Source organism: Ischnura elegans (genome assembly GCF_921293095.1).
Source record: "Ischnura elegans chromosome 13 unlocalized genomic scaffold, ioIscEleg1.1 SUPER_13_unloc_3, whole genome shotgun sequence".
NCBI lineage: Eukaryota > Metazoa > Arthropoda > Insecta > Odonata > Coenagrionidae > Ischnura > Ischnura elegans.
In genome coordinates, this window is record NW_025791659.1 from 9,783,619 (window position 1) to 9,927,797 (window position 144,179).

The 144,179-nt window shown below is 39.1% G+C and overlaps 1 protein-coding gene across 2 annotated transcripts; it reads left to right on the forward strand.

Annotated features, from left to right (window-relative positions):
* Positions 1–2,380: 2,380 nt before the first annotated feature.
* On the forward strand, positions 2,381–103,911 carry LOC124172840. Of its 2 annotated transcripts, XM_046552334.1 has the most exons (12): positions 2,381–2,812; positions 6,634–6,774; positions 15,012–15,236; positions 22,648–22,857; positions 36,860–37,468; positions 44,161–44,385; positions 51,831–52,145; positions 54,366–55,035; positions 64,629–64,893; positions 82,726–83,010; positions 97,559–97,750; positions 103,183–103,911. In XM_046552334.1, exons 1-12 carry the CDS (start codon positions 2,642–2,644, stop codon positions 103,310–103,312), a joined length of 3,438 nt encoding a protein of 1,145 aa, XP_046408290.1. In that variant the 5' UTR covers positions 2,381–2,641; the 3' UTR covers positions 103,313–103,911. The 2 variants fall into 2 exon arrangements, with proteins under 2 accessions (XP_046408290.1, XP_046408291.1); XM_046552335.1 differs by lacking the exon at positions 82,726–83,010.
* The last annotated feature ends 40,268 nt before the right edge of the window (positions 103,912–144,179 follow it).

A 144,179-nucleotide genomic window follows, 5' to 3' on the forward strand; every position in this document is an offset into this window, starting at 1 on the left:
TCGAGCGACCTTTTGATTTTTTAATGAACAAATCTGGTCCTGTTTACACATGCATCACCACGTACGAGTTTATGTCCGTTTGCGCGAATGATTTTTGTGGCCCGGTAGGGAAAATTTACGAATGAATGAACCAAATTAGATCAGATTCTATTTTCTGTACATGTATTCGCACAAGTTGGTTGGTTACACGGTACATTTTTGCGTTCAGTTCCGCGTTTGTACATTTAGACATCAACTCGTACTGGTTAATGTAGCGTGTAAACAAGCCTCAAGTCGTTTAGAACCAAAAGGCGCTGTTTTTGAATTTCCAACTTCATAGTTAGGCCAAGGATCAAGAATGGCCTCCGAGGCCATGGATCAGGGTTGATAAAAGTGAGGGAGCAATGCACAATTTAGGTTAAATATATTACAATAAGGGCACACCTTGATGTATTTTTATTTGCACATGTATTCGAATAATTACTTCTATGACGAAATATCACTGCATGCTTGCGGCTGCTCGACTCACTGTAAAGTCAACATTAAGGCCGTGTTCCAATCCACCGTAAATGCGCTCTTGCGCTCTTACCCGCACTTTTGGATCGTCACATTTCGGAAGTGACGTCACGTAGTGCGATTCCAATCCGCACTACGCTCTGCTCCGAAGAGCGCATAATCGAAGAGCACGAGAGGGCGCAAAGATCCACCCTTACTCGCTCTTCAGCCCTTCATTCGGATGGGATTTGATTCGGAGCAATGATTCGGTTCTTTAAATCGTTAATAAGGAATCGAGTGAATATCGAATCCGAATGAATCTTGAATAGATGTGAATTTAAGGGTGTCCAGTGACCGGGAAAGTCGGGAATTATGCATGAATTTTTGATCCACCCCGGAACTGTAGAAACGTTCATATCAAATTCATTTCACAGATAATTTTTCCAGTTCAACGCCCATTTTCTGGTTAAAATGTGTTTGTTGTAGATTTAAGTGCAACAGCTGAGAAGAGTTTTTTCAGCTGCAACGAAACGTGCAATGTCAGACGAGACAACAGAACCGAAATATACTAATATATGTACTCTATCTGAATGAATGTAAATATCTAACTATGTACTCAAGTAAGATTAAAAAAACACGAAGAATAGAATGCCAGGTGACGTCGACATCTAGTTAGGAGTTTGAAGCAGCTCGTCAGCCTTGCTTTGAATAATTTCAATGCTAACAAACGTATTCAATGTGTTAACTAACGTATTTCTTTTCCTTGTAAATACATGAATATGATAATGATATAACATGAAATCACTTCAATGATTTAAAGTCATGTAAGGGATTCGGGTAAAATCATGTAAAAAATTCGTATATATCGCAGTAATCACGTAAGATTAAACTGGGATTTGTAAAATTTCCCTGGAGAAGCTGGAATTATGCATGAAGTTTTCTGCTTTGGCTGGACGCCCTAAATCAGTCGACTTACTGCATTTCAAATATTATGACGGGTACCTATTTACAGTGATTATAATTTTTCATTTTCACTACATCTTTAATAAATTGTTTTCAGATATAAAAACCACTTAAATTTGTCTGAATGTACTACGAAATTGGTTGCCTACACGAAATTAGTAGCCTACAATTGATAAATATGCCGCCTATGCCGTATTTTATTCGTTATAACTTCTGCAATTCCATTTATAAGTACATATAAGCATATATATAAGTACATATATTTATAAGGCAATAAATTATTGCAACACTCACTTCATAACAACAACAACATTGCACTATTTTCTTACCCTCCAAATTTGTTACTCAACTTTTTTCAGTTTCGAAATCTGCCACTTGACAGTGGTGGCACTACTTGCAATAAGAGCAGGAAAGAGCGAAAGAGCCGTTTAGAGCGTAAGAGCGCAAGAGCGTAGAGTGCACCCTATGGATTGGAACACGGCCTAAGACTTTGATGACTCCGAATCCTTCAAATTCACAAATTTATCCATTGAATGAAAAAGTGATCAATTTAAATCATAATAAAAGACTTCCTTAAGCTCCTTGTTAATCAAGTTCGAAGGAGTTTGCAGAATATTTCTCAAGAACCCTGCATGTAGTGTTCTTGAATTTTCTGCTGCTGTAACAAAAGACTAACGTTACCAGCCGCAAAATCTACGAGAGAAAGGACTAGCGCGAGGTATGAGCTGAAGTTTTCTTGATTTCCTCTCGGAGAGAGCTGTAATGCCGTAAGATGTTCCACAGAGTGATCCTGAAAATCGATCGCTTCCCTCCAGCGCTCTGAGTGACAGATTTCCCAGCCCTGTTTGCCTTTTTTCGCATTTTGAATGTGAGTGTCGACGATGTAGACGCCACCTGTCGGATTGTTCATCACGCCGATGATAACGCTGGTGTTTTGTTTGTTGACGGTTTTGGAAAGTTTGAAACGCCAAGGTAGACGTATCGTGGCTGGCGAATTGCTTCAATTTTGCAAATTTGTCGAATTTTCAATGGCTTTTAAAGTAAGGTGATATCATTGCCAATAGGTTCGTCAAATTTCAAGCCCGAGCTATTCTTGATAATGGCCGTGAAACGCTGAAGTGAACGTAATGGCACCGCAAATGTGACATGGTTCACATTGAGTGATTTTCATGAGGTTCTCACTCACTTCACTCATGCAATAACGATGACTGCGTCCGATTCCGCAAAGGATTCGAGGAGGGAGGCTGAGGAGGGAGAGGCTTTTTTATGCCGACTTTGTCTCAAGACGTGTCGAAGTGCGGTCAACATTTTCGCCGTGGATGAGCCACAAGGTTTTCAGCTGTGGGAAACAATTAAGGAGATAATAAAGTTTGACGTGAGTAACTTAATTTCTTTAATGAATAAATTTAACGCGACTTTTTTCGTGCTCGCGCTGAAAGTTTTTTTTTACCTATTCATAAAACAACCATGTACCAAAATTCATTTTATATTAATTCATGCCATGTATGGAATTCGATTCCCCAAGAATTAAAAAATATCTCAGGATTCAATAATTTCAAAAAGTCTTTGTTTTCTTTTTATTTTTATGATAACTGAATTTATATAAGCGTCTGCAACTTGCAATTTTTGGTTTGTATGTTTTTTGTATGGTTTTTGATTTTGTTTCATGTTATTGGAAATCTGTATAAAGGTGGTTGTTTGAGTTGGTTGGTTTAGTGTTTGATGATTTCTTCTTCTTTTTTTTTTTTTTTATGTTAACCTTCTCAGTCTGAGTGTTTATTATTATGTATTTATTTAGGCTCCAAAGGAAAGGATTCCTAGAGCCAATAAAGTTTATTTATTATTATTATTATTATTAAAGTTTTCAATAACATGATCCTTTCTCCCATATATACCTATTCATCCTTACCTTTGCTGCTATTTTCGTCGAAGGTCGATTATAATTGTCATGGTCCTTGAGATTGTCCCTCTAAAAGACGTGGGAACGGAGATTTAAGTTTTGAGGTGCCCATCTGGGTCATCAATGTGTCTTCATTCATTCATGTCGCAAATTAAGGCTTCAGAATACAGAGCTGCATCTATGGATTTTTACTGTTGCTCTGAATTTTTTGAAATTTATTTCTCTCATGACGAGTTATGTAATTTTTTAGTGGCTCTGAAATATTACATCAGGGTTTCCTTTGACCGGGAAAATCGGGAATTATGCGTGAATATTTAGTCCCTTGAATTATTAATGAATTTTGCTCCAACCTGGAAATTCAAATTCATTGCAAATAAAATTTTGCCAGCTCAACACCCTTATTCTGTTAGCCAAAATGTTTTTGTAGTGATTTTAAGTGCTTTAAGCTTTGTAGAATTTTTACAGCCGCATCAAGACGTTGAATATCAGACAAGAAAACATCCGAAATGTTTAGCACTAAACCCTTAACTAGTGACGTGCAATTCTTGTTACACTAACAGTGACGTGCTGTCTGGGAGACCGCAATAAATCAAAAATTCATAAAATATTGCTGCGCCATTTTTATTGTTTTGTTTAATTTTTCTTTGAATGCTTAACTATTCTTAAACTTATATTAAAATTTTCACACTCCCAATACGAACCAATTTGTCATAAAAAATTGTGATTTGAAGCAGGATCAAAAAACTGATGCCAAAAACACTTGAGTATTAATTATTATATTTATGTATCAATATTTCGCCAGATTCAAAAAAGGCCTTAAATGTTAAAGTTGGAAGGCTAAGTAGTAGTAAGTAGCCATGAAATTTATCCCGCTTATTCCTATTCTTGATGCATTCTTAGTAAGTGACGTGAGGTCTCACAGACCGCTAATAGAGTTCAATTGCAAATTTACGGAAATTAATAAATGGAACGTTAAAAATTTTAAGAGTGGGATGTCCTTGTTATGCAAAAATATGAAGCTAACGAGAATTATAGATATTTTGAAATCTTAGTTTTGAAAATGTTCATAATTTTTGAAACGCAGCGGTCTCTCAGACCGCACGTCACCGGTTAAGGGTTAACTCATTTAAGATCCAAACAAGAACAGAAATAGAATTCCAGGTGATGTCAACATCTACTTATATGGTTGAAGCAGTGTCCAGGCCTGCATTGAATAAAATGAAATTTTGTATACAACTAGCTGACCCGTCGAATGCCCTATGGCCTAATTATGAATGGTTTCGATGAAAATTCATTGAAATAAATCCGTGTGACCAGGTCAATCCCATGTACCTAAATTAAATAGAGAAAAATGTTTCTAACAAGCCATTGAAATACTAATTTTTGTAATATCATTGAACTTTTTCGTAATTTGTAATAATAAGACAAAAATTATTAAAATCAGTGCGGCCTCTCTTGATCGTCTGCATCATAGCGGCGCTCATAGCCTCACATCAAGGTCACCTCACACGCCGACAGCAGGAACCAGAAATACGTCACACAGGCTTTTCCCAGCATTCATACTTAGCCGTCTTGTTTTTGCGTGCTTGAAAATTTTCGCCTTTCATTTAATCGCGAAAAGTAGATGTCATTTAAAAATCTAAAAGCATGAAATGCGTACTCCAGGAGTAATAATCTTTCAATTAAGGCAATTAAAAAATAATAGGAAACCACCCTATTATTGTTGCCCATCTATGAACTTTAACCCTTTCACTGCTGTGACCGTACCTTGTACGTCTGCACGGCAGACTGCTGTGAACGTACTTTTTCTTCTTCCCTGCCATGCGGTCAGCACTTTCATACAAGTACTCCGAAAGGTTGTTAATCCGGGACCCTTTCCTCGACGAGCTCACCCACACAGGACCGTCTCCTCGACCCTACCAGCGGAGGGCCTCCCTCCCGAAAAGTGACCGCTCTGACTGCAATTTGAAAATCAACCAAGCAATCCGATCATCATAAAATGATTGTTTTCATCGCACTCCTGCCAATCAAGCATTCAAGTACGTCTTTGAACTGTGTTTCTGCAATGAATAACGAATTTGTAAACTTTGCTAAAATAGCCATTTTCCCGTGGTCCGCAGCCACGCTTTTAGCAAAGTTAACAAAATCGTTATTTTTCATCGCGGAAACACAGTTTAAAGACGTACTTGATTGCTTCATTAGCAGGAGTGCGATGAAAATAATAATTTCTTGATGATCGGATTGATTCATTGTTTTTCTAATTGCAGTCTGAGCGGTCCCTTTTCGGGAGGGAGGCCCCCCCTACTGGTTGGGTTGATGAGACGGTCCTGCGTGGGTGAGCTCGTCGAGGAAAGGGTCCTGGATTAGCAGGGTTGATTGATTTAAATCACTTTGATTTAAATCGCATTTAAATCACTTGATTTTTATTTAAAAAACTCAGGTGATTTAAATCATAATGTGATCTATATGTTCGATTTTTAAAGAGTCAAAAAGAAAAGGAAGCTGCAAGTGCATAATTTTCATTTTTATTCCTTAATTAATACAATGAATCGACAGTTATCGGCACAATGGTGGCTCTTAAATAGAAATGATACTGTAGGAATGCATTTAACATGAGAATTTAATAAAATGGCTTTGGTTAGAATACTAGTGCATCCGTTGAAAAAAAATTGTTTTCTGATTTAACTTCTAAGCGTAGGCACCATACAAAGTTGCAATTACAGAATTTTTCTAAAATTCATATGCTTTAGAACCGCATAATATGGTACATTTGATACTTCCAATGTCAATTTTATATTATGCTGTGGTAATTTTAATTTGATACCATTGGCATTTCCATAGTTCTCTCCCCTGATTGACTAAATGTTGTATCAAGTTTAGAGTATGTTGCCTCTTATTGTTTTTGCAAACGATCATTCTCCAATATGCTGCTCAAATAGTTAGTTTTGCAAATAACTGAATTTTTGATGAATGGAGAATCATAAAAACTCATTTAAATCAACAAAATCCGATTTAAATAAAAAAAATCAACAAAAATGATTTTTTTGAAAAAAATCGTGATTTTTATCAACCCTACGGATTAGGGAACCTTCGGAGTGCTTTAGGCAGGCAACTACTCGAATGGCAGGGAGGAAGAAAAAGTACGTTCACAGCAGTCTGCCGTGCGAACGTACTAGGCACGTTCACAGAAGTGAAAGGTTTAAAGCTGATTTATCGCTGCCCATCTATGAACTTTAAATTATGATTTGTTTGAACACGTTATCACTCTGATTACAAATGCATTTTTTTCTCATCAGGCGAAGGAGGATGAAGCGCTGCCGGAGACCATTTGCGAGGAGTGCAGGGGGAAAATTCGTGACTTCAGGGACTTCCAGGCCATGTGCATTCGGTCGAGGCACGAATTCGTCTCGAGGCTGTTGGCGGCCAAGGGGAACAAGGTGAGACAACGTTGCGTTGCGTCCAGACCAAAAAAAGCTGAGGCAGCGCTGTGTACAAGGCAGGGTTGATAAAAATCATGATTTTTTTCAAAAAAATAATTTTTGTTGATTTTTTTGATTTAAAACAGATTTTATTGATTTAAATCGAATTTTATTGATTTAAATGAGATTTTTATGATTCTCCATTGCGCTGCAACAAACGAGAAAAACTCTTTTACACCACATCTACGGACTACACCGCAAACCAACTCAATAGGCCTGTACAGTAAAACCTCTTTGTATCGTAATGGAAGGGACCAAAATTTGGACATTTATTGGGCTGAATTCAACACGTTGCGTACGAATGGCGAGAATTTTTGTCATTTTTTTCCCGAACGTTCCGGACGGATGACAAAGATTCTCGTCATTTAGGTGCGTTAACCAGGGTTGATAAAAATCATGATTTTTTTGAAAAAAATCATTTTTGTTGATTTTTTGATTTAAATCGGATTTTATTGATTTAAATGAGATTTTTATGATTCTCCATTCATCAAAAATTCAGTTATTACCAAAACTAACTATTTGGGCAGCATATTGGAGAATGATCGTTTGCAGAAACAACAAGAGGCAACATACTCTAAACTTAATACAACATTTAGTCAATCAGGGGAGAGAACTATGGAAATGCCAATGGTATCAAATTAAAAATTACACCAGCATAATATAAAATTGCCATTGGAAGTATCAAATGTGCTATATTATGCGGTTCTAAAGCATATGAAGTTTAGAAAAATTCTGTCATTGCAACTTTGTATGGTGCCTACGCTTAGAAGTTAAATCAGAAAACAATTTTTTTTCAACGGATACACTAGTATTCTAACCAAAGCCATTTTTTAAAATTCTCATGTTACATGCATTCCTACAGTATCATTTCTAATTAAGAGCCACCATTGTGCTGATAACTGTCGATTCATTGAATTAATTAAGAAATAAAAATCAAAATTATACACTGACAGCTTCCTTTTCTTGACTCTTAAAAAATCAAACATATAGATCGCATTATGATTTAAATCACCTGATTTAAAAAAATAAAAATCAAGTGATTTAAATCAATCAACTCTGGTACAAGGTGTGATCAAAAAAAGACCGTGCTGATTTTATGCTGCTCATACTGTTCGACGGATCGAAAGAAACAAAAAGCGCCATCTTGCCACATATCTGATGACTAAAGGGTCATTCCATTTCAAATCAACCAGGCCATGACACCCACGGACTCGGATTTTCATGAAACTTGCCATGGTCATACATTCTGGTATTCAGGCGGTCCTCGACTTTCGTACAATTCGCACTTTCGTACATTCAAAATTGACACCTTTTACTTGACTTTCGTACGCTAAATTCGGACTTTTGGACGTTGGTCTGTAATTTTTTTTTAAATTCCCGCGATGTTTATTGCGCATCCCAACATTCAATTGTTTCAAGTAACAGTATATGCGAACAATACGAACGTATATAATGAAGGGAATTGTTGGTAGTTGACTCTTATCTAGGTGATTTATTTGGGAGAGAGACTGCCTGCTATAGGCTCCTTCATCAAGAGAAGAAGAAAGCCTTCATTGAAGAGATTTTTCAAAAAAGTTGACTACACATCATCAAATAGCTTTCAATAAAACTAGTAAGATCTTCTTTCTAATTGTGTTTTTTCGTTTGAGTGCTGTTTAATTCATGTAAACCTTCAGCAACGATATTGCACGAAATATCACACGAATTCCGTTTGTCTTTCGTCTTTTTTTAAAAACATGCGAAATATACGTGATCACGAATGTCACCTGCCAAATGTCGAATTTTGGTGTAAAAATTAAAAGGTATCCAGAGTGCGGGTTCAACAACTACATTTTGTTATGCTTCTTGATATGTCCTTTTATTTATAGTGGATGTAATAAGTGGAATGTCAACTTAAACGCCAAGAGGAAGTTTCACTCGATAGCCAACGGAGTTCTTGTTTTTTAAACTTTTATTTGCATTTTCTGCGTATTTTCGAAAGAAATTAGATGATTTGAGGAGTTTCATAAGCTTATTATTAAAATTAAGTCAATTGAAATGAATTCCGTGAAAAAAAAGGTTTCGGTACGTATATTCCGCTCTTTTGGAACGTAACCCCTAATTAGTATGGAAGTCAATGGTTCGACTTTCGTACATTCGACTTTCGTATAAGTTTTCGGGAACGCATTGTGTACGAAAGTCGGGGACCGCCTGTATACGTGTACAGTAGGGAAAAGGTTAATGAACCCTCTAGGAGTAGTGATGGGTACTGTGCAAGTGAGTCAGTTCAAATGCGTGACTCAGCAGATAGAGCTCAGGGAGGCAAGAGAGTCTTAGGGCAGGCGCACACTAGCGTGACCACGACCAGTAGCCCACGACCAGTTTTAGCATTGCAACAAATGGAGCGATGCGCACTAGGCCAAGTGCGACTCGTTGGTCGGACCCGAGTCGTCCGACCAAAATTTTTGAATTTGGTCGTCCCCGACTCAGCGGTCGTTGCGGCCAGAAATTACACACATTCTCATGGCGTGCCACACACTGACTCCGACTTCACTCTTACCCGATCATACTAACCGATTGCTATCGTGGGTGTGGTCGTGGTCATGCTCTGGTCGGAAGGTGTGCACCAGAGATCTGTCGTGGTCGTGGTCGCGCTAGTGCACGCCTGGCCTTAATTGGTGAGTCGCGACTCCCTCCCCTCAGCACACGACTCCCTCCCCTCAGCACACGACTCCCTCCCCTCAGCACACGACTCCCTCCCCTCAGCACACGACTCCCTCCCCTCCGCAGAACGCACACGACTACCTCCACAGTCACTGTGTGGGTTGGAGTCATGAGTGGTAGAAGTTGGCTCCATGCGCACACAGCTCCCTTGGTGCTCAATGTGTGCTGGAATTAACAATCGTGAGAAAGATCCACAGAGAAAAAAATCATCCGCCTTGACCGGGATTCGAACCCGGAGTGTCCAAATATATTTTAAATTTATGCTTCAGTGAATGCAGCGTCCCATATGAGGGATTGGAAAGAGTTCCGATCTAACCTTCGCATGCGCCATTGCACTGCGATGCTTGTTATACTTATGAACCATTTTGTTTAAAAGCTCTCATAGGGGTTATGCATCAGAATTGCAATTTCAGCAGCGGAAAAGCAACATGGGACAGGCACATAGTGTGACTCTTAAAAAGAGATTGAACAACCATCAGGAGTATCTCAACGCCATGTGATAACAAGCACGTCAAAAGTGACTTCGATGATTAAAATAATACACCCTTGGCCCTCCATCATCCCATGCATCTGATATTTTTTTTCCTTTCAATACACGTTACACCAGAACAATAGGGTAGTTTCCTTCATCAAATAAAACGAAAAGCATTGATTGCGATTCGTTACCCACCATTACTGTATTCATAATATACAAATTTTTTGGTTTTAGAAATACCGGTTTACACGAATGGCAATGGTCCATTTTTATCCTCATTTGAAAAGGGCCAGGTTGGCGCCCATGCGAAGCCACTCCACGTGACGTCACAGGGACCTAGTTTCTATACGAGAAGATAGGAGTTATACATCATCTGAGGTTACCAATGCATGCATAAGGCACAGAGCTCAGTGAAACATGTCTTAATAATCACTTATTAAAACTGGCTAAGGTCGGAAAGTTTCCTTCGTTTGATAGGGTATTAACCTTTTCGCGCCGAGCTCCTTTGCAGGAAGTTGCTTTTGGCTCTACGAAGGGTTTGAGATTTTCTTTTTCGCCCCGTACGGAGTTTTTTTTCGGCTTGGGACTGACCAGGTAGTCACTACCTCCCCTTACTGAGCAAATATAATCCTCGACCCTTCTCCCCGAAGGCAGCCCATCCCGGCGTACTTTTGCGGTCAGTTTATTGTTACCAGTGCAATTTTAATAATTTGATTGTTACTGTTGCATTAAATGTCAGTTCATCAATGTATTTCTTTCATTTTGCAATTCCTGTAGAACTATTAAACGAAGTTCTACGGTTATTTTTAGGGTTTTCAGGAAAACGGCACTATATCATAGCCAAATGAGCTTTTCCGAGAAGAGTGAGGTTATCATCTTCCACGTACATATTTCAGTAGGAGAATACTTACACCAATGAGAGTACTTACAATATGAGAGTAATTACCTGGGTAGAGCAGTTCTTATTCCTGCAATGGTATGGAATGCTTCTCACAACATGTGTCTACGTAAAACATTCCCTATTGGTACATTAAATTTACGAATTTTTAGGATATGCATTAATCAGTATTTATAGCGAAATTCGTTTATAATACCTTTGCATTCAAAGGTTGGTAAGAGGTTATTAAAAAATGCCGCTGCAATTTTGGCTCACGACAAAGAACTGAGAGAATCAAATTTTATTACATTACGAGGGCTTTTTTGTTCATAGAAGTTAAATCGGATATTCTATTGAATTTCACCACAAATGTACACTTAGAATGTAGCTAACAGAGTAACGTATATTTTTGGATGTAAATCATTACAATATCGCTCCTATAAACTTGCTTGTAAGTTATAAAAATAACAATTAAAGATCTAACCTTAGCGTCTCCAAAAATTGTTCTAGGTGATGATCAACTCTGTTAATATGAACGCTAGAATTCCGTTTAAAATTTGGAACCAATCAGCAGAAGATCCAGAATGTAATTCCTCGCATTGGTTTTCAATAAATACAACATGAACGTTTTTAGTTATTTTAACTCGTAAACAAATAAGTGACCATGAGCACCTTCCTTGAGGGGGACACTGAGAGCCGGAATGGGCCAATGTAATCCCCACACGGACAATAGGAAAGGGTCGGACCTCTCGCGCCGAGGGACCCTAATGGCGGTTGGGACCCACTTGGCATGCTTGACCGCGAAACCGTGAAAACACGGCCTTTGGCCTTTTCCTTCGAAAAATTCAAGCCGTGAAAAGCCGGCCTTCCATCTTTAGCAATAGAAAATTCAGGCCGTGAAATCACGTCCTGCGTAGGGAAGAGGTTAATAATCCTTATTTAAGCCAAGCGCTACCAGCCAGCAGGGTACTCAGCTACCCGCTAGCAGCCTGCGTCGTAGCGCTCAACTCGCCTCAAGGTCACCTCACAGGGCGGCAGCGGGAACCAGAAATACGCCACACGGAGAGATTTCCCGGCATTCATACTTAAGCGTCTCGTTTTCGCATGCTTGAAAATTTTCACTTTTCATTTATTCGCGAAAAATAGATACCGTCATCTAAAAATCTAAAAGCGTGAAATACGTACTCCAGGAGTAATAATCTTTCGATTTGGGCAATAAAAAAATAATAGGAAACCATAGGAGGGATTGAAACGAAACAAAAGCGCCATCTTGCCACGTATCTGACAACTAAAACGAGTGGTGTTGTAGGAATAGAAGGACCAACAACTTTGCCATTTCCACATGGTAATTTATTGACACCGACCATGGTTTCGTTTCAGAGTAGCATTATCAAGGTGAAAATTCAGGCAAATTGACAGTATATATAGCAGAAGGTTGGGTAGGGAAAATTAGTGGAAGCCGTTGATTAGGGGGAGGTAAGTGTTGGGGTTGGAGCTGCGTTTGGCATCACTGTGGGTGGAGGGGTGGATGAGTAAGGGGGAAAGTGGAGGATTCATCCATAGGGCGGATCGGAAAAATCAATTTTTTTCAAATCTATCTGGCCCAATGAAAAAAAGTTGTGGGACCGATCAAAAATAAGGCCTGAAAAATTTGAGACCTCTACGTGAACCCCTGACCCTAGCTGAAATGCAATTTAGGGGGGGAGGGTCAAAATTCGAAAAATATAATATTTTATGGTCAATCCCTATAGATTTTGCCGAGTTACTGCACTTTCAGGGCAATAATTTCGTGCATTTTGACTTATCTGCCACCGTTTAGCCACAAAATGCCTAATTTGAGTCCGCGCCCGCGAAGAAAATATTCCAACGCCCACGAAGCGTCGCGGATACAACAGCAGCAAGCTGATCCCGTCCCCTCCCCGCTCGCTTCTCCCCCTCCCACGCCTCGAATGCAGCAAAATTCATCCCGCGTGTACTGCTAGGAGAGCGTTCATCTTTGATAATATAAATCGGAAGATGGTAGAAGGTAAAAAAGGATGCGTAGTTAGACGACTTGTACCTTATTTGGTGCCTCTTCGGTGTTAAACGAATCGATGTTACCAACGTTTAGAGAAGTGATGAAATATTTTTAGATCCGCGAACGCAGGAAAAGAGCCTACGTTCTATGAAGACGCCTCTCGAGTGGCTATGAAGGTATGGGAACTTAGGATATGCACTTCTATTCGGTATTGTCCGACAGCTGTGACTAAATGGATATTGGGTGAAGAAAATTTCAAGCAAATCGTTTATCGCACCTTTGCTTCGCGATAATGTCAAGTCTTTTAAAGTTCGCGTGAGAAAAAAGGCAAAGCGGCAGGCGTTTCAGGTTTTTCGTTTCTGGGCGGTAATACCGTCAGTCTACACAAAGTGTAAAACCGTGTGTATAATGTTAATTGCGATTACGGTTTTAGCAAATTTTTGCATCAGAGACATTTCCACGAAAATGTCCAAGAGAACAATGTTCACAATAATTTTGGTTACTGTTACTGCGACGATGCTTCAGCGATGATGATGCCCAGGCGACGCCCGCCCACCTCAATTCGCAATTAAAACCATCTCTTCAATTTCATAATCCCAGTTGGCCCACCCTCGTTCATTTCCACCATTTTGATTTCGCTCCTGACCGGTCCGAAAAGAAATTCTCGTAGCGAATGTAGCGCCTATAAAAGTGCCTATATTAGCGCCATAGCCACCGGTGCTCCGGAGCACCATCTGTAGCGTCTGGTAGCGGAAGTAGCATTCATTGGACCGCACCCCATAGGGAAGCCGAAAAGCAAATGCGGGATGATACAAAAATGAAGAAGGATTTACGTCACTGCTGCTATTGTCGTTGATGAAGACAGGAACTCGCATTTATGCCATAGTTTTGGCATTCCCATCGTAAAAAATGCCCCAGATATGATACGCTAAAATTTTTTCGCGTAGGAATTGTGAGGTCTAGGAGCCGATATTCACTTTTTACATTGTTTTTTATGGGGTTTTACTGTTAAAACGAAGGCTTCTTCGCTTCTCCTGCTTGCCGGTGAGTCGGTGTGACGTCCCACCCGACGAATTGGTGCTGCACCGATCTGTTTGGAGGTACAGTGAGTCCTCGTTTAACGTCACTTACCGTTCCTGAAAAATGTGACGATAAACGAAATGACGTTAATCGAAGCATAATATCCCGTAAGAAACAATGTAAAAAGTGAGTATCGGCCCCTAGACCTCACAATTCCTGCACGAAAAAAATGTTAGCGTATCATATCTGGGGCATTTTTTACAGTGGGAATGCTAAACTATCGCATAAATACGAGTTCCTGTCTTCATCGACGACAATAGCAGCAGTGACTTAAATCCTTTTCCATTTTTGTATCTTCCAGCATTTGCTTTTCGGCTTCGCTATGGTGGTTGCCCGGGCAAGCGCCGCCTCGGCATCATCATCGCTGAAACATTGTCGCAGTTACAGGAACCAAAATTATTGTGAACCCGGCAAAAAAAGTGACGACAAAAACTCCGAGTTCTAAACGGAAAAATGCCTTGAAATCACTTTTTAGGTTCCTGAAAACCATTATGTCAAGTAAAACCATTCGCACCTACCTAAGAATTCATTTTGCAGAAATTTTTGCTAAAACCATAATCGCAATTAAGAATAAACACACCGTTTTACACTTTGTTTAGACTGACTGTATTACCACCCACAAAACGAACAACCTGCGACGCCCACCGCTTCGCCTTTTTTTTTCGTGCGAAATTTAAAAGGCTTGACGTTATCGTGAAGCGTAGGTGCGATAAACGAATGACGGTCTCAAAATTTTCGTGACGTTATCGCGAAATGGCGTTAAACCGGGTGACGTAGAACGAGGACTCACCGTACCTTCAATTAAAAAAAATTTCACAATTAAACCTTTTTTGCATAGCATACATTGACCTACACTCCAAGAACTATTTTAACATATACAGTAAAACTTTGATTTTACGCAGTTGGAGGGACCGAAATATGGGCACTGTACAGAATACGGCCCCTGAGACGGTCTGGTTGGGAGCTGCGATGATTTGGGATGGAACGACCTGTCGAGGATTGCTTGAGCAGAGTTCTACGGTATTATTTTTTTTTTCTTGCAGGATGAAGTCCTCAGGGCCTACCTTCGTGAATCATGCGCTTCAAGTAAAAGCGATGCCATCCAGATGGCATTGGCATCTGTCACTGCAGAGTGGGAGATGGAGGAACGGATGGAGAAGACGGCAGGGGAGTCGCGAGGTGCAATTGGAAAGTCGGCTGGTGAAGACGTAACGTCGACGCGGGAACCTGTGCTCCCTCCACCTCCTCCTACTGGGGATATCGCTTCCGTAAGCAACAATTCTCAGGGGAAATCGAATTCGAACTTAACAACCAGCTAGAGCATTGAAGCTTTACACAGTAAAACCTCTTTGCATCTTAATGGAGGGGACCAAAATTTGGGCAATTTGATGTATGGAGGTTCACTATAGAGAGGTTTTAGTGATAGGCACCATTTTTTCATATCTTCTGTCTTTAAAACCATTATATTTATGTGTTTAAACAAATATGCATGCATTAGTGAACATATATTCGCTACTGCATGATTTTTACCATGATTCGAGAGAAAGAGATGTGATCTCCCTTAATTGAACAGTCACTCAAAATGATTAGGATAGTTGGATACCTTTATTCTTATTTACTGTTAGGTATGCTCCCATATTGAACAAAATGGCCATCCCTAACGATTAACGTGAAAATAACAGCACATTAAAGGTGTATGAGAAAAATAAACGTGAAACATTTATCGCTGAAAATTTCACTCCATGTACGCAATCGTGGCTGCATTAATGGTCTCTAGTTGTCACTGTACGATTTACAGAGGTAGTTAGGCTCTCTCAGGGGGGTCTCCTTGGTATGATTAGTGGAGGTTTTACGAGATAAAGACGTTCACTACATAGAGGTTTGCTTATAAATTTACATGTGAATCTGACCGGGCCGTAGGGGTGGTATGAAGTATGGAGGTTTACGATGTAAAGAGGTTCACTATATAGAGGTTTTACTGTATATTGGTCAGAACTGGATGACAATGCAATTTACTTACTCCTTTAACCACTATCGGAACAGTATTTCGACTAATTTTTAGGAATAAAAATTAAATGTGGAGTTCCAAAAATGGTCACTGAAATGCAGGCGCTGCAGTCATGATAGCTGTATTTAACTGACTTTAGAACGTAATAATCACAGCAATATCCGCCGTGGTATAGTTGTTATAAAATGCGACTGCTATGCGGGGTAATCCCGGATGGAGACTCTCGGAAAGCGTTTTTGTTTTATATCAGCTCAAGTTGACTGTGGAGGAAGCGTCCGGTGCAATTGGAAAGTCGGCTGGTGAAGACGTAACGTCGACGCGGGAACCTTTGCTCCCTCTGCCTCCTCCTACTGGGGATATCGCTTCCGTAAGCAACAATAGGGTAGTTTCCTTCATCCAAGAAAACGAACGGCATTGATTGCGATTCGTTACCCACCATTAGTGTATTCATAATACACAAATTATTTGGTTTCTGAAATACCGGTTTTGACGAATGGCAAGGGTCAAATTTTATCCTCATTTGAAAAGGGCCAGATTGGCGCCCATGCGACGCCACTCCACGTGACGTCACAGGGACCTAGTTTCTATACGAGTAGATACCAGATAGAGATTACCAATGCATGCATGAGGCACAGAGCTCAGGGAAACATGTCTTAACAATCCCTTATTAAAACTGGCTAAGGTCGGAAAGTTTTCTTCGTTTGATAAGGTATTAATAAACCTTTTTTAAGCCAAGCGCTACCAGCCAGCAAGGTACTCAGCTACCCGCTAGCATCCTGCGTCGTATCAGCGCTCAACTCGCCTCAAGGTCACCTCACAGGGCGGCAGCGGGAACCAGAAATACGCCACACTGAAAGGTTTCCCGGCATTCATACTTAAGCGTCTCGCTTTCGCGCGCGTGAAAATTTTCACTTTTCATTTAATCGCGAAAAATAGATACCTTCATTTAAAAATCTAAAAGCGTGAAATACGTACTCCAGGAGTAATAATCTTTCGATTTAGGCAATAAAAAAATAATAGGAAACCACCCTATTCTCAGGGGCAATCGCATTCGAAAGAGGAAGAGTCTATAAGTCTGAGTGTTCAGATTGTAAGTGTGAACGCTAGTTTGTTGTGTGTGATTACAAGGGGGTCATTCCATGCCAAATCATCACAGAAAAGTGGACTTTTCAACCCGACCGTCTCAGATTTGCTTGAAATTTGGTAGGAAGTTGAAGCACATGAAACTGTGCCCATACACAAAATTTTAACCTTCAGCCATACACGGTTTTCATACAGCAGGGTTGCAAACATGACAAAAAATGCAAAATTTTCCTCCGCATGCTCTACAAAAATAAATCATAACTTAGGTAATAATTGCGGTAGAAACTTCCTGTTGGTCTCATTTTAAAGTTAAAGGAATATGGTTTCTGTAAAAAATATTAGATTTTAAGATACCGATTTTTTTTATTCCGAGGTCACACCATGTGACCTTTGACCTCGAGTATCTAAAAAAATGTATCTTAAATTTTATTCGGAAAAATATATGTTAAAAAGTTAAATGCATTCTATCTTTGGTATAAATTTCATTTTGGGATGGCTTTGGGAACAGGAGTAAAAAAATTATTGAATTATGAGTGAAAATAATATCCCCTATGAAAAAGTTGTACACAAGTTCTAAACAGGCTGTGTACAATGTACACATTTTAGGTACATTTATATGCTTTTGTATATTAAAGCCTACATGAGTACATTGTATACAATATACTCAATTTCCATTTTGGATGTGTACAATGTCATTTTATGTACATTTGCATAAAAATGAACTCATTGTATATGCATATATTGTGTGTCCATAAAATGTATACAATGTACGGTAGTGCATATTGTATACAAAACATACATTGCATACAAATTGTGATAAGCCAAATTTTTATACAACATACACATTTTTTATACCATTTGTGCATCCACACCATAACCTGGAAATCCTTTGTACATTGTGTACAAATTGTACGCTAAATTTTCATTTGACATTTTATGCTCTTCCTGTATAAAACATCCATCACACAAGTTCAACATTCTCTAGCTCTCTCTCTTTCTGTAAGTGCACTACTAGTCTGGTAAGCAAGCTCAAGTCTTGCTCGAGCTTCTGTGGAGTTCACGTGTGTTTCAAGGGACTACTTAGTGTGTATAATAATTGACAACTTAAATAAGTGTGTGGTAATGGATAAGAAGCCCAAGGGCTTAAGGGGATCGGGTTGGTGTGGTGGCTAGAGTGTTGGCTTCCCACCCGGCGGGCCTGGGTTCAAATCCCGGCAGCGGCAGAGAATATTCAAAGACCGCCCGATCCCTGCTTGAATATTGTGTGGAGGACATTTCAAGCGCAACACTCCGTCCGTCACTCCGTCCGTCGGATGGGACGTTATGCCTTTGAACCCTTGGCGCCTTTCGTTAAGAGCAGGCTAATACAGGCGGTCCTTGACTTTCATACATTCGACTTTCGTACAATTCGCACTTTCGTACATTCAAAATTGACACCTTTTACTTGACTTTCGTACACTAAATTCGGACTTTTGGACGTTGGTCTGTAATTTTTTTTAAATTCCCGCGATGTTTATTGCGCATCCCAACATTTGATTATTTCAAATGGCAGTATATGCAAACAATACGAAGGTATATAATGAAGGGAATTGTTGGTAGTTGACTCTAATCTAGGTGATTTATTTGGGAGAGAGACTGCCTGCTATAGGCTCCTTTATCAAGAGAAGAAGAAAGCCTTCATTGAAGATATTTTTCAAAAGAAGTTAACTAGACATCATCAAATAGCTTTCAATAAAACTAGTAAGATCTTCTTTCTAATTGTGTTTTTTCGTTTGAGTGCTGTTTAATTCATATACACCTTCAGCAACGATATTGCACGAAATATTCCCGAAAATATTCACGAAATATATTGTCCGAATTCCGTTTGTCTTTTGTCCTTTTTTAATAACATGCGAAATATACGCAATCACGAATGTCACCTGCCAAATGTCGAATTTTGGTGTAAAAATTAAAAGGTATCCAGAGTGCGGGTTCAACAACTATATTTTATTATACTTCTTGATATGTCTTTTTATTTATAGTGGACGTAATAAGTGGAATGTCAACTTAAACGCCAAGAGGAAGTTTCACTCGATAGCCAACGGAGTTCTTGTTATTTAAACTTTTATTTGCATTTTCTGCGTATTTTCGAAAGATATTAGATGATTTGAGGAGTTTTATTAACATATTATTAAAATTTAGTGAATTGAAATAAAATCCATGAAAAAAAGGTTTTAGTACGTATATTCCGCTCTTTTGGAACGTAACCCCCAATTAGTATGGAAGTCAATGGTTCGACTTTCGTACAAGTTTTCGGGAATGCATGCAAAGTCGGGGACCGCCTGTACTTTGATTCAAATTGTATGATTTCTCTCTTATTTGTATTGTATATGTACATTCTGCTGCCTCTTAAGTCAGGGTATTTCTTATTACTGTGTCCTCACATGAGGTGTATTAATTGATGACATCTACCACAATTATTATTGTGCTACAGATGAATAAAGATATTATTATTATTAATATGATTTCAGCAATATCATCTTCATAGTTTTCATTGGTGCCATAGTAGTCCAAATTCCATTCGATATTATCGAATGCTTCATTGGTTTTTATTTTGGTGCAGTTTAGGGTTTACATGTTGCGTACCGCGGTATTTAAATTTCTAGGAACGCCGATTCTGGGTGGAGGTGTTGAGATTGGAAATATGCATTTGGTTTAAGCATGGTTAAAAAGCTAATGTTTAGGATATAACTTTACCCAATCAAACATTATGATTAGAGATGCGTGAAAATCGCAAATGCGATAAATGTTACATACAGTGAGTCCTCGTTTAACGTCACTAACCGTTCCTGAAAAATGTGACGATAAACGAAATGACATTAATCGAAGCATAATATCCCATAAGAAACTACAGTGGAACCTCGTTAAAGTGAGTACGGGCTATAGCGACACCCCCGCTATTACGAGAGATAGCCGATGCACCGTCAATTGACCCTATAATAAGCGTGTTAAAAAATTCGTTTTTACGAGGCCCTTTCGGTGTTGGCTCTCGCCGTAGCGAGGGTTTCACCGCCGGAAGACTTTCATCAAGACTCCTTAACCTCTGTAATTGCTAGCGATCTGTTAGAAATGAAGTTAATGGAGTGCTCAGTCTCAAATTTATGTGGTAAACTGTCGTTCGATAAATATAATGATTGGCGAAACAATGCTTTGCATGATTTTTATTCAGTGCGGTGCTTATAAATTGCTTGAATAGTTAGTTGTTATTTGAGTAAGGAAATTTAGTGATGCAAAAAAACATCGCCTTTCGTCTGGATTTATGCTTACGTTTATCGGATAGATGTTTATCTGTCGCCGCACCACTCCTGTTCCTGTATATCTGTTCGCAACAGGTATATTGGCTATTATTTGCTCCACCTCCAGTAAAGCGACAATTCGCTATAGCGAGTGTTTATAAGTGCACCGTGGGGTGTCGTAATATCGAGGTTGCACTGTAAAAAGTGAATATCGGCTCCTAGACCTCACAATTCCTACGCGAAAAAAATGTTAGCGTATCATATCTGGGGCATTTTTTACGATGGGAATGCCAAACTATGGCATAAATACGAGTTCCTGTCTTCATCGACGACAATAGCAGCAGTGACGCAAATCCTTCTCCATTTTTGTATCTTCCAGCATTTGCTTTTTGGCTTCGCTATGATGGTCGCCCGAGTGAGCGTCGCCTGGGCATCATAATCGCTGAAACATCGTCGCAGTTACAGGAAGCAAAATTATCGTGAACACGGTGAAAAAAGTGATGACAAAAATAACGAGTTCAACACGGAAAAATGCCTTGAAATCACTTTTTAGGTTCCTGAAAACCATTATGTCAAGTAAAACCTTGCGCACCTACGTAAGAATTCATTTTGCAGAAATTTTTGCTAAAACCGTAATCGCAATTAAGAATAAACACACCGTTTTACACTTTGCTTAGACTGACTGTATTACCACCCACAAAACGAACAACCTGCAACGCCCGCCTTTTCGCCTTTTATTTCGTGCGAAATTTAAAAGACTTGACGCTATCGCAAAGCTTAGGTGCGATAAACGAATGACGGTCTCAAAATTTTTGTGATGTTATCGCTAAATGACGTTAAACGGGGTGACGTAGAACGAGGACTCACTGTAGATGCGATGACTGGATGTCTATGATATTTTTATGCAAATTTGCCTTTTCGACGGCAAAATTCGTACATTTTGTGCCGAGCCCAGTTCAAATGCTCTGCCGACACTCACCGCTTAAAGCATGCGAGCGACTGGCCAGCTGCTAGTTGGCTGGGACTATACGTGGCCACGAACTACAAAAGGGCGCGGGCAAGCCACACCTCCGCCACTATACCTCTTATTCCTTAATTTATTATTGTTCTACAACATAATTATTAAAAATATTCTGTATTTTGTCATATAACTGTGTTTCACTACATTTTATCGTCATCTAACTCATTACGAAAATATAAAATAGACGATACAAAATGCGATAAACTGTTATTGAAAGTGCGATAAAATAAAAATGAAAGTGCGATTTACACGTATCTCTAGTTATGATGTATCAATTCATTATGAATAACGAACAACAACTGAAAACGCACTAACGAATACGTATTGTACGCTTTAAAATTGTTTAGGTTAATGCCAGGGTTGATTGATTTAAATCATGATTTAAATCACGATTTAAATCACTTGATTTTTATTTTTAAAAAATCAGGTGATTTAAATCATAATGTGATCTATATGTTTGATTTTTAAAGAGTCAAGAAAAGGAAGCTGTAAGTGTATAATTTTGATTTATATTTATTAATTATTACAATGAATCGACAGTTATCAGCACAATGGTGGCTCTTAAATAGAAATGATACTGTAGGAGTGCATGTAACATGAAAATTTAAAAAAATGGCTTTGGTTAGAATACTAGTGCATCCGTTGAAAAAAATTGTTTTCTGATTTAACTTCTAAGCGTAGGCACCATACAAAGTTGCAATTACAGAATTTTTCTAAACTTCATATGCTTTAGAACCGCATGATATAGTACATTTGATACTTCCATTGGCAATTTTATATTATGCTGGTGTAATTTTTAATTTGATACCATTGGCATTTCCATAGTTCTCTCCCCTGATTGACTAAATGTTGTATTAAGTTTAGAGTATGTTGCCTCTTATTGTCTCTGCAAACGATCATTCTCCAATATATGCTTCCCAAATAGTTAGTTTTGCAAATAACTGAATTTTTGATGAATGGAGAATCATAAAAATCTCATTTAAATCAATAAAATCCGATTTTAATAAAAAAAATCAACAAAAATGACTTTTTTGAAAAAATCATGATTTTTATTGACCCTGGTTAACGCACCTAAATGACGAGAATCTTAGTCATCTGTCCGGAGCATTCGGGAAAAAAATGACAAGAATTCTACCCATCCGTACGCAACGTGTTGAATTCAGCCCAATAAATGCCCAAATTTTGGTGCATTCCATTACGATACAAAGAGGTTTTACTGTACAGGCCTATTGAGTCGGTTTGCGGTGTAGTCCGTGGATGTGATGTAAAAGAGTTTTTTTCGTTTGTTGCAGCGTGAAGTCCTGAAGATGTGCCTCACCAAGTCTTCCTCTTCCAATCCCAAGGATGTCACTCCCGATGGCTCAGTTCTGTCGTCAGGGGAGAGGCTGGAGCAGGCGGAGGATGTTGGAGAAGATGCATCTGCAATGCATGGTGGGACGAATCCTACCTCTGATGCGGAAAGGGAGGGGAGCCTCACCTCCAGGGCACTGCGTTGTCGGAAGGTAAACACACTCATTAACCCTTAACCAGTGACGTGCAATTCTTGTGTTTACAGTAAAACTTCGATTTTACGCACTTTGATTTTACATCAAGTCTCGTTTTTACGCAGCGACACTCAAGTCCGGCCGGAAATCGTAGGGAATTGCAATGGTGAAACTTCCACTTTAACCGCGCCCTCCCCTGGCTGGTCAGATACCTATCCTCACAGGAAAAACCCTCGTCCCAAATCAAGGCTGCCCCTTTCACCCTTACCCCCCCCCCCCTCTCACTATTCCATTCCGTGTCTAACCCTCACCCCTGCCCTTTCAACCAGTCCTTTTCCTTTCCAATAGATGTCCTCACTGTCACTTGTGTACTTTTTATGTATTAATGTATGATGCATGCAATATCAGTCACCTGACGATGCAACCAAGTTACAAAACCCGGGTGGTGCCCATAATAGGGTGGTTTCCTATTATTTTTTTATGGCCTTAATCGAAAGATTATTACTCCTGGAGTACGTATTTCGCGCTTTTAGATTTGTAAATGACAACATCTATTTTTCGCCATTAAATGAAAAATGAAAATTTTCAAGCGCGCGAAAATGCGACGCTTAAGTATGAATGCCGGGAAATATCTCCGTACGTCGTATTTCTGGTTCCCCCTCCCGCCCGGTGAGGTGACCTTGAGGCGAGGCTTAGCGCTGATACGTCGCAGGATGCTAGCGGATAGCTGAGTACCTTGCTGAATGGTAGCGCTTGGCTTAAAAAAGGTTTATTAATACCTTATCAAACGAAGAAAACTTTCCGACCTTAGCCAGTTTTAATAGGTGATTATTAAGACATGTTTCCCTGAGCTCTGTGCCTCATGCATGCATTGGTAATCTCAAACGATGTATAACTCCTATCCTCTCGTGTAGAAACTAGGTCCCTGTGACGTCATGCGGAGTGGCATCGCGTGGGCGCCAATCTGGCCTTTTTCAAATGAGGATAAAATTTGACCCTTGCCATTCGTCTAAACCGGTATTTCAAAAACCAAATAATTTGTGTATTATGAATACACTAATGGTGGGTAACGAATCGCAATCAATGCCTTTCGTTTTCTTTAATGAAGGAAACTACCCTATTGTTTACATAAAATTAAAATATTCCATTAATCAGTTAAATTCCTGTTTGAATCCTTTAAAGGCAATCACAATTATACGCCAAAATCTTGGGTTTCCTGCTGCATAGGCGACCTAGTCAAACATTCTCACATTCATAGTTTAGTATTCGAGCTATTCGAAATTCGAGGTATTCGAATATTCGAGCATTGATTTGATATTCGAATTCGATATTCGAATTCGAGAAATCTACTATTCGACCCATCCCTAGTATAAATGTATGATGCATGCAAGATCAGTCACCTGACGATGTAACCAAGTTACGAAACCCGGGTCGTGCCCATAATTAAATAACAGTGAACCTTACAAAGTTTTATTCCCTTGCTTCCAATATGGAGAGGTTTCACAAAGTAAAGCCTGAAGTTATTAGTTATATTTTCGATTTTGCATCTTTTCTTGATTTTACGCAGTTTTTCAATTTTACGCAGCACTACTCCAGCCCCATAAGAGGTCGCTAATCTTGATTTTACGCAGTTGTCTTTCGTGGATATTGACAGTTACTTATACCACTTATTTTTTAAGTGCGCGACCCGGGTTTCAATGAGTAATCATCATCATCAGGCGCTAATTATAATTTGTTTATCTTGTTGTTACCTAGTTACTTGATGAATTTTAAAACGGACGCCAGAATAGGTGAAAAGGATGGGTATAGGTATTCATTTATAAGGGTACTATCTTGATTTTCAATAATTTTTAAAATTTCTAACTGTTCCCTAGAATCCAGTTCTCGGTGGTCATTGCAAAAATTTAAAATATTCATTTTAAAATCGCTTCTGTGGCAGTTACATATTAAGTGCTTAGCAAAATTACTCTTTTCATCTTTATTATGTTTGTAAGCACTTAAATGTTCTTTTTTCCTGATTTCAAAACTTCTTCCTGTCTGTCCCACGTATACACCATTGCAATCGCTGCATTTCAAAGAATATACTCCACATCTATCCAATCGGTCTATATGGTCCTTGCATTTAACGATCAGTCTCCTTAAGGTGGAATAAGGTTTAAAAGCCAAGCGGAATTTGTCCTTGGGTAAATGATGAGCCATTTTCAGAGAAAGTGAATTAGTGAACTTAGTTGTCTTTCGACTTGTTTTGAAAATCCCGACTGGAGCATTATGAAGTTAGGTTATTTATTCGTCTCAATGAGTTGCAAAAATGAATACAGGAACGGTTGAAATGACGTCGCGCTGTTGAGCGTGAAACTAAAAACATCGCGAATCTAATTATTGCTTCCCCCTGCGCCCTCTCAGTAATATTTCAGGCTCCTTTACGAACGCGAATATCGCTCTTAGTTCAAATTTTCCATAAAAGGATATCAAAATCTGAAACTTACGGCAATCGCCGTGTATGTATAACTACTTTTGATTAAGACAGATGATCGCCGGAGATATTAACACTATCACCTTTCGTTTATTATTCGACTTATTGATCGACGCTGTTTATAACATATTTATTGTAATTACAGTAGATGTTCGTTAATCCGGAATTATGAACTACGGAATATCTATCCCTAATGGAAGGTTTTCTAGAATTTTGCCAACACTATGTTTTCCGTTGCCCCAGTGAAATATAACGGCGAAATGAGCCATTAAAAATCCTCCCGTACCAAAATTTTGGCTTCCAAGGAGATCCAAAAAAGATAGTTGTACTTCTAGTATGGATTTAAGTCGATGGTGATGCAACACAATGGTAAAAGCAGCATGCGTTGTCTCATTCCGCGGGCTAACCCCATATCTGTGGGACGAATGGAGGCGAGGGAAAGTTGCTTGAGCGGCACACTTATCAGAACTGACTCAACTTGTATCTCATTGTCAGTGGGTTTAAATGAAATGTGATTGGAACTTGAATAGCTATTAGCTTGACTCCGCTAGGTGGCAAGCGTTTATTTTTTAACAGAAGGGGAGTTTATGCCCTCGGAAAATAACTGGCGTCGTCAATCGTCATGTAATCATTGAAGTCAAATTCAAGACGTGAGTGATAAGGCAGTCCCTTTAAACTCAGGAATGGATTGGCACCATTAAATCAAAATACAAAAAGTGTCCTGTGTTGTTTTCATGCATGGGGAAGCAAAATATTACGTGAAGCTGAGTCACACGGCTTGTGAGTCGAAGGTCTTGGCGCTGAATTCGTGGAAGAATGCTGACAGAGAAGCTATTCCCGGAAGACTCAATCTACTAATGCTAAAATTTCATGGGGAAATGCTTTTTTAATGCGTATAAATTATAAAGAGGAAAAATTGTTCTGGACTATTAATCATTTTTTTATTCATCACTGGCGGCATGACGGCAGTTCCGCAGTTATTTAAATAGCTCACTTAAAAAAAGTGATCTAAACACCGGAAAATCTAAATTTCCGAATATATCCCGGGTCCTGTGTGCTCCGTATTATCTATGGTATGCTATTTAGAAGGAGGTAACCGACAGCTGGGGTCATTAGCGCCATGAAGTAATGTCTGGGGGGATAGGAACCCTATGTTGGCATTAACCAGGTTGTAATGATAGGCTCCAAAGGGACCAGGACTTAACGTCACATCTGCTGGACAGAGTGGTGCACTGGAAGTGCCCTCCACATTACTCAAGTAGGGATAGGGCCATCTCGGATAAGTTTCTGCTACTGCCAGGACATGAACCCAGGCCCACAGGGTGTAAAGCCTTTGTGATGTGTTAGCAAAATTTTGCTCCCTGTTCATGGGTGACTATCAGTTTGGATGACTATCCTCAGATACCTCATTTCTTAAATCTCCAATCTTTGTTTGTCTGCAGGTGGTTAAACGGGTATCCTGAAAACTGCTTTTAATGAGAATATTTTCGAAAATTAGCTTCTCTGCGAGCATTTAGTATCACCATTCCGAAATTTCTCCTGGGTAACATAAGTAATCTTAGTGCCAGGAATGCTAGCGATTCAACCATGTTGTTCAACCGTGGGAAACATTGTTCAGGAATGCAATGTTGTTTCTCCTAATGTAACAAGTTCATCTGTGGTGTTGCTTGTGAGTAAATAAGATTATTTGGCTTCATTTTCTTGCCTGCAAATGAGAAATTGAATCCGGAAAACGTATGTACGACGTGATTGAAAAGGATTTCATGCTCTTTCACCATAAAACCTCACATATGAGACTTTTTCTGGTTCCGGTTCTGGCTTAAATCAGAACTACATGTACAAAAGTGTGTGATTAAGCCTTCTAAAAATAATGAGCAAAGTCTTATCCTGAAAAATATACTCCTCCTCAATACCAACTCTTGATTTTACACACTTTGATTTTACACAGTGCCCATATTTCGGTCCCTCCAACTGTGTAAAATCAAAGTTTTACTGTATATGTTAAAATAGTTCTTGGAGTGTAGGTCAATGTATGTTATGCAAAAAAGGTTTACTTGTGAAATTTTTTTTAATTGAAGGTACAGTGAGTCCTCGTTCTACGTCACCATGTTTAACGTCATTTCGCGATAACGTCACGAAATTTTTGAGACCGTCATTCGTTTATCGCGCCTTCGCTTCGCGATAACGTCAAGGCTTTTAAATTTCGCGCGAGAAAAAACGCGAAGCGGCGGGCGTTGCAGGTTGTTCGTTTTGTGGGCGGTAATACAGTCAGTCTAAACGAAGTGTAAAACGGTGCATTTATTGTTAAATGCGATTACGGTTTTAGCAAATTTTCTTCGAAATGAATTCGTAAGTAGGTGCGCAAGGTTTTACTTGACATAATGGTTTTCAGGAACCTAAAAAGTTATTTCAAGGAATTTTTCCGTGTAGAACTCTGAGTTTTTGTGGTCACTTTTTTCGCCGTGTTCACAATAATTTTGGTTCCTGTAACGGCGACGATGTTTCAGCTATGATGATGCCCAGGCGACGCTTGCCCGGGCGACCACCATAGCGAAGCCGAAAAGCAAAGCTGGAAGATACAAAAATGGAGAAGGATTTAGGTCTCTGCAGCATTTGTCGTCGATGAAGACAGGAACTCGTATTTATGCCATAGTTTGGCATTCCCATCGTAAAAAATGCCCCAGATATGATACGCTAAAATTTTTCCGTGTAGGAATTGTTAGGTCTAGGAGCCGATATTCACTTTTAACTTTGTTTCGTATGGGATATTATGTTTCGATTAACGTCATTTCGTTTATCGTCACATTTTTCAGGAACGGTAAGTGACGTTAAACGAGGACTCACTGTAAATATGTGCTGCAATATACTTTGAAATAAGTGGTGGTGTTATGACTGCCACCATGAGTATTTCAGGTTTTACTTTTTTTTCTACCTCCGTCATTATTCCCCTATCAAGCGAAGGAAACTTTCTGAACTTAGGTATTTTTAATGTGTGATTATTATGACATGTTGCCTGAGCTCAGTGCCTCATGCATGCATTGGTAATCTCAGATAATGTAAAACTCCAATCTACTCGTATAGAAAATAGGTCCCCGTGACGTCACGTGGAGTGGCATCGCATGGGAGCCAATCTGGCCGTTTTCCAATGCGGTTAAAATTGGCCCTTGCCATTCGTCTAAACCGGGATTTCTAAAACCAAACAATTTGTATACAGGTGGTACTCGACTTTCGTACATTCGACTTTCGTACAATTCGCACTTTCGTACGTTCAAAATTGACACCTTTTACTTGACTTTAGTACGCTAAATTCGGACTTTCGGATGTTGGTCTGTAATTTTTTTAAAATTCCCGCGATGTTTATTGCGCATCCCAACATTCAATTGTTTCAAATGGCAGTATATGCGAACAATACGAACGTATATAATGAAGGGAATTGTTGGTAATTGACTCTAATCTAGGTGATTTATTTGGGAGAGAGACTGCCTGCTATAGGCTCCTTTATCAAGAGAAGAAGAAAGCCTTCATTGAAGATATTTTTCAAAAGAAGTTGACTAGACATCATCGAATAGCTTTCAATAAAACTAGTAAGACCTTCTTTCTAATTGTGTTTTTTCGTTTGAGTGCTGTTTAATTCATGTAAACCTTCAGCAACGATATTGCACAAAATATCACCCGAATTCCGTTTGTCTTTTGTCTTTTTTGAATAACATGTGGAATATACGCGATCACGAATGTCACCTGCCAAATATCGAATTTTGGTGTAAAAATTAAAAGGTATCCAGAGTGCGGGTTCAACGAATACATTTTGTTATGCTTCTTGATATGTCCTTTTATTTATAGTGGACGTAATAAGTGGAATGTCAACTTAATCGCCAAGATGAAGTTTCACTCGATAGCCAACGGAGTTCTTGTTTTTTAAACTTTTATTTGCATTTTCTGCGTATTTTCGAAAGAAATTAGATGATTTGAGGAATGGTATTAACATTAACATTAAAATTTAGTGAATTGAAATAAAATCCGTGAAAAAAAAGGTTTTAGTATGTATATTCCGCTCTTTTGGAACGTAACCCATAATTAGTATGGAAGTCAATGGTTCGACTTTCGTACAAGTTTTCGGGAACGCATTGTGTACGAAAGTCGGGGACTGCCTGTATTATGAATACACCAATGGTGGGTAACGAATCGAAATCGATGCATTTCGTTTTCTTTGATGGAGGAAAATATACTACAGTGAGTCCTCGTTTAACGTTGTTGATTTGTTCCTGAAAAAGTCGACGTTAAGCGAAACAACGTTAAACGATGCAGTGTTTCCCATAAGAAACAATGTAAAAAATTTAAATTGGTTCCTAGCCACGTTCCTAACAATTCATTTCTTCGTGAAGAATCCAGAATTTCCCGGGCGAGAATCCAAGGAGGCCAATTATCGGAGCCGTAACTTTAAGCAGACTTTGTGACCAATCGGGAGACACCTGAATCAGGCCAAAACGAAAAAATCTGAATCTGACACTCGGAAGCACGAGGATGAAGGGCGAGTCAATTTTCGTGATGATATGAATTCTTTAACCCGGCGGAAATCGCGAGAAACATTAATTACCGATTATTCACTTCAGCATGATAACGATTCATTCGAAACGAAACGAATTTTCATAACGAAAAGGTTGGGAAGAAGGCATTATTAAATGAAATATAAAAACTAAAAAGAAAGTATTTTAATGGCGAAACATCGATATTTTCGGTAACAGAAGAAATTTTAATTGTAAAAACTCGACCTGCAAACCTAAAACTCGACCGATCTCTCCAGCAGTTGCACCTTCTTCAATTCTTTTAATAATACCAAGTTTTTGTTCTAATATCGCCGTTTTTTCTTCACGTCTGAAGAACCGCCAGGATAGCCACTCTTCTTCGTGGACATTTTTTTCGGTTGGCATCAGAGAAATAAACGGATAATGGGTAAATGAGGCGATAATTATTTGCTCAGACGCATATTTAACATACGCTACCCACACCAACCTTTTCTGTCGAGCGAAAATTACCAATCGCATTAATATAGTAATATTTACTATACATCAGATGCGCTTGCGTCCTATTCGCCATTCATTTTTTTTTCGCCGCGCATAATTTGAACAACGTTATCGCGAAGCAATAGCGACGTTAAATGATCAAGGGTTTCAATTTTTGGACAACGTTATCGTGAAACAACGTTAAACGGGACGACGTTAAACGAGGACACACTGTATTAAAAATGAGGAAAAGTATTGCAGGAAGCGTAGATGCCAGGAGCAAGTATAAATTTACGGAAACATCTGGGTAGAGGGAGGGTAACTCCCCATCATTAGCCCGGATAATCGGGAGTGAACTGTTTAAGTTTATCTATACCTTTATGAGTATCTTATTTCTCCCATTATACTCCCCCTCTGAATATAGTCCCCCCCCCCCTAATTTTGAGGCTTCAGTTTCGGGAAAAGTAAAAAAAATGCGTTTGAATGTAGTCCCCCCCTTTACTTTTACCACTGACATTTTTGGAAAAAAAGGGGAGACATATACAGTATATATTTGAAAAAATATTCAGTAAATCTAAGACCTACGTGTATATATGATTTTACACTTTCCCGGCGAACAACTTTAGAAAAATCTTCTCGGGATTGCGCGCGGGTTAGATTATTTAAGAGCGCCGACGTTTCGGGTACCGACTCGCTACCCATTCTCACGGCTACTGATAGAAAATTCGAAAAGACCTTTGAAGCCCAGCGTTAGGAGGAGCCGGATTGGTCGAGATCCGATTGTTGTCGCGGAAGACCGTGGACCAGCGTAGACTTAGCTCTGGCAAGCATAACTCTTTTAAGGGTTCTATTCCAAGAGCTGCTGATCGAAAATCCGGTGTCTCTGTTTACTTTCTTATTTTCAACTTTTATTTCAATCGCCTCTTTGGTTAAACGGTCCCAGAAATGACTCTATCGCCATAAAACTCTGGTGTCATCCCACCATATTTTGTGGTCCTCATCCAAGCTATGCTCGACTATGGCTGATTTTTCCGGTTGACCAAGTCGGAGGTTAGGAGGTTTTGAGGAGGTATAATATCGAAACCATCCATCGCCCTATGACGAGTTTAAGAGATCGCCTCGTCTGTGTAAAAGATCCAATTGGCCTTATGACTCCTGGAGTTTATAAAATCCCCTGTGAGTGTGGAAATGTCTACGTGGTTGAGACTGGGCGAACAATACGTATCTACTCGTCTCAAAGAACATCAAAGGCATTTCCGACTTGGTCAACCGGAAAAATCAGCCATAGTCGAGCATAGCTTGGATGAGGACCACAAAATACGGTGGGATGACACCAGAGTTTTATGGTGATAGAGTCATTTCTGGGACCGTTTAACCAAAGAGGCGATTGAAATAAAACTTGAAAATAAGAAAGTAAACAGAGACACCGGATTTTCGATCAGCAGCTCTTGGAATGGAAACCCTTAAAAGAGTTATGCTTGCCAGAGCTAAGTCTACGCTGGTCCACGGTCTTCCGCGACAACAATCGGATCTCGACCAATCCGGCTCCTCCTAACGCTGGGCTTCAACGGTCTTTTCGAATTTTCTATCAGTAGCCGTGAGAATGGGTAGCGAGTCGGTACCCGAAACGTCGGCGCTCTTAAATAATCTAACCCGCGCGCAACCTACGTATATATTTGAAAAAATGTTCAGTAAATCTAAGACCTACAGTCCGGCCACCGAGAGTTGTCCGATGACAGGCAAATGGGGTAGGGGGCAAGGTTGCTAGCTAAGAAAGGGAAACGCCCACATCACATGTAAACAAAAGGGTTCTGTGAAGTAAGGTGTCAGAAGGGACGATGAGCGTGAACGATCCAAAGGAAGAATCCTTTGTTTTGGCGATTCAAAGGAAGGTCTTCATTTGGTGGTTCGAGCTTTTTTCAGTGCTTCATATGCATGTGACAACGTTGCATGACTAGGCAAGGGTGTGAGGTGCATTTGGGGGACAGCGATTGGTAGCAAACCATGTTGGCTAATGGTTCTCCGCCCCTCCTTTTAAAGTGCCATCGGACAACTCTCGCTGGCTAGACTATATGTATATGTTTTCTTCTTTCAGTTGGCTAAAACTTTTATTGCATAACAAACATTGACCTACACTCCAAGAACTATTTTAACATGAATTAAACGAGGTCAAGTAAAGTAAAAATAAATAATTATTTAATAATTACAGAAAGCGAGCGCTATTGCATGATTTTTACTATGATTTGAGAGAAAACAATGTGATCTCTCTTAATTCAACCGTCACTTAAAATGATTAGGATAGTTGGATACAATTTTTCTTATTTACAGGCGGTCCCCGACTTTCGTACACAATGCGTTCCCGAAAACTTGTACGAAAGTCGAATGTACGAAAGTCGAACCATTGACTTCCATACTAATTAGGGGTTACGTTCCAAAAGAGCGGAATATATGTACTAAAACCTTTTTTTTCACGGAATTCATTTCAATTGACTTAATTTTAATAATATGTTAATAAAACTCCTCAAATCATCTAATTTCTTTCGAAAATACGCAGAAAATGCAAATAAAAGTTTAAAAAACAAGAACTCCGTTGGCTATCGAGTGAAACTTCCTCTTGGCGTTTAAGTTGACATTCCACTTATTACATCCACTATAAATAAAAGGACATATCAAGAAGCATAACAAAATGTAGTTGTTGAACCCGCACTCTGGATACATTTTAATTTTTACACCAAATTTCGATATTGGCAGGTGACATTCGTGATCGCGTATATTCCGCATGTTATTCAAAAAAGACAAGAGACAAACGGAATTCGAGTGATATTTCGTGCAATATCGTTGCTGAAGGTTTACATGAATTAAACAGCACTCAAACGAAAAAACACAATTAGAAAGAAGATCTTACTAGTTTTATTGGAAGCTATTCGATGATGTCAGGTCAACTTCTTTTGAAAAATATCTTCAATGAAGGCTTTCTTCTTCTCTTGATAAAGGAGCCTATAGCACGCAGTCTCTCTCCCAAATAAATCACCTAGATTAGAGTCAATTACCAACAATTCCCTTAATTATATACGTTCGTATTGTTCGCATATACTGCCGATACTGCCATTTGAAACAATTGAATGTTGGGATGCGCAATAAACATCGCGGGAATTTTTAAAAAATTACAGACCAACATCCGAAAGTCCGAATTTAGCGTACGAAAGTCAAGTTAAAGGTGTCAATTTTGAACGTACAAAAGTGCGAATGGTACGAAAGTCGAGTGTACGAAAGTCGAGGACCGCCTGTACTGTGTAAGCGTGAAACATGTATCGCTGAAAATGTCATTCCATGTACGTAATCGCAGCTGCATTAATGGTCTCCAGTTGTCTCGGTACGATTTGCAGAGGTAGTTAGGCCATCTCGGGGGCGTCTCCTTGGTATGATAAGTGGAGGTTTTACGATATAAAGAGGTTCACTACAAAGAGGTTTGCCTATAAATTTACACGTAAATCTGACGGGACCGTAGGGGTGGTATGAAGTATGGAGGTTTATGATGTAAAGAGGCTCACTACGTAGAGGTTGTACTGTACCTCCTCAAAACCCAAATATGTATTGTTTTAAGATTTTTCAAATATTGTTCGCCGGGAAAGTGTTAAATCATACATAAGTGGGTTGAAGTGTACATTGAAGGTGCGGCATGCCCAAAATTACGTTGAACAAGGAATTATGCGTGAATTTGTTTTGCTTTGATGGGCTGAATACCCTGTCTCTGTGCATAATGAAAAGCGTTCCACTGTGTTGATTTCTGTAGCTGAATGAACACTGAAATTGTTTGAAAAAACTATAAAAACTTTTTCTACCATTGTTATAAACTAGTCAAATATATAGTCTCTCGTTATCAAATACGTACATAGATTTATGAAAGCCAAAATTGGGTGCTTCTGTTGAGTTCAATTCTATGCGTTTTGATTTTTTGCATTTTTTTGTTATATCTGTCCATAATGAGTATGTTTATTAGGGGTGAGCCGATAATCTTTTTTTCCGATAACCGATACCCGATATTTAGTACTGATAACCGATATTTAGAGCCAATAACTTGATCTGGTCCAATATTTCAATCTTAAAATCCAGAGAATGAATGAATACTTCCTGATTTTCCTTGATGAGAGGTAAATGCATAAATAACGTTATGGTAGAGGAAAAATTATATCGGTTATCGGTGCTCCGATACCGATATGCCGATAGTCCAATATCGGCCAGTGTTTATATCGGAATTAATTATTGGCTCACCCCTAGTGTTTATTTACCTTTTTACGTGCAAAGAGGTTCACTACATAGAGGTTTTACTGTATATGTACACACATTATCTAAAGCAGTACTGCTCCATAAACTCGACGTCGTGCGTATTTACTTGACTACTGTTGCGGGAGCAGATGATCCTCTGGATCTCCACGCGAAGCTTAGCTTAAAAATACTTGATCTCGGAACGAAAGCAGACGACATTAGGCAAATTTTGAAAGTAAATTTCAACTGTTTAATATAAAATGTTCTTGTAATTACGTCGTAATCTAATAATCTTGCGTGTCATCAGTCGATATATCGATCGATTTTACAATCGAAATGGTACAATTCCAGAAGCGAATGTCTACGGCTGTTGCCGTAATTTGAAAGTCAATATAATTTTGCCCAATTTTTATGATGTTTAAAAAACCAGTTGACTTACTCCGGGTTGTTGTTATATTCTCCGAGTACGCTGTGAGAAAGAAAAATGACTTGTCTTTGCTTGTCTGAGCTTCACTCGTCCTCGTTCTGTAAATATATATAGGATAAATCACGGGAGATAGACGCCGTAATCATGGAATCTCCGGGATGTCCATGAAAAATTGCGATTTTTATTCACATGGTATTGTTTTTCATGGTAGCGCTCATTTTCTTGATTTTAAATGTGAAAAGAGTTCAGGAAGGCGATCCTATGAGAACTACCGATAGTAGTTGTAATTATGACGACTTTTTCACTGATTGCAATAACCCCGACTGCTATTATTTACTTTCCTCGTTAGTACGTTTTCCTGGTTAGTACGTTCATTTTTCGTGGTCCCTTCAGAAACGTACTAACCAAGTTCCACTGTATATATATCGGATATGCGAAATGATTCTCCCACGGCCAATTTGAACTTTGGCATGCATAAGTTTTCACCCGTGTGCATGACTGCATGATAAGTGACTTTTTTTCATGTGGCACATTCATCTGGATAAATAATTTCTGTTGTTAAAAAAAAAATTGCCGGCTGGACTATATGTATATGTTTTCTTCTTTCAGTTGGCTAAAACTTTTATTGCATAACAAACATTGACCTACACTCCAAGAACTATTTTAACATGAATTAAACGAGGTGAAGTAAAGTAAAAATAAATAATTATTTAATAATTACAGAAAGCGAGCGCTATTGCATGATTTTTACTATGATTTGAGAGAAAACAATGTGATCTCTCTTGATTCAACTGTCACTTAAAATGATTGGGATAGTTTGATATCTTTTTTTCTTATTTACTGTGTAAGCGTGAAGCATTTATTGCTGAAAATGTCATTCCATGTACGTAATCGCAGCTGCGTTAATGGTCTCCAGTTGTTTCGGTACGATTTGCGGAGGTAGTTAGGCCATCTCGGGGGCGTCTCCTTGGTATGATAAGTGGAGGTTTTACGATATAAAGAGGTTCACTACAAAGAGGTTTGCCTATAAATTTGCATGTATATCTGACGGGACCGTAGGGGTGGTATAAAGTATGGAGGTTTATGATGTGAAGAGGTTCACTACATAGAGGTTTTACTGTATATCCAAGGTGCCAATCAGTCATGAACGTAACCTTATGAAGGTCAATATTTCTCATGCGGTCCGAAATATGGTAGTTTCCTTCATCAAAGAAAACGAAAAGCACTTGTTGCAATTCCTTACTCACCATTAGTGAATTCATAATCCACAAATTATTGGATTTAAGAAATCCCAGTTTAGACAAATGTTAAAAGTCAATTTTAACCTTATTTGAAAGAGGCCAGACTGGCACCCATGAGATGCTACTCCATGTGACGTCACAGGGACCCAGATGCTATACGAGTCGTCAGGAGTTTTACATCGTCTGAGATTACCAATGCATGCATGAGGCACAGAGCTCAGGGAAACATCTCTTAATCATCACCTATTAAAATTGCCTATGCTCGGAAGGTTTCCTTTGTTTGATAAGGTATTAAAAATCCTTATTTAAGCCAAGCGCTACCTGCTAGCAGGGTACTCTACTACCTGCTAGCAGCTCGCATTGTAGCAGCGCTCATAGCCTCACACCAAGGTGACCTGACACAGTGGCAGCTGAAACCAGAAGGATGTCACACATGCTTTTCCCAGCATTCATACTTAGCCGTCGCGTTTTCACATGATTGAAAATGTTCACATTTCAATTAATCGCAAAAAAGAGATACACCGTCATTTAAAAATCTAACATGGTGAAATGCGTACTAATCAACACTAATCAAATCTAAGACCGATATATCTATATGTTTTCTTCTTACAAGGATCAGCAGAAGAGGCACTCCCGCATCCTTCGGAGAAAACCTACGGAGGGTCCGCAGAGGGAGAGAGACGAATACGTGGCACCGAACTTCATCGAGGGCTTCTCTCTCCCCATAGAACTTCTGTACAAGTGCCCTCTGTGCGGACACTTTTACGAGACGAAGAGAGGCCTCACCACTCACTTGGTCGCGACCCACAACCAGCGTACGGCCGAGTGTCGCAGGAAATCCCTCAACGAAACGCAGAGACCCAAGCACCTGGAGCGGAGTGCTGCGAAGAGCGTCGACCCTTTGTACATCAAGTGGGGACTCAGAGAGTGTTCAGTGGTACTCACGGATATTTTCCCAGGGGGAGTGGGGTCTCCGCTGTTATCTAGGGCCTCCAAGAACTCCGATGGGGGTCGTTTGAAGGGTGTGCGCAGTGGTTGCGGGTCTGAGGATGACTCGAGGAGGGGGGAGGTCGAGGGATGTTCGTTGCGTGGCTCAGACAGTGGGGAGAGGTCGCCTTCAAGCAGGAACACCTGTGAGGAGCACCGTGTGGTGTCCTGCGGGGAATGTTTGGGCCGCACAGTAGATGGTGCTTCTCAGGGCGGTGGAAAACAGCGGGGTGAGGTAAGTGCAATAGAATATTTATTTATTTTTTTATTGAATCATTCAAAAACACCCAAAACGGCCTTTACATTGAATAGACTACTTAAAATCTCCATCTTTAACTAATATAAACTGTAAAAAAACTATAAAAAGGGTATTAAAAAAAGGGATTCAAAAGATGGCTTGTTGAAGCTGCCTCTTGAATGATCTGATGATCTTACATTTGCGGTGAAATTCGAGAGAATATCCGATTTAACTTCTATGAAAAAAGGCCCTTGTAATGCAATAAAATTTGATTCTCTCAGTTCTTTGTCGTGAGCCAAAATTACAGCGGCTATTTTTAATAACCTCTCACCAACCTTTGAATACAAAGGTATTATAAACGAATTTTGCCATAAATACTGATTAATGCATATCCTAAAAATTCGTAAATTTAATGTACCAATAGGGAATGTATTACGTAGACACATATTGTGAGAAGCATTCCATACCATTGCAGGAATAAGAACTGCTCTACCCAGATAATTACTCTCATATTGTAAGTACTCTCATTGGTGGAAGTATTCTCCTACTGAAATATGTATGTGGAAGATGATAACCTCACTCTTCTCGGAAAAGCTCATTTGGCTATGATATAATGCCGTTTTGCTGAAAACCCTAAAAATAACCGAAGAACTTCGTTTAAAAGTTCTACAGGCATTGCAAAATGAAAGGAATACATTGATGAACTGACATTTAATGCAACAGTAACAATTAAAAAAATTAAAATTGCACTGGCAACAATAAACTGACCGCAAAAGTATGCCGGGATGGGCTGCCTTCGGGGAAAAGGGTCGAGGATTATATTTGCTCAGTTGCCGCGGAAAGGGTCTGGGACCCCGCTAGGAAAGGTCATTAAGGGGAGGAAGCGACTACCTGGTCAGTCCCGAGCCGAAAAAAAACTCCGTACGGGGCGAAAAAGAAAATCTCAAAGCCTTCGTAGAGCCAAAAGCAACTTCCCGCGAAGGAGCTCGGCGCGAAAAGGTTAATGTGGATGCAGGAATGTTTAGTCTTTGCTCTGAATCAACTCGCTTTACGAGTGGATTTCGGTCCACTTCCTCAATGATTTCAATCTTTTTGTAAGTTGTAATCTGCTTCACTATTAGTTTTCTCTCCAATTCAATAGGGTGGTTTCCTATTATTTTTTTATTGCCTAAATCGAAAGATTATTACTCCTGGAGTACGTATTTCACGCTTTTAGATTTTTTAATGACGATATCTATGTTTGAAGTCCTATGAATATGATATAGTGTATCGAAACTAGTCAGGAAAATAAAGTTCCAAATTGTAGAAACAGCAAAGTTTTTCATTCACAAATCAGTATATCTATGTTTAGCGATTAAATGAAAAGTGAAAAATTTCAAGCGCGCGAAAACGCGACGTGTAAGTATGAATGCCGGGAAATCCCTCCGTGTGACGTATTTCTGGTTCCCGCTGCCTCTGTGTGAGGTGACCTTGGAAGCTTGAGCGCTGATACGACGCAGGCTACTGGCGGGTAGCTGAGTACCCTGCTGGCTGGTAGCGCTTGGCTTAAATAAGGATCATTAATACCTTATCAAATGAAGAAAACTTTCCGACCTTAGCCAGTTTTAATAAGTGATTATTAACCCCTCAACGCCGTCATGCGTACCCAGTACGCGCCCTTTAAATTTCGTATGCCACCGTCATGCGTACCCAGTACGCTTCCTGACCTACTGTATATAATATTTTTTCTCCGCCAGATATTGCATGTTAAATTAAAACTAAGTACTCTATCATTTGAAGAAATGTTTTTCCTCTCCAATAAAATATTCATAACGGCTTTATGACTTCAAGATGTTTTTAAAATGCTTCGATAAAATTCCGTTTTAAACCAGCGCGTTGACGACTTCGGTCCAAAAACTCAACGCCTTCCTTCAACTGTTCTATCATGAAAAAATCCGCCTATTCTGCTTGAGAGACGTCAAGAAGGAAGATACCATATCTCAAGCTACTTTAGCTTGAGATATGGTATCTTCTAAGCTGAATGCCTTCTCTCCGTCTTCTCCTTGTTTGTCGTCACCTCGAGCCGCAAGTGTGTTTGGTCCGCCTCGTTAGTCCTAAGCGTCCTAAGCGAAGGGGCCATGTGCCTCGCTCTGCATTTATTTTTTTATATTTTTTTTTCTGGACAGTAATCAACGAAGATAAGATTCCATCTAAACAGTCAGCATATACCAGGGCCCCTTCGAGATATTTTCTCGTCTCTTGAGGGAGCTTCTAAACCACGAGCTTCAGTCCACTAGAGTCATTCATGCTGTGTGCTGTTCTTTCTGGCAATATGTTGAAATTCTCATCAGGTGTACTTCCTGTGAGTGGTATTTTTTTATAATTGGAGATCCTACGAAATGGGAATAGTATTGAAAGGCAAAATAGAGACTCGGAAGTCTGTTTGTGTGTTAGGTTATAGTAAATTCATTGTTGGGGTGAATTTCAAGGACCTGTTATTGCATTCGTAAGTAATGGAAAGAAAACGCCATTACAAGTGGTGTATGAAGTTATTTAGGAGACTATTGAATGCGGCAGTCCAAAATTCATATATTGTTCATAGGAAAAACACGTATAAAAATTTCAATTATCATTTCGCGTGTCATTGGTCGAGGTAATATTTTTGAAATATCCAACGTCATACGAACTGTTTGGACATGGCCGTGATTCAATACACAATTTAGTATCAAGACTCGTAGAAATACATTACCTAAAGACAATTCCTGCAGCTGGGAAGAAATCAAAGTTTCTCAAAAGAGGTGTGCAGTTTGTGCCTAATATGGGAAATGAAGAGACTGCGTGTACTGGTGTGAAAAATGTGCATTGGGATAATGTTTGGATTGCTTCAAATCATGTCTCACAAAGCAGATTTTCTAAGGTAAATCATTTGATTATTTACCTATTGACGTTTGAAACATTAGCACGTGATTACCTAAATGAAATGATACGGTAATAATGGAAATAGGTCAGAGAAGTGGGCGGAGTAGTAAATTTTCAAGTAGGCGAAACGGGTAATCCTATCGAAAGTATCCAATCTGTTATGACCTTTTCAACCCCAAATGACTGAATTACATAATGTAATTGCATTTTTTTAATGCATGGAATGTTAGAGATCTCGTAGCTTATTCGAAACCAAATTAAAATCTTTCGAAATTGGAAATTTATTCATTAGTTCATAAAAGGAGATACATAAAACAATAAATTTTTTTTCAAATCGCCCGAAAAATTATTATATAGTAGCGTATATTATTACGCAAGTTTACTAAAATTTTCAATGATACTGATCGTATATTATGAAAGATATAAATTATTGAATGATACTATGCCAAAAAGGCAAAGTCATTTAAATCTCATCCGGCCGCTGAGATGGGATTTAATTAAATGCCCGCCGCGCTTGAGGGGTTAAGACATGTTTCCCTGAGCTCAGTGCCTCGTGCATGCATTGTTAACCTCAGACGATGTATAACTCCTATCCTCTCGTGTAGAAACTAGGTCCCTGTGACGTCACGTGGAGTGGCATCGCATGGGCGCCAATCTGGCCCTTTTCAAATGAGGATAAAAATGGACCATTGCCATTCGTCTAAACCGGTATTTCTAAAACCAAATAATTTGCATATTATGAATACACTAATGGTGGGTAACGAATCGCAATAAATGCCTTTCGTTTTCTTTGATGAAGGAAACTACCCTATTGTAATTTAACTGCCCTCACTATGATGACTCGTACAATAGCAACAACTGCCCAATGGCGAAAATTGTGCACAGTGGGCACTCCAAAGGCAACAGAAGGTGAGGAACTCGGGGTGGGGAAAATTGGGGCTTCTCATTGGCTGCAGTTTATCAAAGTCAGACATTCCCGAAAAATGGCCGCATTTTATTATCCGCCACGTCACAAGAATTGAGATATGCATTTGGATGAATCACGGTCGAAGAAAGAGATTTGGAATGAATGCAAGAATGCGAAAAATCCACAGAGAAAAAATCATTCGCCTTGACCGGGATTCGAACCCGGATCCCTCGATTTCCAGCCGAGTGCTTTAGCCAGTTAAGCTACCGAGGCGTCATTCTTCCCTGTGGAAATTTGTGGACTATACCGGACAAGGTAGTATGGACTGCTGAGCATATTTTGCGACGAGCAGTCCAAATCGTGCGCACGGCACCACAGCCGGAGAGTACCTTGTCCGGTATAGTCCACAAATTTCCACAGGGAAGAATGACGCCTCGGTAGCTTAACTGGCTAAAGCACTCGGCCGGAAATCGAGGGATCCGGGTTCGAATCCCGGTCAAGGCGAATGATTTTTTCTCTGTGGATTTTTCGCACAATTGTGCATTGCGGGTGACTCCCGTAAAAGTTATCACCGTGGCTAGTCCCGGTATACTTAAATTCGAATGCAAGAATGTTAATGGCTAATAATAATAAATTAAATCAAGAATTCGGAGGTTTACGACCCTTAATACGTTGTGTACCGGGGTAAGCTAATGTTTAGAATATAACTTTACCCAATCAAACGTTATGATGCATCAATTCATTATGAATAACGAACAACAACTGAAAACGTACTAACGAATACGTATTGTACGCTTTAAAATTGTTTAGGTTGACGCGCCTAAATGACGAGAATCTTCGTCATCCGTCCGGAACGTTCGGGAAAAAAATGACGAGATTTCTCGCCATCCGTACACAACGTGTTAATACAATAATGAAATCGACACAAAAGACAAGAAATACTTAAATAACACATCTTGCAATGCAAACCCAAGACTTTCAAGTCGACACATAGCTAAATAAAGGAACACAGAGATAACATACATAATGTACTTTATTCAAATTATTTTGTTGATCAAAGATATCTCTTGCAAATGAGAAATTAATCGTGGCTGCACCACGATTCGGTGGTCAAATACAAGGAATTACATGATTCAATCGTTAAAAAAAAAAAAAATATGACGAAAAATAAACACGCACATATAATGTACAATTTCACTTTTACGAATAGGTGCAGTGATATTTTCCTTGAGATGAATACACCTTCACCTGCGTAAATTTTGATAAAATCCAAGTTTATCAAACACCAATGGAATTTATTTGGAACATGCCATTTTTATAAATACATGATCATCTCAATGCTTTCCTTACGTACACATTCAAAACGGCAATGTTGGTTGATTCCTTGCAAAATAAATCGATGTATATTTTTCATACAAAAGAGAAATAAAACACGGTTTTAAAAAGTGACATTTTCACCGATTGACATTCACAAAATGGAGGAATACTTTGGGTTTGGTAATCAGTTCATTATGCAGGAACGCTGATCGTTCACGCACGCGATGAGGTTTCCCTGATTTTGCGCTTGTTGCCGCGCGGCAACAGTCTAAAAGGAACTCGACCCGCAATCACGGAGTCATGAACTGTTGGCGGTTGCGCATGAAGACGACCCTGAGTCCATTGTCAGCACTGCCGCCTCGCTGCAATGTTCGACAGCTTTGACGCAAGCCTTGGTGTGTTCGCAGAGCTGGTCGTAATTGACGAACCTGAGAAAGAGATAATAATAATTACAAATCTAGTAAATTAGTGTAAGGGAACGTTCAGGAAAATAATGGCAAGAATTCTCGCCATCAGTACACAACGTGTTAAGAAGATACAGTGAGTTCTCGTTCTACGTCACCCCGTTTAACGTCATTTCGCGATAACGTCACGAAAATTTTGAGACCGTCATTCGTTTATCGCACCTTCGTTTTGCGATAACGTCAAGGCTTTAACGTAAAGGCTCAAGGCTCAACGCAAATTTCGCGCGAAAAAAAAATGCGAAGCTGCGGGCGTTGCAGGTTGCACTGAATAGTAGAGGCCTTCACGTTGTAGAAATCCATCTTACTGATTTGTGAATGAAAAACTTTGCTGTTTCTACAAATTTGGAATTTTATTTTCCTGACTAGTTTCGATACACTGTATCATATTCATAGCAGGTTGTTCGCTTTGTCGGCGGTAATATAGTCAGTCTAAACGAAGTGTAAAATGGTGTGTTTATTGTTAATTGCGATTACGGTTTTAACAAATTTTCTGCAAAATGAAATCTTAGGTAGGTGCGCAAGGTTTTACTTGACATAATGGTTTTCAGGAACTTAAAAAGTGATTTCAAGGAATTTTTCCGTGTAGAACTCTTGAGTTTTTGTCGTCACTTTTTTCGCCGTGTTCACAATAATTTTGGTTCCTGTAACTGCGACGATGTTTCAGCGATGATGATGCCCAGGCGACGCTTGCCCGGGCGGCCACCATAGCGAAGCCGAAAAGAGTACTGGAGAACGAATTTCGGGTTGCGTCACGGCAAGCAATTGAGCGTACTAACCAGGAAAGCGCAATTTTTTCAAACGCACTAACCAAATAGTTTTACCTGTATTTTGTTCGGATGGTACAGGGACCGAGAGTAATCGCTGTATTAAGGGAGGAAAATGTACTAAGGAGGAACGTACTAACCAAGTTCCACTGTAATTTGTAAATTATGAATACACTAATGGTGGGTAACACGAATCACAATCAATGCCTTTCATTTTCTTTGATGAAGGAAACTACCCTATTGCATGAATGTTACATCAAGTTCATCAAATTGTCCAAATTTTGGTCGCCTCAATCGCGATGTAAAGAGGATTTACTGTATTATTATTTCTCTTTCTAGTCATCGCCAGCTGCCAAGGACTCCGGTGTCGGCCAGGTGACGGTGAAGAAGGAAGTGGGCAGCGTTGGTTATCCCTTCTCTGGACACTGTATCGTGATCCTCGATGGCACGGACGACGAGAGCCATGACGAGACCCCTCTGCCGCACACGTCGGATGGAAGAGGGGACCTCGAATCAGGGAAAGGGGGCGACAGAGGCACCCCGATGTGGACAGTGCAGGATCAAGTAATTGCCATTGTAGTAGGGCTGTGGGAGACTCGACCACCCGAGAGGAGAATTTCATTTCTCGGCATTGTCGGGACGAGACTCTCGCCGCGCCGAGAGTCTCGCCTGGGTCGAGAGTCTTGACGAGAGTCGAGAAGTCTCGCCCCTTCGAGATTTCTCGACACCCGTGGAGATTCCCGCTTCCTCGAAAAAATAACACTATTTCTATTTTAGACATTGAAAATAATTTAGCAAAAAGATTATTTTAAGACATCATATATATCTCCAAAACTAAAAATAGTTGTAATATAAGATCAACATTGACAATTTAAGCATATTTTATTATTTAATCAGGCAAAATTGACTGGTAACCATGAACCTTAGTTATCATAAATAAACATTTCAAAATATATATAAAATTCTATAGAAATAAATGATGATCTATGATCATTTTTTTAAATGATCAAGTGAATGTTTCTTTTCTGTTATATTACTATAATATTTAACATTGATGTAACTCTTTAACATGCCTGTGTATCAAAATTATTTGCTCAATTTCATTACAAGCCCTGATAATGGATTGTAAATAAACGGAAACGTTGGCACAATTTACATTTCAATTTAAAGACCTACACTCCATGATTCAAATATTATATTAAATATTTCCAAAACTAAAATTAGTTATAACTAGAGATGGGTCGAATAGCAGATTTCTCGAATTCGAATATCGAATTCGAATATTAAATCATACCTCGAATATTCGAATACCTCGAATTTCGAATACCTCGAATACTAAATGATGACTGCTGGAATGTTTGACTCGGTTGCCTATGCAGCAGGCAACACAAGATTTTGGGGAGTAATTTTGATTTCCTTAAAATGATTCGAACAGGAATTTAGCTGATTAATGAATAATTTAATTTTATGGAAACAATTGGGCATATTATTAATTCAGCTAACATCGCTTTACCCCCACTCCTGCTGCCAAGTGCTAGCTGACAATCTGAGGCATTTTGCAAAATACAAGCTCTTTTCCACCGGATTTTCTTCAATTATTTTCAGTCCATCTTTGGGAGTTCTCACGAGATAAGAAGATGAATTGGAATTGCTATCAGGGAGAAACCAAATATTCTGAGAAAATATCCTTTTGTCTGTGACTGTAACAATAAAGATTTATAGCACCACTCATAAATTGTAACTTGATATATGTTTTCGGAAAAAAATACCGCATCAACTTCCGAGAAGCTCAGCTGCTCATATCGAGTTTCGCCAGAATGCTAAGTCTCCGTCGTGTTTTGACATTTATTTCTTTGCGTAAAATGCTTAAATAAACTCAGAAATACGTCGTGTTTGGTCTTATTCTTTTTGAAATTACGCGCACATTACTAATATTTCAATTCAATAAAGGTGTAACATCAATTGACGAAAGTCATTCTTAGACACCCTTTGTGCTAATAGATGACTCATGCAGCGGTTGACCTCCACAGAAATGGGGAACTTCGAAGCTGGTAGGAAAAAAAAAGGTCAGTGGGGGAGGAAAGGGAGGGCCCGAAACACGTTTCTATTGTTCTCGCGTATTTTTTCGAAGCTAAGGTCTTCGTAATATGATCCCTGCGCGAGCTGTGACCTTTTTTTTATTTTGAAGAAGAGGAAAGCCTCAGAAGGGGGGCTAGTGCTGAATGGAGAGGGATACCGGACCTTGGGAAATGCGCTAATGTAAGTATCCCACGGTACTCACACAGCAGTTGACCTCCAGAAATGGGGAACTTCAAAGCAGGTAGCCAGAAAAAGGTCAGTGGGTGAGAAAAGGGGGGAGGGCGTGAAACACGTTTTTATTGTTCTCGTAACTCGATATTTTTTTCGAAGCAGGGGTCTTCGTAATGCGATCCCTGCGCGAGCTGGGACCTTTTGTTTGATTTCGGAGAAGAGGAAAGCTTCAGAGTGGTTGAGGCGAGTGCTGAATGGAGGGGGATAGAGGATCGTGGGAAATGCCCTAAGGTTGCTATCCCACGGCACTGAGTTTCTCCTGGTGGGGGGAATCGGGGCTTTTCGGATTTTTTCACCCGACTATTTTCGGTTCCCCTCGTCGAACACTTTTCACCGCTAAAATCCACGAATTTGATGCAATTCGTCAACTTGCGTAAAACGGCGCTGCGAGCACTAAATGACTACAGTTCTCTACATTTTTCCGAGTCACTACCAACGACGTGCGTGCGACAGTGTATGACGCGAAATTCAAAGTATTCGAGGTATTCGAGGCGGTACTTTTCGCATAACTATTCGAAATCTCGAATATCGAATACTTTCTAGTATTCGAGGTATTCGAGTATTCGCGGATACTATTCGCACATCTCTAGTTATAACATAAGATCGAAATTGACAATTTAAGCATATAATATATTATTTATCTATAGAATTCAATAGAATTTTATATATCTTTTTGAAATGTTTATTTATGGTAACTAAGGTTCATGGTTACCAGTCAATTTTGGTTGATTAAGTAATAAAATATGATTAAATTGTCAATTAAATAAAATATTTTATAGTGTGAATAAATCCATAAACGTAGTAAGGGATACCCCAGTAATCTCTATTAACGACTGATTGCGGTATTCATCGGAATTTCTCGCCTTGCTCGGGAGTCTCGACGGATGTCGAGAAATATCGAAGGGGCGAGACTTCTCGACTCTCGTCAAGACTCTCGACCCAGGCGAGACTCTCGACCCAGGCGAGACTCTCGCCGCGCTGAGAGTCTCATCCCGACAATGCCGAGAAATGAATTTCTCGTCTCAACCGTCGAGATGAGACTCTCGCGACGCACTAGTTACAAACCCTACTTAAGAGTCTGTAAATTTTAACCCTCTTTGTGCCGTGGGCCAATATATTGCCTTTTGATTCTCAGAATAAAATTGCCACTAGACGAAATGTTGGAATTGGTGTAGTTAATTATTCAAATCAATAATTGTGCTGCTACTATTGAATAAAAATTGTGATTTGACAACACTGATAAATTTATTTATTATGAGTGAAAGTTAGCAAAAAGCATGTTAATGCATCAAAAAATGGATTTTTCTGGATCAACAGGATTTTTCTCTCGATTATTTTACATTTTTTTAAATGTACCACTTACATTTGTCGTAAGTGCCACTCCAAGTAAGAGGCACTTACAGGATTAGTGTTAATATGCAAGTTTTATACTACGTTCATTATTATCATTCAATTTTTCTGCTAAGAAAACATGTTTACTGCGTTGGATTGGAAAAACTCCATTTTCCTTGATATGCAATTTGATTATTCCCATATAGTGAATATATGAAATTTTTGTCCTATTAATTCATTCACTTAAAATGGTCTAATTGTAGATATGATCTCCTGATGACGTCCTCACTAATTTAAAATAAAGTAAGCATGTAATATCTGGTTTTAAGGCTTAAGATTGCAAACTCCACTAACGTTTCCAATTCTTTCTCCATTCTGTGGACGAGACTCTCGCACAGCACTACATTGTAGCCCTATTTACTCTCAGGGCCGTATTCCTATGCGGTAACCACAGCAGACTCCCTATTATCCGGATGCGGTTTATCCGGGTTGCGGATTATCTGTGCCCGAGTTCACGGCTCCTTTGAAAATTTCTGCAGTAGCTATAAAATATTGTTAACCCCTTGGTTGGGGGCAGAAATTTCCTTATCTTTCACCTGGTGGGGAGCAAATCCACCGATTTTCGGAGATGCCGTTTTCAAAAAAAAATTTATAGTAAAGCTATTGCACAAAAATGGCAATATATTTAAAATATATTGGTATAGAACCTCTGACAAAGCAAAAAACATGCAATGATGCATAAAGAATGAATATTCACGCCTTCTCCGCATAACATTGCGACGCAACGGCACGTGCGAGTACAGTCGCGCTCCCCACATGGGTAGCGGAGTCCTCTTGAGACTATAGTCGCTCTCCCCAGTTAACACACTCAATGCGGATGCCTTGAATTCAAGGCATCCCGCGCTAGCCTAGGACGCGGATGCCTTGAATACAAGGCATCGGTCTCGTTAGGTTTCTCGGCCCGCTATCTGCCTCCGCGTCTTCCACTAGACCCTGCAATTATGCCCAGCATCTCAGAGTGTCTTCTCCTGTGACTGGATACAAGTCGTTTGCTTGCAGCAGATTTTTTGCCTTCTTTTTATTATAATATATTTATTATAATTTTATTATAATGTTTAATATTTTCTTTAATAATAGGGCAAATTTTAATAATTTTGAACTATGTATGATTGTATACGATTTAGGAAGACATAATATCTGATATTATTGCAAAATATTTTTTCCGCGTGGCGGTGTGTTATGATAAATTTTCTCAGCATTGAGTGTGTTAAGGGGTTAATAATATTAGGGGGACGGATGAGTCATAAAAAAAACACATTTAACTATTCACGTAGCTTTAAAACCCACCATTTTGAACCATTTATCTTAAAAAATGTCTGGGGGAGGGCCCCCACACCTATCGCTCCTGCCTCGTTCACATTACGATTGTCCGAGCGATCGTCCTGACGATAGTTGGCCCAACTAGTAGCGTGAATGCATGTCCTTACAATAGTTGACATAGTTCCGAACGTCGCCACTTTACGATGGTTAGGCACTGGGAGACCGGAAGAGGAAGTGACTAGAGGAAGACGTAAAGTTCGTTAAGCTCCCTTCGCTCTATCTACGTCATATCTGAGAACCTGACGACGAGATTACCCCCCACCACTTATGTAGGGTCGACTGAGTAACGCATGTAGGGGCCTTTTGTTATGTAGGGACGGACATGTAGGGTCGACTAAGAATATGGGCCCTAATGATGGTGAAAATCGATACATACATGTAGATTAGAGTTATTGTAGCATGTATAGGTAGTATGAAGATAATCATCGATTACAGGCATCCCCCGAGTTACGTATGTCTTGACTTACGTAAATCCGTACTTACGTAAGCGATAACCGTATTTCAAATGATTACGTTAATTTTCGAATGCGAGCGCGAAGAAGTATATATTCGCTTGTACAACCTATGGTAGAAAAAATATCGAATAGTTATAGAGTTTTTTACGTGCTAAAAATAACAAAGTGACCCATTTTTGTCATTCCTCGAAGGAAATTTCATTAATTTCTGTAGAAAAATCGCTTATAAATCCCAAGTCAATAATCAACGTGAAAATTTGCAGTTCTAGCGATGGATGTGGTGGCGTATGTGGTTGCGCTCATTCCTGTACGATACAACTTGTTATACAGCAATCTCTGAAGCGCCAACGCAAAGGTTCGACTTACGTAAATTTCGACTTACGCATAGTCTGCCGGAACGCATCTCTTACGTAACTCGGGGGATGCCTGTATATCTTAAAACAAAGGAGTTTGCAATAAAAGATCAGACAATGACAATCTACATAAAATTTATTTCTACGTGCGTGCTGCCGCTGCTCCCTGGTTGGCAATTTGACCCTGACCCTGGTATTGATAAACCAAAAAAAATGAAAAATCGTTCTTCATTCACAAGCAGTTGAGGTTAAGAGCTATAAAAGGGATAATACGAGGTGTGTTCAAAAAATATCGCGACTTTTGTTTTTTTTCAAAAATTATTTATTTATTCATGAATATCTAAGAGTTCTTGTCACAGGGTAGAACGGTCAATAAGGAATATTACCTGCAAGTTATGCGCAATTTGCGCGAAGCAATCCGCCAGAAACGCCCGGATTTGTGGAAGAACAAAAATTGGCTTTTGCACCACGATAACGCCCCTGCTCACTCATCGTTGCTTGTGCGCGACTTTTTGGCCAAAAACAACACACTAATGATGCCGCAGCTACGTATTCCCCAGATCTGGCCCCCTGTGACTTTTTCTTGTTCCCTAAACTGAAGAGACCCATGAAAGGACGACGTTACGCTACGATTGACGAGATAAAGACGGCATCGAAGGAGGAGCTGAACAAGATAAAAAAAAATGATTTTTTGAAGTGCTTCGAAGATTGGAAAAACCGTTGGCACAAGTGTATAATATCTCATGGGGATTACTTTGAAGGGGACAAAATAGATATTCATGAATAAATAAATAATTTTTGAAAAAACACAAAAGTCGCGATATTTTTTGAACACACCTCGTACATAAAAAAGAAGTTTTTTCCCATTTTAATCATGTTCTGCTCAGTAAACGGCAAACATCTCACTTTAAAAAAAAAAAAAACGAAAATCTAATTAAAAAATCGGTATTAATTGACATGCAGTAGAGTTTATCTGTTAAAAAGTATGGGGAAAAACACCAAAAATTGGGTTTTTTCGAATTTTGAGGATTTTCCGGAGTGAAAATGGAAAATCTAACACGGCCATTCAAAAGAACGATAAAAAATACACAAAAAATGATTGTATAAAAGTTTGCCAAAGATTACTTACATAACCTAAAAATTCATTAAAAAAATCAAATATTTTTCCTAAACTCAATTTTGACCCAAAAATGTATGAAAAATATCAGAGAATTATATGACATAAAAATATATTTTCATGAATTATTTCAGATTTTTTATAGTGAAGGATCGCTCAGGAAAAATGTTTTTCGAAAAAACACGTTTTTTTATCATGTAAGGACCGTGGGACCACCTAGGCATCTAAAAGTTTTGTTAAAGCGGTTTCTAAATATTTACTTTCGAGTGCGTAATCCCAAATAAGAATCCAGCCTTGTGCAGATTTTACCATCTTATCCCGCTATAGCATATAGAGGCCAATTTGAGGATCCTATATAGTAGTACAGTAGATTCCTGTTAATTGGGACATATTGGGACTTATGCACTTTGCCCCAATTAAGCGGCTGCCCCAACCAGGCGAACTGTCCTATAATATATCCTATATGAGCATAAAAAATGTTGAAATGATAGAAAGAAGACTAAAGAATGTTTATAATGCGACACAAGTTTATTAAACTATTAATTTGATTAATAAATCAGCGAGTTTAGTTACTTTATTACCACTTTTAAGAATTATAACAATTTAGTTAAAAATATTTTTCACAGCCTCGGGCGACGCTGAATGAATGTCTTTTTACTAAGTCCTATTAAAGAAAAGTCCTATCCTCTTGCAGATAGTATAACAGCAAGAGCTTTCAAAATAGGGCAAGAATAGGAACATTTGTGAAAAATAAGTGAATCAAAGGAGGAAAATATAAAAAAAGAAGGATTCTTAAAACAAAAAATTTTAATTTTCTTCGTGAGTATAGAGTCTATGTCGCCGACTCATGCCCCAATAAAGCGGCATGCTGTCCTAATTAAGCGGAGAATACTCTGGGATATTCCTCTATTGGGTTCTGTTCTTCAAGATCTGCCCCAATCAAGCGGCGGCCCCAAGTAACCGGTGGACCCATTAAACGGAATCTACTGTATTTGTGGTTTTTTAGGTCCTAACAATTTAGTCCAGAGGTTTTACTGTAGGTTATCGAACTCTTGTTTGCAGCATTCTCCTGGAGGTTGTAGCAGCCGTGGTGGCAGTGAGGATTGCGAGATGGACCCACTGCTGCTGGACGAGACGGAGAGCGAGGCAGGCGAGGTGGATGGGGGAGAGGAAGGGGAGGACGAGAGCGTGGCGGGAAGCTGCGCCCGGGTGCAGGTCTGGCCGCATCTCATCCTGAGACAGAAGCACGACATAGAGACTATCAGCGACAGCAGCGACGACGAGGACGAGACGTCACAGCCGTGCCAGGAGATGCCATCAGCGCCACCGTCACCGTCACCTGACGAGGACGGTGAGGAGGACATCGTCGTGGAGGCGGTGAGTTATTCTCTTATTTCTAAACATACGAGGGTTGTACCAAAAGTAAGGTTCCCATATTTTTTACAAATAGAAAACTTTTTTTATTGATATTAATTTTCACATTGTTGAAAAGCTTACACTTTTGCCTATTTTTCAACATAGTCTCCATTTTTTTCGACACTTTTAAAGATAGTGGTCCAGCTTTTTTATCCCTAAGTTGAAGAAGTCTCCCGCCAACCCGTTGAGGAAGTGTGTGACCTCTGCTCGGACTTCACCGTCGCTCTTGAAGCGTTTGCCACCTAAGAGTTTTGTTTCGGGGATAAAATGAAATACCCACGCTTCATCTCTGGTGACGATAGAGACCAACAACTTCTCCTTGTAGCCCCCCACCTTAAAATTGTTGAAGAAAATTGCGAGCAGTGTTAAGGCATTGCTCCATGAGTCCGTCAGTCAGCATCTGGGAGACCCAGCAAGCACACATCTTGCAATAACCCAACGTTTGTGTTAAATGCGATGGTGGTTGGCGTAACATGGTGAAACTCTTTCATGATGCACAAAGGTTAAGAAAAGACTTAGCTGTTTCACAAAATAAAATATATTTGCGACCAGTTTCGATACAGCGTATCATCATCTATACGCTGTATCGAAACTGGTCGCAAATATATTTTATTTTGTGAAACAGCTAAGTCTTTTCTTAACCTTTGTGCGTTTGTGTTAAAGTTCTTTGAATTGTGCCGTGAGAAGCTTCAGAAATGCATTCAACAAATTCACGGACAGTGACCCTCCGATCTTTGAGCAGCTCACTGTTGATCTTCTGGACAATCCAAAACCGGCGGTCTTCACTTCGTTCTTCATCGTGAACTTCCGACCAGCCCTTAGCAAAAGCCCTGCAACATTTGCGGATGCGCTGAACGGGCATGCACTCTTCACCATAAAGTTCAGTCAGTTGCTGATGAATCTCCAATGGCGGTAACTTCCTTGCCAGGAGAAATCGGATTACTGCTCGGTCAGGGTACCCACTCAACCGTGAAAACCTTAAAACCGTGTATAAGCCGTGAATTTCATCTACCGTGAAAAAACCTGGAAATAGCCGTGAATTTCATCATAAAACCTTAAAAATCTCTCAAACTTGATTGTAGAACTACAGTAGACGGGTTAAAAGAATAAAAGGATGTTTCGATCATGTTTCAAGGTCGAGTCACGTGCAGATACCGTCCACGCTTTTACCTGCACACGTGTATTCGAAAGCGCAACTATTAATTGGTCCGTGTGTGCCATGACAGCACATTGACCTTAAGCCTGCGATTGGAAGACGTTAACCCTGGCAAAAAATAGAGACACTTCTTCACTTCCCTCCCACCCTGCTCTCTTCATTTTCCCACTCACACCCTTTTAGCCGGACATGAATTTTGCTAACGATAGGTGACGTCATAATAGATAGCACTTTAATGGCTGCATTTGCATTCATAGCGTCTGTTTTGTTTGATAGATTTTAAGTTAATGTGCGGCCGATGATTGTTACGTGATCATTATTTCTGCCTAAAATGCCTTATCTACAGACCGTGAATTTGAAGACATTCAGACCGTGAAAACCTGGAAAAAACCGTGAATTTAATGTTTTAGTTTGAATGAGAACCCTGAGTGTGAACTTAGTTGCGCACCTAATGTAATTTATTATGAAGAGCGTGCTGCGCTCCCAGTGGGGGCTTCCCCCGCTCTTTTCAATGCAGGTCCACAGAGGGATAGGCGCGTTTCTAATTTTAAAGTGTAGAAAAAAAAGGCAGGGTCTTATGTACAAATTTAATTGGAATGTTCATGTACAAATTGAGGTCAGAGGACCTCTTTAAACACAATATTGGAAGTAATTATACACTATTCTCTGTTAAGCGCACATGATGACTCATACTTACGTATCAACAGGGGACTTGAATGTGGAATCAGCCGCATTTTGATAAAAGTTATGTAAAGAATGCGAGATATTGTTGCAAATGATCAAATGTATCAGTTGGTGCGCCGTTAACGTCAGGAATATTTACAGTTTTTTTAAATTAGTTAAAAACCAATTTTAGGAAACAATAGCAATATATAGGAAGTAAGATATGCCGTCGCATGTTCTTTGATAAATTCTGTGAATTTTGGTATCTCATTTGGAGAGTTTGGTTGCGTGTAAGTTGAGAAAAAGGTATTTATACAGTAGAAATAATATAGAAGATATCTAATTTTTTTCTTTTCTGTCAGGTTGTCTGCCGTGGGACTCCGAGTGTAGATGTGCCCTCAACAAGGGAGGTTGGTCGTTCCTCCCCCATCCCCCCTCCTCTTCCCATGGTCGGAACCGTCAGCTCAAACCTCATTCGGCAGTTCCTCTTGGACCCGTCCGAGGCGGGACGACTGACGCAACGGGAAGTGTCGATGACGACGCAACCAGAAGCGTTGATGACAACGCAACCTGAAGCGGAGACGACGACGCAACCGGAAGCAGCGACGACGACGCAACAACCACCACCTCCGCCTTTCAGCTGCGCCATTTGCGGATTGGATTGCGGAGACAGGGCTGGGCTGAGGATACACCAGATGCTGATGCACGCGAAGGAGACGCCCCGGGTCGGTTGTACCCTGTGTGGCGTGCTGTGTCAGGACAAGGCCGACTTGGATGTTCACGTCCTGGCCATGCACGCGGAAGGGCAGAGGTTCGTGTGTTCGATGTGCACGTGGACGTTTGCGCAAGAGTCGCAGTTGATGCAGCACGTGCGGTACCACTACCAGGACGGGGGGGGTGTGGTCTGTTTGGTGTGTCGATCGGTTCACGGCACGGGAGAGGAGCTGTTGCAGCACATGTCGTACGTACATGTCCATGCGGTGCACAGGGGAGAGGAGGAGCAGATGCAGATGCAAGGCCACGAAGCGAACGGTGAGTGTTTCGACGGTTTGGGGTGTGGCAAGGGGTAACAGGGTGGTTTCCTATTTTTTTTTATTGCCTAAATCGAAAGAATATTACTCCTGGAGTACGTATTTCACGCTTTTAGATTTTTAAATGACAACATCTATTTTTCGCGATCAAATGAAAAGTGAAAAATTTCAAGCGCGCGAAAACGCGACGCGTAAGAAGGAATGAAGGGAAAAAGTCCGTGCGACGCATTTCTGGTTCCCCCTCCCGCCTGGTAGGTGACCTTGATCGAGGCTCTGAGCGCTGATAGGACGCAGGATGCTAACGGGTAGCTGAGTACCTTCCTGTCTGGTAGCGCATGGCTTAAAAAAGGTTTATTAATACCTTATCAAGCGAAGAAAACTTTCCGACCTTAGCCAGTTTTAATAGGTGATTATTAAGACATGTTTCCCTGAGCTCTGTGACTCATGCATGCATTGGTAGCCTCTGACGATGCATAACTCCTATCTGCTCGTGTAGAATCTAGAAATCCCTGTGTCGTCAAGAGTGGCATCGCATGGGCGCCAATCTGGCCTTTTTCAAATGAGGATAAAATTTGACCCTTGCCATTCGTCTAAACCGGTATTTTAAAAACCAAATAATTTGTGTATTATGAATACACTAATGGTGGGTAACGAATCGCCATCAATGCCTTTTGTTTTCTTTGATGAAGGAAACTACCCTATTGAAAGATTGCTGTATTTCTCCAAACAAAAAAAGGGGGGGGACTATATTCAGACGTATACGGTATGCCGTATAAGCGTGTGTAAGAGGCGCACACGTGTAAGAGGCGCACCCTTATTTTGAGCATCGAAGCTATGAAGAAAAACATTTTGCGGCATTTTTTTATGCTATCGCGCGGTGTTGCAGACGTACGCCTGGAATTTCGACAGTTATCGAACTTTCCTCTTTCAATATTAATTGAAAGAGGAAATTTTGATAACTGCGGCGGTAATAGCGGCACAAGAGGGAGTAGAAAGAGTTCCGATCCTCTCTTCGCATACGCTGTTACTCTACGATGCTTGTCCTATTCATGAACAATTTTGTTCAAATGCTCTCGCAGGAGTATTGCAATAGAATTGTAGCCATGGAAAATTTTAAGGCAAAACACGTCAGGCACATAGCATGAACCTTCCCAAGAGCTTGGACAACAATCGGGGCAATCTCAGCGCCGTAGGATAATAACCGCGTCGTAGATTTAATGGAGCCACACTCGGCCCTCCATCAGCCAATGCCTCTGCCGTTTTTTTTCCTTTCCGAGACCCCACAGGAAAATAGGAAAACATCAAGTTACAGGGGAACAATGGAAACATGCTTCATCCCTACCCCGTCTCACCAACTGACCTTGATCGATCTCCCAGTTTATGGAGGCCAAATGGTAGGTGAGTCATTTACTGAGCCCGGAGATATCTCGATAGCTTTCAATAATAGTATGACATGCACGAGGTTCAAAAAAAGAAAGAGATCTAACACGACGCATATCTGACCGAATTTAAGTTTTTTGAGCTCTAATTGTTTGACACAAAGATTTTTAGTTACAACATGGCTACTAATCTTCAAAATAGTCCAAACAGCACAATTTCGGAAGAAACAAGCGTAGCATTAGCGCATTCAAACAAGGCGAGACGGACTGGAAACTTCAGGCAACGCAAACTGCGTATATCATATTGCTGCGCCTTCGCCCCTTCGCTTTGAAGGCAATGACGTCACATGCAAGATCGGACGTGTTCTTCCATTGCTCCTTCGCTCATAGCCTCGTTGCTTGAAATACGGAGGGGAGGGAGCGCGCTCCTTCCTCTCGACCTCACCTTCAGCGCTCTTCACTTATAAGCATTTCCCATTTCTTCTGTCCACCATTTAGTCCAGCAATGAGCACACTCGTTCGAATTTTTTAAAGTGCAGGTTTAAACACCAACATAATTTTCAGTTCCAATAAGCCTCATATTAGCGTCTGAAGATGATTTTTGGAAAATCAGGTCCTCAGCGTAATGGAAATTACTCGGCAAGACAGATATCGACTATTAACCAGGTATGTCCTTCAAAACTACGCGTTTCTCTACGTTTGATAAGCGATTACTATATGCAGTATAAATGCCACTCGTGGCAGTAAATTTAGTGCGCCCTCCGGAGCGAAAAACCCTGCGCGATCTTCCATGTTCACCTCTGGGGTGCCGACGTGACGGCGCGATGCTTACAAGAAAAGCAAACAGGAGCATTTTAAAAATACGTCACTAAGGGAGAAACTCCCCTGCCTACCGCTTGTTTTTGACCCAGGGTTTCAGATGACTGACTCACGCTGAAAACCAAGGCCACTCAGTTCCCCTTGGACTTGCGACCGGTGAAGGGGAGGGGGGGAAGATAAGAAGTTTGTGTAAGAGGCGCACCCCCATTTTTGGCTGCAGTTTCTGGGAAAAAAGGTGCGCCTCTTACACGCACTTATACGGTATATTTGAAAAAATATTCAGTAAATCTAAGACCTACTGTATTTCTCCGAATATACTCCCCCTCTGAATATAGTCCCTTCCCCCCCCTAATTTTGAGGCTTCAGTTTCGGGAAAAGTTAAAAAAATGCGTTTGAATATTGTCCCCCCCCCCCCTTTACTTTTACCATGTGCATTTTTGGAAATTAAGGGGCGGACATATACGGTAATACCCCTGAAGTAGGTACAGGCGGTCCTCGACTTTCGTACACTCGACTTTCGTACAATTCGCACTTTCGTATTTTGAAATTCTTGTTTTTATGCTATCCGCAAGAGGATAGGACTTTTCTTTAATAGGACTTAGTGAAAGACATTCATTCAGCATCGCCCGAGGCTGTGAAAAATACTTTTAACTAAATTGTTACAATTCTTAAAAATGATGATAAATTATCTGATGGAATTGTAACAATTGACGAACGACCGGTCGTTCACCGGTCAGGGATCTCTTGATCCCGGTGAGTATCTGCTGAGCGTGACCAATGCATGTATCCCTCGCACTGAGAAATGCATTTGGATGCATCATGGCCGTAGAAAGAGAGATGTGGGATGAATGTAAGAAGGTCAATCGCTGATGATAATAATGAAATACAGTGGAACCTCGTTAAAGCGACTACGGGCTATAGCGCCACACCCGCTATTACGAGAGATAGCCGATGCACCGTCAATTGACCCTATAATAAGCGTGTTAAAAAATTCGTTTTTACGAGACCCTTTCGGTGTTGGCTCTCGCCATAGCGAGGGTTTCACCGCCGGAAGACTTTCATGAAGACTCCTTAACCTCTGTAATTGCTACCGATCTGTTAGAAATGAAGTTAATGGAGTGCTCAGTCTCAAAGTTATGTGGTAAACTGTCGTTCGATAAATATAATGATCGACGAAACAATGCTTTGCATGATTTTTATTCAGTGCGGCACTTATAAATTGTTTGAATAGTTTGTCGTTATTTGAGTAAGGAAATTAAGTGATGCAAAAAAACATCACCTTTTGTCTGGATTTGTGCTCACGTTTATCGGATGGATGTTTATCTGTCGCCGCACCACTCCTGTTCCTGTATATCTGTTCGCAACAGGTATATGGGCTATTATTTGCTCCACCTCCGGTAAAGCGACAATTCGCTATAGCGAGTGTTTATTAGTGCACCGTGGGGTGTCGTTATATCGAGGTTGCACTGTATATACAATAAAAATACAGAAAAGGGAAAACCGTACAAAAATACATTTCAATATCACATGTTTTTATGAGAGTCTTCAAGGTATTCAGAGACACTGTAATAGCACTTTCCGAATAGGAGATTTTTAACCCTCCTTTTAAACAAAGCAGGTGAAGAGACGAGAAGTGACTCTCTCCTGACGTCACCTATTAATATCAAAATTCAGCTCCGGCTAAAGATTGCGAGTGAGAGAATGGAGGGACCAGGGTGCCAGGGAAGTTAATAAGTGTCTGAATTTTTGCCAGGGTTAATGAACACTTTGGTTACCAGTCTTCTGGCTTTGGTACAAGTTTAAGGTCAATGTGTCATCACAGAATCTTGACGTAGCTATGCATTGTATTTTGCCAATGGTGATAAATAAATATTATTATTATTATTATTATTGCTGCATTTGCATTCACAGCATATGTCGTGTACGTTAATTTGCAGTTAATTTTTGGCCAATGATTGATACGTGATAAAAATTTCTGCCTAAAGTGGCTTATGAACAGACTGTGAATAGGGTAATTTCCTTCATCAAATAAAACAATAGGCATTGGGATTGGTTTCCCACCATTAATGTATTCATAATATACACATTATTTGGTTTAAGAAATCCCAGTCTAGACGAATTTTAATGGTCAGTTTTAACCTCCTGTTTGAAAATTGCCAGAGTGGCGCCCATGCGATTCCACTCCACGTGACGTCACAGGGACCTACTTAGTTTCTATACGAGTGGATGGGAGTTTAACATTGTCTGAGATTGCCAATGCATGCATGAGGCACAGAAATCAGGGAAATATTTCTTAATAATCACCTATTAAAACTGCCTATAGTCGAGAAGTTTCCTTCGTTTGATAGGTTATTTATAATTCTAATTTAAGCCAAGCGCTACCTGCTAGCAGCCTGCATTGTAGCGGCACTTATAGCCTCATACCTAGGTGGCCTCATTCAGTAGCAGCCAGAATAGGAGTGACGTCACACGGGCTTTTCCCAGCACTCATACTTAGCCATCGTGTTTTCTGGCGCTTGAAAATTTTCACTTTTCATTTAATCGCAAATAATAGATATTGTCATTCAAAAATCTAAAAGTGTGTGATACTAGAGATGTGCAAATGGTATCCGCGAATACTTGAATACCTCGAATACTAGAAAGTATTCGATATTCGAGGTCTCGAATAATTATGCTTAAGGTACGCACTCGAGCACTTTGAATTTCGCACCGTACACTGTCGCACACCGTCGTTGGTAGCCGACTCGGAAAATTGTAAAGAACTCTAGTCGTTTCGTGCATGCAGCACCATAATAGGCAACTTGATGAACTACATCAAGTTCGCAGATTATAGCAGTGAAAAGAGTTCGACGTGGGGAACCGAAAATGATGTACAGTGAGTCCTCGTTTAACATCACTTACTGTTCCTGAAAAATGTGACGATAAACGAAATGACGTTAATCGAAGCATAATATCCCATAAGAAACAATGTAAAAAGTGAGTATCGGCTCCTAGACCTCACAATTCCTAAGCGAAAAAATTTTAGTATCATATCTGGGGCATTTTTTACGATGGGAATGCCAAGCTATGGCATAAGTACGAGTTGCTGTCTTCATCGACGACAATAGCAGCACTGACGTAAATCCTTCTCCATTTTTGTATCTTCCCGCATTTGCTTTTCGGCTTCGCTATGGTGGTCGCCCGGGGGAGCGTCGCCTGGGCATCATCGCTGACACATCGTCGCAGTTACAGGACCCAAAATTATTGTGAACTCGGCAAAAAAAGTGACGACAAAATCTCCGAGTTCTACACGGAAAAATTCCTTGAAATCACTTTTTAGGTTCCTGAAAACCATTATGTCAAGTAAAACCTTGCGCACCTAACTAAGAATTCATTTTGCAGAAAATTTGCTAAAACCGTAATCGCAATTAACAATAAACACGCCGTTTTACACTTCGTTTAGACTTACTGCATTACCGCCCACAAAACGAACAACCTGCAACGCCCGCCGCTTCAGGTTTTTTTCTCGCGCGAAATTTAAAAGCCTTGACGTTATCGCGAAGCAAAGGTGAGATGAACGAGTGACGGTCTCAAAATTTTCGTGACGTTATCACGAAATGACATTAAACGGGGTGACGTAGAACGAGGTCTCACTGAATATAATGCGGCCTGCGATTGTTACGTGATCGGTATTTGTGTTGAAAAAATGGCTTTTCAACAGACCGTGAGTTTGATGACATTTATAATTTGAATGCTCTGACTGGAAATCAAGCTCAGGAATCTGCAAATACAGTATTAGGTTTGAGAGCAACAAGGAGCTACCTGTTACAAGTACCACTAGGATAAATAAGTTTCAAGCCAAAGATGCAGCCTGCAAAGCTGTCAACAAGCTGAAACCAGAGAAAGGTATTTATTCACGGGAAGGGTTCATTATTCCCGTGAATAAATACCTTTCCCTGGTTATTTCGCAGGTATGGCTATGAAAACCTGGAAAAAACCGTGAATTTTATTATTTATTCGGAGTGGGAACCCGTGCGTAGGTTTATGTAGGTTGTTCACAATGACTGCTAATTTTCAGGTTCTCCAGCCGTGTCTGTCGTTTATGGTTGACATCAGTTTCGGAAGCCATCCTGCTTCCGACTTCAGGCCGAAGGTGAGAAGTTTTCATTATTTGCCATCTTATATAGCACTTTTCAATTGCTTCCCTGATTTTCCTTGGGTAGTAGCCAGTGGCGCCGACTCCGTGGGGCTTGGGGGGGCCCGAGCCCCCTCAATAATTCGCTATGGGTGTTGGGAAAAAAGTTTCAGGCTTGTCGATTTTCCCCGGAGTGTCCAGATATCGAGATTCGAGTTATCAGGGTTCTAATGTTGATCATATGGCCTCAGTGCCATAGTTGCCGGCCTCGGTGGCGTAGGGGTAACGTTCTCGCCTGCCAAACAAGAGGTCGCGGGTTCGAGTCCCGCCTGGGTAGGTTACCCCGGTCCAGGGCATGGTCGTTTGTATACGTTTACTTGTTACATTTGTTGGACACCCCGGTGTAAAATGGCCAATAAGAGCTGTATCCGGTGGTTTGAGAATAAAAATAAAATAAAATAAAAAAATAAAATATGACTCTTGTAAAATGTTTAAAAAACTTAAAATTCGCTACTTATAAAATTTCCCGGGGCTAGATCCCCGGTTTGGGCCCCCCCAATATTTTTTGTAAGCCCTGGTAGTAGCGACTCTCTTTTGCCAAAAAAGTTGAAATTCACAAAACACAGAAAATCAACAGGGACAACGGCTACCCCAATCAGCAACGTGTGGAGGAGAGTAGTGACCCATCAGCGCACAGGGGGAGAACGGCCAGTGCTATATAAGACAGTAAAAAAAATGAAAACTTCTCACCTTCGACCTGAAGGCGAAAGCAGGATGGGTTTCGAAACTATTGTCAACCATAAACGACAGACGCGGCTGGAGAACCCGGAAATTAGCAGTCATCATGAGATACACTCGTCATTGCGTGGTTTGGCGTCGAAAATTCATGAAGTGGTAGACTCGTCATTACTAAAGCGCAAGGGGTTAAGCAAAATGGATTAAACTTAAAAATTTCTCCGAGCTCTGGAGGGGATTTTATCCCCCAATAACCCCCCCATCGCTGCTCCACAGAGAGAGAGAGACCCATCCCGGCACATGAGATTGAGAAATCATTGCAGTAGGAGATACAGTGTCTGGCGTGATACGGTGGAAATCTTTGTTAATCAGCTTATTAAAACCACTTGTCTGTTTCCACACACTTTTATTTAACCCCTGACGCTGTAATGATGAGTCTGGCTCATCATGAACTTTCGATGCCAAACTGCTCAATGACGAGCGTTTCTCGTCATCGGATTTACATAATTTTAGTACTATTCAGAGGAACAATATAATTATTTCGAAAGCTTAAAAATGTTAAAACATGCATAGTATACATGAATACAGGCGGTCCCCGACTTTCGTACACAATGCGTTCCCGAAAACTTGTACGAAAGTCGAACCATTGACTTCCATACTAATTAGGGGTTACGTTCCAAAAGAGCGGAATATACGTACTAAAACCTTTTTTTTCACGGAATTCATTTCAATTGACTTAATTTTAATAATATATTAATAAAACTCCTCAAATCATATAATTTATTTCGAAAATACACAGAAAATGCAAATATAAGTTTAAAAAACAAGAACTCCGTTGGCTATCGAGTGAAACTTCCTCTTGGCGTTTAAGTTGACATTCCACTTATTATGTATTATGTATATGTATGTATTATATTCCACTATAAATAAAAGGACATATCAAGTAGCATAAAAAAATGTATTCGTTGAACCCGCACTCTGGATACCTTTTAATTTTTACACCAAAATTCGATGTTTGGCAGGTGACATTCGTGATCGCGTATGTTCCGCATGTTATTCAAAAAAGACAAAAGACAAACGGAATTCGGGTGATGTGTCGTGCAATATCGTTGCTGAAGGTTTACATGAATTAAACAGCCCCCAAACGAAAAAATACAATTAGAAAGAAGGTCTTACTAGTTTTATTGAAAGCTATTCGATGATGTCTAGTCATCTTCTTTTGAAAAATATCTTCAATGAAGGCTTTCCTCTTCTCTTGATAAAGGATCCTATAGCAGGCAGTCTCTCTCCCAAATAAATCACCTAGATCAGAGTCAATTACCAACAATTCCCTTCATTATATACATTCATATTGTTCGCATATACTGCCGATACTGCAATTTGAAACAATTGAATGTTGGGATGCGCAATAAACATAGCGGGAATTTAAAAAAAAATTACAGACCAGCGTCCGAAAGTCCGAATTTAGCGTACGAAAGTCGAGTAAAAGGTGTCAATTTTGAACGTACGAAAGTGCGAATTGTACGAAAGTCGAGTGTACGAAAGTCGAGGACCGCCTGTAATTCGTATTTCATGATACATGATGCATTGGAAGGATCAAAATGATTTTATTCGATTAGCGATAGATGTGTTCCCAATTTGAGGTCCTATTTTTTGTTGATGAACAATTTGCCCTTTTAGTGCCAAGGGCCAATATACAGTAATACCTCACTTGTGAAACTCTCAGTGGAAAACCAAAAAAAGTTTCATAAGTGAGGAGGTTTCATACGTGAGGTGTTTCGGTATTTAGCATGAAATCCTTTCCTATAGGGGCCGGTTTGTTTCCAGGATGCAATTAATCATTTGGAGGCAAGAAATTGCAGCCTAATAATCTTATTTACTCGCGAGCAACACCACAGATGATGTGTTACTTAAAGAGAAACATAATTTTACATTCCTGATCAACATTACCCGCTCCCAGCGGGCTTCCCCCCCTCTTTTCAATGCAGGTCCACAGAGGGATAGGCGCGTTTCTAATTTTAAAATGTAGAAAAAAAAGGCAGGGTCTTATGTAGAAATTTAATTGGAATGTTCATGTACAAATTGAGGTGAGAGGACCTCTTTAAACACAACATTGGTATTAGTTTTTACACTATCCTCTGTTAAACGCACATGATGACTCATACTTACGCATCAACAGGAGACTTGAATGTGGAATCAGCCGCATTTTGATAAAAGTTATTTAAAGAATGCGAGACATTGTTAGAAAAGGAACAAATGTATCAGTTGGTGCACCGTTAACGTCAGGAATATTTATCGGTTTTTGTTTTTTTTTTAATTATTATTATTTAAAAACAAATTTTAGGAAACAATAGCAATATTTAGGAAGTAAGATATGCCGTCACATGTTCTGTGATAAATTCTGTGCATTTTGATACCTCATTTGTGGAGTGTGGTTGCGTATAAGTTGTGAAAAAGGTATCTATACAGTAGAAATAATATAGGAGATCGAGAGTGCGAACCCAGTTACAACCTCCTTGCTGTGAACTGTTCTGCCTTCTGTTTCAGTGGACCCCCTCGGGTACAGTGTGGAGGAGAGAGTGGGCGATCCGGTGCCGATAGCTGTCCACCGGAGGGTGGACAGTGGTCTGCAGCATTGGGAACAGTTGAACGGCGGCATGCTTCCTTGGCGAGATGATCCCACGGCCGTGGCGGCAGTCGTCCCTGATTCTCCCGCTGAAGACAACATACCGGTGGAAATGGTGGGGCAAGACCGTGTGGTTTACGATGCGAGGACGAAAGAATGCTATGCAATCGCCAAACCCTTCAATAGGTAAGTTTCTCCATTGTGTTTGTGATGACAAATTTATTTTGATGAGCATAGGAACACAGTGAGTCCTCGTTTAACGTCACTTACCGTTCCTGAAAAATGTGACGATAAACGAAATGACGTTAATCGAAGAATAATATCCCATAAGAAATGATGTTAACACATTGTGGTCCGTTCACGTAAAATTGCGTGTTTCCTCATCCAACGGTAGTTGTCCGGCTACGTATTATTACGTGTTTCTATATTATGATTTGTCACTCCCCTCTACGGAATTATTTTGCACTGTTTGACCAAGTTATTGTTCTTGCATAGAATAAATAAAAACATATGCATTAAAAATACATGATCATCATAAAAACGTGTATATGTTTGTGCCAAAAAAATGCCTAAGTTCTCGAGTTGTCTGACTTTAGTGGTATACTTGGAACTTATGGGTAAAAATTTAAAAAATGGCCGGCCTCCGGGGTCAGTCAAATGCAAAGGGCATCGGAACAAGAAGTGTTAAAAGTGAATATCGGCTCCTAGACCTCACAATTCTTACGCAAAAAAAATATTAGCGTATCATATCTGGGGCATTTTTTTACGGTGGGAATGCCAAACTATCGCATAAATACGAGTTCCTGTCTTCATCGACGACAATAGCAGCAGTCACGTAAATCCTTCTCCATTTTTGTATCTTCCCGCATTTGCTTTTCGGCTTCGCTATGGTGGTCGCCCGGGCGAGCGTCGCCTGGGCATCATCATCGCTGAAACATCGTCGCAGTTACAGGAACCAAAATTATTGTGAACTCGGCAAAAGAAGTGACGACAAAAACTCCGAGTTCTACACGGAAAAATGCCTTGAAATCACGTTTTAGGTTCCTGAAAACCATTTTGTCAAGTAAAACCTTGCGCAACTACGCAAGAATTCATTTTGCAGAAATTTTTGCTAAAACCGTAATCGCAATTAAGAATGAACACACCGTTTTACACTTTGCTTAGACTGACTGTATTACCGCCCACAAAACGAACAACCTGCAACGCCCACCGTGTCGCCTTTTTTTTTTTCAGCGCAAAATTTAAAAGACTTGACGTTATCGCGAAGCGTAGGTGCGATAAACGAATGACGGTCTCAAAATTTTCGTGACGTTATCGCGAAATGACATTAAACGGGGTGACGTAGAACGAGGACTCACTGTATAATATTTTTTTGGTAAGTATATCGATGGCTAAGTTCTAAGAACACATATCTCAAAAATATCTCTGCGTATAGTTCCATAATATCGCATTACTCAGCAGACGGGTCAGGTGGGGTTGTGGTAGCGTTTAAGGCTAACATACAGGGGACCAGGGTTCGGGGCTTCCTATCCGGCGGTGTACCACCAGTGTACCTTTTTATCTGTATCACCTATAAATGTACAAGATGTAACTAATTTCTACAAATAAAGATTAATTTTAACAAAAATCGAGCGTTATCATATATGCACATAACATGGGCAAATTACGCCATTCGCCCGGTTGTGCAGAAATAACAGTCGCGCCCGCTAGAGGGTTAAAAGGAACAATTGCACCAAATGTGTCTTGCGCTCGCCGCTTCCCAAAATCTTCCGTAGCCCTTCCAATATAATTACAAGAGGCCCACCAACAAATGTCATTTCTTTGAAAAAAAAGCCGCTGTTATAGCCTTATAGTTAATCTTTCAGTATGTTTTTGAGGACAGTAGTAAGTGGAGCCTTCACTTCTCCGTGTTGGATATGACACTGCTTAAATACCTAAAAGCCATTATGATGATAAAAAAATAGTCTCATGTCTATGCTTGTCGCAATTAAAATTAATGAAAAAGTTGACGTTGTATGATCACAATGAAGACAGCAAAGTATATAGCCAGCACAAAGCCCCGAACCCTGGTCCCCTGTGTGTTAGACTTAAACGCTACCACTTCCCCACCTGACCTGTCTGATGAGTGGTGCGATATTATGGAACTATACGCGGCTTGTGAAAAGAACTGCATGAAAATTAATTAATTACAGCCAAACTAAGGCCCATTCAACGGAACCACTACTAGTTCAGAGGTGTGTTCACCATTCCGAAGGCCATAAAAAATACAGCATTGAAAAAGGTGGAGCAAGGTTCGTGGTCTCCCCTTGTTAGTTTAAGGTACATGTGTCAAGCTGGCCAAATTTTGAGTTACGTGTTCTTTAGGCCGTTTTACACGGTACACGGAATTGCGCAATCTGACGTACGTGCGAAGGCGCAATCAAAATTGCGTCGTGTAAAGCGGTGAATTGCTAGAACACATGCGAGAATGCGTGGATGCGAGACGGCAAAATAGCCCATGTTCTAATTTCGTTCATGCATTCGCGCAATTTCACGCCATTTTAGGAATTAATGCGGCTCTAACCTGCGCAATTCCGTGCCCTGTGTAAAACGGCCTTTAGACCCTCTGAGCAGGAGGCCTCCCTCCTGAAACGTGACCGCTCTGATTGCAATTCGAAAATCTATCAATCAATCCGATCATCAAAAAATGACCAAAAATCATTGAAAATATTTTCTACACATCTAGAAGATATTTAAGATATCCAAGACATTGAAGATATTTTCTAGATGTTTATGAGATGTTTTGAGCTGTGGGGTGAACAATAGGGTGCCTCGTTTTACCACTTTTTTTTAGGAGCGAATCGTAATACCTGGCAAAAGTTGCATGCCCGGGTGGGTATTACGGATATGATTTTTTTTTTCAAAATCGGTTAATATCTTCTGTTCGCCATTTGGTCTTGAAATTTCGAAATTTTTAAGGAAAAACGTTAAACGTTAAACGTTAAGTTGATAATATAAATTTGGTTTTAACAAGCACTCATTTTTTCCAATGGCGTATAACATTGATCTTTCCTTGATATTGTAGACCAAACAAGTCAGCTCTATTCCTTTTAATTATCGAGAAAATGACCTTTTTATCGTGTCCCCGAAAGCAGTTTTGTGAGTAGGCAACCCGCAACACACAGTTTCATTCTACGCCTTGCATGCGATAAATGACGCGAAATAGAGATGTTTTTCAGTCAAAAACGTGTAAATCATGTCTGAAGTTGTAAAGGGTAGTCACTAGGATGAGTGTATGCTCTTTTATGCCATCGCCGACTATATTGACCATATTTTCGCGTAAGAAGATATCACTGAAGATGGAAATTATCATTCGGGATTTACTTTGACGGTTTTATGTCCCTCAAGGGTCAAATTCACTTCCCTTGCGGTCAGAAAAGGGATTTATGTTAGTATTATCACTGAATATCAACCAGAGAAAACCCCAAGAAACTTTTCTACGTATATATTCCACGCCATTTTAGAAATTAATGCAGCTCTAACCTGCGATATTCCGTGTACCGTGTAAAACGGCCTTAAGAACTTAGCCATCGATATGTGTATGATGTCTCCATGTTCCTGGGTTTCACCGCGTGGATTTTCTTTGTGACGACAGTTTCGCCGGTATTCCAACCGGCGTCTTCAGGTCGATGTCGGGATTCAATTTTTTGGTGACTTATATAGTTCATTTTTCGCGCCAATTTTTTCATGATGGATGCTGATTGGTCCACCTTCTTTTCTCTCGTATGACCCTCTTCCACGAGCTGTGGAGAGGGTAGCCGTCTTCTCTATTCATGTTTTCCGGTGTCTTGAATATTTCGATAGCCTCCTTTATTAGCCTGGGATAATATCTATTTTCTTTTGCAACAACTGATGCTTCGTCAAACAGTATCTGGTGTCCGGGTTCGCTCCATGCATGCTCCGCAATAGCGGAGAGCTGAAATTGCTTATTTCTTGTGGCTCTTCTGTGTTCCTGGATGCGCACTTTCATTGATCTACACGTCTCTCCTATGTAGTCTTTGCCGCATGAACATGGCACCTTATAGACCCCTTCTTGAATGTCGTGCGGCAAAACGTCTTTTGGGCCCGGTAGCACATCGCCAGTCTTGGTGACACAAGTAAATCTTGTTACGACGTTGTGCTGTCGTAGAATCCTAGCAATCTTCTCTAAGGTGCCAGATACAAACGGAATTACTGCGTGTGCCCTTGATTGCGTCTGATCCTCCTTCTCCTTGGTGTTTTGATTAGATGTTAAAACGTCTTCGTTTAACTCCTTCTTTCTTCGATGTTCCGCTTCAGCGGCCCTTTTCAGGACCAGTTGTCCACTGTAGCCATTCCGTCTCAGTGTTTGTATGAGTAGATTTTTCTCCGACGATATGGACTCGGCGTCGGAGATATCGTAGGCTCGTCGCATTAGTGAGGAAATCACTGAGTGTTTCTGAGCTGGATGATGATGGGAGGCTGCGTGAAGATAGCAATGAGTATGCGTCTTCTTCCTAAAGACAGTGTGTCCCAGTTTTCCGTTTTTCTTCTTTTTGACTAGGACGTCCAAAAATGGGAGCTGGTTGTTGTCCTCTACTTCCATCGTAAACTTGATAGCAGGATGTTGGGCGTTTAGATGTCGGAGGTAGTCGAAAATCCACGCGGTGAAACCCAGGAACATGGAGACATCATCTAGACAACGCCGTGGAAAACTACGCATCAACTTCATCGATATGTGTATGCTTATCAAAATAAATTTGCTCAAAATTGCCCACTCTACATTAAAGTTGGTGGTCTCTACCATGTTTACAGTGATTTTTATGGCTTTCGTGTGATGTATGTGATTTTTACATGTCTCTGATAATGTTGTTTTGTTTTTTTGTCAAAATTTGTCAAAAGTGCTATTTTTGAACATTTACGGAAGAAAAAGTTTTTAAGTTGAAACCATTTTGATGACATTTTTGAAGACTATAGCAGCGTGTTTATAGACTTTAAAATTTTTACTAGCTTCACTCATTTGGTTTAGGTTTTACAGGGGCACATATATTGTAGTTTTGAATAATTTGAAATGGGGATGGTCGGATCAGATACCTCGGATCCAAATATCTGCGGATATTGCCCTTCATCGGATACATGGGATCCAAAGTCGTGGAAGACATCGGATCTGGATCCAAAATTTTAAATAATAGCTTCAGTGAACGCAACTGTACAATGAAATAAGGGTGGAAATAGTTCCGATTCTCTCTTCGAATGCGCCGTCCCATGCGATTCTTGTCCTACGCCACTGGTCAGTGGTTTATCAGAAGATTATTCCTATTTTCATTTCCAAACCCAAGCGTAACAGTTTAGGTGCTGTGCATGTAAAGATGTTTTTTTTAAAAAAAACAACAACTTGAAAGCCTATAAAAATGATCTTTAATTTATAAAAATATGAAAATGTGAATGAAAATCTGAAAAGCATTCCTTCCATTGTACGTACCCGGAATAAACTTGAATAATTACTTCGTTTAATAGAAGGAATTGCAGGAAAATGCATTTGGATCCGAAAGATCCAGCTCCGAAAATCAAGGATCCGATCCGAATCCGGATCCGATAAAAATCCTGGATACGTCCATCCCTAATAAAAAGTATTGAAGTTTCCTCATTTCCAACTAATCAATCCATCTCGATCTAAGTCTTATCTCAACCTCGACATAACGTTCCGTATGCTGTCAGAAATAAATATACGAGCTGGCATCTGCAGAGGTAAGAAATTTGAGAGCTCGCGAATCGACAGAAGTATTTTAATTTTCGATTTTCACTCACGCATAAAATAAAGATGCTGTTCCGATTCTATCTTCGAATGTGCCGTCGCATGCGATTCTTTGTCCTACTCATTTCCGTTTCCTAACCGTTTCCTTTGAAAGCTCACGCAGAGGTTATGTGGGAGAATTTCAGCCGTGGAAAATAAAAAAGGCAAGATACGACTGGCACACAGTGCGACTCTTCCCAAGAGATTGAACAATCATCGGGGGAATCTCAGCGTCAGGAATTTGAAAATGCATTTGGATCCGAAAATATCCGATCCGAAAGATCCGGCTCCGAAAAAATAAAGGAACCGATCCGAATGCGGATCCGAAAAAAATCCAGGATCCGTCCCTAATTTGAAAGGTGGGCAGAATTTTTGTGTGTGCCTCATTGACTTCAAACACTCATATCTTGGAATATACTAGCAATAATTTTTTCGATTTTTTTAAACTAAGGTTGAAACTAACAACATGGAAAAAAATAATCAAAATCCTTGGTAGTGGGCTTGGGACCCTGGTTGAGTTGGCATTGGCCCATGCAGTAAGTAACAACAGGGTTAGGGACCAGGTAGTCTGTCGTTAAAGCAATTTTGTCATTAGTCGGGGCCCTAGATTTGAGTTAGATACAAATGGCGGGCAACCCACATGGTACGTGGTTTTTTTTTTTGCACTTTTTTGTGCTTAGCTATGATCTTGGCGTGCACCATATCATTCACATTACAGTGTACTGCAGTAATTTGGTATGCATTTTCTTTAAAAGTTAATACTTAAGTATGTGCAGTAGTGCATAATTTTTTTTGTTAAATGAAGTCTGTCATAACTTTGAACTTTTGTCATGCGGGTCATCGTTAACGTAGGACAAACTGTAAATATTGCTGCTGGATGAAGTTCGCCATGAAAAAATACAGTGAGTCCTCGTTCTACGTCACCCCGTTTAACGTCATTTCGCGATAACGTCACGAAAATTTTGAGACCGTCATTCGTTTATCGCACCTTTGCTTCGCGATAACGTCAGATCTGGTCAGGTCTTTTAAATTTCGCGCGAGAAAAAATGTGAAGCGGCGGGCGTTGCAGGTTGTTCGTTTTGTGGGCGGTAATACAGTCAGTCTAAACGAAGTGTAAAACGGTGTGTTTATTGTCAATTTCGATTACGTTTATAGCAAATTTTCTGCAAAATGAATTCTTAGGTAGGTGCGCAAATGTTAAGTGCGTAAATGTCAAGTAAAGTTTTGGCAAATTTTACTTGACATAACGGTTTTCTGGAACCTGAAAAGTGATTTCTAGGAATTTTTTCGGGTAGCACTCGGAGTATTTGTCGTCACTTTTTCGCCGTGTTCTCAATAATCTTGGTTCCTGTAACTGCGACGATGTTTCAGCGATGATGATGCCCAGGCGATGACGTGACCACCATAGCGAAGCCGAAAAAACAAACGCGGGAAGATACAAAAATGGAGAAGGATGTACGTCGCTGCTGGTATTGCCGTCAATGAAGACAGGGACTCGTGTATATGCCATAGTTTGGCATTCCCATCGTAAGAAATGGCCCAAATATGATACGCTAAAATTTTTTTGCGTGGGAATTGTGAGGTCTAGGAGCCGATATTCACTTTTTACATTGTTTCTTATGGGATATTGTGCTTCGATTAACGTCATTTCGTTTATCGTCACATTTTTCAGGAACGGTAAGTGACGTTAAACGAGGACACATAGATCGAATTATTACGTTTTTTATACAATCACCGGTATTAACACTTTGCATGCCATGGACGTAATATTACGTCCCTCTAATCCTTCTGAGGATTGCCATGGACGTAATATTACGTCTTTATATTTAATTGGCTTTGTACGCATGAAGCTGTAATATTTCGTCGTTGGTACTTTTTCAGTTTATTGCTTAGTGGTTCTGTTTTTTTCAAAAATCAACTGCTCGATGGAAAAAGAGTTCTTTTAATGTCTTGAGGACGAAAAGTCCTCTGTAGCTACCGGCATCCTTATCTTAGGCCACTTAGTGTGAAAATTCTTTGGGCCAATGAACCTTTCTTTGAGGGTGCAGTGACCCTTTTTGTCATCCAGGATTTATAATGCTTTTCTTGGAACAATGATTTTTTATGATTTCCATGCTTTAAATAGTTCAAATTGAGCGTAATAAAAAATATTATGCATGTTTTAGCTGTACATAATATTTTGCAACTTTTTTTTATTTTTCAAAAACAGTAGGTTTTCATTGTTAAATTATATATTTATTAATTAGCAATAAACGTTATTCAACTCATTCATAAAGTAGAGCAAAGTCCATTTTTATTGAAATGCACATCGATATAACTATATTTTTGATGCTAATGTTTTGAAAAATGTACGAATTTAGAAAAAATGGCTGGATTTTTCGGTAGGGCTTTAGAATTAACAGCCGGCACTCAAAGTGTTAAACGTGTGATTGGAAGAGTGGTAATTCAAGTGTTCATTAACTCTGGTGTAAATTCAGACACTTCTTAACTTCCCTGGCACCCTGGTCCCTCCATTTTTCCGCTCGCAACCCTTTATCAGGCCCTGAATGCGAATGTTACATGATTAGAGATGCGCGAAAATAGCGAATGCGATAAAAGCGATATAGATGCGATGTGCGCAAATAAATGCGACATTGATGCGATGACTGGACTTTGATGATATTTTTATGCAAATTTGCCCTTTTCGACGGCAAAATTCGTACATTTTGTGCCGAGCGCAGTTTGAATGCTCCGCCGACACTCACCGCTTAACCCTTTCAATGCGGCAACGTGAGATGATAATTTTGCCGGTAGCGGAAAGTTTTTTTTTTGTACAATACGATTATTTCTGCATTTTTTAGGCTTAATATGTTACTTTTATTCTTATTGTACACTTTTTTGCTGAAAAATAAATATTTTTTATTTTGACATTTATGGATGTCACCCGCGTCGTAGGATGACTTCTGTGGTATGCAACCCGCATTGCCAAACCCGCTTTTCTATCTCTTGATGGAATTTTTTGTGTAAAATCTAGTCGTTCGACACATTCATCTGCATTATTTATTCGGAATCAAAAGATATTAAGTCCATTTATTTTAAGAGCTTTAAAGCAGAGTAATTTTGTTGGTTTTTATCCACAAATCAATTAGAGTGCTTTTATAAGGATTTCTCTACATACTACATACGTTTATGAATATTTTTTCGTATTTAATACGCAATAATACAACAGGAATTGAAAACGTAGTATTAGTCATCGTAACGGAAACATTTGCTCCCTTACTGTAATCTTTTGGCGCTTTGGGTATAAACAATGGTTTGGTTAAAAAATTTTGAAATCTAAGAAATTCTGTAGTAAAAAGTATTTTATTTTTACAAAAATATCATTAGCAAAAATTTGGCATTTGAAATTTTGAAATCAATTGAAAAAAATCATAATTATATGCACAGTGAAAATGAAAAACAATAAAAATCTCGAAATATATATTTCTAATTAGTAATCATTAAAAACTTTTATACCCTTTCATGAAATTCTTGGAAGCAAGGGTGCAAGCAAAGTCCAGGCTCACCTTCACAGTCAGGACAGATGTAAATTACTGCTTTTCGCACTCCCTTTGCATAGCACACACCACATCTTTTTTGATGTTTTTTACCCTTCGTCCCGTCACCAGCTATCGCCGGAAAGTGGGAGAGACCCTTTTTTGGTTGAGGGGATGGGGGCAAGGCACTTATTTTTGAGGACAATAGGGACTCTATTACCTCCATTCTATACTCATACAAGCTCTTTTTGTTGCCACTGAATTTATTGTAGAGTATGTAGCTATTTACCAACATTATTTGGAATAAATGAATGGCAAGTTTTTTGTACCACTTGAGGGACTTGTGCTGGCAGGTGTAGTACGACAGCAACTGGTCGCAGTGATCGACACCACCCATAAACTTATTATACTCCACCACTGCTTCGGGTTTACCTCTCCCCGACCTTTCAGTGGGTACGAGGTCACACCCGAACTCAGAGGATATCAGAGACACATCCCTCTTATCCCTCCAGCGGAAGACGCAAATCCCCTCCTCACTCCAACGAGCAACAATCTGGTTTTTTGCCAGTTTGTGCCCAAAAACCTCTCTCGGGTTCTCTTTTCTTGCCGCACGGAGGGTCCCTGTGCAGTAAGTTTTGCATTTAATTAGATCCCTAGCTAGTGGAACGTTATTATAATAATTATTTAAAAACACACTATGCCCCTTATTTTTAAAGTCTTCCAAAAGTTTGTGCACCACTTTGTCCCCATGTCCACGTCCACCCACATCGCTATCCCCAGAGCCCGCATAAACGATCATACGATGCACTAACCCCGCTGGCTCACAGAGCATGTACATTTTTATGCCATGTTTGTGCCTTTTCCGCTGCATATACTGCCGGAAATTCAATCGCCCTCGCCAAAGCAGCATTGATTCGTCTATGCATAGTTCTCTTCCAGGGGAAACACAGGAAGCCATTGTTCTATGAAAGCAATTCATTAGTGGCCTTACTTTATATAGCCGATCAGATGGAACAGGTTCATTTTCATCTGCATTTTTTGCAAAATGAAGGGCTTGCAATATCCTAAGAAAGCGATCCCTTGCCATGGATTGGCGAAATAACCGAAAGCTGAAAAATATCGACTTTTTCCAATAGTCCGATATTCTATTTGTGCGGACCGTCCCCATGTGAAAGAGCAGGCCCAACCAAACCTCGAACTCCTCTCTGGTCAGTGGCCGCCAGTCTGTTATCCTTGCACGGGGCGATGGAATTCCCAGAAATATGCACTCTGCATTCCTTTCTGTTTCCCTTATGACTAGGTCAAAAAACTCGTCTGTAAGCACGAGGGAAAAGTAGTCTTTGACGGTCGAGCCACTTGGAAGTTTCTTTAGACCAGGGGATCCAACAAAGGAAAGGGTATTCCTATTCACTGGGGGATTAGCGGCCCAAACAGCCTCAGATGTAACGATACCCCTAGCCGTTTCGGTACCCCTTGCCGCCTCGGTCGTACAAGATTCACCGCCACTTTCTGAGTCACTTTCTCCTGAGTCAGAACCGTCAGAGTCGATAACAAATGAAGACCCGCTAGAAAAATTGTCATCCGAAGAGTCCATGGCGAGAGCACGAATTTCATCCTCCCTTAGCATTTTCCTCGGTTGTTTTTTCTTCGAGGCTATTAAATAAAAAGAAAAACATTTTAATCATTTTTTTATCCTGCGAATAACTCACTCTATATTAATTTGCAAGTGTATATAAATGCAGCCACTTACCAGAAAGACCAGAGGGACCGGGTGTTTCATCGTCAACTGGGTTCATCGTAGGGTTATTTTCTCTTCGGCTCGTACCCTGCGAGACTCTTCTCTTCATCTTCAGTGAGGAGGTAAATACACTGAAGAAAAATTAAATAAAAGCCTCAGTTAGTTCCCAATACAAGTAAGATGGAACGGGAAGAAATAAGAGCAAAAAACTAATAATATTAGGCAGTGTATAACTAAGTGTTATGGATATTTGAATTTTTAATTTCAGAAGAAAATGACCTTTCGAGGTCAATCATTTTATAACCAATAAGAAAACTAAATTTGATACCTCATAAAATCATTGCAACACAAAAATAAAATGTATGAATATTTTTTTCTAACGATGGAAAAACGTGCTAATAAAAGATACTCGCGCTTACCTCTTGAGATACAAAGGTGAATCCGTTGAGAAAAAAGTTGTCTTCGGAAGTTCAGGTGACAGCAATATAAGCACTATGAAATTATCCGGAAATGTCACAGAAAAATTTTGGCGAGCACAAACACTATATAATAATATTTTTAAATATAATCCGATATTTCGGGGGTTCAAAGAGCACAAAAACAACTGTCTAACAACGACCCAAGGTGATTATCACTTGGAAAATCTTGAAAAAAAACACCGATTTTCCAAAACTCGCAAAAAAATCAGTTTTCGATGGAAACGGAAACGGAGTGCACTACACGACTGCTAGAGACCAACTGCAGAGCGGAAAAAAAGAAGCAAGTCAGAAGAGAGGCGCGTAGTCCCGTTACGTCCATTCATCTGAGACCCAAGGCCGTGACAGCCCTCGGCTGTCATCCGCGCCAGTGGCTGGGAGCGGATGACAGCCCTGGGCTGTCATCCGCACTGAATGGGTTAAAGTATGCGAACTGACTGGCCAGCTGATAGTTGGCTGGGACTCTACGTGGCCGCGAACTACAAGTGGGCGCAGGCAAGCTACACCTCCGCCACGATACATCTTATTCCTTAATTTATTATTGTTATGCAACATAGTTTTTAAAATATTCTGTAATTTGTCATATATAACTATGTTTCACTACATTTTATCCTCATCTACATCATTATGAAACTAAGAAATAGGAAAAATAGATTTGGGACCAGGATAAATCGCTACTCTAAGGAGGAAAACGTGCTAAGGAGGAACGTACTAACCAAATTCTACATTATTGTCCCTGTCCCATTACTCATTAACGTTTAATTGCTTTTTACGTTGTTATATCAGTGTATACTTTTATTTTATTCCCAAACCTCCGAATACAGCTCTCGTAGGCCATTTTAAATCGGGGTATTCAACTAATTCAACAATGAAACGTACACGAACAACCATGCCCTGGATAAGCGGAACTTACCCAGGCGGGACTCGAATTTTGTCATATATCTGTGTTTCACTACATTTTATCGTCATTATCTCATTATGAAAATAAAGAAATAGACGCTACAAAATGCGATAAACTGTTATTGAAAGTACGATAAAATAAAAATGAAAGTGCGATCTTCACGTATCTCTATACATGATTTATGTTTCTACCTAAAATGGTTTATCAAGAGACCGTGAATTTGACGAATTTTAGACACGGAAAACCTGGAAAAAACCGTGAATTTTATAATTTTAGTTAGAGTGGGAACCCTGTGTAAGCAAATAAAGCAAAGTCGACAAATACTATAAACATACTATATTTACATCTTGTAGCCTTGATTATATGTACTTTTATTAGTCTTTTTAATGGTTGGTTAATCAAGGATACTCCACGTGATAAATTGAGGAGCTCTATGAACTTTCCCAGCACTTTCATGTTGCTATGTTTTTTAAAAATCGGCTGAGAATCGAAAAAAAGATGACGAAAATACAGGTCTGATGCAAAATAGAGCAAACTAGGACACACGTTACATTAGGAACAAAATGCCTGAAGATGTTAGAGAGTATTCTTATCTAGGATTTGCAATTACCTCGGGATGAACCAAGCAAGAAAGAAATAGTCAGTAGAATTGCATAGGCGAAGAGAGCTTTCAAAAAAATCATATAATAGATTCAATAGTGTGTTCTATGTCCGGGCCTGCTCTCCGGCTGTGGCGCTGTGCGCACGATTTGGACTGCTTGTGGCATAATATGCTCTGCAGTCCAGCAACACCTTGTGCGGTAGTGTCCGAAAATATCCACAGGGAAGAATGACGCCTCGGTAGCTTAACTGACTAAAGCACTCGACCGGGGGGATCCGAGTTCGAATCCCGGTCAAGGCGGATGATTTTTTCTCTGTTGATCTTTCGCACGATTGTGCATTGCGGGTGACTCCCGTAAAAGTTATCACCGCGGCTAGTCCCGGTATACTTTAAACTAAAATTAATTAGGTTTAGCCTCGCCTCGAGGGAGCTATGCACACTGACGGGAGAAGATTCGCGTAACAAGCGCGCATTTGAGTGGATTTAGTATGGGAATCTATTGACCAAGGGTCTTCATATGTGGCGCCGAAACCAATGGTCAATGAATATATTTAGATTGTAGAAAAGTTTCTCGGGTTTCCCACCAGTTGATGTCGTCCATGTCTCCCTTGACGTTTCGATCCGCAACTTGCTGATCATCCTCGGGGGATCTTCCAAAGATCCTTCATTCCCCAACCCCAAAAAAATTGATACACGATTTTTAGTTTTTTAACCATATCTCCAGTTTTTATTTTTATAAAATCGTTATCTTGATTTTAAAATGTAAATACAATTACGCTCTAGCATCCTGATTTTTTTCAAAATTTTTTGACACATAGAGGTGTTCACTCTTTGACTAGTTTTAAAGCATACCGTGGCTAGTCCCGGTATACTTTAAACTATCCTTAGGTTTTTCCCACGTTCTCTAACATCTTTTTACACTTGGTCAACGGTAACTTTGTTAACTTATAATTTTATTTGTTGATTGAAAATGGAATATATATTTCTTTTTATGTAATTTTCAGCAGGTAATTTCATGAGCAACTTGACGATGTATTTCACTGCATATATTTCATGTTTGACGAGGCGTTAGATGGAAGATGGGACTTTCTAGTCTAAATCTCGCCCGATAAAGACGTTTATTATTATTATTATTTTCCTTTTTCCCTCTTGCTATCTTACAAGGATTGTTCACAGTGAACGGACCAAGTCAAGTTCATCTGTGTTTTGTTATTACTTTTGTTATTTTTCTATTGAAAGGAACCGTCGGACAATATGACGGGTGTCCAGGATGACTGATTTTTGTATTTTTGGTGTAGTTTTCTCCAAGTTTAGCTTTTTTAGCTGATGTAGAACTTCGCACGGTGTGATTCCTGTTGTTGTTATCACTATTGGGCATATATCTACTGACTGCATCTTCCACAAGGCTTTGATCTCTGCTGCAAGTTCTGCATATTTGTTAATTTTGGTGGATTGTGCTTTCTGTACATTATGGTTTTAGGGAATTCTCACGTCTATGAGGGTAGTGTGCCGTTTTATTTTGTCTATTATAACTATGTCCGGTCTATTGTTTTTAATTGCTCGGTCAGTTTTTATTTCTGCATTCCAGTATAATTTGCACTCATCGTTTTCCATAACATCAGGTGGATGGTATTTGTAGTATGCTTCATCGGTGTCCAGGATTCTATTTTTTCTCGCCAGTTCTTGGTGCATGATTTTAGCTACATTGTCATGTCTACTGGTATATTCATTTGCTGCTAGGGCCGTGCAGCTTCCCATAATATGCTCTATTGTCTCAGATTGGTTCTTGCATCTTCTGCACTGATCGCTAGTTACGTTTTCTTTTAATATGAACTTTCTGTAGTTCCTTAGTCAATATTATGCGATCTTGAATGGCCCTCATAAATCCGATGGTTTCCCCATATATATTCCCTTGTTTCAACCATATATTTGAAGCCTCTTTATCTATGTGTGGCATGTTTAACTGATGAGGATGGTGCCCATGAAGCTCTTTACTTTTCCATTGATCGATTAGTTGTTCTGTAGTTTGATTCGGGATGTCTAGTTCACGGTTGCTTAGATGTAGTGGTGTGTAGTGAGTGTCTGTTTTACATACTATTTCAAAAAGTTTGCATTTGTCTCCTTTGCCATAGAAGTATTGTCTTAGATCAGCAATTTGCTTAAAGTGAAGCTGTACAGCATCAAGAATACCAAGTCCTCCTTCATATGTGGGAAGTATTACTCTTTCTGTAGAGCTCTCTGGGTGGTGTAAACGGTATTTTGTAAGAAGGGTTCTCACAATTCTGTTTATTTCATTAAGATCAGTCAAGGTCCATTTGATAATTTCGAAGGTATAGAGAAGGATTGGTATTGTAAAAATATTGATGGCTTTTACTTTATTCCGCCCGTGAAGTTCCGTTTTCAGGATATTTTCTATTCTCCTGCTAAGTTCTTTCTTTATGTTGTCTTTAACTGTGTATGGGGTATGCCCATTAGTTAGGCAATGCCTAGGTATCGGTAATTTTCGGTTTCTTTAAGGTTTTCTATTAAAGTATTTTCATCGAGGGTATAACCATCTGTGGCTGTTAGTTTTCCCCTCTGTAGATGAATGGATTTGCAATTGTCTATACCGAATTCCATTCTGACGCCTTTAGTGAAATTGTTAGTTATGGTTAGCAGTTTTTGTAACTGCATGGGCGAGTTCCCTTGTAGCTTCAAGTCATCCATGTATAACAGATGATTTATGGTGTAGTTGTTGTTTTTCGGGCTTGTGGCTATCTTAAACCCATAACCTGTGTGGTTCAGTGTTTTACTTAGAGGGTTTAGACACATACAAAACCATAGAGCACTGAGGGAGTCGCCTTGGAATATCCCTTTGCGGAAGTATATTGTTCTAGACTGCTGCGTTCCATTTATTGTGTTCAATTTAATTGTTGTTGACCATTTTTGCATTATCAGTTCAAAGAAGGCTAATATATTTGGGGCAATTTTATATATTTTAAGTACCTCCAGTAAGTAAGAGTGAGGTATCGAGTCAAAAGCTTTATTATTATTATTATTATTATTACTACTATGGATATTGACACCCAAAGCCTTCTCCATGATTTTATTATTGGCTTTCATGATGTAAACATAATAAATATCAGGGAATATTGTTTTCTCACGCCTTTTCTTATTCTTGTTTCAACACAAGCGTAGAAGGTGTTGGGGACACTGGGTTACGTAACGACAATTTCCACTTGATCTCCATTAGTTCTGCAATTAAGCTACTAAGATGGACAAAGAGTGTTTCTTATTGTAAATTGTACATTATTACACAGTTAAAGACAGTGGAATCTCGTTAAAGCGAGTACGGTCTATAGCGAGACCCCCGCTATTACGAGAGATAGCCGATGCACCGTCAATTGACCCTATAATAAGCGTGTTAAAAAATTCGTTTTTACTAGGCCCTTTTGGTGTTGGCTCTCGCCTTAGCGAGGGTTTCACCGCTGGAAAAACTTACATCAAGACTATTTGATCTCTGTAATTGCTAGCGATCTGTTAGAAATGAAGTTAATGGAGTGCTCAGTCTCAAATTTATGTGGTATACTGTCGTTCGATAAAGAAGTAGTTAATTTTGGTGAAAATATTGTGGCATTAGCATTCGCGAATGCTTGACCTTCTTTTGTTCCTCGGGCGGCAGAAATCAGTCGTCAGCATACCCGCACGTCCATGAGTTGCATGAATAGAAAGCATTTGATGGAACACACCATGGCCAAAAAACACCAAACACGTCTAAGCGAGAAAATAAAAATAAAGGAGTAATATGAGGTATATTGGCTATTATTTGCACCACCTCCGGTAAAGCGACAATTCGCTATAGCGAGTGTTTATTGGTGCACCGTGGGGTGTCGTTTTATCGAGGTTTCACTGTATTAAATGTGTATCCCTGAACACAATCCTTAGCTTGAATGAGCAAGTTTAAAAAAAATTGTAAGTGTCACAGTACTGACCACATCCGAAGGGCGGTTGTGACAATACTTCGGGTCGGTAGTGACAGATTTCCAAAATACTCTTAAACTATAAAATTCGAAGAATCAAGCGAGATGGAGTGGAATTGATTCATAATGAAACACTGACTTGCAATTTTCCACAAAACCACTCAACGTGAATGAGATCCCACAAGAACCATACAGTGAATTCTAACCGCCGACCCCCCGCTCCCCACCCCCACCTACACACCCTCGGAAGAACGCGTCCTCGAGGCCCCCCACTAATCCGCACGGCAGCCTACGGGCACAGAAGACGTCTTTCCCCCCGTCTCGGAAACAACACCCGAAGATAAGAAGACCGCCACGTGTATTCAAATGCTTTCATTTCTATGTTCAAAGTTTGTTAACCCTGGAAAAAACCCTTCAATTTCCAACCTTTTTACCTCCTCTGGTTTTTCCACTCTCCCCCCCCCCCCCCACGCCTTGCACTTCTACCCATTCCAACCAGCTCCTTGAGCACTTTCCACCCCATTTCTCCTCTCTCAGTTGTATGTACCTTGAAAATGATGTAGTAACATGGAAACTCGATTCGAATTAAATTTTATTTTTGTGGAAAATTGCAAGTCAGTGTTTCGTTACTCTTAAACTGTCTGAAATCATTTTAATCGCAAGAAATTTGTAACGTGATACAGCATAATTTTTTTCCAGAAAACATTGAAACTTGATAACAAAAGAAACAAAAGCTGGGAACTAGTATTTTTTAAGGATACGGGGAAGTTATCACCGCGGCTAGGTAAAGGTTGCGGAAAAAATTGAGGCAGAGTGAAAATCATGTGTGGCTAATCGGCAACCCGGATAAGCGGCAGCCGGATAATCCGTAGTCTGCTGTTTTATTGTTATCATTATTTTTATTATTTATTATTATTTATAAACATCCATTAATACATTCTCTCCAGTTATTGGCATTAAATTTTTATTATTTTTATCATTGTTATTTTTATTTTATTTTTAATCATATAAAACATCAATTCACTCGTTCTCTCCAGTGAGGGTCCGTCCGGGACGACGTCTTCCTCTCCAATCGACGGGAGATCTAAGTGGATGTGCCGTTTCTGCGGCTCGATGATGGCCAGCAAGGCGTCGTTGCGTCGCCACGTGAAGCAAGTGCACTTTGGAAGCAAGAACAAAGAGAAACATTGTAGCCTGTGCAACACCCTATTCCCCTCCTCCTGCCACTTGTACTTGCACCAGAGGACTGTGCATTCCAGCCTTTGGCGACACCACTGCGCCATCTGCGGGAAGGGATTCAAGACCAACAGCTCTCTCAAGAGGTACAGTATCTATTGCGTTCTTGGTTGTCCAACGACCAGGAAAATAGGAACCAGGGCAATTTCCTTCGTCAAAGTACAGTGAGTCCTCGTTCTACGTCACCCCGTTTAATGTCATTTCGCGATAACGTCACGAAAATTTTGAGACCGTCATTCGTATATCGCACCTTCGCTTCACAATAACGTCAAGACTTTTAAATTTCGCGCGAGAAAAAAATGCGAAGCGGCGGGCGTTGCAGGTTGTTCGCTTTGTCGGCGGTAATACAGTCAGTCTAAACGAAGTGTAAAACGGTGTGTTTATTGTTAATTGCGATTATGGTTTTAGCAAATTTTCTGCAAAATGAATTCTTGCGTAGGTGCGCAAGGTTTTACTTGACATAATGGTTTTCAGGAACCTAAAAAGTGATTTCAAGGAATTTTTCCGAGTAGAACTCTTTGAGTTTTTGTTGTCACTTTTTTCGCCGTGTTCACAATAATTTTGGTTCCTGTAACTGCGACGATGTTTCAGCGATGATGATGACCAGGCGACGCTCGCCCAGGCGACCACCATAGCGAAGCCGAAAAGCAAATACAGGAAGATGCAAAAATGGAGAATGATTTACGTCACTGCTGCTATTGTCGTCGATGAAGACAGGAACTCGTATTTATGCCATAGCTTGGCATTCCCATCGTAAAAAATGCCCCAGATATGATACGTTAAAATTTTTTCGCGTAGGAATTGTGAGGTCTAGGAGCCAATATTCACTTTTTACATTGTTTCTTATGGGATATTATGTTTCGATTAACGTCAATTCGTTTATCGTCACATTTTTCATGAACGGTAAGTGACGTTAAACGAGGACTCACTGTATAGAAAGGCATTCTCAAGAGCTACAGAATTTATTGCGTTCAGGGCAGTGGCGGCTGGTGGTAATTTATCTAGGGTGTGCATCAGAGCAGATATAGGATGATTTAATTATATTATGTTAACCCGTTAACGCCTAGCAGTACCAAATGGTACCAGCTGGTAGTGCAGTGCTAAACTTAACTTTTTTGTCATTTATCGTGATTTATTAGGGGTTTTGAAAGTTTTAAATTAATTAAAATATTTTCAATAACATTTTTCCGAAAAGTTTGCAATTTTAAAGCTGTAATTAAAGCATTTAGAGCTGTTTGAAAATAGGGAATTATCAACTAGCCCAAAAAAAAAACGGAATTTTTAGAGCAAGCATTTCGATTTTCTTTGCTTACGCCACATGCACTCTATGTACAAAAGTCTTATTATGTAATTATGATTGTTATAACATGTATATCTCAGATAAAGTATATTTTTTATCATCATCATTACGCTAACTTGGTTTGACAAGGTTCTAACTGACCATCAGCTGGTTTTGAGAAAAACCTTGTCAAAGTTTTAAACTGCTCTCTTTCTATTATTAATAGGAATTTATTTTTAATTTTTGGCACATACACAGTGATCCACTAGATACACTAGTAATTATTACTTTAAGAAAATATGTTATTTATTTTATTTTTTTACATGTTTATATGAGTAATAAAATGAGTAAAATGCAGTTAGAACCTTGTCACACCAAATATTAGTTTTTTCTCCTTGCAGTTGGAACTTTGTCACTGTTCTTAATCTGTTATTATTTCACATAGAGGTATAAAAACCGGTGCAACACAAAGAGAAACATTAACTTTTTTATCTTGAGTGAAAACACCAAATTTTGCAAAAATGTCAGTTAGTACCTTGTCAAACCAAGGTAGCGATTAGTCAACAATCCTAAGAATGGTTTGACGCAGCTCTCCATTTCTCTCTCCTATCCGCTTATCTCTTCATAGCTACATATTTATTCTCTTTTACATCCTTTATAACCTATCCGATATAACTCATTCGGGGCCGTCCCTTGCCCTTTTTCCCTTCCACTTGTCCTTCAACGATTGTCTTCATCAGACCGTCGTGCCTCAAAATGTGGCCAACTAAGTTGTCCCTTCTTCTGCTTAATGTTTTTAGGAGGCTTCTCTTTTCTCCTACTCTCCTTAGCACTTCATGGTTACTCACACGGTCAATCCATTTCCTCTTCATCATTCTTCGGTAGCACCACATTTCGAATGCTTCCACTCTTGACTTCTCTGCTGCTGTCAACGTCCAAGCCTCGCTTCCATAGAGAAACATACTCCATATGTAGCATCTGATGAATTGTTTCCTTACTTCTATGCTGGTATTTTCAGCTGTAAGAAGATTCTTCTTTTTGTAGAAAGCCCTCTTCGCCTGCGCTATTCTACTGTGTATTTCTTTCTTGCTCCGTCCATCGCTGGTAATTCGGCTTCCCAGGTAAGAGAACTCGTTCACCTCTTCAAGCTTATGCTGTCCTAGGTTGATGTTTGTTTTAGGCTCCTCTCTTTTGCTGCAAACTAATATCTTAGTCTTCTTTTTGTTGATTTTCAGCTGATATCTGGCCATTGTCCTTTCCATGTTTGTCAACTTCTTCTTCAAATCCTTCTCTGTCTCGGCTATGACTGCTATGTCGTCAGCAAATCGCAGCATACTAATTTTTTCTCCGTGGATATTGACACCCAAAGCTTTCTGCTTGATTTCGTTGATGGCTTTCTCTATGTAAACATTAAAAATTAAGGGGGAAAGCGCACAACCTTGTCTCACCCCTTTTCTTATTCTCGCTTCTGTACCATTTGGTCCACATTTGATGACAGCTACTTGGTTTTCATACAAGCTATGAATAATTCTACGATCATTGCAGAGTACGCCGATTTCTTTCAAAATTCTAAGCATTGAATTCCATTCAACGTTATCAAAGGCCTTCTCTAAATCGACAAATCAATCATGTGAGCCTTATTTGATGTGAGCCTAGTATTTGGGATGTTATGATGCAAAACATTTTGGTGGTACCATATGGGTTAGGCGTTACTATTAGTGGCAAAAGAAAAATTTTGCACCTAATGACTCAGAATTTCATTGTCATTTAGATACACAATTACCACAAAAATCGCAGAAACTTTTTAATTCAGACATTACCGGGTTAACCTTTGGCAACATTTTCGAATGGTAAAAACCATGCATTTTGTCAATAACTTATGGATAAAAATGGTGTGTACACTATATACATTGTAAAAACCATCTCTTTCATACTGATTTCCAACAAATTTCTCTGGTGTGAAAGGCAATACAATACCAAGGATAGAAAGAACAGATTACTTTCATGGACGGACATTAACTCGGAGAAGAGCACAAACCGCTATTTGCACCAACACAATGACTCTCCGTTGAATATCATCCACAGATCGTCTTGATGCCGCAATACTTGTCTTCCCTCTCTGCATACAAACGTTATCTTTTCTCCCTTGGGTATTTGGCATATCTGTCCTGTTACATCTTTTGATTGGCCACTGCAAAATGCACTGTGGGGGGAAAGAGAATTACAATGCATTAATTGGTGCAATCATCACGGTGAAGACCAAATATTAAGAGGGTCATTTGACAAGTTTGAGTCTTTTAGAATTTCCAACATAGTTAATATAAAAAAAACAATACTCTCGTTATTTACCATCTATTAGTAATCAGCTGTGAAATTTTTAGTTGGTTCCACTGTTCGGTTTGCGTTTGACAACCATTGAAAGCAGACGACCTTGTGAATCTTCTATATTATTTCTACTGTATAGATACCTTTTTCTCAACTTATTGGCAACCAAACTTTACAAATGAGGTACCAAAATGCCACCACACATGATTACCACAAAAATCACACAAATTTTTTAATCCAGGCGTTACCGGGTTAATACTAGTCCATAAGCATCATATTTCGTCGTAATAGAATACATAGCAAGGTAAACATATCACTGGTATATTCTACCCTTAAAATTGCATGAGCCGAAATAATATTAGAATGCATGAAAATAATTATTCTAAACACACTGTTACAAGTGACGGTAGGTGATATTCATTCTCCTTTCCTTACACCCTATGAGGAAGTAGTGTAGAAAATGGCCATACAGATGACTCTGTAGACGCACTAGGATCCTGGGCGCAGGTAGTGTAGGTGGCGGCTACACCACTACACTACCTGCGAGTCACTCACCAAAAATATGCACGTGCGCACTCGCATCGTTTTGAGTCTGCTCCCATCACCCATTAGAACTGCACATACCCCCCCGCATACTTCGTCCTGCCAGAGCACCCTCAAGCGATCGCACAAACCAAATGTGCGACTGCTCTACAAGTGTGCGATCCCGTGGCATCATATGCTCTGCAGTCCAGCAACATCTTGTCCGGTAGTGTCCGAAAATATCCACAGGGAAGAATGACGCCTCGGTAGCTTAACTGGCTAAATGTGTAGCAGGTAGTGTAGCTCTCTCGGTAGCTTAACTGGTATTCTTCCCTGTGGATATTTTCGGACACTACCGGACAAGATGTTGCTGGACTGCAGAGCATATGATGCCACGGGATCGCACACTTGCAGAGCGGTGAATTCGAAAAGGAGATAGCTGTAATGTTCGGTGCTTCATGTTTCTTGCATGTGTAGACAGGATTTTGATCCTTCTCGTCGCAAAGGAATAGTTTTCTTTTATAATTCATTCATCTCTGGGTGTGCACTTGCTAACATGCGTATATGCACGCGCCTCCATTGGTTCAGGGTGTCCAACGATGGGGAAAGTAGGGAATGGGGTGGTTTTCTTCATCAAAGAAAAGAAAAGCAACCTCAAGAAGTACAATATTTGTTGCATTCAGGGTGTCCAATGACCAGGGGTATATATAGGGGGGAATAGGGTAGTTTCTTTAATACAGTAGATTCCGGTTAATTGGGACATATCGGGACTTGTGCACTTTGCCCCAATTAAGCGGCTGCCCCAATTAGGCGAACTATCCTGTATATGGGCTTAAAGAAACGTTGAAATGATAGAAAGAAGACTAAAGGATGTTTATAATGCAACATGAGTTTATTATACTATTAATTTGATTAATTAATCGGCGAGTTTAGTTAATTTATTATGATTTTTAAAAAATTAAAACACTTTAGCTGAAAATATTTTTCACAGCCTAGGGTGACGCTGAATGAATGTCTTTTACTAAGTCCTATTAAAGAAAATTCCTATCCTCTTGCGGATAGTATAACAACAAGAGCTTTCAAAATAGGGCAATAATAGGAACATTTGTGAAAAATAAGAGTGAATCAAAGGAGGAAAATATAAAAAATAGCATTCAGAAAACAAAAAAATTTAATTTCGTCGCGAGTTTTGTTACAAGGAGAAACTCTTTAAGACCTTTTCATACTTGATAATGTCATTTGTAACGACAAAACGCATTGTGTAAGAATAAAACTATAAGTGGAAATATTGCAATGTCTTATTTTAATAATATAGTTCACTCCCGATTATCCGGGCTAATGTTGGGGAGAGAAGGCACGAATAATCGAAAAACACGGATAATACAAACTTTCACTTAAATGCCTTATAATGTTCATAATTTACGTAAAAAACAATATATTATTATTTATGCAGTTATTCTGTTATTTAAGAGTGCTTCCCAGACTAATTGAGAGCTTTCTTCGCCAGTTCGCGCTCTTTTTAGCGGCGATAACAGGGTTGTATTAGTACTATTAATGCTCCATGTAAGGTCTGGTTTCGAAAACCACACATCCGTGGCTGTAAGATCACGGATACGGAAAAGTGCTTTTGCACGAATGCTTCAAAACCACTGCTCGACGTCGGAAACTACACTGTCAAGCACCACGGCACGCAGTCGCGTTTCACACAAGTTGCCAGGGTTGCAACTGCTGCGCGACGTGTATCCGTGATCAAGGAGCACGGTCGCGCACTGAGGCTTGGAAAACAGGAACACGGAGCTCCCGTGAATGCTGCTAGCGCGTGACCGCTTCCGTTTTACGAAGGGGATTCTAACGGAAGTAATAAGGCCGATGTATCCTAGCATTAATGCCGTAATTCCGATGATTTTGCGTCCGATTTTTAGAATAAATATCGCGGCAAAAATTGAGCGAGAGTGAAAAATCATGCACGGATAATCCGCAACCCGGATAACCCGCGGCCGGATAACCGGAAGTCTACTGTATTACGAACTTCCACCTCATCGTGCCTAACATCATTCAAGATAATCGCTTAGCTACTCGCTACCTTGGTTTGACAAGGTTCTAACCGACATATTTGCAAAATTTGGTGTTTTGACTCAAGATAACTAAGTTTATGATTCTCTATGTGTTGCACCGGTTTTTATTCCTCTTTGTAAAATAATAACAGATTTAGAACAGTGACAAAGTTCCAACTGCAAGGAGAAAAAACTACTAACATTTGGTGTGACAAGGTTCTAACTGCATTTAACTTATTTTATTACTCCTATAAACATGTAAAAAAAAATAAAATAAATAACATATTTTCTTAAAGTAATAATTACTAGTGTATCTAGTGGATCACTAGTGTATGTGCCAAAAATCAAAAATGAATTCCTATTAATAATAGAAATAGAGCAGTTTAAAACTTTGACAAGGTTTTTCTCAAAACCAGCTGATGGTCAGTTAGAACCTTGTCAAACCAAGGTAGCGTACTTAGTAGCTTCAAGTCTACTCACCCATCCGCCCATACTGGTTTTTGTCAGTCTATCTCTCCCTTGTGAAGTGTAAATAAACATTGTGCAAAGTTATCTGGGGACTCGGTGTGTCACCATTCCACTAGTTGTGTTATAGATACCTCGTTTTTTTTGCATTGAAGTAATTACCATTGTGAAGTGAAGTGATGTATGTTACTTTATTAGAAATCTAAATAGAATATAGAAGTAGAAATAGAAGTCTAAATCTTGAAAATTTGTTTTGGACTCCGAAAATGGAAAACGTAAGAAGAGATTCAAGAGGATACTTGGAACATATCGAAGCCCTGATGATGATTTAAAAAATAAATCGAAACGTTGGCTGAAACTTATTTTGTCAATGACCTAAACTCCAAGAAATACTATATTATATATTATTATTATCAGCGATTAACCGTCTTACTTTCATCCCATACCTCTCTTTCTAAAGCCCTGATGCATCCAAATGCATTTCTCAATGCGAGGGGTACATGCATTGTCACTTGACAAGTGTTGTGAGAGCTGACGATGCTTTGGATATCCATGCAAAGTTTAATGCAAAAATACTTTATCTTGGCACAATAAATAGAAAGTAGACTACAATTTCTTGAACAATTTCTTTTAGAGGATTTCAACTGTAGAATATAAAACTCCTCTTGTAATAATCTTTAAATGCATTATTAATCGTCGTATTTATATCGATATATCAATCGATATGGTTTCTTTCCAAGGACGAATGTGTACGGTGGTTGCCGGTTGCCGTGATTTATGTTGAATAAAGTTTCGCCAATTTTTATGATGTGTAGTATTTCTAACTGTGCCGAGTGAACGGCATTTAAATAATCAAGAATTGCCTTGAGAAAAATTACCCTGGACCGGGAATCGAACCACGGGCCTTCAGGTTTCCAGGCCACTTTGCAGACCACTACGCTATCCATGTTCTTTAATTCTAATTTCAATTATACTGAGGCTCATGGCACTAGATGTTAGGCCCTCGCGGTCCATCGAGGATGGCAACGCAAGGGAGAAAGGACTTCCAAGAAGCCACAACCGGTTGAGTGCATCAAACCTGCGCTAAAGCACGACCACCGAGAGATAAAGCTGCGCAAAGTGGTACGTGTAATATTCCAAACCCTGCCGCGTGAACGGCGGTGAAATATACAAGAATTGCCATGAGAAAAAATTACCCTGGACCGGGAATCGAACCACGGGCCTTCAGGTTTTAAGGCCACTGTGCAGACCACTACGCTATCCATGTTCTTTAATTCTAATTTCAATTATACTGAGGCTCATGGCACTAGAAGTTAGGCCCTCGTGGTCCATCAAGGATGGCAACGCGAGGGAGAAAGGACTTCCAAGAAGCAACAACCGGATGAGAGCCTCAAACCTGCGCTAAAGCCGTGCAAAGTGGTATGTGTAGTATTTCTAACATATTTAGTATAACGTATGTGTAGTATTTCATACGTATTCCAAAAAATACATTTTCCTCAAAGGTGGAGAATTGCAAAGGTTTGACCGGTATTCAAGGAAGGTGAATGCAACAACATAGCCAACTACCGTCCAATGAGCATTATTTTTTCTCATGGCAATTGTTGTATATTTCACCGTCGTTCGCACGGCAGGGTTAGAAATATTACGCGTACCGCTTTGCACGGCTTTAGTGCATGTTTTAGGCTCTCAACCGGTTGTGGCTTCCTGGAAGTCCTTTCTCCCTCGGGTTGCCATTCTTGATGGACCGCGAGGGCCTAACACCTAGTAGCATGAGCATCGGTATAATTGCCATGGGAATTAAAGAACCTGGATAGCGTAGTGGTCTGCAAAGTGGCCTGGAAATCTGAAGGCCCGTGGTTCGATTCCCGGTCCAGGGGAATTTTTTCTCATGGCAATTGTTGTAAATTTTTATGATGTTTTAAAACGACAAAATTATATACTCTGAGCTATCATCATATTCTCTGAGTAAGCTGTGAGAAAGAAGAAATTAATTAGCTTTGCTTGCCCTCTTGAAACATATGCTTGACAAATCAAGGGATGATGATGCCGTTTTTATATAATAGGGTAGTTTCCTTCATCAAAGAAAACGAAAGGCATTGATTGCGATTCGTTACCCACCATTAGTGGATTCATTATATACAAATTATTTGTTGTTAGAAATACCGGTTTAGACGAATGGCAATGGTCAATTTTTATCCTCATTCGAAAAAGACCAGATTGGCGCCCATGCGATTTCACTCCACCTGACGTCACAGGGACCTAGTTTCTATACGAGTAGATAGGAGTTATATATGGTCTGAGATTATTACCAATACATGCATGAGGCACAGAGCTCAGGGAAACAAGTCTTAATAATCACTTATTAAAACTGGCTAAGGTTGGAAAGTTTCCTTCGTTTGATAAGGTATTAATAATCCTTATTTAAGCCAAGTGCTACCAGCTAGCAGGGTACTCTGCTTCCTGCTAGCATCCTGCGTCATATCAGCACTCAGAGCCTCACCCCAAGGTCACCTCACTTGCGGCAGCGGGAACCAGAATGATGTCACTTGGAAGTTTTCCCGGCATTCATACTTAGCCTTTTTCAGTGCATAATTTGCCATTTTTGCATTTTTTTCCCCTTCTGGAATTTCTGGGATCCTTTTAACCTTTTCCCTGCTAAAGACGTCTATATACGTGAGGATGTTTCCTGGCCCGGGAGACAAAAGCCGTATATTTATGTGTGAGATTTTCCTATTCAGGAGAACGAAAGCCGTATATATATGTTTTCTAGCTCTCCCCCTTTTAGGATTGTCGCAGGTTTACCTCCTCTATGTCTCGGGACCCAACCCTGCGGGGTTTAGGATTTACCCTCAAATAAATATTTGTTCATTTCTCAAGAAAAATAAACTAAGAATTGAATTCTTTGTCTTTTGAACAGCATTTACAATTTTTAAACGAAATACTACGATAAATATTAACTTATATGTCGAGTTCTGTATAAACATCAACATGGAGATTGTTGCTGCATTAAATGCGTTAATATTGACCTTAGAACTTCGCTTAAAATTTGACAGTGCTCATAAAAAAATGAGGAATTCAATTCAAAGTCTGTAATTTACGTGCAAGCAACAATTATCCATATGCTAAATACATATAAGCAATACATAAGTTAGCGGGGAACCAATGCCGCAGGTATGGGCGTAAACCCGGAAAGGAGGGAGCACTACTACTCTCGGAGTCCGAGATAATGCAGAGTTCCAGCGAGGAGGGGTCGAAAAAGGTTCTGCTCGACTTTTCTTAACGAATGTCCTCCAAAAATGCTCCGTACCACGAGAAAGAAGTCTCTTGGGGCTCAGTACAGCAGTCATGCTAAGACGAAAACTCCGCCGTCTCGAAAGGGTTAAAGTCCTTTATGGTTTGGGGGAAAAACGAATTCCCAATATCTATATGTTCGGCAAACCATCTATCTTAATTTATCGCTTCTGTCGGACCTGGAAATATAGTGTGGCTATAACATTATGTTCTCCGTATCGCTCTTAAAGGTATCCATTCTCAATTGTTCAAGCAATCTAAGCCTAGCGTGCAGCCTGCGAGTCTCCAACGGCTCCCAGCCTAATACGCCTACGCCTAAAAGGCCTACGGTTATCTACATATACATAATACCCCGCAAGCCGCCTAAAAGGAGTGTGGCAGGGAGTGTTAGGACACCAGCTCTTTATGAATAAAAAATTAGGTGCCCTAAGGAAATTATAAATAGCATATATAGAAATTCTTTATGGTTCGGGGGGAAAATTGAATTTCCATATCTATCCGTTTGGCAAAATATTTCTCTTAATTTATCGCTTCTATCGGACGTAGAAATATAGTGTGGCTCTAATATTATGTTCTCCGTGTCGCTCTTAACCCTCAACCAGTGACGTGCGGTCTGAGAGACCGCTGCGTTTATAAAATTATGAATATTTTCAAAATTAAGATTTAAAAATATCTATAATTCTCGTAAGCTTCATATTTTTGCACAGCAAGGACATCCCACTCTTAAAAATTAATGTTCCTTTTATTAAATTTTGTAAATTTGAATTTCAATTCGATTAGCGGTCTGTGAGACCGTACGTCACTAGCATAAGAAAGCATCAAGAAAGGAATAAGCGGGATAAATTTCATGGCAACTTACTACTTAGCCTTCCAACTTTAACATTTAAGGCCTTTTTTGAATCTGGCGAAATATTGATACATAAATATAATAATTATAACTCAAGTGTTTTGGGCATCAGTTTATTGATCCTGCTTCAAATCACAATTTTTTATGACAAATTGGTTCGTATTGGGAGTGAAAATTTTTTTATATAAGTTTTAGAAAAGTTAAGCATTCAAAGAAAAATTAAACAAAACAATAAAAATGGCGTAGCAATATTTTATGAATTTTTTATTTGTTGCGGTCTCCCAGACGGTCACTGGTAGTGTAACAAGAATTGCACGTCACTGGTTAAGGGTTAGAGGTATCCATTCTCAATTGTTCAAGCAATCTAAGCCTTAACACTTTCGCTGCGGCGGACGCACCGGTGCGTCCTGCGCAAACTATAACGCCGAGCGGAGGACGCACCAGTGCGTCCTGCTTCGACCCGTTTTCAAATGCACATAGAATCAGCCAAGAACGTCTTGGGCGCTCCAAATTACCTCTCGCTACTCTATTACATTCCGTACTATTCCGTATTGGCCGTCGTTTCTAGGAATCAACTGTCAATTTTTAGGTAACTACTTTTTCATCTTTTTTCCATTTTTTCGTGATTTTTATGATATATTAATTTTTCTGAACTTAATCGTCTCGGAAACGGAGATAAATGGGTCTCGTATGCATCAAAAACTCTTCTAAATATTATTTATGTCAAATAAAGTTTTATATTCAGTTTATTCGAATATGTGGAAATGTATCGATATACCTGAAGATAGCAAAAATATGTGAACAGATTGGTTTGAACAATTGTCATGGTTGCTTCTTATGAACATAATAGATATTACGTTTAGCGATGATAAATCCCTTGAAAACGTAACACGCGTAGTTGACCCAGGTTCGATGCCAGAATTTTCTACACATGTACCTTTATCGTGCATAACGCGGAAAAAGTTAGCTCTAAGAAGTTATTACCATAAGGCATATCGAGGGGCATTATGTAATCCCCTTTGATAATAATGAATTATAATCCATTGCACTCTTCTTTTATTCTTCCATATAGCAGATTGATTATGTAAACATGCCGTAATGTTGCCGAATTTTTCTTAAATATAATGAAAAATGTTGCTGAACATCACTTGTCCCACAAAACCCCGAATCACAATATTGTAGACAAGTGTCTCATTATATTACGGGTCAATTGCAAAGGTTATATACTTTGTTAAACTGACAGATAGGAATATAATTACCACACTCTGCGTATACATTACAAACGAAACTGAAATCGACCACCATATCAAGATTAAATATTTTACACAGGATCCATTAGCATTGACCTTGAGAATGAAATTCAATGCCGATATGACGGAAATGTAATACCGGGAATTCCAAGACGATCACAATAATGTGTGAAATAAAAGGGTAATATTTCGTCTCATTTCATGCGGATATCGTTTCGTCTGGCCTATAAAAACAGTGTCGTCGAGGCATGCCTTTCACTCTCATCCCTCCACGCCCTCTCGCCAAAATATCATATCAAGTAAGACGTTGCCACAGGAAAGTACTAGGTGCTTGGGGCCTTCGGAATACATTGATATGCTCGATTTTCGGAGATATCTATCCTCTGAAGTATCGTCGGAGGTGTCACCTGTTACCTGAATATCTTGATTTTTTCCCATTACATTTGATGGCTGAGGAGCCAGTAGCATCAACACCTGGTTCAGCGGGAACGTTATGAAAAAAGAGATGAATATCCTTAGAGAATTTTGAAGAAAAAGACTAATTAAGAGTTGATGGATATCCTCATGTAGTTTGATGAGGAGATGGACAGCAAGGAAGATAATGCATCCCAGGAAGGAATTCCAGAGGAGTCGTCCGAAGAGAGTCAGGAAGAAAACGCCCATGCACCATCATCAAAACTGTTCCGAAAGCACTCAAATAACTTCGATTTATGGTACAAAGCTGAACTCTAAGTAACAGATATCCTTTTTTCCCGGCACCTCAGGACAAAAATGTAATGTTCCCAGCAGGAATCCTTACGACTTACAACTCATTGCCAATGATGTTTTTTGAGTTGTAATAGAAACGTATATCAATGCTGAATATGTGGTTCGAAATAATACTTCTCCAAATGCGAATAACGTCTTGGAATAAGTCTTGAGTCGAAGATAATTGGAAACTTTTTTGACCTTCTATTTCCGATGGGTTTTATTTCTCTTAGTAAATTATAATATTATTGGAAAAAATCTGAAAAATATTATCTCCCTGTTTTTTCCACATACAGGTCTCGAGATAGCTTTTGCAAATATTTCTCGCTATGCACTTACAATTAGATAGAAATGTGGTTGAAGGCTAACACCTACCCAGTGATCTATTTTACAAAATACGGCCCTTGCATGATACATTCCAAGCAAGTATGAGTGAAGTGTACTTCTTGTTTGCAATACGGTTTGGTTTTGGATTGCTTGATATATTGTGGCACCGAGGGTAAAAAAGTGGGGGGAGCAGAGAACGCAGAGAAAGTGACTCATAAATTGTTGGCAAATTTTAAAAATAAGTGGCATGCTGTGTACAGGGATAATTTTACGACAGTGTGAGCCTTTTCCATTGTCTGCAAAAACATACTGTACAGAGAAAACATACTGTACAGTCATTCTGCTAATGAAAAGGAAAAATAACCCGGATATATTTTTAAAATTGCTTGCTACGATATAATGGGGGGTGCGTTTTGAAATGGAGGGATAAAAGAGATGTGAAGATGATTTCGTCTGAGTATGGACACGATTTTGCGGGCAGGCGGGAAAGGGTTTCAACTTAGTCCAGTATGGTGGACGCTTACAATAAACATATTGGAGGCAAAGACAAGACCGATAAATTGTTGTCATATTGTCTTTGCGAATCAAAAATTCTCCGTAGGTACCTATAGTTGAGAATATACTTTATTCAGATAATAATGATTCATTCTTTCGTTCTATACCAAAGATTTAGTGGGAAACGTGTAAATTTGTTAGAATACCGCGATGAATCAATAAACTCATTGCTAAATGTCCAACCTGAGGTAATGCCTTCAATGAGTTCCCCTAAACATGGTCACTCACCACATAATTTGGAAATGAAAAGAAAAGGAAGAAAGAAGTGCCGAGTATGTGCCAAAAATAGAGTGAGAAAATATGTTAGCACTTACGATCCAGATTGCCCGTAAAAAACGGTTTTATGCTTAAGGATATTTTCTTAGGTCTTATATTTATTGCTGACTTAAATAGCACTCTTCATTCTAGTGTTTTTTCAGTATGATTCTTGAAAGTTATCCCAAAACCACGAGTAAATTATGAGTCTGTAATTATTTACGAGAAAAATATTATTTAATTAATAATAAATAAAATTTTATAATTTTCGAATATTCCAAATTTTTAAATATATCTATTTATTTGCAAAATAAGTTGAAATATATGAACGTTAGATGAGAATTAAGGGAGATAAAAATATTTGTATAGCGGGTTGCATAACGATGTGACACGGGTTGCATAGCTTTGGCAATGCTGTGAGCGGCAGACGCACCGGTGCGTCCTTCGTTTTATTTGTTTAAAACAATCATTGGATTTTTATTATTATATTTTAAGGTATCCATAGAGACATATCTACTTGGTTATGCAGAAAAACCACTGCCGCTCACAGCGATATTTTTCATCAAAATGGCCAGCAGTGAAAGTGTTAATGTAATAAGAAATCTAATTCCTACTTTTCAATTATTGATTGAGTTTAAGTTTGAATCATTCCATGTACTTCTGATATTACTATTGTTGTGTATCGTGTACTTAAAGGGCATGATCTTGGTTTTTCAGGCACTTGTCGGTGCATGAAAAGCCTGCGCCGACACAACCAGCACCTGCTCCTGCGCAACAGAACCGGGGCCTGCTGATGTGGTTTGCGTGCATGTTGTGCGGACGTGCGTACCAGGACAAGGCGTTTCTCGAGGAGCACTTCAAGGAGCACAACAACTTCAACCTGTTCGAGTGCTCCATGTGTGGAAACAGGTGAGTGCGATTGCGTTGCGTTGCGCAAGAGTCAACGCATCAGTTTTCTTTGTGTCCAAGACCGGAAATTCCATTTGGTTCCATTTGATTCCGATTTTCTTAATCAATATTTTTTAAAATATTAACCCTTCTACTGCCTCGGGACCGGACTGTATATAGATGAACAAAAGGGGGGCCCATAACGCTTCCTTGCGGGATACGTCTTGAGTTATAAATTTATTTACTTATTTATTTAAGGGGTTGCTCACATACAGCATTTCTGCAAATTTATAGTGGCGCAGTAACAAACATGATATTTATGATGATACTCTTAACAATGCATTTTCTCTGAGAAAAAAATAAGGGGAATCACTTATTTAACGACTCTCATATTAGAAGAAAAATTTTAATCAAAAGTAAAATTTTTTTTTCCGGGAAAGTTATTAAAAAAACAATAAAGCGCTGTTTTAACCTTTTTACTGCCGTTGGGCCGATATATATCGGCCCTCGCTGGTTGAGCGAAAACTGCCTGGGGCCAAATTATCGGCCCGAATTATTTCCCTTTTTTACATGATTGTGGCCTTTTCAACGGTTGTAATTTATGCAAACCCCCATAATCTATCTGTGGTCATAAGACGTAAATATATCTTAAGAATTGGGAAAAAAATGTAGACGTACGAAATAAAATTAAGTACATGCGGTCCTCGACTTTCGTACAATTCGCACTTTCGTGCGTTCAAAATTGACACCTTTTACTTGACTTTCGTACGCTGAATTCGGACTTTTGGACGTTGGTCTGTAATTTTTTTTAAATTCCTGCGATGTTGATTGCGCATCCCAACATTCAATTGTTTCAAATGGCAGTATATGCAAACAATACGAACGTTTACAATGAAGGGAATTGTTTTTAGTTGACTCTAATCTAGGTGATTTATTTGGGATAGGGACTGCCTGCTCTAGGCTCCTTTATCAAAAGAAGAAGAAAGCCTTAATTGAAAATATTTTTCAAAAGAAGTTGACTAGACATCATCAAATAGCTTTCAATAAAACTAGTAAGATCTTCTTTCTAATTGTGTTTTTTCGTTTGAGTGCTGTTTAATTCATGTACACCTTCAGCAACGATATTGCACGAAATATCACCTGAATTCCGTTTGTCTTTTGTCTTTTTTTAAAAACATGCGAAATATACGCGATCACGAATGTCACCTGCCAAATGTCGAATTTTGGTGTAAAAATTAAAAGGTATCCAGAGTGCGGGTTCAACAAATACATTTTGTTATGCTTCTTGATATGTCTTTTTATTTATAGTGGACGTAATAAGTGGAATGTCAACTTGAACGCCAAGAGGAAGTTTCACTCGATTGCCAACGGAGTTCTTGTTTTTTAAACTTTTATTTTCATTTTCTGCGCATTTTCGAAAGAAATTAGATGATTTGAGGAGTTTTATTAACATATTATTAAAATTAAGTCAATTGAAATGAATTCCGTGAAAAAAAAGGTTTCAGTACGTATATTCCGCTCTTCTGGAACGTAACCCCTAATTATAGTATGGAAGTCAATGGTTCGACTTTCGTACATTCGATTTTCGTACAAGTTTTCGGGAACGCATTGTGTACGAAAGTCGGGGACCGCCTGTAGTTGAAAAATTTTTAAATCTGAAATGTTGCTAATTCCAGAAAAAAGCCTTGGCAGTCTTCGCACATCCCACCTGAAATGGGCTGGCAATAATAGGGTTAATATCACCACTCGGGCTATCTAACAAGAGTCCCCATTGGTACGACCGAACTTCGTTACAACAATTATGGGTCATTCCATGTCAGTTCATCCAGGCATGACACCCACCGACTCGGATTTTGATGAAACTTGCCAATTTTCATCCTTCCATGCAGGAATGAAACAGTGAAAAATATTTCTTGGCTATCTCTAATAGTTTTTTTTTCACGGCCATTTGAAGTTTGGGTGAAACTGCAATTTTTCAATGGATGTGGTCTCCAGAGGCAACTGTACCTCCAGAGGGAAATAATTTGTCTCAGCCATAGTTTTCATCCGATTCTTATGAAAATTTGCCGGTTTACTATAGAAGTCATGAGGATTCCAAAACCTAATTGAAAAATATACTAAGGAATATTGGAAATTCTCTAAACCCATATGTTTCATAAGATTTTAGGAAATTTTGCGTCAAAAACATGGTTCTATAAAACATCAAATTTTGACCTGAGGCAATATCTGATTCAAGCTAAATTAATTTTTCTGATATCCCTTAAGGTATGCGGAAGAATGAATAAATTCATTCTTCCGCATACACAATAAATGACAAGAATGGAAATCGGATCCAAAGTTATGCTAGTCCCCAACAAAAAGTAAGGACAGAGTTATGTGTGTAAAAGGGTTAATGCTGTTGTATGAAATTTTCTTGGGTTTTTCTTTGGGTAAGAATATCTAAGGAGAGCTCCCTTTAAACCTTGTAAACTTTAAAACAGTGAATATGCTGTGAATTTCGTCTGCCGTGAAAAAACCTGGAAAAAGCCGTGAAATTCGTCATAAAACCTTAAAAATCTCTCAATCTTGATTTTGGAACTACGATTGAAAGAGCCAAAGAAAAATCGATATGTCGATCATGTTTCGAGGTCAGTTATACGGAGACACTGTCCCACTGAACCGTGAAAACCTTAAAATCCTGATTAAGTTGTGAATTTCGTCTACCGTGAAAAATCCTGGAAGAGGCTGTGAATTCCGTGTCATAAACCTCAGAAATCTCTCAAACTTGATTGTAGATCTACAATAGACAGATGAAGAGTAAAATCGATGTTTCGATCATGTTTCAAGTCCCTGCATTTATCTGCACACGTGTATTCGAAGCGCTATTATTGGTCCGTGTGCCATGACGACGCATTGATCTTAACCCATTATTCCCCAGACTGTATGTAGGGCTTTTAACTTCGGTTGTTTCACATTTTTCTTTTTATTTTGGCTTAAATAAGATGAATTTTTGGAAAGATATTATATTAATCATATTATATGATTTTCACAATGCTGCGTGTACGCAACTCTGGGATAACTCCCGTAAATAAATAAAAAAAGTTATTCTTCAATAATTAGGTTAATTCTTTCATTTTTTATCTTGATTAGTACCTTCGACATCTTCGCCGGGTGTTATCAGTATTCCTTCGGAGGAATTTCCCCATTCTGCCTTTTAACGGAGATGCTGGGGTATCTCATATTTCCTAGGGTGTCTCGTATCGGACATGCTGGGAGTATGTCATTTTTAATAGGGAGTCTCGTATGTGCGCATCGATTTTTATGCCAAACGCCATCAGTCATGAGAATACAATTACATGATTGAAAATGTTGGTGAAAATGTCAAAATTAGAACTAGAGATACTTAAAAGAAGTCAGTAAATTGAATAAAAAATTGTTCTGAGGTAGAAACTTGTTCTGAGAATTAGGATTCAATAACGTTGCATTAACGCAACGCTGGGGATTAATGGGTTAAGCCTGTACCTAAGCCATAAGACTGGTAACCAGAGTGTTCATTAACACTTGCGAAAATTCAGACACTTCTTAACTTCCCTGGCACCATACTCACTCTATTTCCCCACTCACTAACTTAAGCCGGAGCTGAATTTTGCTTACGATAGGAGACGTCACGAGAGGTATTATTTTTGATGTCATATTAGATGTCACGATATGTGACGTCAGGAGAGATAGCACTTTCATTGCTGAGTTTCCATTCACAGCATCTGTCGCGTTTCTTAAATTTTTAATTAACGTGCGACCGGTAATAGGGCAGTTTCCTTCATCAAAGAAAACGAACTGCATCGATTGCGATTCGTTACCCACCATTAGTGTATTCATAATATGCAAATTATTTGGTTTTAGAAATACCGGTTTAGACGAATGGCAATGGTCAATTTTATCCTCATTTTAAAAAGGCCAGATTGGCACCCATGCGATGCCACTCCACGTGACGTCACAGGGACCTAGTTTCTACACGAGAGGATAGGAGTTTTACATCGTCTGAGGTTACCAATGCATGCATGAGGCACAGAGCTTAGGGAAACATGTCTTAATAATCACCTATTAAAACTGACTAAGGTCGGAAAGTTTTCTTGGTTTGATAAGGTATTAATAATCACTATAGAATTAAGAATACACTAAGGGTGGGTAACGAATCGCAATCAATGCCTTCCGATTTCTTTGATGAAGGAAACTACCATATTACCACGTCTCCAACTACTTTTTTGAATCGTTTTGATAAGACGCTCACCGCAGAGATTATTAGTGGGAGAATGCTGACTTCTTTCAACTTCCAAACATTTGTTGTTACCGTCTTTAAGCCCCTGTAAGCCACGCCCTGATGTATCCCACACACTCCCATTGTTGGGCGGGCTCCTGAGGGAAAAAAAAACTTCCTAACACTTTTTGAGTGCGGTATAATGTAGTAACTCGTGATTCATGGCTAAATCGATAAATTTACGTTTCCAGGATAAATATGGTTAAATAAATTTTAGAATTGTAATTCCTGCAAAGGTTTCCGAGTTTCAATACTAAAATCTGGAGAAATGAACAATAAAAATTTGAGAGAAAATTTAACGCAGCTTACGTAAGGTGCGGTCACCCATTTTTTCACATTTCCGGAAAAAATGTGGGTGGCTTCTACAGGTAATTACGGTAATATTTATTACAGTTAAACCTCTATGTAGCGAACCTCTTTACATCATAAACCTCCATACTTCATACCACCCCTATGGTCCCGTCAGATTTACATGTAAATTTATAGGCAAACCTCTTTGTAGTGAACCTCTTTATCTCGTAAAACCTCCACTTATCATACCAAGGAGACACCCCCGAGATGGCCTAACTAACCTCTGCAAATCGTACCGAGACAACTAGAGACCATTAATACAGCCGTGATCATGTACATGGAATGACATTTTCAGCAATAAATGTTTCACAGTTATTTTTTTCATTCACACCTTTAATATGTTTTCACGTTAACCATTAGTTGTGGCCATTTTGTTCTATATGAGAGCATACCATAACAGTAAATAAGAAAAATAATATTCAACGGTCCCAATCATTTTAAGTGTCTGTTGAATTAAGAGAGATCACATCGTTTTCTCTCGAATCATCGTAAAAAATTATACGATGCTTTCTGTAATTATTTAATAATAAATATATGTTCACTAGTGCAAGCATATTTGTTTAAACACATAAATATAATGGTTTAAAAGACAGCAGTGCCTTTCATTTCCGAAGGATGCGAAAAATGGTGCCTATCACTGAAACCTCTCTATAGTGAACCTCCATACATCAAATTGCCCAAATTTTGGTCCCCTCCATTACGATGTAAAGAGGTTTTACTGCATTTTAACTTTTGACAAGGACAGTTGTTGGTTGTCATTTCCTGGAATAACAACCAATGTGATTTATAATTATCATCTCTTTCTCAGGTTCGTCAATTACGACCAGCTCTGCGAACACACCAAGGCTTGCGTCAAAGCTGTCGAGCATTGCAGTGAGGCGGCAGTGCTGGCAATGGATTCAGGATCGTCTTCATGCGCAACCGCCAACAATTCATGACTCCGTGATTGCGGGTCGAGTTCCTTTTAGACTGTTGCCAGGCAACAACAAGCGCAAAATCAGGGAAACCTCATCGTGTGCGTGAACGATCATCGTTCCTGCACAATAAACTGATTACTGAACCCAAAGTATTCCTCCATTTTGTGAATGTCAATCGGTGAAAATGTCACTTTTTAAAACTGTGTTTTATTTCTCTTTTGTATGAAAAATATACATCGATTTATTTTGCAAGGAATCAACCAACATTGCCGTTTTGAATGTGTACGTAAGGAAAGCATTGAGATAATGATGTATTTATAAAAATGGCATGTTCCAAATAAATTCCATTGGTGTTTGATAAACTCGGATTTTATCAAAATTTACGCAGGTGAAGGTGTATTCATCTCAAGGAAAATATCACTGCACCTATTCGTAAAAGTGAAATTGTACATTATATGTGCGTGTTTATTTTTCGTCATATTTTTTTTTTTTTAACGATTGAATCATGTAATTCCTTGTATTTGACCACCGAATCGTGGTGCAGCCACGATTAATTTCTCATTTGCAAGAGATATCTTTGATCAACAAAATAATTTGAATAAAGTACATTATGTATGTTATCTCTGTGTTCCTTTATTTAGCTATGTGTCGACTTGAAAGTCTTGGGTTTGCATTGCAAGATGTGTTATTTAAGTATTTCTTGTCTTTTGTGTCGATTTCATTATTGTATTAACACGTTGCGTAGGGATGGCGAGAATTCTCGTCATTTTTTTCCCGAACGTTCCGGACGGATGACGAAGATTCTCGTCATTTAGACATGTCAACCTAAACAATTTTAAAGCATACTATACGTATTGGTTAGTACGTTTTCAGTTGTTGTCCGTTATTCATAATGAATTGATGCATCATAATGATTGATTGTGTAAAGTTATATTCTAAACATTAGCTTTTTAACCGTGTTTAAACCAAAAGCATTGCGCTACCTTGGTTTGACAAGGTTCTAACTGACCTTCAGCTGGTTTTGAGAAAAACCTTGTCAAAGTTTTAAACTGCTCTATTTCTATTATTAATAGGAATTTATTTTCGATTTTTGGCACATACACTAGCGATCCACTAGATACACTAGTAATTATTACTTTAAGAAAATATGTTATTTATTTTATTTTTTTACATGTTTATATGAGTAATAAAATAAGTAAAATGCAGTTAGAATCTTGTCACACCAAATATTAGTTTTTTCTCCTTGCAGTTGGAACTTTGTCACTGTTCTAAATCTGTTATTATTTTACATAGAGGAATAAAAACCGGTGAACACATAGAGAAACATAAACTTAGTTATCTTGAGTGAAAACACCAAATTTTGCAAAAATGTCGGTTAGAACCTTGTCTAACCAAGGTAGCGATTACGCCCTAATAGGCACATATTTCCTATCTCGGCGTTCCTAGGAATTTAAATACCCCGGAATGCAACGTGTTAATAGTTCGCCATGAACAATTTAGCAGCTATCCGATGATAATATTCTAATAATATAATAATAATGATAATATAATATTCTGCATGCTGTTTGAATCAAAAGAATCATCTTTTCCAACATGGGTGGTGAGAATTTCTTAACTTACTGTAAAACATGTCAGCATTTACTCATCTCTCCAATTATAACGCAGCAGACTTCCGATTATCCGGCTGTGGTTAATCCGTGTTGTGGATTATCCGTGCATTATATGTCACTCTTGCTCAATTTTTTCCGCGATCTTTATAAAAGAAATAAAATCGGATGCGAAATCATCAGAATTACTGCGTTAATCCTTTCACTGCAGTGAACGTACCTTGTACGTGCGCACGGCAGACTGCTGTGAACGTAATTTTCTTCCTCCTTTAATAATTGGGTTACATCTTTTATTTTTTATCTTGATTTGTACACTCGACATCTTCGCCAGGAGTAAATCAGTATTCCTTTGGAGGAAATTTCCCATTCTGCCTTTCAACGGACATGCTGGGGTATTTCATTCTTCCTAGGGTGTCTCGTATGTGCGCATCGATTTTTATGAGAAATGCCATCAGTCATAAAAATACAATTTTATGAATGAAAATTTTGGTGGAAATGACAAAATTAGACTTAGAGATACTTAAAAAAAGTCAGTAAATCGAAGAAAATATTATTCTGAGGTAGAAACTTGTTCTGAGAATTAGAATGCAATAACGTTGCGTTAACGCAACACTGGGGAATTATGGGTTAAGGCGACAAGCATATCGCAACGTATTATTGATTTAACCCTTTGACTGCTGTGAACGTACCTAGTATGTCCGCAAGGTAGACTGCTGTGAACGTACTTTTTCTTCCTCCCTGCATTGTCAGCACTTTTGCGGAAGCACTCGGAAAGGTTGCTTATCCGGGACCCGGAACCCTCGACGAGCTCATCCACTCAGGACCGTCTCCTCGACCCTAGATTGGCGCCCTTGCGATGCCACTCCACATGACGTCACAGGGACCTAGATGCTATACGAGTAGATAAGAGTTTTAAATCGTCTGAGATTAACAATTCATGAATGAGGCACAGAGCTCAGGGAAACATCTCTTAATGATTACCTATTAAAACTGGCTAAGGTCGGAAAGTTTCATTCGTTTGATAAGGTATTAATAATCCTTATTTAAGTCAAGCTCTAACTGATAGCAGGGTACTCTGCTACCTGCTAGCATCCTGCGTCGTATCAGCGCTCAAAGCCTCGCCCCAAGGTCACCTCACTTGCAGCAGCGGGAACCAGAACGACGTCACGTGGAGTCTTTCCCGGCATTCATACTTACCCGTCGCATTTTTGCGAGCTTGAAAATTTTCACTTTTCATTTAATCGCGAAAAATAGATATCGTCATTTAAAAATCTAAAAGCGTGAAATTCGTACTCCAGGAGTAATAATCTTTCGATTTAGGCAATAAAAAAATAATTGGAAATTACCCTATTGAGAATGGATAATTTTAACCCTCTCACTGCTGTGAATGTACTTTTTCTTCCTCCCTTTCCATGCACATTCGCAAAAGCACTTTGAAGGGTCCCTAATCCAGGACCCTTTCCTCGACAAGCTCACCCACGCAGGACCGTCTCATCGACCCTACCAGTGGGGGGCCTCCCTCCCAAAAAGTGACCGCTCTGACCGAAATTTGAAAATGGATCAATCAATCCGATCATCAAAAAATGTTTGCTTTCATCTCACTCCTGCCAATCAAGCAATCGGTACGTCTTTGAACCGTGTTTCTGCGATGAAAAATAACGATTTAGTTAACTTTGCTGAATTGGCCATTTTCCGGTGGTCCGCAGCCACGTTTTTAGTAAATAAACAAAATCGCTATTTTTCATCGCAGAAATACAGTTCAAAGACGTACTTGATTGGCAGGAGTGCGATGCAAACAATCATTTTTTGATGATCGGATTGAATGGTTGATTTTCAAATTGCAGTCAGAGTGGTCACTTTTCGACCCCCGTTGGTAGGGTTGAAGACGGAGAGGGAATGTTGAAAACAGTGTTATAGAGGGTAGAAGTTTGGGAGGAACGACGAAGTGCTGGACATGGTGGGTGAGGAGATGCAACTTATAGATGAGGTAGGTAGGAGACAGAAGGTATGGATGGAGCGAGTACTTAGCGGGGAGGGCATAATGCATATAGTGTTATAGAGGGTAAAATGTTGGGAGGAACGACGAAGTGCTGGACATGGTGGGTGAGGAGAGGCAGCTTATAGATGAGATACGGAGGAGACATAAGATATGGATGGAGCGAGTACTTAGCGGGGAGGGCATAATGCATATAGTGTTATAGAGGGTAGAATGTTGGGAGGAACGACGAAGTGCTGGACATGGTGGGGGAGGAGATGCAACTTATAGATGAGATAGGTAGGAGACGGAAGGTATGGATGGAGCGAGTACTTAGCGGGGAGGGCATAATGCATATAGTGTTATAAAGGGTAGAATGTTGGGAGTCAAGTGCTGGATATGGTGGGGAAGGAGAGGCAGCTTTTAGGCGAGATACGGATGAGACAAGATATAGATTAAGCGTCCTTACCCTCTTGACAACGGAGTCCCCCAGGGGTCCGTCTTGAGCGTGACGCTTTTCGCTATTGCGATCAACGACGTAGCTGAGTACATCCAGATGCCGATAATGCCTACTCTGTTCGTAGATGACCTGGCGATTTTCTGCAGGTCATCAAGAGTGGCTAATGTATCGAGATTGATCCAGCTCACGTTTAACAAATTAGACTAATGGACCCATAGGAGCGGTTTTCGATTTTCATCTGAGAAAACCAAATGCGTTCATTTCCACCGTGTCAGAGGCGTCCACATACCTCCTACACTTCGTATTAGCGGAAGAAATCTCCCATTTGTCGAGTCAATCCGTTTTCTGGGGCTAACATTGGATCAAAGACTCAACTGGAGAGATCACATCAATAATCTGAAGGCAAGTTGTTTTTAAGTCTATAAATATTTTAAAGTTTTTGAGTCACATATCGTGGGGAGCCGACCTACCAGGGTTGATTGATTTAAATCATGATTTAAATCGCGATTTAAATCACTTGATTTTTATTTAAAAAAATCAGGTGATTTAAATCATAATGTGATCTATATGTTTGATTTTTAAAGAGTCAAGAAAAGGAAGCTGTAAGTGCATAATTTTGATTTTTATTTCTTGATTAATACAATGAATCGACAGTTATCAGCACAATGGTAGCTCTTAAATAGAAATGATACTGTAGGAATGCATGTAACATGAAAATTTAAAAAAATGGCTTTGGTTAGAATACTAGTGTATCCGTTGAAAAAAAAATTGTTTTCTGATTTAACTTCTAAGCGTAGGCACCATACAAAGTTGCAATTCCAGAATTTTTCTAAACTTCATATGCTTTAGAACCGCAGAATGTAGCACATTTGATACTTCCATTGGCAATTTTATGTTATGCTGGTGTAATTTTTAATTTGATACCATTGGCATTTCCATAGTTCTCTCCCCTAATTGACTAAATGTTGTATTAAGTTTAGAGTATGTTGCCTCTTATTGTTTCTGCAAACGGTCATTCTCCAATATATGCTGCCCAAATAGTTAGTTTTGCAAATAACTGAATTTTTGATGAATGGAGAATCATAAAAATCTCATTTAAATCAATAAAATCCGATTTAAATAAAAAAAATCAACAAAAACGATTTTTTTGAAAAAAATCATGGTTTTTATCAACCCTGCGACGTACCACCCTACTCCTACTATATCGCACATTGGTGCGGTCTAAAATAGACTACGGCTCCTTTGTTTATGATTCTGTCCGCCCATCGTATTTACGAGCATTAAATTCTTTGCACAATGCCGCGCTACGACTCTGCACTGGGGCCTTTCGAACCAGCCCAGCTCCAAGCATCCATTCTGACGCAGGAGAACCTCCCTTGTGCTATCGTAGGACTTGGCTGCTTTGCAGTTATGCATCCAAAATTTTATCTATGACGAGTCACCCATGCGACGACATACTTTTTAAACCTCGGCTTTCAAATGTTTTTAATCGAAGGTCTAGGGCAACGAGACCTGTAAGTATTCGTTTTAACGATTTTATTCTCGGATGTGATTCTAATCTACCCGACGTACGCCCTGTTGCGTAATCTACTTACGCACCTTGGTTGACTCCCGCTCCTACGGTTAATACGTGTTTACTCTCTCGACCAAAATCCTCCACTACTCCCTTGGAATACCAACGTGAGTATTTTAAGTTTCGGTGGAACCACCCCAATTTAATCCCCATTTACACGGACGGATCGAAATGTAACTCTGCCTGTGCATGTGCAGCGTTCTCTCCTCTCCATGGAGCCATTAAGACGAAGCTACATCCGCTGTGCAGCATTTACACAGTGGAAATTTTCGCAATTAAAATGGCTTTGGAAGCCTTGAGTGACGAAAATGGCTCGTTTGTCATATGCACCGACTCCTGTAGCTCTTTACAATCCATTTCCGGCTTCTCACCCATGCCTCATCCAGTTGTTCAACACATTCATTCCACGCTGCTGACTCTCATGAGCAAGGGAATAAGTGTTTGTTTTCTTTTTGGTTCCGGGACATGCGGGGATACATGGAAATGAAAAAGCAGATTTGTTGGCCAAGGAAGCTCTTACTAACGAAGAGATTACATCAACGCTAGTTCCGTACGAAGACCTAAGAGTGTCACTAAAAATGTTGTTCTTGAACAGTGGAGGGAGTCGTGGAGGACTTTGAATGACAATAAACTGCGAAGCATCAAACACAACGTCAGCTTGGCCTTCCTCTACCAGGATCATTCGAAGGGAGAAAGTAGTTATCACTCGTTTGAGGATAGGGCACTGCCCTCTGACTCATGCCTTTCTTTTTACCGAAGAGAAGCAAGCTCCTCAATGTGATGAGTGTAGGTGCCCTTTAAGTATCCGACATATCTTGACAGAGTGCGACAAATAGGTACCGTGACCCGCGGACACGGTTCAATCTAGATGGGGACCTAGAATCTATTCTAGGAGACCGCCCCACCAATATAAGTAGTACAAGTAGTTTGTTTCTCAAGGAAATAGGTCTTTTTAATAAAATTTAAAAGTTCCCCTCTATTTTATGTAAACAAATTGCGTAGTAAAGATCCATTTATAATGCGTCTTGAATCACATGAACGAGTAGTGGTGCAAAATGACCCTGCCGTCGACGCAACCTTTCGCTCAATTCTACTACTACTTGTGGAGTGGACAGGGATGTACAAATAAGTGCTGGACATGGTGGGTGAGGAGAGGCAGCTTATAGATGAGATACGAAGGAGACAGAAGTAATGTATGGAAGGAGTACTTAGCGGGGAGGGGATGTTGTAAACAGTGATATAGAGGGTAGAATGTTGGGAGGAACGACTAAGTGCTGGACATGGTGGGTGAGGAGGGGCAGCTGTTAGACGAGATACGGAAGAGACAAGCTATGGATGGAGCAAGTACTTGTGGAGTAGGCAGAGATGTACAAATAAGTGCTGGACATGGTGGGTGAAGAGAGGCAGCTTATAGATGAGATACGGAGGAGAAAGAAAGTATGGATAGAGCTAGTACTTGCAATTAGCAGAGAGGGGATGTTGAAAACAGTGTTATAGAGGGTAGAATGATAGGAGGAACGACGAAGTGCTGGATATGGTGGGTGAGGAGAGGCAGCTTCTAATGTACGGAGATACGGAGGAGACGTAAGGTACGTATGCAGCGAGTACTGATCGGGGAGGGGATGCTGAAAACAGTGTTAGATAAGGGTAGGATGATAGATAAACGAGGGAGAGGGAGGAAAAGAATAGGATTTTAGATAGCAAGAAATCTTTCGTGCCTTAAATTTAATGAACCCTTATTCACTCACAGCCCCGAACGAAGTATAAATAATAAATTGACAAATATTTTGGCGTAGATCCATATTTAAAAAGTGAGTTAAAAATAAGAGAAAGAGAAATCGAAATATGATTGGCAGCGAATTTTATTTAGCTTCACGCATGCGGGGGAAATGAAAGCCGGGGAGTGAATTGCTGTCCAGTTCGAGGGCATCACGGAGGCATTCGACTCGTAGTGGAGGCATTCGACTTGGTCTTCAGCCTAGCGAAGGCTGGCGCTGGCCTCGTTGCTGCTTCGCAAGGTGATAAGCCAGTCGACCAGAGCTCAAGTAAGATCGCTCGTTCATAGAAAACAAAAGACAGTCAAACAAGACTGCATTATTCGTCCCTCGCGTCGAGGCAGTTAAGCGCCGCTATCAGAGGTCGCTGTGTTTGTGAGCAATGCTAGTTTTCCACACGAGGTTCACTTCGAACGAGTCTACCGAAAGCGAAGGATGTCTTATTCTCAAATTGTTTGTGTCGCGACGCGACGTGTGTTCCAGGCAATCGCCAGCGGATTTTCTGGGCGCCTCGTGGTCGTTGGAGCTCCTCAGGACATCGTGGCATGCCTTACTGCGTCAGGACCTCATGTCCCAGCCGAGGTGAGAGAGCTTGTTACTTACTAATTTTTTTTTGTTGAACATGGTCCATGGAGCGCCGACAATTGCACTAATCCTTCATTTCGACATATTCATTAGTAGCTTCGAAGAAGGTACAAAAAAATAATTTGACTAATCTGCTAACTGTAAGTACTCGCTCCATCCATATCTTCTGTCTCCTCTGTATCTCATCTAGAAGCTGCCTCTCCTAACCCACCATGTCCAGCACTTCGTCGTTCCTCCCAACATTCCACCCTCAATAACACTGTTTTCAACATCACCTCCCCGCTCAATACTCGCTCCGTCCAAATCTTATCTCCTCCGTGTCTCATCTATAAGCTGCCTCTCCGCACCCACCATGTCCAGCACTTCGTCGCTCCTCCCAAAATTCTACCCTCTAAAACACTGTTTTCAACATCCCATTCCCGCTATGTACTCGTTCCATCCATACCTTCTCTCTCCTCTGTATCTCATCTATAAGCTGCATCTCCTCACCCACCATGTCCAGCAATTCTTCGTTCCTCCCAACATTCTACACTCTATAACACTGTTTTCAACATCCCATTCCCGCTATGTACTCGCTCCATCCATATCTTCTGTCTCCTCCCTATCTCGTCTATGAGCTGCCTCTCCTAACCCACCATTTCCAGCACTTCTTCCCTCGTCCTCTTCTCCGTCCTCTTAACCTTACCTACCCATTCTCCCTCGTTTATCTATCATTCTACTCTAATCTAACACTGTTTTCAGAATCCCCTCCCCGCTCAGTACTCGCTGCATACGTACCTTACGTCTCCTCCGCATCTCATATTAGAAGCTGCCTATCCTCCCCACCATGTCCAGCACTTCGTCCTTCCTCTTAACATTCTACCCTCTATAATACTGTATTCATCATCCCCTCCCCGCTAAGTACTCCTCCCATCCATACCTTCTGTCTCCTCCGTATCTTATCTAAAAGTTCCCCTCTTCACCCACCATATCCAGCACTTCTTCGTTCATCTCAAACTTCTACCCTCTATAACACTGTTTTCAATATCCCCTCTCTGCTAATTGTAAGAACTCGCTCCATCCATACCTTCCGTCTCTTCCGTATCTCGTCTAAAAGCTGCCTCTCCTTACCCACCATGTCCAGCACTTCGTCGTTCCTCCCAACATTCCACCCTCAATAACACTGTTTTCAACATCACCTCCCCGCTCAATACTCGCTCCGTCCATACCTCCTGTCTTTCGTCTTCGCATTTTGTAATTGTCGCCTTTTCCTAATATTCTTTAACGAGACCCATTTTACTATTAGTTTGGCCGGTTATTTCCCGAATATGTTTATTCCACGATAGATAATAATTGAGTCTGACTCCTACATATTTCAATGATTCAACTGCCATTAATTATTGCACAGAGCTTAGGGATAAAATCTCTCAATAATCACCTATTAAAATTGCCTAAGGTCGGAAATTTTCCTTCGTTTGATAGGGTATTAATAATCCATATTTAAGCCAAGCGCTACCAGCTAGCAGGGTACTCTGCTACCTGCTAGCGTCCTGCGTCGTATCAGCGCTCAAAGCCTCGCCCCAAGGTCACCTCAGTTGCGGCAGCGGGGACCAGAACGACGTCACACGGAGTTTTCCCGGCATTCACACTTTGCCGTCGCGTTTTCGCGCGCTTGAAAATTTTCACTTTTCTTTTAATCGCGAAAAATAGATATCGTAATTTAAAAATCTAAAAGCGTGAAATACGTACTCCAGGAGTGATTTTAGGAAACAATAGCAATATTTAGTAAGTGAGATATGCCGTCGCATGTTCTCTGATAAATTCTGTGCATTTTGGTACCTCATTTGTAGAGTTTGGTTGCGTATAAGTTGAGAAGAAGGTCTATACAGTAGAAATAATATAGAGGAAAGATATCTCTTAGAGCGAAACGGAGAACATAATAATAGAACAGGAATATATTTTCAACTGTAACGATAAAAATAAGACAAATATTTTACCGAACGGATATGTATATTAATTCGTTTTTCCCCCAAACGATAAAGGACTTTAATAAATGCTAGGCATGACTTCGTTTGAGCTTTTGCATTTTATATGCGAATGCCTGGTGTCCTAACTCCCTCTGCCACACACCTATTTAAACGGCTTTCCGGGTAGTATGTAGTAATCGTAGATGCACACTTATTCATTCCCTATTCTAATCGATGCCGTGTTTTATAAAAGGTAGAATTTCTCTGCATAGTTTCCACAATAACGAGTCCGCCGTCGTTAGGAGTGGGAACAATCGGCGTTCTCTCCATAGCAACCGGTAAACAATGGGGAACATTTCGCCCTCGCGCTGAGAAATGGGGGATTTTGCGAATGAGGAATGTCCGGTATGAGAAACTGTGCCCCCGCGGATGAGAAATTAGTCAGTCGGATGGTCGGACCGGGGCGAACTTCCTCAAGGAGTTTCCAAATAACCCCGCTATGACCCTGGATTTCCTTGAAAGGGTCCATGCACCTGCGCTCATCCCTGAACACGCGGAAAAGGGTTACGTTCCAGGGGTTAAGTGTACCCTTATACCTCATGCGTAGAAGGGGCCTTTACACGAGGGAAACCCATTGAGTTTCAACCATTAGACATATTCTCAAGATGGTATATGCGTACACATAATAGAATAGGGTCCTAGTTTCCTTCACCAACGGAAAATAAAGCTATCGATTGCGATTCGATACCCACAAAGTCCAAAAATTCAGATGTAAATAAAAGGGAACTAACGGATATTTTCACGTAAAAAAAATAGAGTGAAAACCGGGGAAAATATGTAGTAAATTCGCACGGATAGTCAGTCATTAAATTCAACATAAATTGAAACATATTGATAAATTTGCAAGTAAAAAGAGTAAAATTTCCCGTTGAGCGCGTATGCATTTAAGCACACGCGAACTTTTGCGATGTGTGGCCAAAGACAACAAAAGGAGTAATTGAAACTAAATCCCATTGAGAAGCAGAAGAGACTTAAATTAAAATGGCCCTCACAAATTCACTTATACAATTATTCAAACGTAAACGTAATTTTTAATTTCGAGCAAATTAAAAAAATTGCCAAAATTGTTCATAGCCATCTGGTTAATTGTTCTAGAACTACACCAAAAACGTATACTATTACATATAAAATTGCATACCACTGTATAAATGGTCAGCTGGATTCCGACCATTGTCGATTGGCACGCCCTTGGATCTTCCGCTGACCTCGACGCTTGTGTTCATCACCATCAGTCCTTCAATCCCAAAATTGGTCAGCTGAACCCCCCCATTCTTTCCTATGCCTTCCCAATTCTCTTTTGCCCAAATGCTTCCACAACGTCCCTTTTTAATTCGTTCACTTATTCGTCCCATGGTCCTTCTAGCTTCCCTTCCTTTGTGTTCCCTACGCACTCATCAAGGGTGATGGCCTTCCCAAAGCTGGGTGGATGCTCTCTTCCGCACGGTGCTTAATACAGTGTTTTTATCTCATTAATTACCTCCCACATCTGCCCCTGATCCTAAATTACCAATTGAAACTTCAACATCCTTTTTCAGTATCGATTACTTGAGCTGTTCTTTCATTCATATTTCCAAGACGAAACTTCCTCAAGAAAAAAATACTTTTACTTTATGCTCCTTAAGTGCTAACCATTACCTATTTATCTAAACGAATGTTACTTTAAGATTATCTGCCTTCGAAGACATTAGCAGCTTTCCGAGCATATGTACAATTATTCAAACAGTACACGTAAGGTTTCCTCCCACTCATTTAAAATTCTCCGTTTCATCTACCATTTATTTATACTCGAAATAACGTCTACGATAATGCACTCCTTATGCAAGCAATGCAGATATCATGAGGTGCACACGTCATCAACATGGCGTCGCCCGAGAAATACGTTTTTGGCGCGGAATTCAAGTTGAAACTTCAAACTCTTCTAGGGGCGAAATTATTCAGCGCTTAATGGTAAAATTTGGTGAGAGGCTTTCTTACACCCATTGCTTTATAAATCAAGCATAATATTTGGTAGTGTAATACCTTATATTAAACTAATTTACTTTAATTTTGCTATTTGGACTGCTTCAAAAGTTCATCTTTAATACACATGTCAATTAAGCAACAATAACGGAAGTAAATCCTTCATAACAAAGTTTAAAGAAAGTTGTCTGCTGTACGTGACAAAATTTTTTGTAAGTTATAGGCGGCTTACTTGAAATTTTGTATTTGGTAAGACAAAGGCAAGATTCGACCTGACACTATAATTCACGGGATGGTCGTATAAACTCTATCGCAGTAACCCCTTCATTGAATGGAGAATATTGGAAATTCGGCCAGAAAATGAAGATGTTGGAATGAATGGTAATTCATGTAATCGCAAAAATATAATCTCTTCATTAAAGGTAATATATATATATTTTTTTATGCACTTGCACCGGGGGCGGTTGCATGGAGTAAGGGAGGAGAGTGGGGGGAGTGTGTGTCGGAGGAGGGGGCGGGTGGATTTTAAAATATTACCTAAGTTAGGTGCTCTTCTGTAGGCAATGGAGGGGCAGGATGGAAGAAGAGCAGCTGTGGTTTTGTTTTTGCTGATGATGGGGTACAGATCTTTTAATATTTTTTTAATTTTTTGAGTGCCAGGGAAGAATGTAGTGGTGAGATTGAGTTTTCTGGTTTGTTCTTTTTTGGTGCGTGGGGTGTACTGTTCGGAGGGAGAGAGTATTTTCTTTTTAAGCAGGGATTCTGGATACTCTCGTTTGAGGAGAGCATGGTGGAGGTTCTGTGTGGCTCTTTGAAGAGATGGTGAATTGTTGCAGATGCGATGGGCGCGGACTGAGAGGGAGTAGGGGATTGCGTGTTTGGTGTGAGGTGGATGGCAACTGGTGTAGTGTAGGTATTGTTCATGGTTGGTGGGTTTTTTGTGGATGGAGGTGCTGAAGGTATTGTTTTCAAGGTGGATGTTTCCTTCCTTGACATAAATAATAAGGGGTCGTGAAGTATTAAGTTTGAATTAAAGGTAATGAGCAACTCACTTTTATTTTCTCATTTTGGTTCGCAACTGAGTCTTTCGAACTTATAAGGATAAAAATATACGTATCACATTGGGGGATTGTGAAAGTTAGTATGCAAAATTAACATAACTGACTCACAACCGCGTTTCTGACGCAAAATTGCCGCGAATAATTGAGTCCTATTGTATTCCTAATCCTATGTTGAGTGTTAAAAGTCACGACTAGTTCCCATTAGGGACTAAATGAACAGCGGAAAACGCCAACAGGACTTCGAATGTCCCTTGCCCTTCTTCCCTTCCACCTGTCCTACGATTGTATTCATCAGGCCATCTTGCCTCGTTATGTGGTCAACTTAGGAGACGTCGCCAAAGTGATGTTCAGGATCTGAATACGGATGTTATTTTCTGAAACTATATAGGTAAGACAGAAAAAGCATCTCGGCTTTTTTCCACATAGGCCCGGGTTCGAGAGATATTCGCTTGTAAAGACTTCGCGCAGCATGACATCCCTTGAGTAATCGCCGTGGTAAGGCACAATTCGGAGTTTCGTTTAATATCCATAAATTTATATTAAATTTAAAAAATCGCGAAGTAACTAAATAAAACGAGTGGGGATAAAATGTAATAGTGATTTCAAAAATTAGAAGAGAGAAAAACACGGCCGTAGTTAAGAGGTTAGCGATTACTCAAGGGATGTCATGCTGCGCGAAGTGTTTACAAGCGAATATCTCTCGAACCCGGGTCTATGTGGAAGAAAGCCGTGACACTTTTTCTACCTTACCTATATAGTTTCATTTAATAACATCCGCATGCAGATCCCGAACATCAGTTTGGCGATGTCTCCTTGTAAGTTGTCACGTCTCCTACTTCCCATCTTCTACTTCAACCAGGATTTTAGAAGGCTTCCTTTTCTCCCACTCTTCTCAGTAGAGGTACACCTTTTTTTTCCAGCCTGTATATCAACTCACCAACCTGTCTGTTTGTCTGTTTGTCTGGTACAAATCTTGTAACTCAAATTGACTCACTTCCTGTGAAGCAAAAACGCTGAAATTTTGCACACTTCTTCATTTCCGATGACAATACATGAAAATATAACTTTTTCTCTCCAACCCCCCTTTAACCACCCCCCAGTCAACCTGTAGCCCCCCAAAACATGTTTTTGATCTAAGAAGTTCCAAATGGTCGATTTTCGTGTTTTGCGACCACAGTAAAAGTTATCCACTTTAGACATATCCACATAGTAGGCATTTAAAAGCATAGGGGTGGCATTTTGAAACATAGGGGGCTTACCATTCACTGAAAATTTAATAAATATAGTGACTTTTTTAATACGTCACTTTTGGTTTTTCGGGGTCACTGAGTTTTTTTGCTTTGTGTCATATATAAACGTTGCTCATCCCCTGTAATCTAAATATTAAGGCTGGTTTAAAAAAAAAAATTTTATAAGAGCTTATTCGATAATAAGTCGAAAACAAGTCACAGATCTAAGACGGCGAAATGGCTGTTCCTCAGTCTTATGTACCGGTAAAACGGGGTGAATAGAAACAATTTTCAACTTTGGTTTGAAATTTTGCATATTTCTGGTTGTTCCATTCAACAATTTTTTGTCCAAACACAGGTCTCTGTTAGACCTATTTGTTTATAGTATTTAATTTTTTAAATTTTATTTGATTTTAAAGAAAAAAATTAAAACATGGTGTTTCTTTTCACCCCGCAAATGGGGGTGAATAGAAAGTACTTCAATTTCATGTTTTTTTTCTATTGAAACGAATCGGGGGTGAATGGAAACAGTTAAATATGGTATTTTTAATTTGTAATGGACAAATACAAATTTATTTCTGAACATAATGATTTAATTCAGTACATAAACAAAAGAAGTTACGTAACTGTAAGTAAACAAATTGAATAGGTAGACAATTGCCGTATTCCGACAATGCCGCTAGGTTCAATTATGATAAATAAATTGTGAGATCAGACCGGTCGTCTTTGAAAAATTTTTCTTGCGGGGTGAATAAAACACTAAAAATGATTTGTTTCTATTCACCCCATAAATTCTGAAAACCTAACCTAAAAAATATGTATAATTTTTAAAATAATATTGTTAAAGTTAAAGCTTAAAATAAGCCTTAATCTTTTATATGAATAATTAAACTATGTTTTTTACAGCTATTTACTTTTAAAAACACTACGTATTCTGACTTACCTGGAAAGTTCATAGTGGATAAAATAAAACAAGAATCACGTGGTAAAATTCAACATGACAAACAAACAGGAACCAGTGCTGCCAACCAAACAAACCTTTATTTCACTTTCAGCCAAAAGTGGTACCAATCTAAAAAAAATAATAGTTGCCGCTATTTACCCATAGTTATGTAGGAAATAGATTATACATAAAAAAAAGTAGCTTCGTTTCTATTCACCCCAATGTTTCTTTTCTCCCCGTTCTACGGTACCGTCTGTAAAAATGAAAGATACTGAGTATGATGTCTACCCTGCAAGCAAAGAAAGCAATTGTAATTCAACAAAAAACATTAAAGAGAAAATTAAAAAAAAAAATTAAAAAAATTGAAATTAAAAAAAAATTAAAAAAACATTAAAAAAAATCATTCGCCTTGACCAGGATCCTGATCAAGTCCAATGATTTTTTTCTCCGTGAGTTTTTCGCACAAAACTTTTGCATTACAGGTGACTCGCGTGAAAGTTATCACCTATTCCAGGTATACTTTTTGAAATGTAATTTTATTCCACTCATATTCAATACAATACATCAAGAAAAATAAAAAAAACCCTGTAATAATTGTGGAATATATAGGTACCCCTTTGTGGAAAGGTTTTGGGGCTACCATCATACACTATTTAGAACATGACTGGTGCTAGCAAACATTAAAAAATACATTTATTTCGTTTAATTGAGTGATTTGTTTTTGCTTGACAATTGCATTCGATTGTGAATTCATAGTTATTTACACATGGATAACTTTTCTTAACACACACACACACTTTCATAACACGCTTTCTCTCATAACGCGTAAGAATTGCATACAATGTACCTTTATTTGAGCCCTTTTATGACACCTTTCTTAGCAGAAACTCTAATTTCTCATATTGCATAATCCATTTTTTAACTGAGGATATAAAACCCCATCTATTCTCCTTATACGCCAAATTTTTTGGCAGCATACTATATAATTTTGGCCCCAAGTATTGATGTGACTGTCTATATATTTCTGTCGTCGGCCTAAGTATATCAGTTTCTCCAAGATCTGATGTCATAAGCTTGTGGTCTGACCTTTTCACCGCTAGGTTATAGAAAACTGTAAGGACTTTTTAAATGAATAGATGCCTTAGTGGGAGGATATCTAATTTAAATACTTAAAACTATTAAAGAGATCGTTTATTTATAGGTTGGATGATATGCTTTGATAAAATCCTTTGCCTCGTCACAGTTAAGTCTTGGAAAAGTTAGCAGTGCCGGAACGAACTCTCCTTAACTTTTTTTAGGAGTGAAATAAGTGAAGTGAAACTGTGTTTGTTTTTTTATTATTATTTTCATTTTATTACAATGTTTTTGTTACTAATGTATACATTGATACCTCCACTGAAAAAAAGGTCAACAATCGCCCAACAAATAAAACCCGCTCACCTGGTAGCCCAACAATACGAATGTGCTCAGCTGGCAGTGTCCGGAGCATAAACGCTAACCTCCATTATCCAAGCTTCGGAGGTGAGTGTTTATACTCCGGACACTGCCAGCTGAGCGGATTCGTATTGTTGGGCTATCTAGATGTGCGGATTTGATTCGGTGGGCGATTGTTGACTGTTTTTACTAGCAAAGGAGGCGTTCATGAACAGGAAGGAGCTTCTGAGAGGATCGTTGTGTAAGAGTTTAAAGAAAAGGTCAGTGAAGAGTTTGATCTGGAGTGTAGCGCTCTACGGTGCGGAAACGTGGACATTGAGGAAAGAAGACGAGAGAAGATTGGAGGCATTCGAGATGAGGGTATGGAGAAGAATGGAAAGGGTGAAACGTTCTCGCCTGCCAAACAAGAGGTCGCGGGTTCGAGTCCCGCCTTGGTAGGTTTCCCCCATAGAGTTATTAAAGGACTATATACTCTATTTGAACTACATACTCTAAGGTTTCCCCTGCCCAGGGCATGGTTGTTCGTGTGCGTTTAATTATTAAATTTGTTGAATACCCCTATGTAAAATGGCCAGCATGAGCTGTATTCGGTGGTTTGGGAATAAAAAAAAAAAAAATAAATTAAAATATTTCATTCGAGGACTTCCTTTCTTATTCGTGCCATTCAGTTGTCCCACGACGATTGTCTTCATCAGACCATCATGTCTCAAGATATGGCCTGTAAGGTTGTACCATCTTCTTGTTAAGGTTTTCATGAGGCTTATCTTCTCTCCTACTCTTCTCTCCTACTCTTCTTAGGACTTCCTCTTCACTAACTTAGTCCATTTGATCATCATCTTCTTTTACCATCACCACTGGTCAACAATGCTTTGATTGGTTTGACCTTTCAGCTCTCCACTAAATTCTCCTCATCTTTCCGCACCTGCGTATTTCTTCTCTTTCACATTCTTCTTTACCTGTACCATTTATATATCATTTGAGGACTTCCTTTTCCGCATTGCAATCTACTCGTCCCTCAAGCATTGTCTTCAACAGGCCCTCATGTCTCAAGATATATTACCGATTAGATTATTCTGTCTTCTAATCAATACTTTAATGAGGCTTCTTTTCTTTCAAACTCTTCTTAGGACTTCCTCGTTACTAACTCGTTCAATCCATTTGATCTTCATCATCCTTCTGTAGCACCACATTTCGAAGGCCTCTATCCTTGCTTTCTCCGCTGCTGTCATTGTCCATTCCTCTCTTCCGTATGGAATAGTGTAAATAAATATAGTAATTTAAATAATAATGAGCGTGAATATTCACTAAAATCTTCCTCAAAACCTTTCCCGTTAAGAGTACAGAGAGTACGTCTTCGTATTAAGGTTTTCATGAGGCTTCTCTTCTCTCCTACTCTTCTTAGGACTTCCTCGTTACTAACTCGGTCGATCCATTTGATTTTCATCATTCTTCTGTAGCACCACATTTCAAAGGCCTCTATCCTTTCTTTCTCCGCTGCTGTCATTGTCCATGCCTCACTTCCGTATAGGAGCATACTCCAAATGTAGGTACTTATAAATCTACCACCTATCAATTATTTAAGTCCTTTATTTTCCGTGGAAAAAGCGATTTTTCAATACCTAATCGTTCGGCAAAATATAAAGATAAAGATAAAGATATTTATTCCACTGCCCCAAAATATTACTACATGTACATACATAACCAGTGAAATAGACACCCCTTAAGACATGTCTTGAATAGGGGTTGCCATTACATAAAATATGGCAATGCTCGGCAGTACATTCTTGTAACCTTTAAACAAAACAAAAGAGGCTCTTCTATGAGTCTTTCATAGACACATTTGTCCATGTGTGCATAAACAATCTTTAAAGCATACAAAATACAATTAGAATAAAGTAATAAGAAAATTAACATGAAATAAATTTATAATAAATTTGGTAACAAAATAGGTTTAAGCAACTAAACGAACAGATTATTTAATTGTCTGAAATAAAAATTCAATATTTTTATTACTAAACAACCAGTCTCTCAGTTTTTTTACAAATTCATATTTGCTATTACAACCTTGTAATTTTTGCCAAAGATTCACATACAATTTTGGTGCTAAATAATTAAAGAAATTTTTATAAGTTTCAAGTTTTGGTGTAGGAATATAAGTAATTTCGTGGAATCTTAAAGTTTTTGTGCAGGGACAAGGTTTATTTTTATGTCCACCACGATTGTAAAAAATTCTTAATGTTTTATATACAAACAAATGTCTAACTGGGAGAATTTTTAACCTTACATACAGTGGGAAGGATGATTCATTCCTGGAGGTTCTTAAGATCACCCTTAGGATTTTATTTTGAATAATTTTAATTGGTTTAACATTAGAGTGATAAGTGCCTCCCCAACAAGATATTCCATATTGAATTCTTGAATTTACCAGAGCAAAATACACCGTCCTCAAAATGGAAACTGGGCATTTATACGTGAGAAGATAAAATTTTCTCAAGGAAATAATCAGCTCAGATTTCAATTTGTTAATGTGCATTTTCCAGTTACAATGGTTATCTAATATTAAACCGAGGTACTTTATATGATTTACATGATCAATTTTTATGCAATTGTTACAAGCTCTACCAGCTCTACCTTTTGAAGTCAAGCAATGAGAACATCTATAGAAAACGTCATCCGATGGCACCAGTGTACTTTTCAAGCCAAACAACATAAACTTTGACTTTACACTCAGAACAAAATTATTACACAAGAACCAATAATTAATTCTATTCAAATCATTTTGCATTTGTAATATAACATCTGAAACATTAAATGACGAATAACATAATGCCGTATCATCGGCAAAAGAAGTAAGTTTTCCATGAAATGCCCCGTTGCAAAAATTATTGACATATATTAAAAACAAAATTGGTCCCAAGACGGAACCTTGAGGGACACCACATGTGAGGGACACCTCCTCACTAGTACAATCGTTAATTATTACCCTTTGTGACCTTCCCAACAGGTAACTCCTGAACCAATCGTTTGCAACGCCTCTAATTCCAGCCTCCGACAGTCTTGATAGCAATATCTCGTGATTAACAGAGTCAAAGGCTTTTGTTATATCAATGAATAAACCACCAGTCTTATTTTTTCTGTTTAAGCTCTCATATAGATCAGAGCAGAATTCCAATAGGGCGTCCTCAGTAGATTTGCTTTTCAGAAAACCGAATTGCGCTTCACTGAAATAATTATTTTTTTGTAAAAAACTTAATAATCTAGATTTAATTATTTTTTCCAGAATTTTAGAAAAAACCGGAAGAAGAGAAATAGGACGATACTGCTTAATATCCTTTCGATCTCCATTTTTAAAAATTGGTACAATAAGTGCGCATTTTAGTTTCTCAGGAAACACGCCCTGCTGCAGGCTTAAATTAACAATATAAGTTAAGATGGGTGCCACGTTTTCGTTAATAGCCTTAACAGTATTGGTGGAAATGTTATCTAACCCCTTAGACTTATTGGAATTTAAATTTTTGATTATATTCTGCACCTCTTCAATAGAAGTCGGAGCAAAGAAGATAGAGTGCTGAGAGCAGTTTTTAGGAAACCAACTATTATAATCAGGAGGAAGAGTATAATTTACTGCATTGATACGGGCCGTATTTTGCTCTATGATCTGATTGAAAAATTTGCTAAACTCATTAGCAATACCTTGCGAATCCGTTATTAGTTCACCTTTTTCCAAGGATTTGATATTTTCAACATTATTTCTCAACGATTTTGCACCTATAATATCATCCACGACTCTCCATTGCTTGGCTATATTGTTACGATTGGCTTCAAAAGATCGCAAGAAATAATTTTCTTTCCTTTTGCGAATATCAGCATCTAATCTCTTTTTATAGGATTTGTAGTAATGGACCAATTTATCATTATACTGTTGTTTCTTCATTTTTTTATATAAGAAATTTCTTTTCGAAATACGTGCACAAAGATCATTAGTTATCCACGGTTTGATTTCCTTATGATTCTTTTTTAGTTTAAATTTTACAGTGGAAGTATTAATATGAAAAGTGAGTTGATGAAGAAATATCTCGTAAGCTAATGAAGCATCGTTTTGACGGTATACGGCCGACCAATCTGTGTCTTGCAGTAGACTATTGAGAGTGTTAAAGTCGATTTTAGATGAGATTGTTTCGTGTTTACTCGAAAAAAGTTTAAGGTTTATTTCCATGGAACAAATTGTCAAGTGATGGTCAGTAAGTCCCAGATCAAACGCGTCGCAGTGCATAGGGAAATTATCTCTTGATCGAGCAAAAATATGATCAATACAAGATTCACTAGCAGAAGTTATTCTAGTTGGAGTATTTATCATTTGTTCCATCCCATGACTAGCCATTAAAATTAAATAATCATATGCCAATCCTGCCTGCTGTAAAATACATAAGTTCATGTCACCGATGATTAATAAATTCTTTTCCGTCGACCTATCTAATAAGATCTTCAGCTCTTCTAAAAATATTGTGACACGCTGGGCAAGCAGTCTATAAACGGCAACTAAGGTCAATTTCGTTTTTGGATCAATATCAATAGTAAGAGAAGCAACATCAGCACTCGTGAAATGAGTCCATTTATTAGAACAATGAGAAATATTTTCCATGATATAGATTATCACTCCACCAGCTCTGTAGGAATTATTGCAAGAAGCAACAGATATATATCCCGGGAGGTGGAAGGCATTTACTTCACAGTCACCTACCCAAATTTCGGAGAGTATTATCACGTGTGGTTTGACATCCAAATTTTGAAGTTCGATTGTAAAACTATCGAAATTAGCCCGAAGACTTCTTATATTTTGATGCACTACAATGAATTCATTATCATGTTTTACTAAAAAATCATTGAATGCATAGCCAACGCTGGAATCAAGCATATTTAACATAAAAAGAGGATTTACTACTGAATGTAACATGTGTGCCCTTGAACATCCTGTGCTTTAAGATTAAATCAAAGAATAACAGACGGCGGGCAAGAAGCGGGCATACAAAATTATAACCCATCAAAGTATAAATCAAACCTTGACAATAGTAAGACAATGAGCATAAAAAACAGAAATCTGAGTTCTGGCTAACGAAAACTGATTTCGCAACAATATAATTACAATAAATCATCAGAAGAATTAATACGTAACACAGGATCATTATCATTTTTGCGCAGTAAAATTTTTCCATTGCGTATCCATAGGTATTTATAGCCATTTGTCTTTTTGTACTCACGCGCTGTCGCAAAGAGCTTCTTCCTTCCTGGAGATAAGCTGTCATTAATGTAAACAGGTGCGTCGAGCTTCAAACCCATATGGCGGGTTGAAAAATTCCTCTTCAACCTTCTCTTCCTCATTAGTTCTTCTTTGTCAAATTTGCGAACAAATTTGACCACAATGCCCGGCACTCTATTTGGGTCACCTCTATTCCCCATCCGATGACATGAGTCAATAAGCTCACTTGATATAGGGAAGTCAAGGGCAACCCCAACTTTTTGTACTACGTCAAGGACATTTTCATTTGTCTCTTGAGGTATTCCAAAAATTTCAATGACGTTAGCACGAGCACATATCTCTCTTAATTTATCATTTCTAACTTACCTGGAAATGAAATGAGGATCTAATGTTATATTTTTGGAGTCGCTGTGAAAGATTAGCCCCAGTAGGTGAATAAGACTTTTTTATTGGGAGGAAAGCCAACGTAATCTTATTCTAGCGACCTGAAACAGGTATTTTCAAGGCTGGGAAAAATACAGGCCGAGGAGTATTTGAAATTCAAAATACCGCTCCAAACGTTTTTGAAATGCTAGGTACAAAATACACTTCAAGGTTTTCATGAGGCTTCTCTTTTCTCCTACTCTTCTTAGGACATCCTCATTACTAACTCGGTCGATCCATTTGTATCCATCTTTCTTCTGTAGCACCAATTTCGAAGGCCTCCATCCTTGCTTTCTCCGCTGCTGTCATTGTCCATGCCTCACTTCCGTATAGAAGCATACTCCAGAAGTAAAAAGAAATGTAAGAATGAGTAAAAACGAAGCAGCGGTGATAAAATCAGGACCCAGCTGTGCAGAAAACAGAAAAGGTGGGGGTAGAGCTCACCCCAGACTCACAGGCGTATTAATATCACGCGCTCAGGGTACATTTCTATAAGTGCTTAAAGGTACTGGTCCCAGAATAGAGCTCTGAGGAACTCCTTCATGAAAATCCTTTTCCTTGTACCATCTTGATATAAATCCTCTCGTAGCCTAGGTAGACATTCTACTGGATAGCTAAGGAGTTCGGGAAGAGGAATTGTATGGCTATAACGCGCCGGGGTCACATAATTAATTACTGCCTCACCTGACCCTCAAAACCCTTAAGGACGTCAAAGGAGAATACCCTCTCAACAACGAGGGCTTGACCCTAGCCAGCGACCCTTACCAACACCTCAGGGGTAAAGTTTCCTTGCGGGAGCTGAAATCCCTTTCGGTCCCTTAAGAACACTGGGCCCAGAACAGAACCCTGAGGGACTCCTTCATGAAAATCCTTTTCCTTATACCCCCCACAAACACTTATCCCACTGAAAGGGGAAGGGTACAAGGCGATCAATAGATGCCAAACCCTTTTACATGCTCCTGTACCCTTACGAGGGAATAATGCACATTTTTCTCGAGTGAGAGCGCCATGTGTTAAGACTCCTCCGAACTGCTCGCCGAACTTCCTCCATGCTTGTTCTAATGGGGCCGGAGCGTTCACGGGTGGGAAGCCATTGTTTGACGGTCGAATGCCCCATAGACTTGAAGTACGGCAGCCAGTTTTGGGAAAAGTATTGAAAAATACCTAATTGGGTTTAAAATACATTAAATCTTTTTATTTGTTTATTTTTTGAAGTGAAAACTTCTTTGGCGGCGTTAAGCACTTTTGCGGGATGGGGAAAAAGCATAGAATTCGCTTGACCGTCACCGACCCGACACCGCGATCGCTACAGCGAGATATACATATGCATAGTGTGTATAGTGTATACAATGGTATAGGTTGCGTCACCGCTATACTTTAAAATACTGAATACTGGCATCTGTCTGCTTCTAGTTCTATACTGTACATGTGTACTTTTTCTATACACAGCGTATTATTTTGTAGACTGTTAATAGAGATTAATATATACACTTTGTTAATATATTCTTAATATATAGACTGTTAAAGTCTTTTTGTTTAAAAAATATTAAAATTGAAAAAAAAATCCATAGTGTATATTGTATAAGTTCATTAAATATAAAGAGCTCGTGCATGAACGTGCAGAAGAGTGTACACGCTATAAAAATACAGGTCATTACAATTTAAGGCAGTTTCTTTTATGTGCATAGTGAACAGTTATAGGTTTAAAGCATATTAAATAAAAGAAATAAAAGCATATTATATTTTGATATATAAATGATGTTACTTTCTATTCATACACATCGTATTTTTAATTTAATGATAAACAGTTTGCTGAAATATATAATTTCAATTTTTGTTGAAAAATGAGTATTACTGGAAAAATTAGTTCTTTTAATTAATTACATTAAATTTATATAAAAATAAATGGATAATAATTATTTCAGTTTTCACTTCTGTCGGCCAGTCCCACGACTGCCCCTTTTTTATTTTATTTTTAAACCACCGGACACAGCTCTTATTGGCCATTTTATACCAGGGTATTCAACAAATGTAACAATTCTCAACGTACACTAACAACCATGCACTGGACAGGGGAAACCTACCCAGGCGGGACTCGAACCCGCGACCTCTTGTTTGGCAGTCAAAGACGTTACCCCGCCGCCACCGAGGCCGGCAAATTTGTGAAATTTGTGATAATTGCAATTATAAATTACTCTTTAAAAAAGTTATCAGTAGGATCACAATAACGATAGCAATTATCCATGTTGATTCATAAAAGAACAATCATGCCTCCTAATGTGTCCAACCAAGGTACTCCGTTTCCTCCATCATGATTTTAGAAGACTTCTCATCCCACTTTCTCTGCACTTCCTTGTTACTTACAAGGTATAACCATTTTATCTTCATCATTCTTCGGTAGCACCACATTTCCAATGCTTCCACTCTTTGACTTCTCTGCTGCTGTCAACGTCCAAGCCTCGCTTCCAAAGAGAAGCATATTCCATTCGTAGCATCTGATGAATTGTTTCCTTACTTCTCGGAATTTCTAGTCCCTGGATTTATGCATGGAATAGTCATGAATGTTTGCTCCAACCTGTAATTTCAAAATACTTTATTTAAAATTCATGCGATGTTTCGATTTGGGCAATAAATGAGTTATAGGAAACCACTCTATTACCTTAAAACGTACACCTGTTACACCTAATTACGGTAGTTTGAGAGCCTCGGTAAAAGCTACTAGAATTTGATGAAACTTTGGTCACTTGCTCTTTGAAAGTCGCACTTTCAGTGATACAAATAGTAAGGGATTCTTATGTCTCGTTTTTGAGATACTTGACCGTAAAATTTGGATGATTTTACATGGGCTCTTACGAAGAAACACTTTTTTTTTCAAGCTAGAGATGTCGTTTGTGACAAGACGGTGTTGATACGGCACTCATTAGAAGAAAAATTATAGCTCGCTCATAGCCTCGCACCAAGGTGGCCTCACACGGCGGCAGCTGGAACCAGAATGACGTCACACGGGCTTTTCATAGCATTCATACTTGACCGTCGCGGTTTCGCGCGCTTGAAAATTTTCACCTTTCATTTAATCGCGAAAAATAGATAACGTCATTTAAAAATCTAAAAGGGTGAAATACGTACTCCAGGAGAAATAATATTTCGAATTAGGCCGTAAAAAAATAATAGGAAACCACCCTATTCGGTTTCCTAGGTAAAAAAACTTTAACGTCTTCAAGCTTTTGTTCTCCTAGTTTGATGTCTGTCCTAGCCTCCTTTATTTTGCTGCATGCTTACTAGTGCTTCCCTCTATGGGGTGATAATTTGCCTCTTTCAATTTACCATCGCAATGAAGCCAATAATTTGAGGTCTGCATACCTATCAGCGGCTAGAAATACCGGGACGAACTTGTAGTTTTGCGCTCGTCGGAATTCTCTTGTTCGTAATCCCTTTTCGCGAAGTACGCAAACCCTTCGAGATATTCAGTTCGAGTATTCCACGATGTCGGCGCTCGTGAGGGTTCTTTTGTTTTACATGCGTGAGTGCTCTCGTGTGTGTGTTTTTTCATAAATTCCGAATTCGAATTTTCCGAGTAGGTACTACTCGATTGGATTTCGCGAAACCGTTCGAGAGGCTTGTCGCAAAGTTTTCCTTCCGTACGCTTCGAGTGCTTGGAGGAAGTTCACCGTTCAACGTTCATAGATGGGGTAGCGGTGCATGAAATATATTTTTTTTAAATTCCCCATTGCGTAGCTATTACCGTTATTTCAATTGTTTTTTTTACTACTTTGAAGGTACGTCAAAGGGTATTCGTCGATCTTTTTGAGGCAATCATCATCATCATTAGTCAACAACCCTAAGATTGGTTATACGCAGCTCTCCATTTCTCTCTCCTATCCGCTAATCTCTTCATAGCTACAGATTTATTCTCTTTTACATCCTTCATAACCTGTCCGATATAACTCATTCGGGGCCGTCCCATGCCCTTTTTCCCTTCCACTAGTCCTTCAACGATTGTCTTCATCAGACCATCGTGCCTCAAAATGTGTCCAACTAAATTTTCCCTTCTTCTGCTTAATGTTTTTAGGAGGCTTCTCTTTTCTCCCACTCTCCTTAGCACTTCCTGGTTACTCACACGGCCAATCCATTTTATCTTCATCATTCTTCGGTAGCACCACATTTCGAATGCTTCCACACTTTGACTTCTCTGCTGCTGTCAACGTCCAAGCCTCGCTTCCATAGAGAAACATACTCCATATGTAGCATCTGATGAATTGTTTCCTTACTTCTATGCTGGTATTTTCAGCTGTAAGAAGATTCTTCTTTTTATAGAAAGCCCTCTTCGCCTGCGCTACTCTACTGTGTATTTCTTTCTTGCTCTGTCTATCGCTGGTAATTCGGCTTCCCAGGGAAGAAAACTCGTTCACCTCTTCAAGCTAATAATAGTTTTCATGTCCATAAATGTTAGGTTCGTTTTGAATAAAACATTTGTTTATTTTTATCAAATCCAAAAGAAGCCTCGAAGACTTTTTATATCGGATTTATCATCATAGGGTTGGGTAATAAAGTGGTACAAAGAAACACTAACCCATTAATCCCCAGCGTTGCGTTAACGCAACGTTATTGAATCCTAATTCTCAGGACAATTTTCTACTTCAGAATAATTTTTTCTTCGATTACCTGACTTCTTTTAAGTATCTCTAGTTCTAATTTTCACCAACATTTTCTCCAACATTTTCATTCATGTAATTGTATTTTTATGACTGATGGCTTTTGGCACAAAATAATCGTTGCGCACATACGAGAAACCCTAGGAAAAATGACGTACCCCCACCATGTCCGTTTAAAGGCAGATTGGGGAATTTCCTCCCAAGGAATACTGACAACTCCCGGCGAAGATGTCGAGTGTACAAATCAAGATAAAAAATAAAAGATGTAATATAATTTTTTTAAATTGCTTTTTTATATTTATTTACTGGAGTTTTCCCAGCGTTGCGTATACGCAGCATTATGAAAATCATATAATATGATGAAAATATTTTATTTCCAAACATTCATCGTAATTTGGCCAAAATTAATCGGAAAATGCGAAACAATCGAAGTTAAAAGCCCTGAATACAGTCTGGGGAATAATGGGTTAAATGCAGTACACATAATACCATTTAATAGTAGGGATGTGCGAGTAGCACTTTTTGACCTCGAGTCGAGTTGAAAACTGCTCGCGAGTATCGAGTCGATGATTGTAATCCTTGAACTAAACAATGCAGTAGAGCATGCTCCAATGCATTATCAATTTTTTCAATCCCCTTGCAAATTTTCTATTTTGATCGCTTATCTTGCTTAAGAAAGGAAAAGATAACGGGGAACGTTGACGGTAGTCACAATAGGATAGTTTCCGACATTAAAGAAAACGAAAGGCATTGATTGCGATTCCTTACACACCATTAATGTATTCATAATACACAAATTATTTGGTTTTAAAAATCCCAGTTTAGACGAATGGCAATGGTCAATTTTAACCACATTTGAAAAAGGTGAGATTGGCGTCCATGCGATGCGTTTCTATACGAGAAAATAAGAGTTTTACATCATCTGAGATTACCAATGCATGCATGAGGCACAGAGCTCAGGGAGACATCTCTTAATAATCACCTATTAAAACTGCGTATGGTCGGAAAGTTTTCTTCGTTTGATAAGGTATTAGTAATCCTTATTTAAGCCAAGCGCTACCTGCTAGCAGGGTACTCTGCTACCTGCTAGCAGCCTGCATCGTAGTGGCGCACATATCCTCGCAGTCTGGGGAATAATGGGTCAAAGGATCTCAGACATCACTTACTTTATCTCTAAACATTGCCGCTTTTAGCTTCACTTTAACCCATAACCAAGCAAACAGTGTATTTGTAAGACTTATAAATATAACATTCAAGTATACGTGTATTCCACCTAGGTGTATGAGGGGGTGAGCCGGAGTTGGAGCCCCTTATTCGCCAATTGGCGGATTGGCGGTGGTTTCCAAAACTATTTTCCCCGCGCGTTATGGTTACTAAATTTTTATCAACAAATCGGATTTATTATCGAAGTTACCATTTCATAAAATGTTCGAACATGACTTTGATGGAAGTGGATTACAAAATGAATTTGGATGAATGTTTTTTAAGAGAGGTTAAATATTCTAGCGGATATTTCGCTTTATTGCCTGTTTACGGAAAAAAGTGTGTGTTAAATTGGTGTATGAATGAAGGTTTGATGCAGAAGGAAAAGTACAAGGGAATTATGAAAAAAATTACCACAGACGGGGATCGAACACAGACCTTCAGCATGGATTTCCACCACCGTAGCCACTGGAACACGTTTAAAATTACTTGTCGTTCGTTTTGAAGGGACTAAATTTCACTTGTATATGTTCACCTGCGTTTTATTAACTATTATATGTAAAGTTGAGCTTGATATTAATTAATTGAGCTTCAGTTTGAGTAATAAACGATTACATCCAACGCGTAGCTTATCTCTTGCGGGCTAACCCTTAGCGAAAAAACTGTTAAAAAAACTGTTGAAAATTTCAACAGTTAATTGGGACAACTGTTGAATCCATCAGTACCTGTTAATATCCAACAGTAACTGTTAAAATCCAACAGGAATTGTTGAAATCCAACAATAACTGTAGAAGATCCAACAGTAACTGTAGAAAATTCAACAGTAACTGATGAAACCCAACAGTAACTGTAGAAGATCCAACGTAACTGTTAAAATCCAACAGTAACTGTTGAAATCCAACAGTAACTGTAGAAGATCCAACAGTAACTGTAGAAAATTCAACAGTAACTGATGAAACCCAACAGTAACTGTAGAAGATCCAACAGTAACTGTAGAAAATCCAACAGTAACTGTAGAAAATTCAACAGTAACTTATGAAACCCAACAGGAATTGTTGAAATCCAACAGTAACTGTAGAAGATCCAACAGTAACTGTTAAAATCCAACAGTAACTGATAAAACCCAACAGGAATTGTTGAAATCCAACAGTAACTGTACAAGATCCAACAGTAACTGTGGAAAATCCAAAAGTTACTGTAGAAAATTCAACAGTAACTGATGAAACCCAACAGGAATTGTTGAAATCCAACAGTAACTGTAGAAGATCCAACAGTAACTGTTAAAATCCAACAGTAACTGATGAAACCCAACAGGAATTGTTGAAATCCAACAGTAACTGTACAAGATCCAACAGTAACTGTAGAAAATCCAACAGTAACTGTAGAAAATTCAACAGTAACTGATGAAACCCAACAGGAATTGTTGAAATCCAACATTAACTGTAGAAGATCCAACAGTAACTGTTAAAATCCAACAGTAACTGATGAAACCCAACAGGAATTGTTGAAATCCAACAGTAACTGTACAAGATCCAACAGTAACTGTGGAAAATCCAACGGTTACTGTAGAAAATTCAACAGTTACTGATGAAACCCAACAGTAACTGTTGAAATCCAACAGTAACTGTAGAAAATTCAACAGTAACTGTAGAAAATTCAACAGTAACTGATGGAATCCAACAGCAACTGTAGAAAATTCAACAGTAACTGATGAAACCCAACAGTAACTGTTGAGATCCAACAGTAACTGTAGAAAATTCAACAGTAACTGTAGAAAATTCAACAATAACTGATGGAATCCAACAGTAACTGTAGAAAATTCAACAGTGACTGATGAAACCCAACAGTAACTGTTGAAATCCAACAGTAACTCTAGAAGATCCAACAGTAACAGTTAAAATCCAACAGTAACTGTTAAAATCCAACAGTAACTGTAGAAGATCCAACAGTAACTGCAGAAAATTCATCAGTAACTGATGAAACCCAACAGTAACTGTAGAAGATCCAACAGTAACTGTAGAAAATCCAACAGTAACTGTAGAAAATTCAACAGTAACTGATGAAACCCAACAGGAATTGTTGAAATCCAACAGTAACTGTAGAAGATCCAACAGTAACTGTTAAAATCCAACAGTAACTGATGAAACCCAACAGGAATTGTTGAAATCCAACAGTAACTGTACAAGATCCAACAGTAACTGTGGAAAATCCAACAGTAACTGATGAAACCCAACAGTAACTGTTGAAATCCAACAGTAACTGTAGAAAATTCAACAGTAACTGTAGAAAATTCAACAGTAACTGATGGAATCCAACAGTAACTGTAGAAAATTCAACAGTAACTGTAGAAAATTCAACAGTAACTGTTAAAATCCCACAGTAACTGTAGAAAATTCAACAGTGACTGATGAAACCCAACAGTAACTGTTGAAATCCAACAGTAACTCAAGAAGAACCAACAGTAACAGTTAAAATCCAACAGTAACTGTTAAAATCCAACAGTTTTTTCGCTAAGGGAATACATATGTTGAATTGTATCCTAGCGACTCGAGCGCCGCTATTTATAGCGACCTGTGGGAATCAATGGAACCACAGGAGAGGAGAATCCTGTGTAGAGCATTTATGCTGTTAGGTTAATTGATTTCTGATCACCGTTGCTGTCATCAATTTTTAACCCTTAACTACTTTCGCTGTTTTTGAGACATCATAAACTGCACAGAGAAAAATGTTTAGTTGGTACGCCTAAACGTTCGTCCCTCAGGACCAAATACTTTAATCGGTATGGGGCTGACTGAACTTTTCAGTGAATTCAACAGAAAAGTCCAGTCACACCAGTTTAGATGCTCCCTCTAAAGAGTTTCCTGCGGGTGACAAACTGATGCAGTTGTTGCATGGGAACAATCTAAATAATATGACTAAATGAAACTTCATCATAATGTCTGAATTGGGTCAGTGCTATTAGTCAAACACGACCAGATCCATAATCTCAACTGCCTTCTGTGTTGGAGTTTGGGTGAAACCAAGGATATTGATAGAGGGTCATAGTCACCTTGATAATAAAAGAATTGGCGCTGTCTTTACAGAATTTGATTAGTGTGACTAAATTGTTTAACTAGCCTGTTTGCCATGTTTTGTTAGCCATTGGCGTGGGGACATTAAGGTGGTCCCTATTTTAAAAGTTTTCGGATTTCTTTTGGGACACCCCCAAGTTTTGTTTCATTTGGTGAGAAAATAAATCGTGTGAACTATTTTTGCAATCGGATGCCGGGAAAACGTGTCGCATCGCTCTTAAAGTTTAGAAATTTCAGTATTTTTGGGTGTTTTTTTCTGACATAACTTAACACTTTGAGTGCCGGCTGCTAAATTTAAGGCCCTACTAAACAATCCGGCCATTTTTACTATATTCGTGCATTTTTTAAAACATTAGCATCAAAAATATATTTATATCGATGTACATTTCAATAAAAATGAACTTTTTTCTTCTTTATTAATGAGTTCAATAACATTTAATGCTAATTTTTAAATATATAATTTAACAATGAAAATCTACTGTTTTTGAAAAATAAAAAAGTTGCAACATATGATTTACCGCCATAACATGCATAATAATTTTTTTAATACGCTCAATTTGAACTATTTAAAGGATGGAAAACATAAAAAATCATTGTTCCAAGCAAATCATTCAAAATCCATGATGACAAAAAGGGTCACTGCACCCTCAACGAACGGTTCTTTCCTCCAAAGAATTTTCACACAAAGTAGGCTGAGATAAGGGTGCCGGTAGCTACAGAGGACTTTTCGTCCTCAAGACATAAATTGAACTCTTTTTCCATCAAGCAGTTGATTTTTGAAATAACAAAAGCACTAAGCAGTAAACTGGAAAAGTACCACGGGCGAAATATTACGGCTTCACGCATACAAAGCCAATTAAATCGAAAGACGTAATATTACGTAAATGGCAATCCTCAGAATGGTGGACGTAATATTACGTATTTCAGTTTGGGATGATGGATATCCGTCGAGAAAAGTGATGGGAAACCAAACAAACAAATGAATGAAGCCAGCACTTATTAACTCAATTAAAATCAGTTCCGGAAGAGAAGGGGTTAGACTTATTAATTTTATAATTTCTTTCGAGATGTGGAGATGTTTTTTTCTGAGTTGGGAAATCATAATTAACTCCTAATTTTTTATTGAACGGTGGAATGAAGAAAAAATATTTTTTCAATAATTATCTTTCTCCCTCCCTCCTTAACGCTGTGAAATTCTTCAAACATTTTTTTAAAGGAAAGAAGTGTAAATAATGCCGGACTAGGGCAGCCGTATAAATTCAGAGAAAACTTGATGCGAACCCCTAAGTCTTTTTCCTACAACCCCTTCAAGAATATCTTTTCCTTCCCGCTTGTGGCTCGCATTTAAGGAAACCTCTTTTTTTCTTTCTCTTTTTTGTTCCCAACTGTTGAGCTAAACAAACTAAAGATGGGAGTTTTTTATTTAAATTAGAGCCCGGTAATTAAAATGTAATCTAATTAACTCCATCCGGAAGTATAAAAAAATGAGGTTGTGACTTGGAGGCTAACATTTTTTTCTCAATTCGTTTTTATAATTCAGAAGAAAAATTGGGCATATCTGTTTCCCTGGATTTTATTATCAGAAAAAGGGTGTATAATACTCATTGCCATATAAAGGTAATGAACTACGTAAAGAATACTTGTAAATTTCACTGATAATGATCTATGCCATAGTAGTAATCGTCATCATTAGTCAACAATCCTAAGATTGGTTTGACGCAGCTCTCCATTCATCTGTCCTAAGTTATAGCCTTTTCATAGCAACGTATTTCTTCTCTTCTACATCCTTTATTACTCATTGTCCTGTGTAACTCATTCGGGGCCGTCCCTTGCCCTTCTTCCCTTCACCTGTCCTTCCACGATTGTCTTCATCAGGCCATCATGCCTCATAATATGTGGCCAACTAAATTTTCCCTTCTTCTGAATAAGGTTTTTAGAAGACTTCTCTTTTCTCCCAGTCTCCTTAGCACTTCCTCGATACTTACACGATCAATCCATTTTATGTTTTTATATCGGTGGCACCAAATTTTGAATTCTTCCTTGTCTTGACTTCAACGTCCAAGCCTCGCTTCCAAAGAGAAGCATGCTTCATATCTGTTGAATCCATATCTCCATCTGATGAATTGTTTCCTAACTTCTAATCCTAGTCATTTAATCGGAAAATCCGATCATTCCGTTTGAATTAATATTGAAAATGATACATTTATGCCAAAATTGGTAATCTAAAAGTATGTCATGCACGTGATGCATTTTGAGGAATTATAAATTTTACACTGTTTTAGTTCGTTTCAGTAGGTAAATATCTAGCCATTCTATATTTTAAACTTTTTAAAATGTAGTATGGGGACTTATTAATTTTATTTTTTTAGTGGTTTAAATATGCATAAATATCATACCTCTATTTCGTAAACAAAAATTTTAATGCTGCTTTGAGAGGCTATATTTGGAGTAATGAGTGATTTTTGGTCACTGTGGGGTAAACCGACGTTGGAACACGTGACTGTTACTGGTTTCCATGGTTTCCGAGAGTTATTTAGTTCTAATGGGTTATTGATATTTGTTTTACGAATAGTTATCATAACTCAGAGTATAAATTGGGCATATCTGTTTCCCTGTATTTTATTCTATCGTAGGATTAATTATTATTAATTATTTTAATATTAATTTATTATTATTCTTATTATATTGTCAAATTCGATAACCGTAAGTATTTGTTACACTTGAGAGACTTGAGACTTACCTTAGAGTAACCGTTATTTTATGGTAATCGCTACATTGGAGTAACCGTTAGCATGGGCGTATCCAGCGGGGCTTAAGGGGGGCAGCTTCCCCCCCTAGAATCAAAAGTAAATTTAGTTCAAAGCGACCAGAGAAAGACAAAAAGTTCGTGAAGATTTTTTTCATGGATTTGTCTAAGCAAGGAAGGATATGGGCGGAAGAAAAATTATTCGGTAAATACAGTACGTTGAAAAAAGTAATATTTTGACCCTGCATACCTGAACAGCTTTGCTGACCGTCAATTTCTCGTTCACTTTAGATGTCAGAACTAGAGGGCAGCATAAGTTTTAACAATCGTTGTTTGAATGCACGATAGTCCAACGATTGCTGGAGCAATCGTAATCTGAACGAGACATTAGATTTGAGCATTCGTTGCACTTGAGTAATCGTTACATTCAAGTAATTGTATCATTTTAGTAACCACAATATTTGAGTAATCGTTTGATTTGAGTATTTGTTTCACTTGAGTGATCGTTAAACTTGAGTAATCGTTAAACTTGAGTAATCGTTAAACTTGAGTAATCGTTAAACTTGAGTAATCGTTAAACTTGAATAATCTTTACATTTAAGTAAACGTTACACTTGAGCTACCGTTACACTTAAGTAATCGTTACACTTGATTAACCGTTACACATAAGTGATCGTAACACTTGAGTTTTCGGTACACTTGAGTATCCGTTACTTTAAGGTAATCGTTACTTTTTGGTAATATTTACATTTCAGTGATCAAAAAGTTAGGTTTTAGTTATCAAAAGTGGAAATAATAATTCAACGCTAGTCAATCAAAAGACAGTTCCAACTACATTACCCTTATCCACAGGAGTGAGTGTATGGCCAAACATATTTGTTTATGAATGAATTTATTCAATAGAACATTAAAATTATTATTATTCTATGCAATGACGTTAAATAATAATTAAAATTCTGGTTTTCTTGTAACAACTCCCCGTTAAAAAAATATTGTTGGTAATTGCATTATGTACCGGAGCAAAATCAAATTAAATTGTAATTGTATTGATTACCTCCTTGCACCTTATTATTGTTGATATATACATCAGTATACTCTTTCATTATATCGATGTCAGTAACAACGACAACAGTTAAAGCGTTGACAAGGAGAAGATAGCACATGCACTTGCCAATCACATGGACATGGTTGGAAGTCAATTGGTGCAATATATCAGTTACTGTAATTGACGAAGTTTATACCCTAATATAAGCTTCACGCTGTTGGCAAACCACTTTCTTTTGTCTCCTCTAGAATTCACACTTTGTGACTTAATACCTTTCCCATGCCAGCGGCAGCAATGGTTTCCCATTTTTTTAATTGCATAAATAGAAAATTTATTACTCCTGGAGTATGTATTTAACGCTTTTATATTTTTAAATGACAATATCTTTTTTTCGTTAATTAAATGAAAAGTGAAAATTTTCAAGCACGCGAAAACGCAACGGCTAAGTATGAATGCCGGGAAAACTCCCGTGTGACGCCTTTCTGGTTCCTGCTGCCGCTGTGTGAGGCGATCTTGGTGCGAGGCTATATGCGCCGCTACCATGCAGGCTCCTAGTAGGTAGGGATTGGCTTAAATAAGGATTATTAATTCTGCATCAAACGAAGATTAATCACAAGAAAATTAAGTTTATGCGGTTTTGTAAAGCATCACGAGCGAGGAATGTGAGACTCAAGGTAAAGGTAGGTGGTGAAAAACTTGAGCAGGTTGAGCAATTCAACTATTTAGGCAGTACGTCAGAGGAAAACGGATACAGAAGTAAGGACATCAGAAAAGAATTGCATTAGCGAAGGAGGCGTTCACGAATAGGAAGGAGCTTCTGAGAGGATCGTTATGTAAGAGTTTAAAGAAAAGGTTAGTGAAGAGTTTGATTTGGAGTGTAGCTCTCTACGGTGCGGAAACGTGGACACTGAGGAAAGAAGACGAGAGAAGATTGGAGGCTTTCGAGATGTGGGTATGGAGAAGAATGGAGAGGGTGAAATGGACGGAGAGGAAAAGGAACGACGAATTGCTGGATATGGTTGGCGAGGAGAGGCAGCTCCTAGATGACATACGGAGGAGACAGAAGGTATGGATGGAGTTAGTGCTCAGCGGTGAGGGGATGCTGAAAATGGTGTTGGAGGGTAGAATGTTAGGGAAACGAGGGAGGGAAAGGAAAAGAATAGGATTTTTAGATAGATTGAAAGAGAGTAGGCCTTACAGTGAATTAAAGAAGGCAGTGCTGGAAGGAAAGGGAGGCTTCCAGATCACTTCTTGAGTACTCCATGGAAACCTACCTTAATCGGTAGAATACCATTATAAAAATCTAACGAAGAAAACTTTCCGACCATAGCCAGTTTTAATAGGTGATTATTAAGACATGTTTCCCTGAGCTCTGCGCCTCATGCATGCATTGGTAATCTCAGACGATGTAAAACTCCTATCTACTCGTATAGAAACTAAGTCCCTGCGACGTCACGTGGAGTGGCTTCGCATGGGCGCCAATCTGGCCTTTTTCAAATGAGGATAAAATTGACCATTGCCATTCGTATAAACTGGGATTTCTAAAACCAAATAATTTCTAAGTTATGAATACACTAATGGTTGGTAACGAATCGCAATCAATGCCTTTCGTTTTCTTTGATGAAGGAAACCACCCTATTACTCTCCCTAGTATAAATTTAGATCGATGCAGAACAAGGAACTGACTTCGGACCCTTTTATTCGAGGCTTAAAATCGTCCCTGAAGCGAAAGTAATCGAATTAAAGGAGGTCTTGTTTGAATGAGTGATTTTTCGATTGATTTTTTTTAATTTCCTTTCTCGTCGTCCTTTCTGAATGTCTATACGTTCTTATACGCGCACTTAATACAATTCCACCCTTTTTTAAGAGAGAAAAGCCAGGGGAATTAAGAAAAAAAATATAAAAAAATCCAAACTTTTTTTTTTTAAATTCCTTCCATTTGTTTTCTAAACATACTGAGGAGTGCGTGATTTTTTTTATTTTCAAGTGCGGTGTTTTTTTTTTCAAATCGTCTCAAGGAATGCAGCAACCAGCGCCGCCGCGGATTGCGGTGGGGGAAAGTTTGAATTGACGAAAAGTCGAAGAACGAATTGCGCGAACCGCGCTTCATTTCGCGCGGGTGGACACGAACAAAAGAATCGCGCCGCGCGCTCGGCTGCCCTCCGCTGCTTGGGAGAAATATATTCAATGTATTATTAAGGCGGAAGGGAGAGGAATTTAGTTTTTGTTTTTTTTACGCATATGTTCTTCAGGATAGGGGTGCGGATTGAATTGATTTTTTCAAGGAGAATTAAGGGTATTATATTCACGTCCCTAAGGGATGTTTTTTTTTAATTTTCTTCCTTTTTTCTGTCTTATTAATGGGTGATTTAGTGACGTAGTATTCAACGTAATGACAACTGCGAACCTTTCGCGTGGAATGCATATAATTTTGGAACATCAGCAACATTGGACGAGTGCCGGTTAATATCGATTTTTTAAGCAATCGATCTTTTATTGAATTTAAAAACTCGACTATTGAACAAAAATGGAAGTTTCAACGAAAATGCCGCTTGATAAAAAAAGTCGATGGTTTTTTGTTACAATTAATACAATTCCTACAAAAACACGTAAGAGGTCAGGTCCTCCGAGAATTATTCCCCTTTCAGTAGACAGCTCGCCATACTTTTTGAGTTTTGCCTCGTTCACATTACGATAGTTCCAGCGATCGTTGGAACTATCCTGCATTTATGCAACGATTGTTGAAACCAGTGCTGCCCTCTAGTGCTGACATCTAAAGTGAACGGGGAATTGACGGTTAGCAAAGCTGTTGAGGTATGCAGAGTTAAGATGTTACTGTGTTCAACGTGTATTTACCGAATAATTTTTCTTCCGCCCATATTCTTCCCTCCTTGGACAAATCCATGAAAAAAATAGATCATAGAGAGCTTCACGAACTTTTCGTCTTTCTATTGTCGCTTCCTCTTCAGGTCTATCAGCGCCTTACCATCGTAAAGTGGCATCGTTCGGAACTACGTGAACTATTGTCAGGACATGCATTCACTCTTCTAGTTCTGACAACTATCGCTAGGACTATCGCTCGGACAATCGTAATGTTAACGGGGCATTAGTGGTGGTTAAGTTTCGATTAATATCGATTTTTGGAGCCATCGATTTTTAATCGAATTAAAAAAACTCGGCTCAACAAAAGTTGAAGTTTCAACCAAAATATCGCTAAATAAAAAAATCGATGGTTCTTGGTTACAATCAATACAGTTTCTACAAAAACACTTTAGAGGTCAGCTCTTCCAGGAATTATTTTCCTTTCAGTAGACTGCCCGCCATGTTTTTCGATTCACGAAAACTTCGATCCTATCGTACATCGTGGTAGTCGACGCTTACCACATGGTAACAAATTATCCTCGTTGGCGATATTTCAATTTATCTATAGTTCAAATGTCGCTGATTGAGGCTTCCTATTATTAGGCTGGGAGACCTATATAATAATATATTTATTCAACGGGTTAATAGAAAAACCCTTTATATTGGTGTACATTAATTACAAATATTTCAAGTAAAAAGGTACAGTTAAAAGTTATCATGTAAATATAAGAAAAAAAACAGGAACAGTCAAGTAACATTGCTTCTCACAAATTTTTTAAAAGTGGTTGAAGAAGAAGAAAAAATGTCAATGTCCCTTGAGATTTCGTTAGTATCTCTCATTGCACGGTATAGAGGGATATAGAAAGAATAATTGTTTAGTAAAAAATGAAAATTAAGCAAATTACACTGTCTGGTGTTCACCACCTGACGCTATACGATATATATATGTATACGATATGTGTATATGATACGCTAGTCATTGACTTAAACCAGATAATATGAGTTCATGTAACGTATTTCAACCCACGTAAAATTAAAGTTATTGTCCGTCTGACTCAGCCATATTATACGTTATACCTGGCCGAATATATATCATCAGTTGGAAGTTAAAATATTACCAAACTCCGAAAGTTTGCATAGAAGTCTCCTGTTAGTAGCCTCACTTGGACCGGTGGCTTCAGTAAAGTTATCACGGCGAAGTGCGGAATCTTACCATCGTTTAACTTTTAATATTTTTTAGTAGGGATGGACGGATTCAGGATTTTTTCTCGGATCCGGATTCCTGACGCTGACGCTGAGATTCCCCCGATGATTGTTCAATCTCTTGGGAAGAGTTACACTATGTGCCAGTCGTATTTTGCCTTTTTTTATTTTTCCACGGCTGAAATTCTGCTAGTAGTAGGACAAAGTCACCTCACTTGCGGCTACGGGAACCAGAACGACGTCACACGGGAGTTTTCCCGGCATTCATAGAACTTACCCGTCGCATTTTCGCGCGCTTGAAAATTTTCACATTTTATTTAAGCGCGAAAAATAGATATCGACATTTAAAAATCTAAAAGCGTGAAATACGTACTCCAGGAGTAATAATCTTTCGATTTAGGCAATAAAAAGTGTAATAGGAAACCACCCTATTGTACCTTATTTCCCCTGAAACTCGGATAAATTTGACTGGGTTTTTGAAATCTTTTCATGGCAAAAGTTTATAGCTTTTCACTTACTGCCCCATAATAACTTACTGGTTAATTGAATACAAATGCATATCTCTTATATTCCTTGTTTGTGTGTTCCCCTCATCATGTTAATTATTGCTACTCCTAAAACTTATTCCTCGTTAATTCTGTGATTTATCGCTGAAACATTGCGTATCATATGATTTCCTTTGTATAATGTTGTTGTTGTAGTGCAGTGATGACATGATTTCTTTGAAAAATGGAACTATTTTGTCATATTTTCCTGTAAGTTTATCGCTCATATTGAGTAAGTTGAGTTGATTTCATGATCTTCTATATTATTTCTACTGTATAGATACCTTTTTCTCAACTTATACGCAACCAAACTCTACAAATGAGGTACCAGAATGCACAGTAATCATCGGAGAACATACGACGGCATATCTTACTTCCGAAATATTGCTATTATTTCCTAAAATTGGTTTTTAAATAATAAAAAAACAAAAAAAAACCGTAGATATTCCTGACGTTAACGGCACACAAACTGATACATTTGTTCATTTGCAACAATATATCGCATTCTTTAAATAACTTTTATCAAGTCTCCTCTTGATACGTAAGTATGAGTCATCATGTGCGTTTAACAGAGGATAGTGTAATTGCTTCCAATGCTGTGTTTAAAGAGGTCCACTGACCTCGATTTGTACATGAACGTTCCGATTAAATTTGTACATATGACCCTGCCTTTTTTTTCCACATTTTAAAATTAGAAACGCGCTTATCACTCTGTGGACCTGCAATGAAAAGAGCCGGGGAAGCCCGCTGGGAGCGGGCGCATCACGCTCGTTTTATGCTTACTTAATTCTATGATTTAATCTACTCTATGAATTTGTATGAGTATATTGTATTTGTTCTTAGAGGACAAGAGTCCTAGAGCAATAAATATCTTTTCTAAATCTAAAAATCTAAATCTACAGTATGCTCCCGGGAATGAAAATATTGAAATTTTACTGATTTTCACTTTCTTTTAGTTTTGATTGTCATCCCTGGAAAAAAAGGATCGCATTGCACTCATCACCGCGCCGCGGACATTTTTGGAAACAGATTAAAAAACGACCGAAGTGACTACAGAAATTAGCCTTCCATCGGCTGGAGTAGGGTGTTTTCATATTTTTTTTATTGCCTAAATCGAAAGAATATTACTCCTGGAGAATATATTTCACGCTTTTAGATTTTGAAATGATGGTATCTTTTTTTCGCGATTAAATGAAAAGCGAAAAATTTCAAGCGCGCGAAAACGCGACGGGTAAGTATGAATGCCGGGAAAACTCCCGTGTGACGTCGTTCTG

Excerpts from the sequence above, each read along its gene's own strand:
- LOC124172840 (XM_046552334.1), top strand. The coding sequence starts at position 2,642 with ATGACTGCGTCCGATTCCGCAAAGGATTCGAGGAGGGAGGCTGAGGAG. Across the intron at positions 83,011-97,558 it reads ACCAACAGCTCTCTCAAGAG|GCACTTGTCGGTGCATGAAA; the intron begins GTACAGTATCTA and ends TTGGTTTTTCAG. Across the intron at positions 97,751-103,182 it reads TGCTCCATGTGTGGAAACAG|GTTCGTCAATTACGACCAGC; the intron begins GTGAGTGCGATT and ends TCTCTTTCTCAG.